This window comes from Staurois parvus, unplaced genomic scaffold (assembly GCF_062004578.1).
Source record: "Staurois parvus isolate SC_StPar_1 unplaced genomic scaffold, SC_StPar_1.0 ptg000145l, whole genome shotgun sequence".
Taxonomy (NCBI): Eukaryota; Metazoa; Chordata; class Amphibia; order Anura; family Ranidae; genus Staurois; species Staurois parvus.
Genome location: NW_028317941.1, coordinates 9,577,171 through 9,721,349, shown reverse-complemented (window position 1 = coordinate 9,721,349; position 144,179 = coordinate 9,577,171). Strand labels below are relative to the sequence as shown.

The 144,179-nt window shown below is 44.1% G+C and overlaps 2 pseudogenes across 1 annotated transcript; both read left to right on the top strand.

The window, feature by feature from the left end:
• Positions 1-56,989: 56,989 nt before the first annotated feature.
• LOC149464926 (uncharacterized) lies at positions 56,990-58,565 on the top strand (annotated as a pseudogene).
• An 18,585-nt stretch (positions 58,566-77,150) lies between these two features.
• Positions 77,151-137,986, top strand: LOC149464925 (uncharacterized; annotated as a pseudogene). Its single transcript, XR_016312286.1, has 13 exons — positions 77,151-77,904; positions 78,304-78,471; positions 87,143-87,300; positions 93,921-94,041; positions 103,147-103,267; positions 103,887-104,062; positions 104,945-105,075; positions 107,132-107,270; positions 108,696-108,807; positions 109,147-109,228; positions 118,143-120,844; positions 137,061-137,135; positions 137,581-137,986. The product of XR_016312286.1 is annotated as an uncharacterized LOC149464925 (transcript).
• The last annotated feature ends 6,193 nt before the right edge of the window (positions 137,987-144,179 follow it).

The window sequence follows — 144,179 nt, the reverse complement described above, 5'->3', positions numbered from 1 at the left end:
CCCCTTTTGCTTGTCAGCCACAGTTATAGGCCGCACAGCTACCTTGAGAGGACCAGAAGACCTGAGGGCTTTTTGCAAAAGTCTGGATCTACTGTACCTCTGGTTGAGCTCCCGGACTGGTACACTGGCCTACGCCTGACTCCTCTACCCGGAGATGAACCCTATGGATCTTCAACCGCTGAGGAGATCTCCCGCAGCTAGACACCCAAGATCTCCCCGTCATGTCTCCCAGGAACCAGCAAACCATTGCCCGCCTCATGGAGAAAGTCAACCGGCATCTCCTTCTCATTGCAAAGTCTGACAAGACTGAAGAGCACACCTGTCACCTTCACTGCATGGGGAGCGAAGGTCTTTACCCCTTAGCTCAGCTCTACGACTTTTGGGTTCAAAAAGTTTTCAAGGCACTTTTTCTTCCTCGCTCCGGCTATCTTGGCAGAACTTAAGGAGCCCCCCATAGGACTTACTACTCTCCAGTCATATGCCTACATGACTGATAGACTATGAGCTTACCTGCACCATCTGGTACATCCAGCACTGACCTGCTGCACATATATGCAAACACCTATACTGGAAACTTTTCTCACCTAACACAGAAATGCCAGTTCGTTCTTCCTGTTCTTGGCTATGGAACAGGAGCAACAGGCTGTGATAACATTTCTGGACCCATTATTGTCTGTATAGAGATCATTCGCAGGTCCACCCAGCAGAGCCTGCCCCCAAAAAATACTTGTGCGACTCCCTCATGAGGCGAAGCACCTGATAGATATGCTTAGGCAGCGGGTGTTCTTATTTTAATCTTTCCATAACATACCCCACTAAAGGGATCATTTTACATCTATCTCCTTAGCTGTAAAGATGCCTAAGGGCAATGAGGGTGCACCTAGCCTCATGGCTGTTTTGACCTGTGAATTTACATAATTTATTGGATATTGTCATGGACCACTACCACATCATAAACACCTTCTCTGATATTCTAACCATATTGTGTATATCTTAATAGAAAAGGTTCATATGCTCTACCCTTAACATGGTCAAGGCTGCTCCAACATCTTCCTAAACCCTTCCCAATACCCTATACCCACCTAACCTCTCCTTTTCCCCCTCCCCCCCCTTGGTCATGAGGGGACTTGGATGCTCCATATAATGTTGCTGACATCACCTATCTAACCCCAGTCATATTATATGAATACTGCTTATCAGCCTTTTCCAGGTGTCACCGTATGGCATGGCCTATAGAAGGGTTTTCAGCTTTCAGTCTATCGGAATGCCAACTCTATCTGGCTGGTGTATGGTGAACCTTGGAAAAGGTCTCCATATAGGTACTTACATGCCATTTATAGGCTCATGAAGGAAGTCCCTATACTTTATATTTCAACCATGATTCTAACGTTGCCTAATATTTTCTTCAATCTGGTTGGAGCTACACTTTCACTCCATGCTACATTAGACTTTACCCATCACAGCCTGGTTAATTTCAATGCTATGGTTACTCGTTTACATTGCTCATGGTTAATAGATTGTATGCACCAACTCCTCACCCCAATGGCTTATAATATATTATTTGTTAACTTTTTTTCTATTCCCTGCAGCATATACACAACAGCCTCTCAATCCTGACACTGGCCATTAGAGATGAAATCTGCAAATTTAATTATGACCACCTCCAATATGACTAATTTGAAAACAGGTCACACCCATATTGCCTCTTTCTTCTCCTATGATCCCCCTACCTCCTCTTTGGCTTCACTTGCTATGTACACCCCCCCCCTCCTACTTCCACCAGCTTTATACCTCATTAGTGCCACAGGAGTACTACGACCCTTTTAACGCCAACACACTAACACCTCTGCGAGCACCCATCACAGCACCCTAACATGTCACCACCCAGCAGATTCCTCTGAATCCTACTTACCCTCTCCAGATAAGAAACTTATTAAGCGTGAGATAGCTGGTCTATCACACCTCCGGAATATTATCTGACCCTGTTTCTGATTCCCCCACCCACTAACTCCCCCTCCCCCACTCCCTTTTTTTTTTTCTTTCTTCCCTGCCCTGTTATATATTCCTTCTAGATGCCTTTGACTTTTTGGCATTTAATTTTTATAGACCCTACACTACCTACCCAATTGATCTGCTTCTATTTTACTTTAGTGGACTGCCCAAACTCAGTCAACAACTACACCACATTCTTCAGGAAGCCCCCTCCCATACCCAACATTGATACTGCCAAGATTAAAGTCGTCACCATCAATGCAATGGGCCTAAATCTACCTGAAAATACACTCGCAGCAGCTAATTCACTTGCATAACTTTAGCGCAAATATACTCTTAAGGGCTCGTTCACACTTGGCTGTTTTACCAATGCTTGCCAAACACCCCTATAGCGGTTGGAAAGCGTTGGCCTGGCGTTTGCTCAGCAAATGCTCCGCAAACGCCGCATGCACGGTTTAGCGGCGGTTGCTAGGCATTTGCCGAGTGTTAATAATGCCCCACAAACGCCTATAATGCAGTTTGAGTGGGTGTTACCGCTCCGCAAACGCCCCGCAACCGTGTCGCAAATGCACCACAAACGCCGGCCAGGCGTTTGCGGAGCGGCACCATAGACGAGAATAGGAGGCTTCAACGCTTCCTGGCTCAACCAGAGGCATCCGTTTTTCTGTGACGCAACGCGACGCGACGCAAACGCTCCCGTTAGAACAGCACCATGTGCTGTAATGTGCAGAATTGGCATGTGCATATTTATACGGACTCGTCACTTTTAAGTCCCAGTGGGACTATTATCCACCATCACTATCTTATCCTGCTTAGAATATATTCACTTACTACATTTATTTATTATACGGTTTCACATATTGTGTGGATGTGCATTTTTTCACATTTTTATTCAGTTGCTGATCCAAGTAAGATCATATCACAATTGAGTTATTTGGTAAAGACCCTATGAGGATCTTATCACATGGTTTAGTTTTCACATTGTGTCACTGCATAGTAAGTCTCCACTGTTGTGATTATATTAATGTTAATATGTGAATTATGTTTTGTGGGTAGCTCTACATCAGTTTATTTTTATTGCATGTATTTGATCATCGGTATATGATTAGATGTTAGTGGCTTCTCTGCACTAACTTATTGTTAAACCGGGGGAGGTTTACACCACTATACCCAATAGTATTACATGTGACAAACAAGCTTGCCAAGACCAAAGGAGTATTTGTCTTGATTTTTAAAAACTTACCGCTGCAAATAGAAAACGCTCTAGCGGACGAGGAGGGCAGATTCTTATTCATTAAAGGCTCCCTCTGGAATAGACCAACCAAACTTGCTTAAATCTATAGTCCCAACTCAACTCAGGTTGGATTCTTTCGAAAAGTCTGCCATTCACTTACTACCTTCCAATTAGATAAACTCATACTGGCACTCAATCCATTAGAGGACACTTCAAATGGCTCCTCTTTGATATCTTTTCGAGCACTTAAACACATTAAATTACAACTACACAAGCTCTTACTCCATGACTCCTGGTGAACACTTCACCCTGAAACAAGAGATTATACCTTTTTCTCCCCACCTCACAAGTGCTATTCTAGAATTGACTGTCTCTTCTTGTCACAAAGGGACCTTTCGTTACTGGATAGTGCCACGATCGAGGCAATGGTGGTATTGGACCACCATCTGGTTACAATGACTCTCCAATTCCCTATCCAGCTTCGCCATACCAAAGCTTGGAGACTTGATTCCTCTCTCCTCACAGACAGTGTAAATACCTCTAAAATTCTTGAATGTTTACAACACTTTTTTTAGGGAGAATGACAAGCTAGACACAACCCTGACACTTGTCCAGTGGGAAACACACAAAGTGTGTGCTGCGTGGGATCCTCCTTGCAATGTCCGTGACATGTAAAAAGGCAGCACAGGCTTTACTAACCTCTTTGTTACAAACAGTGCATAAACACGGAACTTCTCCTCACACATGCTAAGCTGCTAGATGAGCTAGACCACAAAACCAAACGCAAATTTGTATTGACACAAAAGCTTTTTTAAAAACAGGACAATAAAAGCTACAAACTTCTTGCCAAAGAGTTTCAGGCCACGAAGGCATCATCCACAATCCACCATATCATATCCGTACCCCTCAGGGAGGACTGGCGGTGACCTCTTCACACATTGCAGCCTCAGGTCCGCACCCCCCCCCCCCCCCCCGTTGATCACAGGCCACAAGCAGATATCATACATGACTTTTTAACCCAATATTGTTCGAAACCAATCTCATGCGCGCAGACCCATGAAATCGATGGCCCACTGACCTATGAAGAATTCAAAACTTCAGTGACTCAGATAAAATCTGGAAAAAGCCACGGACAAGATGGTTACACAGTGACCTACTACAAGTCTTTCTTGGAGGTCCTAGCACATCCCTTTTTACGCGCATTCAACACCTTAACTAAACCTGGCTCTGCTATGCACAACCTCTCCAAAGCCCATGTCTCGGTAATCCCAAAAGCTGGGAAGGATCCCCATCTCGGTAACTAACTATCACCCAATCTCCTTGCGTAATGTGGACCTGAAGATTTTTGTCAAAATAATAGCGAATTGGCTTCAACCGATTATCAATTCACCTGTTGCCAAGGACCAGGTAGGGTTTGTCCCGGGTAGAGAAGCAAGGGAGGATACAATTAAAGCAATAAATATACACCATTGGCTCTCAACCTCCAAACACCAAGGCTTTTTCCTTTCTCTGTACGTGGAGAAGGCATTTGAAAGACTTACATGGGACTACCTGATAGCAGTGCTGCAAAAGCTAGTCCTCGGAACACGTTTTATAAACTTCATCATGGCCCTCTACGCAGCACCTATGGCTAAAGTCTGTGTTAACAGACACCTGTCAAATGGGCAGCACAGTGGCTAAATGGTTAGCACTTCTGCCTGACAGTACTAGGGTCGTAGGTTCGATTCCCAACCACGGCACCACCTGCCTGGAGTTTACATGTTCTCTCTGTGTCTGTGTGGGTTTCCTCCCACACTCCAAAGACATGCTGGTAGGTTAATTGAATCCTGTCTAAATTGGCCCTAGTATGTGTATATATGAATGTGAGTTAGGGACCTTAAATTGTGCACCCCTTGAGGGTTAGGGACTGATGTGAATGTACAATATATGTGTGAAGTACTGCGTAAATGGACAGCGCTATATAAGTACCTGAAATAAATAATAAATGCCTTCTCCATCCGTAATGGCACCAGACAGGTATGCCCCTTGTACCCCCTCTTGCTCATCCTTACACTTGAACCCTTTCTTTGGCGTCTCCGATCGAACGAGAACATCAAAGGCATAACCATATCAGATAAAACTTATAAATTTGCAGCATGTGCAGATGACATCTTGCTTTTCCTTTTGTAATGTCATGTTACTCTACCCAATTTATTACAGGACTTCCATTTCTTTCAAGTTGTCTCCAATTTTAAAATTAACTTTAGCAAATCACACGACATGAACATCACCTTACTGGAGTGGATAGTTAGGCATTGTCAGGACAACTTTCCCTTCACCTGGCAAGCAGAAGCCATTATTTATATGGGGATACAACTTCCTGCATGCCTATTTGAGCTCTATACCAGAAACTATATCCCAATTTTGAAGGCTATAGCAGAGGATCTCCGCAAATGGGACAAACCTGTTTTCTCCTGGTTTGGCAGGGCAGCAATCCTTAAAATTAATGTTCTTCTGTGTCTGCTATATGTCCTTCAAGCAGTACCGATTGCAATACCTCCCCTGTTCATACGCTCATATCATAAACTTTGTACAAAATTTTTATGGCGCCATAAAAACACCCACGCATTAGCTATAGCCAACTTGCCCTCCCAAAACTAAAAGGGGGAATAGGTCTCCTAGACCTACAATATTACTATTGGGCATGCCACCTATCCAGAATTGTGGACTGGTACGCACACTGCGGGACTAAAGATTAGATACACCTTGAGGCTTTCGTCTCGACTACACCCCTGACAGCCCTTCCTTGGCTCACCAGAAAAAATCTTCCCACTGCACTACAGAACCATCTGCTTATCAGACTGACTATACGCTGTTTCCATCAGACATGTAAGAAAACTGGGATCTCTTCACTCCCTGGCCCCATGACACCTGTCCTGATGAACCCTGACTTTGTACCAGGGATGTCCCTTCATTTTATTATCTGGGATTGATCTGAATGAGGTCTTACGGGCACACCAATTCTTCAATGCAGGTGTACTACTGAAGAGAGACCAACTGACATTGCAATGGCCTGAAGCAGGTTATACCCACTGGATATACCTCCAGCTTAGTCATTTTCTTAAAACTTCACATCCTACAGCAATCCTGTCTAGGCCACTCACAGTATTTGAAAACATCTGCTCGAGCAAATCCATAGCAACACGTCATATCAACAATCCATAACCTCCTAAGAGAGAATATTTCAACAGATACGGGAAAAGCTTGTGCCACCTGGTCCAGAGATTTTCAAATGGATGTAACCCCAGAAGAGTGGGAAAAATTTTTCCATAATGCACATAAACGTTTGATCAATGTTTCTATCCAAGAAATTAATTATAAACTCTTGGCCAGGTGGTACAGGAGCCCAGCTTTGCTTCATAAATTAGATTTTTCCCTCCCCAATCAATGTTGGAGATGCCACCAAGCAGTTGGTACACTCCAACATGTGTGGTGGGATTGTCCATTGATCCAATCATTCCAGTCTGATGTCCACTCCATTACTCTCAAAGTAACAACTGAAGCCCTAACTTACACTCCACCACAGTACTTACTGCATCTCACAGCACTCCCCCTGAAGGTCTATAAAAAATCATTTGCAATGCACTTGATTAATGTGGCCAAGGCATCCATACAGATACACTGGGGCTCTTCCAAAGTTCCATTCCTTGTAGAATGGATTACATGAATCTCAAGAGTTGCTGAAATGGAGGAAATAATACACATCGCCAAAGACTCCCCTTCCAAATTCACAAAAACCTGGGCCTGTTGGCTCCATTTTCAAACAACGACGAGTTCAGCCAAATATTTACAGTTATTTCTAACCCAACTAACCAACAGTCATGATACCCCTAACCAACCTGTCCCCATGGACAATTCTTCCTGCTTAATCTCCAAAAAGAAACGACAGCTTCCTATCCCTTTTACCCCTTATTTGCATGACAACATATGAACCCATACAGAAATGTAAGGAATGGCTTACCCCCCCTTGCCCCACATAGGTATCCATCCTCAGCTCTTGTCCGCCCCTCTGGTACAGCACCCGCCTGTTTCCTTAGGCACTCTTTTTTTCCTTCCCCTCCCCTTTCTCCTCTCCTCTCCTTCCCCCTCCTCCCCCTTTTTTTCCATTTCTCTCTCTCTCTCTCTTCCTGTCTCTGGAGTTACTTGATCACCGGGCTAGCAAGGTGATTGGAGGACAGCATTGGCCACAGTGCAAATAGTTGAACATGTTACCATCCTATTGCAGTAGATACTGTATCTCCGCCAGCTAGAAGGTTGAACCCATAGTTTCCAGGATCGAGAGGTGTCCAGGCCTTCAGGCTTTCTTAAAATCTCCCATAATAATCTCAATGTCATATGTTCTCTGTATTTCTCCCATGCTATTAGAAGCATGATTCCACACCGAAACAGTGACTTGTATCCATGCCTGAAGTTTTCCCCATCAGTTATACTGTAAACCCTTTTGTTTATACCTTACTTGTATAGTGAAGTACTTTACTTGTAGTTGTTGTTTATTTTCCAATAAAACTTGTTTGGAATTAAAAAATAAATAAATAACATGTTATAGCTGTAACAATGTTTTTTTTTTCCTCCCTTTTAGATACTCTGTTTCTTTGCATAATGTAGAGATAAGTAAAATAACCTTTTCCATTTGAATAGCAATGAAATAACATCTATTCACCTTTAAAATTCCTGAAAGAAGATATTCATGAATATGAAAGGCATATTATAACTAGAGATGAGCGAAGTATTCAAAAATTCGATTCGACTGATTCGGCGAATTCGTGGAAAAATTTCGATTTGAGTCGAATATATTCGCTGTGAATTTAACTTAAAAAAGGGTGTTTCTAGGCTTCAGAGAGACTTAATATTAGTGCAGAACACTGTACCTTTAATTTAAATGCCCTTGGAGTCTGCTGGGGAAGAGAAATAATACTGTCAGTCAGTATGACATGCAGATGAGTGCCGTCGATCTTAGAATCACCGCACACTTCACTCATTTGGGCAGTCACGGGGCCAAAACCAGAGTGTGGAGCCACAGTGTGGCGGTGGAGGCAGCAGCAATGGGAGGCCATACAGCACCCTATGACAAAAATGGAAACCACCAGCAGTGTGAGGAGACCTGAAAGTGGCACATGGCAGAGTGTGGCGATAGAGACAGCAGCAATGAGAGGCCGTACAGGGACCCATGACACACTCTGGACCTGGCAGCAGCATGAGGAGGCGGTACAGGGGCCCATGACAGATTACGGGCCTGGTAGCAGCATGAGGAGTCGGTACGGGGGCCCATGGCAGATTACGGGCCTGGCAGCAGCAATGGGAGGCCGTACAGGGACCCATGACACACTCTGGACCTGGCAGCAGCATGGGGAGGCGGTACAGGGGCCCATGACAGATTACGGGCCTGGCAGCAGCATGAGGAGTCGGTACGGGGGCCCATGACACACTCTGGACCTGGCAGCAGCATGAGGAGGCGGTACAGGGGCGCATGACAGATTACGAGCCTGGCAGCAGCAACTTGGACAGGAGGACGTTCAGCTTCTGCACCGTCGAGTGCGTGCTCGCAAACTGTTGTCTCTTGGAAACGGATTCCAAGAAAGACTGCTGACGGAATCCGTGAAGAGGAGTAGCAGGAGAAGGAGCATCTGAATGAGCGGAATATGCCAACAAGCGACAACAGGGGCCCATGACAGATTACGGGCCTGGCAGCAGCATGAGGAGTCGGTACGGGGGCCCATGGCAGATTAGGGGCCTGGCAGCAGCTATGGGAGGCCCGTAATCTGCCAGCACCCTATGACAAAAAATGGAACACACCAGCAGTGTGAGGAGACCTGAAAGTGGCACATGGCAGAGTGTGGCGATGGAGACAGCAGCAATGGGAGGCCGTACAGGGACCCATGAGAGACTCTGGACCTGGCAGCAGCATGAGGAGGCGGTATAGGGGCCCATGGCAGATTAGGGGCCTGGCAGCAGCTATGGGAGGCCCGTAATCTGCCAGCACCCTATGACAAAAAATGGAACACACCAGCAGTGTGAGGAGACCAGAAAGTGGCACATGTTTGGGGCATGATTCATGGCGGATTTAGTCAGTTGTGTCAGGAACTGGTGGTTTGAAATCCAGACTAATCCACGCCTGATTCATTTTCACAAACGTGAGTCTCTCCACACTTTGGGTGGACAGTCGTGTCCTCCGCGGAGTTGCAATACCTCCTGCCGCACTAAACACGCGCTCCGATGCCACGCTACTGGCCGGGCATGACAGCCTTTCAAGGGCAAATTCAGCTAGTTGGGGCCAAAGGTCAAGTTTCGTTGCCCAGTAGTCAAGGGGATTGTCTACCTCGGTTGGCAGGGTGCTGTCCAAGTAGGCCTAAGCCTGTAGTTTGAGGTCCTGCTCCAGGTCCACCTGATGCTGCTGCTGCTGCTGCTGCTGCGGCTGGTTAGTAGTTTCCTCACTGCGCTGGTGAAGAAAGCTACTCATCATCGACTGCAGACTGAGGCAGCCGCTGCTGGTGGAGCTGCCACTGCTCCTACCACCCCACCCCTCCCCTGCTGCCATGGCAGCAAAACGCGAGCGCACAGGGCCCACAGTGTCTGAGGATGGACGTTGGCGCAGACAGGCAGAGACCAGCTGACTACATAGGTGGTTTTTATAGTACGTTATTTTGGCCTCGCTCTCAGCAGGTGTGAAAAAGGCCACCATTTTTGAACGGTAGCGAGGGTCCAACAAGGTGGACAGCCAAAAGTCATCCCTCTGTCTGATGGTTATTATTCGGCTGTCGCTACGCAAGCAAGCGAGCATGCTATGGGCCATTTGTGCCAAGGAATGCGAGGGACTCCCTGCCTCCATCTCCACAGCATACTGCCACGGTGCGTCTGGGTCCTCTGTCTCCTCTTCCTCCTCCTCTACCAGATGCTCCTGCTCCTCCACTCCTGTCCGCTGAGTGGAAAAACCACCCATTTCACTCAATAATTCCTGAGCACCAATGTCCTCCTCTACCTCCTCCTCTTCTTCCTGTCCTGCCCCCACAAGGGTCATGTGGCGTTGAGATCTGTGCGCCACGTCTACCGCACCCTGACCAGCCATTGTTAACAGCATTTGTTCCAGGACGAGCAACAGAGGAATGACGTCGTTCATCCCATAGTCCTGCCGACTCACGAATAGCGTGGCCTCCTCAAAGGGCCTGAGCAAGCGCAGGTGTCACGCATGAGCTGCCAATGGCTGACATCTAAGTTACACAGGGAGTACCTTTATCCGCTTTTAACATCAGGAAATCTGTGATGGCCTTTTGCTGTTCGTAAAGGCGGTCTAACATATGTAGGGTTGAATTCCACCTTGTTGCAACGTCACAGCATGAGGAGTCGGTATAGGGGCCCATGGCAGATTAGGGGCCTGGCAGCAGCTATGGGAGGCCCGTAATCTGCCAGCACCCTATGTCAAAAAATTCAACACACCAGCAGTGTGAGGAGACCTGAAAGTGGCACATGGCAGAGTGTGGCGATGGAGACAGCAGCAATGGGAGGCCGTACAGGGACCCATGACAGACTCTGGACTTGGCAGCAGCATGAGGAGGCGGTATAGGGGCCCATGGCAGATTAGGGGCCTGGCAGCAGCTATGGGAGGCCCGTAATCTGCCAGCACCCTATGACAAAAAATGGAACACACCAGCAGTGTGAGGAGACCTGAAAGTGGCACATGGCAGAGTGTGGCGATGGAGACAGCAGCAATGGGAGGCCGTACAGGGACCCATGAGAGACTCTGGACTTGGCAGCAGCATGAGGAGGCGATATAGGGGCCCATGGAAGATTAGGGGCCTGGCAGCAGCTATGGGAGGCCCGTAATCTGCCAGCACCCTATGACAAAAAATGGAACACACCAGCAGTGTGAGGAGACCTGAAAATGGCACATGTTTGGGGCATGATTCATGGCGGATTTAGTCAGTTGTGTCAGGAACTGGTGGTTTGAAATCAAGACTAATCCACGCCTGATTCATTTTCACAAACGTGAGTCTCTCCACACTTTGGGTGGACAGTCGTGTCCTCCGCGGAGTTGCAATACCTCCTGCCGCACTAAACACGCGCTCCGATGCCACGCTACTGGCCGGGCATGACAGCCTTTCAAGGGCAAATTCAGCTAGTTGGGGCCAAAGGTCAAGTTTCGTTGCCCAGTAGTCAAGGGGATTGTCTACCTCGGTTGGCAGGGTGCTGTCCAAGTAGGCCTAAGCCTGTTGTTTGAGGTCCTGCTCCAGGTCCACCTGATGCTGCTGCTGCTGCTGCTGCGGCTGGTTAGTAGTTTCCTCACTGAGCTGGTGAAGAAAGCTACTCATCATCGACTGCAGACTGAGGCAGCCGCTGCTGGTGGAGCTGCCACTGCTCCTACCACCCCACCCCTCCCCTGCTGCCATGGCAGCGGAACGCGAGCGCACAGGGCCCACAGTGTCTGAGGATGGACGTTGGCGCAGACAGGCAGAGACCAGCTGACTACATAGGTGGTTTTTATAGTACGTTATTTTGGCCTCCCTCTCAGCAGGTGTGAAAAAGGCCACCATTTTTGAACGGTAGCGAGGGTCCAACAAGGTGGACAGCCAAAAGTCATCCCTCTGTCTGATGGTTATTATTCGGCTGTCGCTACGCAAGCAACCGAGCATGCTATGGGCCATTTGTGCCAAGGAATGCGAGGGACTCCCTGCCTCCATCTCCACAGCATACTGACACGGTGCGTCTGGGTCCTCTGTCTCCTCTTCCTCCTCCTCTACCAGATGCTCCTGCTCCTCCACTCCTGTCCGCTGAGTGGAAAAACCACCCATTTCACTCAATAATTCCTGAGCACCAATGTCCTCCTCTACCTCCTCCTCTTCTTCCTGTCCTGCCCCCACAGGGGTCATGTGGCGTTGAGATCTGTGCGCCACGTCTACCGCACCCTGACCAGCCATTGTTAACAGCATTTGTTCCAGGACGTGCAACAGAGGAATGACGTCGTTCATCCCATAGTCCTGCCGACTCACGAATAGCGTGGCCTCCTCAAAGGGCCTGAGCAAGCGCAGGTGTCACGCATGAGCTGCCAATGGCTGACATCTAAGTTACACAGGGAGTACCTTTATCCGCTTTTAACATCAGGAAATCTGTGATGGCCTTTTGCTGTTCGTAAAGGCGGTCTAACATATGTAGGGTTGAATTCCACCATGTTGCAACGTCACAGCATGAGGAGTCGGTATAGGGGCCCATGGCAGATTAGGGGCCTGGCAGCAGCTATGGGAGGCCCGTAATCTGCCAGCACCCTATGTCAAAAAATTCAACACACCAGCAGTGTGAGGAGACCTGAAAGTGGCACATGGCAGAGTGTGGCGATGGAGACAGCAGCAATGGGAGGCCGTACAGGGACCCATGACAGACTCTGGACCTGGCAGCAGCATGAGGAGGCGGTATATAGGGGCCTATGGCAGATTAGGGGCCTGGCAGCAGCTATGGGAGGCCCGTAATCTGCCAGCACCCTATGTCAAAAAATTCAACACACCAGCAGTGTGAGGAGACCTGAAAGTGGCACATGGCAGAGTGTGGCGATGGAGACAGCAGCAATGGGAGGCCGTACAGGGACCCATGAGAGACTCTGGACCTGGCAGCAGCATGAGGAGGCGGTATATAGGGGCCTATGGCAGATTAGGGGCCTGGCAGCAGCTATAGGAGGCCCGTAATCTGCCAGCACCCTATGTCAAAAAATTCAACACACCAGCAGTGTGAGGAGACCTGAAAGTGGCACATGGCAGAGTGTGGCGATGGAGACAGCAGCAATGGGAGGCCGTACAGGGACCCATGACAGACTCTGGACTTGGCAGCAGCATGAGGAGGCGGTATATAGGGGCCCATGGCAGATTAGGGGCCTGGCAGCAGCTATGGGAGGCCCATAATCTGCCAGCACCCTATGTCAAAAAATTCAACACACCAGCAGTGTGTGAGGAGACCTGAAAGTGGCACATGGCAGAGTGTGGCGATGGAGACAGCAGCAATGGGAGGCCGTACAGGGACCCATGAGAGACTCTGGACCTGGCAGCAGCATGAGGAGGCGGTATATAGGGGCCTATGGCAGATTAGGGGCCTGGCAGCAGCTATAGGAGGCCCGTAATCTGCCAGCACCCTATGTCAAAAAATTCAACACACCAGCAGTGTGAGGAGACCTGAAAGTGGCACATGGCAGAGTGTGGCGATGGAGACAGCAGCAATGGGAGGCCGTACAGGGACCCATGACAGACTCTGGACTTGGCAGCAGCATGAGGAGGCGGTATATAGGGGCCCATGGCAGATTAGGGGCCCATGGCAGCAGCTATGGGAGGCCCGTAATCTGCCAGCACCCTATGTCAAAAAATTCAACACACCAGCAGTGTGTGAGGAGACCTGAAAGTGGCACATGGCAGAGTGTGGCGATGGAGACAGCAGCAATGGGAGGCCGTACAGGGACCCATGAGAGACTCTGGACCTGGCAGCAGCATGAGGAGGCGGTATATAGGGGCCTATGGCAGATTAGGGGCCTGGCAGCAGCTATAGGAGGCCCGTAATCTGCCAGCACCCTATGTCAAAAAATTCAACACACCAGCAGTGTGAGGAGACCTGAAAGTGGCACATGGCAGAGTGTGGCGATGGAGACAGCAGCAATGGGAGGCCGTACAGGGACCCATGACAGACTCTGGACTTGGCAGCAGCATGAGGAGGCGGTATATAGGGGCCCATGGCAGATTAGGGGCCTGGCAGCAGCTATGGGAGGCCCGTAATCTGCCAGCACCCTATGTCAAAAAATTCAACACACCAGCAGTGTGTGAGGAGACCTGAAAGTGGCACATGGCAGAGTGTGGCGATGGAGACAGCAGCAATGGGAGGCCGTACAGGGACCCATGAGAGACTCTGGACCTGGCAGCAGCATGAGGAGGCGGTATATAGGGGCCCATGGCAGATTAGGGGCCTGGCAGCAGCTATGGGAGGCCCGTAATCTGCCAGCACCCTATGTCAAAAAATTCAACACACCAGCAGTGTGTGAGGAGACCTGAAAGTGGCACATGGCAGAGTGTGGCGATGGAGACAGCAGCAATGGGAGGCCGTACAGGGACCCATGACAGACTCTGGACTTGGCTGCAGCATGAGGAGGCGGTATATAGGGGCCCATGGCAGATTAGGGGCCTGGCAGCAGCTATGGGAGGCCCATAATCTGCCAGCACCCTATGTCAAAAAATTCAACACACCAGCAGTGTGTGAGGACACCTGAAAGTGGCACATGGCAGAGTGTGGCGATGGAGACAGCAGCAATGGGAGGCCGTACAGGGACCCATGAGAGACTCTGGACTTGGCAGCAGCATGAGGAGGCGGTATATAGGGGCCTATGGCAGATTAGGGGCCTGGCAGCAGCTATAGGAGGCCCGTAATCTGCCAGCACCCTATGTCAAAAAATTCAACACACCAGCAGTGTGAGGAGACCTGAAAGTGGCACATGGCAGAGTGTGGCGATGGAGACAGCAGCAATGGGAGGCCGTACAGGGACCCATGACAGACTCTGGACTTGGCAGCAGCATGAGGAGGCGGTATATAGGGGCCTATGGCAGATTAGGGGCCTGGCAGCAGCTATGGGAGGCCCGTAATCTGCCAGCACCCTATGTCAAAAAATTCAACACACCAGCAGTGTGAGGAGACCTGAAAGTGGCACATGGCAGAGTGTGGCGATGGAAACAGCAGCAATGGGAGGCCGTACAGGGACCCATGAGAGACTCTGGACCTGGCAGCAGCATGAGGAGGCGGTATATAGGGGCCTATGGCAGATTAGGGGCCTGGCAGCAGCTATAGGAGGCCCGTAATCTGCCAGCACCCTATGTCAAAAAATTCAACACACCAGCAGTGTGAGGAGACCTGAAAGTGGCACATGGCAGAGTGTGGCGATGGAGACAGCAGCAATGGGAGGCCGTACAGGGACCCATGAGAGACTCTGGACCTGGCAGCAGCATGAGGAGGCGGTATATAGTGGTCTATGGCAGATTAGGGGCCTGGCAGCAGCTATGGGAGGCCCGTAATCTGCCAGCACCCTATGTCAAAAAATTCAACACACCAGCAGTGTGTGAGGAGACCTGAAAGTGGCACATGGCAGAGTGTGGCGATGTTGACAGCAGCAATGGGAGGCCGTACAGGGACCCATGAGAGACTCTGGACCTGGCAGCAGCATGAGGAGGCGGTATATAGGGGCCTATGGCAGATTAGGGGCCTGGCAGCAGCTATGGGAGGCCCGTAATCTGCCAGCACCCTATGTCAAAAAATTCAACACACCAGCAGTGTGTGAGGAGACCTGAAAGTGGCACATGGCAGAGTGTGGCGATGGAGACAGCAGCAATGGGAGGCCGTACAGGGACCCATGAGAGACTCTGGACCTAGCAGCAGCATGAGGAGGCGGTATATAGGGGCCTATGGCAGATTAGGGGCCTGGCAGCAGCTATAGGAGGCCCGTAATCTGCCAGCACCCTATGTCAAAAAATTCAACACACCAGCAGTGTGTGAGGAGACCTGAAAGTGGCACATGGCAGAGTGTGGCGATGGAGACATCAGCAATGGGAGGCCGTACAGGGACCCATGAGAGACTCTGGACCTGGCAGCAGCATGAGGAGGCGGTATATAGGGGCCTATGGCAGATTAGGGGCCTGGCAGCAGCTATAGGAGACCCGTAATCTGCCAGCACCCTATGTCAAAAAATTCAACACACCAGCAGTGTGAGGAGACCTGAAAGTGGCACATGGCAGAGTGTGGCGATGGAGACAGCAGCAATGGGAGGCCGTACAGGGACCCATGAGAGACTCTGGACCTGGCAGCAGCTTGAGGAGGCGGTATATAGGGGCCTATGGCAGATTAGGGGCCTGGCAGCAGCTATAGGAGGCCCGTAATCTGCCAGCACCCTATGTCAAAAAATTCAACACACCAGCAGTGTGTGAGGAGACCTGAAAGTGGCACATGGCAGAGTGTGGCGATGGAGACAGCAGCAATGGGAGGCCGTACAGGGACCCATGAGAGACTCTGGACCTGGCAGCAGCATGAGGAGGCGGTATATAGGGGCCTATGGCAGATTAGGGGCCTGGCAGCAGCTATGGGAGGCCCGTAATCTGCCAGCACCCTATGTCAAAAAATTCAACACACCAGCAGTGTGTGAGGAGACCTGAAAGTGGCACATGGCAGAGTGTGGCGATGGAGACAGCAGCAATGGGAGGCCGTACAGGGACCCATGAGAGACTCTGGACCTGGCAGCAGCATGAGGAGGCAGTATATAGGGGCCTATGGCAGATTAGGGGCCTGGCAGCAGCTATAGGAGGCCCGTAATCTGCCAGCACCCTATGTCAAAAAATTCAACACACCAGCAGTGTGAGGAGACCTGAAAGTGGCACATGGCAGAGTGTGGCGATGGAGACAGCAGCAATGGGAGGCCGTACAGGGACCCATGAGAGACTCTGGACCTGGCAGCAGCATGAGGAGGTGGTATATAGGGGCCTATGGCAGATTAGGGGCCTGGCAGCAGCTATAGGAGGCCCGTAATCTGCCAGCACCCTATGTCAAAAAATTCAACACACCAGCAGTGTGAGGAGACCTGAAAGTGGCACATGGCAGAGTGTGGCGATGGAGACAGCAGCAATGGGAGGCCGTACAGGGACCCATGAGAGACTCTGGACTTGGCAGCAGCATGAGGAGGCGGTATATAGGGGCCTATGGCAGATTAGGGGCCTGGCAGCAGCTATAGGAGGCCCGTAATCTGCCAGCACCCTATGTCAAAAAATTCAACACACCAGCAGTGTGAGGAGACCTGAAAGTGGCACATGGCAGAGTGTGGCGATGGAGACAGCAGCAATGGGAGGCCGTACAGGGACCCATGACAGACTCTGGACTTGGCAGCAGCATGAGGAGGCGGTATATAGGGGCCTATGGCAGATTAGGGGCCTGGCAGCAGCTATGGGAGGCCCGTAATCTGCCAGCACCCTATGTCAAAAAATTCAACACACCAGCAGTGTGAGGAGACCTGAAAGTGGCACATGGCAGAGTGTGGCGATGGAAACAGCAGCAATGGGAGGCCGTACAGGGACCCATGAGAGACTCTGGACCTGGCAGCAGCATGAGGAGGCGGTATATAGGGGCCTATGGGAGATTAGGGGCCTGGCAGCAGCTATAGGAGGCCCGTAATCTGCCAGCACCCTATGTCAAAAAATTCAACACACCAGCAGTGTGAGGAGACCTGAAAGTGGCACATGGCAGAGTGTGGCGATGGAGACAGCAGCAATGGGAGGCCGTACAGGGACCCATGAGAGACTCTGGACCTGGCAGCAGCATGAGGAGGCGGTATATAGTGGTCTATGGCAGATTAGGGGCCTGGCAGCAGCTATGGGAGGCCCGTAATCTGCCAGCACCCTATGTCAAAAAATTCAACACACCAGCAGTGTGTGAGGAGACCTGAAAGTGGCACATGGCAGAGTGTGGCGATGTTGACAGCAGCAATGGGAGGCCGTACAGGGACCCATGAGAGACTCTGGACCTGGCAGCAGCATGAGGAGGCGGTATATAGGGGCCTATGGCAGATTAGGGGCCTGGCAGCAGCTATAGGAGGCCCGTAATCTGCCAGCACCCTATGTCAAAAAATTCAACACACCAGCAGTGTGTGAGGAGACCTGAAAGTGGCACATGGCAGAGTGTGGCGATGGAGACAGCAGCAATGGGAGGCCGTACAGGGACCCATGAGAGACTCTGGACCTGGCAGCAGCATGAGGAGGCGGTATATAGGGGCCTATGGCAGATTAGGGGCCTGGCAGCAGCTATGGGAGGCCCGTAATCTGCCAGCACCCTATGTCAAAAAATTCAACACACCAGCAGTGTGTGAGGAGACCTGAAAGTGGCACATGGCAGAGTGTGGCGATGGAGACAGCAGCAATGGGAGGCCGTACAGGGACCCATGAGAGACTCTGGACCTGGCAGCAGCATGAGGAGGCAGTATATAGGGGCCTATGGCAGATTAGGGGCCTGGCAGCAGCTATAGGAGGCCCGTAATCTGCCAGCACCCTATGTCAAAAAATTCAACACACCAGCAGTGTGAGGAGACCTGAAAGTGGCACATGGCAGAGTGTGGCGATGGAGACAGCAGCAATGGGAGGCCGTACAGGGACCCATGAGAGACTCTGGACCTGGCAGCAGCATGAGGAGGCGGTATATAGGGGCCTATGGCAGATTAGGGGCCTGGCAGCAGCTATAGGAGGCCCGTAATCTGCCAGCACCCTATGTCAAAAAATTCAACACACCAGCAGTGTGAGGAGACCTGAAAGTGGCACATGGCAGAGTGTGGCGATGGAGACAGCAGCAATGGGAGGCCGTACAGGGACCCATGAGAGACTCTGGACCTGGCAGCAGCATGAGGAGGCGGTATATAGGGGCCCATGGCAGATTAGGGGCCTGGCAGCAGCTATGGGAGGCCCGTAATCTGCCAGCACCCTATGTCAAAAAATTCAACACACCAGCAGTGTGTGAGGAGACCTGAAAGTGGCACATGGCAGAGTGTGGCGATGGAGACAGCAGCAATGGAAGGCCGTACAGGGACCCATGACAGACTCTGGACTTGGCAGCAGCATGAGGAGGCGGTATATAGGGGCCCATGGCAGATTAGGGGCCTGGCAGCAGCTATGGGAGGCCCGTAATCTGCCAGCACCCTATGACAAAAAATGGAACACACCAGCAGTGTGTGAGGAGACCTGAAAGTGGCACATGTTTGAGGCATGATTCATGGCGGATTTAGTCAGTTGTGTCAGGAACTGGTGGTTTGAAATCAAGACTAATCCACGCCTGATTCATTTTCACAAACGTGAGTCTCTCCACACTTTGGGTGGACAGTCGTGTCCTCCGCGGAGTTACAATACCTCCTGCCGCACTAAACACGTGCTCCGATGCCACGCTACTGGCCGGGCATGACAGCCTTTCAAGGGCAAATTCAGCTAGTTGGGGCCAAAGGTCAAGTTTCGTTGCCCAGTAGTCAAGGGGATTGTCTACCTCGGTTGGCAGGGTGCTGTCCAAGTAGGCCCAAGCCTGTTGTTTGAGGTCCTGCTCCAGGTCCACCTGATGCTGCTGCTGCTGCTGCTGCGGCTGGTTAGTAGTTTCCTCACTGCGCTGGTGAAGAAAGCTACTCATCATCAACTGCAGACTGAGGCAGCCGCTGCTGGTGGAGCTGCCACTGCTCCTACCACCCCACCCCTCCCCTGCTGCCATGGCAGCGGAACGCGAGCGCACAGGGCCCACAGTGTCTGAGGATGGACGTTGGCGCACAAAGGCAGAGACCAGCTGACTACATAGGTGGTTTTTATAGTACGTTATTTTGGCCTCCCTCTCAGCAGGTGTGAAAAAGGCCACCATTTTTGAACGGTAGCGAGGGTCCAACAAGGTGGACAGCCAAAAGTCATCCCTCTGTCTGATGGTTATTATTCGGCTGTCGCTACGCAAGCAACCGAGCATGCTATGGGCCATTTGTGCCAAGGAATGCGAGGGACTCCCTGCCTCCATCTCCACAGCATACTGCCACGGTGCGTCTGGGTCCTCTGTCTCCTCCTCCTCCTCCTCTACCAGATGCTCCTGCTCCTCCACTCCTGTCCGCTGAGTGGAAAAACCACCCATTTCACTCAATAATTCCTGAGCACAAATGTCCTCCTCTACCTCCTCCTCTTCTTCCTGTCCTGCCCCCACAGGGGTCATGTGGCGTTGAGATCTGTGCGCCACGTCTACCGCACCCTGACCAGCCATTGTTAACAGCATTTGTTCCAGGACGTGCAACAGAGGAATGACGTCGTTCATCCCATAGTCCTGCCGACTCACGAATAGCGTGGCCTCCTCAAAGGGCCTGAGCAAGCGGCAGGTGTCACGCATGAGCTGCCAATGGCTGACATCAAAGTTACACAGGGGAGTACCTTTATCCGCTTGTAACATCAGGAAATCGGTGATGGCCTTTCGCTGTTCGTAAAGGCGGTCTAACATGTATAGGGTTGAATTCCACCTTGTTGCAACGTCGCAGATCAGGCGATGCTGTGCAATTCCGTTCTGCCGCTGCAGCTCAAGGAGGGTGTGCTTTGCGGTGTAGGAATGGCTGAAATGCATGCAAAGTTTACGTGACATTTTAAGGATGTCTTGCAGTGGGATGGTGGATTTTAGGAACCGCTTGACAACCAGATTGAACACGTGAGCCATGCATGGCGCATGGCACAACCTTCCTTGACGCAGAGCAGACACCATGTTCTTTCCGTTGTCGGTCAACATGGTTCCGATTTTGAGTTTGCGCGGAGACAGCCATCTGTCGATTTCTCTGTTCATTACACTGAGAAGTTCCTCCCCTGTGTGACTACGTTCGCCAAGGCATACCAGGTGCAGCACAGCGTGACACCGTTGCGCCCTGCACATGTGATATGCCGGTCGGGTAATGGGACTTGGCACGGGGGTGGCGGCTGAGGACACGGCGGAAGAAGAGGTGGTAGAGGCGGACATCTTTGCCGGACCAAGGACGTGCAAACGTGGAGGCAAAAGCGGCGTGACCTGTCCAAGTTGCTGGTGCGGCTGTGACGGCACCACGTTCACCCAGTGGGCCGTAAATGACATGTACTGTCCCTGACCGTAGTTACAGCTGCACACGTCGGCGCTGCCGTGCACTTTGGCAGAGACCGACATGCTCAAAGACTGGCCCACCATCTCTTCTACATGTGAATGCAGGGCTGGCACTGCCTTTTTGGCGAAGAAATGACGGCTTGGCACTCTCCACCGCGGCGCGGCACAAGCCATCATTTCTCGGAAAGGTGCTGAGTCCACCACTTGGAAAGGGAGGGACTGCAGCACCAGCAACTTGGACAGGAGGACGTTCAGCTTTTGCACCGTCGGGTGCGTGCTCGCAAACTGTTGTCTCTTGGAAACGGATTCCAAGTAAGACTGCTGACGGAATCCGTGAAGAGGAGTAGCAGGAGAAGGAGCATCTGAACGAGCGGAAGATGCCAACGAGCGACAACTCCCCTCAGCAGAGGTGTTGGAGCCTTGACTGGCTGATGGAGGGCGATTGACGTCGGGTGACGGAGCAAGTAACGGAGCGGGTGATGGAGCGGGGGCTGGGGCGGGCAGAACCGCCGTATCTTTATCACGGTTTTCCCAGGCCACCAAATGGCGACGCTGCATATGCTGCCGCAACGCTGTAGTCCCAACATGGGCCCCCTGGCCACGCTTGACTTTCTGGCCACATAGTCGACATACGGCTACATTTACTTCCTCGGGCGGCTTGACAAAAAATTGCCACACCGCCGAGTAGAAAACTTTGCCCCCGATACTCCTCACTGGCTGACTGCTGCTTCCTCCGTGCACACCGGCACCACTACTGGCCGTGGTGGTAGGCTGCAGTGGAGCTGGTGCTGTACTCCGTGGCCGTTTGCCTCCACTGACACTGCTGCGACCCTGCTGCCTCCTGGGCAACCCACCGACTGTTTTGCTCGCTGCCAAGCTGCCACCCTCTTCTCCTGATGATGCGGAAGAAATTGCCTGATGACGACGAGGCTGCCAAGTACGATCAACCTCCTCATCATCAAGTAGGGTCTCCGCCTCACTACTAGCCCCCTCGGCTGCGTCTGGGTCAGGAGACAGACCTGTCTCTAGACCGGCTACCGAGCCACTCTCCTCGCCACTACTTCTTCGCCTGGCTGCTGAAAAGGCGGATGTCTCCCCCCGTTCCTGACCGCCCTCTGTTAGCTCTTCCTCACTGTACAGTGGGGCTGAGCCCGCAGCATGCGATACTTCGCTTGGTGAGGGAACACCAAAGGACAGGGGCAGGTAGAGGACACGTGATTTCAGTGGGCTTGGTCCCGGGCCATGCCAACTAACGGTTGTGTCTGACGTACCTACCGACCATTGGCTGTAGGTGTCAGAGGTGACCTGGGAAGAGGAAGACGACCGAGCCAACCAATCGACGACGGCAGGGTTGTCGGTGGAGACACGACCGCTGGATGACACCGGGAGCACTGGCCTCTGGCTGCGAATAGTGCTGCCTCGACCCCTTCCTCTGCTGCCACGTCTGCTCGCTCCTAAAACATTGCCTCCTCTGCCACTCCTCTGCGTGTTGTCTGACATACTCTTTAATTCAACAATTCTGTGTCCCTGAGTAACAATTCTGTGTCCCTGAGTAACAATTCTGTGTCTGTCCCTGAGTAACAATTCTGTGGCCCTAAGTAACGGTTCTGTGGCCCTCAGTAACAATTCTGTGTCCCTCAGTAACAATTCTGTGTCTGTCCCTGAGTAACAATTATGTGGCCCTAAGTAACGGTTCTGTGGCCCTCAGTAACAATTCTGTGTCCCTGATTAACGTTTATGTGGCCTTAAGTAACGGTTCTGTGGCCCTCAGTAACAATTCTGTGTCCCTGAGTAACAATTCTGTGTCTGTCCGAGTAACAATTCTGTGGCCCTAAGTAACAGTTCTGTGGCCCTCAGTAACAATTCTGTGTCCCTGAGTAACCTTTCTGTGGCCCTAAGTAACAGTTCTGTGGCCCTCAGTAACAATTCTGTGTCTGTCCCTGAGTAACAATTCTGTGGCCCTAAGTAACAGTTCTGTGGCCCTCAGTAACAATTCTGTGTCCCTGAGTAACAATTCTGTGGCCCTAAGTAACGGTTCTGTGGCCCTCAGTAACAATTGTGTATCCCTGAGTAACAATTCTGTGTCTGTCCGAGTAACAATTCTGTGGCCCTAAGTAACAGTTCTGTGGCCCTCAGTAACAATTCTGTCTCCCTAAGTAACAAATCTGTGGCCCTAAGTAACGGTTCTGTGGCCCTCAGTAACAATTCTGTGTCCCTAAGTAACAATTCTGTGGCCCTAAGTAACGGTTCTGTGGCCCTCAGTAACAATTCTGTGTCCCTCAGTAACAATTCTGTGTCCCTCAGTAACAATTCTGTGTCCCTCAGTAACAATTCTGTGTCTGTCCCTGATTAACGTTTACGTGGCCCTAAGTAACGGTTCTGTGGCCCTCAGTAACAATTCTGTGTCCCTGATTAACGTTTATGTGGCCCTAAGTAACGGTTCTGTGGCCCTCAGTAACAATTCTGTGTCCCTGAGTAACAATTCTGTGTCTGTCCGAGTAACAATTCTGTGGCCCTAAGTAACAGTTCTGTGGCCCTCAGTAACAATTCTGTGTCCCTGAGTAACCTTTCTGTGGCCCTAAGTAACAGTTCTGTGGCCCTCAGTAACAATTCTGTGTCCCTGAGTAACAATTCTGTTGCCCTAAGTAACAGTTCTGTGGCCCTCAGTAACAATTCTGTGTCCCTGAGTAACAATTCTGTGGCCCTAAGTAACGGTTCTGTGGCCCTCAGTAACAATTCTGTATCCCTGAGTAACAATTCTGTGTCTGTCCGAGTAACAATTCTGTGGCCCTAAGTAACAGTTCTGTGGCCCTCAGTAACAATTCTGTGTCCCTAAGTAACAAATCTGTGGCCCTAAGTAACGGTTCTGTGGCCCTCAGTAACAATTCTGTGTCCCTAAGTAACAATTCTGTGGCCCTAAGTAACGGTTCTGTGGCCCTCAGTAACAATTCTGTGTCCCTAAGTAACAATTCTGTGGCCCTATGTAACAGTTCTGTGGCCCTCAGTAACAATTCTGTGTCCCTCAGTAACAATTCTGTGTCTGTCCCTGATTAACGTTTACGTGGCCCTAAGTAACGGTTCTGTGGCCCTCAGTAACAATTCTGTGTCCCTCAAGAAACAATTCTGTGTCTGTTCGTGAGTAACAATTCTGTGGCCCTAAGTAACGGTTCTGTGGCCCTCAGTAACAATTCTGTGTCCCTGATTAACGTTTATGTGGCCCTAAGTAACGGTTCTGTGGCCCTCAGTAACAATTCTGTGTCCCTGATTAACATTTCTGTGGCCCTAAGTAACGGTTCTGTGGCCCTCAGTAACAATTCTGTGTCCCTCAGTAACAATTCTGTGTCTGTCCCTGAGTAACAATTCTGTGGCCCTAAGTAACGGTTCTGTGGCCCTCAGTAACAATTCTGTGTCCCTGATTAACTGTTATGTGGCCCTAAGTAACGGTTCTGTGGCCCTCAGTAGCAATTCTGTGTCCCTGAGTAACAATTCTGTGTCTGTCCGAGTAACAATTCTGTGGCCCTAAGTAACAGTTCTGTGGCCCTCAGTAACAATTCTGTGTCCCTGAGTAACCTTTCTGTGGCCCTAAGTAACAGTTCTGTGGCCCTCAGTAACAATTCTGTGTCCCTGAGTAACAATTCTGTGGCCCTAAGTAACAGTTCTGTGGCCCTCAGTAACAATTCTGTGTCCCTGAGTAACAATTCTGTGGCCCTAAGTAACGGTTCTGTGGCCCTCAGTAACAATTCTGTATCCCTGAGTAACAATTCTGTGTCTGTCCGAGTAACAATTCTGTGGCCCTAAGTAACAGTTCTGTGGCCCTCAGTAACAATTCTGTGTCCCTAAGTAACAAATCTGTGGCCCTAAGTAACGGTTCTGTGGCCCTCAGTAACAATTCTGTGTCCCTAAGTAACAATTCTGTGGCCCTAAGTAACGGTTCTGTGGCCCTCAGTAACAATTCTGTGTCCCTAAGTAACAATTCTGTGGCCCTATGTAACGGTTCTGTGGCCCTCAGTAACAATTCTGTGTCCCTCAGTAACAATTCTGTGTCCCTCAGTAACAATTCTGTGTCTGTCCCTGATTAACGTTTACGTGGCCCTAAGTAACGGTTCTGTGGCCCTCAGTAACAATTCTGTGTCCCTGATTAACGTTTCTGTGGCCCTAAGTAACGGTTCTGTGGCCCTCAGTAACAATTCTGTGTCCCTCAAGAAACAATTCTGTGTCTGTTCGTGAGTAACAATTCTGTGGCCCTAAGTAACGGTTCTGTGGCCCTCAGTAACAATTCTGTGTCCCTGATTAACGTTTATGTGGCCCTAAGTAACGGTTCTGTGGCCCTCAGTAACAATTCTGTGTCCCTGATTAACGTTTCTGTGGCCCTAAGTAACGGTTCTGTGGCCCTCAGTAACAATTCTGTGTCCCTCAGTAACAATTCTGTGTCTGTCCCTGAGTAACAATTCTGTGGCCCTAAGTAACGGTTCTGTGGCCCTCAGTAACAATTCTGTGTCCCTGATTAACTGTTATGTGGCCCTAAGTAACGGTTCTGTGGCCCTCAGTAACAATTCTGTGTCCCTGATTAACGTTTCTGTGGCCCTCAGTAACAATTCTGTGTCCCTCAGTAACAATTCTGTGTCTGTCCCTGAGTAACAATTCTGTGGCCCTAAGTAACGGTTCTGTGGCCCTCAGTAACAATTCTGTGTCCCTGAGTAACAATTCTGTGGCCCTAAGTAACGGTTCTGTGGCCCTCAGTAACAATTCTGTGTCCCTGAGTAACAATTCTGTGGCCCTAAGTAACGGTTGTGGCCCTCAGTAACAATTCTGTGTCCCTCAGTAACAATTCTGTGTTTGTCCCTGAGTAACAATTATGTGGCCCTAAGTAACGGTTATGTGGCCCTCAGTAACAATTCTGTGTCCCTGAGTAACGTTTCTGTGGCCCTAAGTAACGGTTCTGTCGCCCTCAGTAACAATTCTGTGTCCCTGAGTAACAATTCTGTGTCTGTCCCTGAGTAACAATTCTGTGGCCCTAAGTAACGGTTCTGTGGCCCTCAGTAACAATTCTGTGTCCCTGAGTAACGTTTCTGTGGCCCTAAGTAACAATTCTGTGGCCCTCAGTAACAATTCTGTGTCTGTCCCTGAGTAACAATTCTGTGGCCCTAACTAACGTTTCTGTGGCCCTAAGTAACAGTTCTGTGGCCCTCAGTAACAATTCTGTGTCCCTGAGTAACATTTCTGTGGCCCTAAGTAACAATTCTCTGGCACTCAGTAACAATTCTGTCTGTCCCTGAGTAACAATTCTGTGGCCCTAAGTAACAATTCTGTGGCCCTCAGTAACAATTCTGTGTCTGTCCCTGAGTAACAATTCTGTGGCCCTAACGTTTCTGTGGCCCTAAGTAACAGTTCTGTGGCCCTCAGTAACAATTCTGTGTCTGTCCCTGAGTAACAATTCTGTGGCCCTAACTAACGTTTCTGTGGCCCTCAGTAACAGTTCTGTGGCCCTCAGTAACAATTCTGTGTCTGTCCCTGAGTAACAATTCTGTGGCCCTAACTAACGTTTCTGTGGCCCTAAGTAACAATTCTCTGGCACTCAGTAACAATTCTGTCTGTCCCTGAGTAACAATTCTGTGGCCCTAATAACGTTTCTGTGGCCCTAAGTAACAGTTCTGTGGCCCTCAGTAACAATTCTGTGTCTGTCCCTGAGTAAGAATTCTGTGGCCCTAACTAACGTTTCTGTGGCCCTAAGTAACAATTCTCTGGCACTCAGTAACAATTCTGTCTGTCCCTGAGTAACAATTCTGTGGCCCTAACTAGCGTTTCTTTGGCCCTAAGTAACGATTCTGTGGCCCTCATTAACAATTCTGTGTCCCTGAGTAATGCTTCTCTGTCCCTAAGTAACGTTTCTCTGTCCCCAAGTAACGTTTCTGTGGCCCTAACTCTGTCCCTAATACAGAGCGGTCTGCCTCTCTTGAATGACTGGAGGCAAATGAAGAATTCTAAAATGGCCGCTATTTATAGCTCGACCATTACACAGTGCTGGCTGCCTGGCTGCTGATTGGCTAATGCGATCACATGTCATTAAGGAATGCATTATGGGTCAGCGCGCCTTGTCTGCGCGCCTTCCCAGACATCCCCGCTCCGTCGCCGCACATGTCCGCCGCCATTTTAGGAAAAATTTCGATTCGCGCGTCCGAAGTAGGCTATTTTTCGGATTCGGAAAATTTTCCAATATTCGACTCGAATTCCACTTCGCCTACTTCGATTCGCTCATCTCTAATTATAACCTTTTTTTAAAACCTTTTTTCTATGGCCTTTGAAGCTGACTGCCCAGATGTAGAGAAGGCAATTGTAAATGTAAATCATTTGATGACTTGTGTCTGCCCTCTACAGGTTATAAATGACCAAGCATGTTGTTCCTATTAACTCATTTTTTTTTTTAATTTTGTAAATTTTTATTAAGGGCCAGTGCCTTTTTTTTTTTTTTTTTTTACAGAACATAGTTACAACAAACAACACTTCAGTTGTAAATGTTGCAATGAAAGAAAACCATCATCAGTATAAAAGAAAACAAAAACAGAAGAAATATGAACATAAATAGGCAGGATGGTATTCTGCACAATACAAAAGCATAAATCGACATAAACCTGCACATCGTTGGGTTACATTATTTGTCAAAAGCATGTTACCTGGAAAAGTGTTTGGACCATATAAGGGGGGGCAGATGAGGGGAGAGGGAGTGAGGAAGGAAGTCTACTAAAAGGAGAATGATCCCATAGCTCCCAAATAGAGCAAAAGTGACCTGAGTGTTCACCCACTAGAGCTGTAAGATATTCCATTTCCTTGATTTCAGAGATCGCTCTTAAGAGATGATTTAGCGTGGGAACATCAACTGATTTCCAGAATCGTGGTATCACCCTTCTAGCAGTCGTCAGAATATGCATTCCCAACCTCTTAGATTGCTTAGGGATACCCCAAAAGGGTAGCCCCAAAAGATAGTGTAGCGGGTCTAGGGGTAGGGTAACATTGAGTACTTGTTCCAATATCTTTCTAACCATAGCCCAATAACCCGCAATCTGTGGACAAAACCAGAAGATGTGTGCCAAAGTACCTACTTCTCCTATGCACCTCCAGCACTTGTCAGACAGATTTGGGTTGATAGCATGAAGCACTACAGGGGTCTTGTACTAATGCATCAATATTTTATATACGTTTTCTTTATACAAAACACAAGAGGTCTTAGCAACAGAATCCCTTATCACCTGCCAAAATTTCAAAGAAATTGAGAATTGGAGTTCATCCTCTCATCTCTTCATATAACAGTGAGGTTTCTCAATAAGAGCATCTTTATTGTGAAGTAGTTTATATAAAGAGGTGATAAGATGTTGTTGAGAGGTACCTTTAATAGCCATCTTCTCAATATCTGTTGGGCAATCTAGCGTTAGAGAGGAATTCAAGGAATGGAAGAAATGACGGAACTGTGTATAGGTGTATCTAGCTAAAACAGGTATTGTGGATTTCCACACCCTAATCTCCTCAAATGACCTGCGCGAGACCAGATTGATCAGATAACGAAGTTGAAATATCACATTAGTTGCCCAAGGGCTCATCTGTGGGTAGGACAGACTATCTGGGAGCTCCGGATTATATAAAACGTTTAACAATGGAGAGCACATGGACAGTAACTACTGAAATTGCACACAAGTTGACCAAACTTTGAGGGTAAATTTCATAGATTCAAGCAAAGGGGGGGAGGAAACAGAGCTGTTACATAATAAAAAGGGAGCAGCAATGAACATGTGTGGATCGGATAAATATAGCCTATTTCAATCTCCGCCCATCTGTTCTGAGGTTTTTGGGTGAACCATGATAGCGATTGTCTCAGATAAGTAGCTAAATAGTAATGGGTAATATCCGGTACCCCTAAGCCTCCATTATTTCTAGATTACAAAAGAACCGTTCTCGCTATTCTGGGCTTTCTAGCATGCCAAATGAATCTAATAAATTTTCATTGTAGAGTTTGCAGTTGAGCATGGGGGATCGTGATTGGTAGAGTCTCAAAAAGGTAAAGTAGCTTTGGTAAAATTGACATCTTTAAGACATTCTATTCTACCCAGGAAAGATATCTTATAAGCATCCCATTGATTTAGAAGAGCATACATTTTCCAAAACAGTGGGGGTAGTTAGCTTCAAACAACTGAACATAAGTTGGGGTTATACGGGTACCAAGGTATTTAACCACTTGCCTACCAGGCACTTATACCCCCTTATTTACCAGGCCAATTTTCAGCTTTCAGCGCTGCCGCATTTTGATTGACAATTGCGCGGTCATGCAACATTGTACCCATATGAAATTTTGATCATTTTTTTCTCACAAATAGAGCTTTCTTTTTCTGGTATTTAATCGCCACTGGGCGCTTTACTTTTTGCGCTATAAATTAAAAAAGTGCAAAAAATTTGAAAAAAAAAAAAAGTTTCTTTGTTTCTATTATAAAATTTTTCAAACAGGTAATTTTTCTCCTTCACTGATGTGCGTTGATGAGGCAGCACTGATGGGCACTGATAGGCGGCACTGATGGGCACTGATAGGCAGCACTAAAGGGCACTGATAGGCAGTACTAATGAGGTGGCACGGATAGGCGGCACTGATAGGCAGCACTAATGAGGTGTCACGGATAGGCAGCACTAATATGCAGCACTGATAGGCGGCACTGATAGGTGACACTGATGATGGGTACTGATAGACGGCACTGACTGGCATCACTGCTGGGCACTGACTGGCGGCACTGACTGGCACAACCGCTGGGCACTGACTGGTGGCACTGACTGGCAGCACTGGTGGGTGGCACTGGTGGGCAGCACTGGTGGGTGGGCACAGGTGGGCACAGGTGGGTGGCACTGGTGGGCACAGGTGGGTGGGCACAGGTGGGTGGCACTGCTGGGCACAGGTAGGTGGCACTTCTGGGCACAGGTGTGTGACACTGCAGAGTGGCACAGGTGGGTGCACTGCTGGGCACAGGTGGGTGCACTGCTGGGCACAGGTGGGTGATCTGCTGGGCACAGGTGGGTGGAGCTAGTGGGCGCACTGCTGGGCACAGGTGGGCGGAACTTGTGGGTGGCACTGCTGGGCACCAATCATCAGGGCACTGATCATCAGTGCCCTGATGATCGGTGCCGATCCTCGCTCTGACAACTGCGGGTTCTCGGCAGTACTTTCCTCACGATCTGACAGCGTGAGGAAAGTGCAGCCGAGAACCGGCACTTGCATTTCCCTGTGATCAGCGTGTCATTGGACACCGCTGATCACGTGGTAAAAGGCCGGTATATTTGGCCTTTTACCACATCACGTGATCAGCTGTGTCCGTAGGACACAGCGATCACGGAGATCGCCGGGTGCGCGCCCCCTGGGGCGCGCAGGAGAGCGCGTTCTGGGGGGATGTCATATGACGTCCACCCAGAACTGGCAGGCCGCAGTGCAGCCGTCATTCGGCTATCTGCGGCCGGCAACTAGTTAATAGATGGCATGCACCAGTGGTATGAGGAATTTTGTTGGAGCAGTGAGAGATCTTTGGATGGGATACTAAGGGGCATAGCTTCTGCCTTTGAAGTGTTTATTTTATAGTCAAATAAATCACTAAATGTTTGCAAAAGTTTATGCAATGCAGGTAATGACAAGTGAGGTTTATCTATGGTCAGTAAAACGTCATCCTCCCTTTTCAATTTAGGGAGATGAAGAGCTGAAAATAAAGTGTCAAAGGAATCTTTATGGAAAGGGGGGGTGTATGTCTGGTGATAAACATTTAAAAAGCTTACGATAGAAGTCTCCGAATACTTGAGTTATCTGTTGGGGGCAAAAAGTAGGGGTGCCATCTGCTTGAAACAAAAAATCAGGAGCGGAAGTTGCCAAATGTGCTTTTAGTTTATTAACCAACATCCTATGAGGTTTATTAGCATATTGATAAAAGTTCTGTTTCATCCATAGCAGTTTCTTTGCTATAGAACTAGCCTCAAGTGTCTTAAGTTGGTCTTTAAGTTGTACCACTAATCGAAGTTTAGGTAAAGAGGGCAAATCTATAAGTTTCTTTCCTCTTGAGATAATTGGTTCATAAGGTCAGTTTTCTGGTGAAGCATGGATTTCTTAAGATGTGAGCTTTCCATTATAAAGCTACACCTAATAAACGCTTTGTGGGCTTCCCACAGAGTTGAGGATGCTGACACAGATCCTGTATTAAGTTAAAAAAAAATTCACGCAATGCTTTTGAAATGGAAGCATTGACATCTGTGTAACGGAAAAGTGTGTCATTCAGGCGCCAATGGCAAGTGCAGAGAATTTGTTTGATCTAGAAACAGATCTAAAGCCAAAAAAGAATGATCTGACCAGGAGCTGGGAACAATATTAGAGAACTGTCTGTTTAAGTAGGGGGGATGAAAGCAAAAAGTAATCTAGTCCGGTGTAGATGTGGCGCTCGGATGTTGTATCCTCCAAATATCAAGCAGCTTATATCCTCTGATCCTTTGACTGAAGGATGTAGACTGTTTCAAAACATGTTTTGAGGGCAATTGGCCCCAAAGGGATCTCCTATCATGTGCAGCTGATATGGATAAATTTAAAGTCTCTGCCAATGATCGTGAAAGGGTGTGATGAAACTAAAAGTGGAGAGATAGTATCTTTAAAGATCGCCAACTGATTAGTGTTTGGAGCATACACATTAATGATTATAATATAGACATCACCATATTGACACTGCAGTAGTATATATCTGCCTTGTGTGTCTAGTACCGAGGATATCACCCGGATAGGGTAGCCTTTTTTGATGAGAATAGCGACACCTGCTTTACCTTTGCTATGCAGAGCAGAGTATGCTATAGGAAAATATCTGAGGGCAAAGTTAAATGAGCTTCCCTTTTTGAAATGTATTTCCTGGATAAGGATAATATCAGCCTTAGACTGATGGAATGCCCTAAGGGCTATCAACCTCTTCCTCATTGGATTTAAACCTTTAGCATTGCAAGAGTATAGTCTGTTCCAACAAAGAATAACACAAAAAACATTGACTGAGAAAGACGTATCCAGTGCATCACAACAAAACTAGCAGACATAGAACAAACAAATCTAGAAAGGATTTGTAATATGAAACCAAAATAAGGAGGAGGCCTGAGCAGCCTAGGCCACCCAGGCATCTACAGCAATAGCTGTAGATGTTTGGGGATGACATAGGGAGGGTGAAAATCAGGCAGAGACTTCACTACTCTATTCCAAAATAAACAGAAAATAACAGGACATTATTTGAAAAAGATCCAGATAGGGTGTCGGATTTATCCAAAAGGGGATATCCAAATTGTTGGGCAAGGCATATCAATAGACGTTAAGTCGTAAGTGGCTTCAGCTGTGTTTTGCATGATGTCATCAGGTGACAGAAGAATACCGGGAAGCAGGAGATCTTTGAGGAATTGGAAGGCGTGTCTTGTTTTTGGATCTTGCCGGTGTCCACAACTTGTTAAAAGTGTTGGCTGCTTTTGGTTTGGATAGCAGTAGTGCTAAGACTTCATTCGGGAGAGGAGGTAGGCCTAAGTTGCGTAGAAAAGCCACTCCTTCTTGAAGATCTCTGATTGTGTGTTGAGTACCATCCTTGGTTACTGTCATTGTCAACGGAAAGCCCCTTCTGTATATAATGCGATGCTTCTGTAGGTGGAGAGTAAGTGAACGAAGTGGACGTCTCTTAGACAATGTGATAGGGGACAGATCACTATAGATTTGAATGTTTTCCCCTCTAAACTCAACCGAGGCAGTGTTACATGTGGAATTCAGCAAAGACTCCTTGTTATCATAGTAATGAAATCAGACAATGACGTCTCTTGGTATCGCGACCAGTGGTGGTTTTGGGGCAAGAGAGCGGTGGGCCATGTCCATTTGCCAATCTATGTCCAGAACCGCCGGGGTCAATGCAGTCAACAGACCTCGCAGATAATCTTGTAGATCAGCTTCTCCTACAAATTCTGGGACACTGCGTATTCGGAGATTCTGTCTCTGCTCCCTATTCTCCAAATTTTCTTGAAGGGATTGTAACTGGGACATCTGTTATTTTAAGTTGTCATTATCTTCCTCTAGTATGTGTACATACTGCACCAGATCATCAAATTTGGTTTCTAGGTGGTCTGTATGTTCCTCCACCAATACTTACTCCCCTTTGTGTCTTGTGCTATTTTCCCCACTGCGGCAAATATAGTATGAGTCAGACTTTGCAAAAGGCTGTATAACTTATCATCCAGTAAGTCTGCTGTGAGATATGGCATAGGGGAAGGGGTAGACAGAGCAGAGTGGTGTGTTACCTCCGCCTCAGGACCCGACTGGTCATCCGGTTCTGCCATTGGGGTTGCTTGATCACTTGAGGCTGGGGATGCCTATCCATATGTGTAGGCCGCAACTGCTTGGCAGGTGATGGAGGGTACTTCTGATGCCCGATTTTGCCCATTGGCATTTGCAAAGAACGCTGAGACCGGTACTGATGCTCTCCCCCTCCTGAAAAAAGGCTGACGCTGCATGTCACAGCATGAACACAGGCACAGATCCAGGGCACAGTGTGAGACAAGGTATGCCAGAATATAATGACACCATCTTAACAGCTACACCACTCCCCCTGGTACTTGTAGTTCTACTATTATGTATTATGAAAAGATTGCACAGGCAGTTGCTTCCATAATACTGCCTACTATTACACAGGTTGTAGACAGAGCAGTCACAACCGGAATTGATCAGCTTAGAAAAGATTTGGGCTCAATCTAAACGTCTATCTGAGGCGGAACAACGCCTTTCAGATTTAGAAGATGAAGTCCAATCGATGCAAGCGGGCACATTTCAATCTAACCGTACTCAGCAAAGTATTCTAGAAAAACTAGATGATTTGGAAAACCGCTCACGCAGGAACAACCTGCGCATTGTGGGCCTTCCAGAATCCTATAACTCAGGAACTCTCCTGGATCCCTGTTCAGCACAAATTCCCACAGCTCTGGGCCTAACTACTCCTTGCCAGATAGAGAGAGCCCACCGCCTATGGCCTCCCTCTAATGAACGCTGCACGTGGCGCTCAGTGATTGTCAGATACCTCAGCTACACTAATCGTGTAGCTATCCTCAATTCTTTTCGTAACTCCAGCTCCCTGCAGATTGAGGGTCATAAACTGCTTCTATTCGCTGACTACTCACAAGAAGTATTGCGTAAGTGAAAAGCATTCCAGCAAATATGTGCCAATCTCTATCAGAGAGGAATCAAATTTACACTGGCGTACCCGGCTACACTAAGGTTCACCACACCCTCAGTCGATGCAAAATCCTTTGTTCACCCTGAGGAGGCCCAGCAATACATCCAAGATAACCTAACGGACGGCAATTCATCAGCACATCACCCAGCTAGGTCTCCTGGCCCCAGAGATCAATGAAGTCCCCGCAAAGATCCTCCTAAGTGACAAAGTAGCAACTTCTCTTCAACTAAAACTCGTCCACCACGAAAGCCGATTCTGCATAATCGCTACAATTACTCCTCCCGGTTGACCAGACCACTGCTTTAACAGACTTCCGAAGCGTAAGACCCTTTGTTGAAGGCTATTTCTGGTCATTGGTATGATTAGTTACGGATGCAAAGCATTCGCTGTTTTATGCCATCCCTGTTGGTTTTGCCTGTTTACATGTTTTCATGTTTCATGTCTCCATTTTGACATATGTATATGTTTGATTTATTTAATCCTGCATGTGCCTTATTCCGACTCAAGCAACGCTGTGGTTGTGGGGTTGTTGAGCTCATCCCTGTTTGGCTTTTATCTCTGGTCACGGGGCATCCTTCTCAACAATTACAACATGTCCCTGGGGCAGTCCCCTCTTCCTGCTACTCCCGGTCACGCTGGTCGGATTGATGCGAAGTCCAATATATTGTTATGTTACCTTGTATATTTTGATTTTTTGTTAGGCCTCGGATAGGCCCATGCTCTTTTCTATTATTTTCTCCTTCTTTATTTCCTTTTCCTCTACTTCTTCGGAGAGCTCCTTCATCCTCTGAGGCCAGAACTATTACGCTTGAACTTGGATGCCAATGCATCGCTAGACACCCGTAGCCTCCCTGGCGGTATTCCTGAGTGTAGCTCGGGGTAAAGTTTCAGTACCACAAGCGGTAACCCCGAGCTACACTCGGGTTTACCATGCGGCGCTGCTCCAAGATCCCTCGATCACTTACCTTGTCCTGCACTCCCTCAATGTCCCTCCTGCAGTGTCCCCGGCAATGTAATCCGGCGGATGCCGGCATCTGTCTTCTGGGTTCCGTCCCCTGTGAGCGCTGGGACGTACGGGGGACAGAATGGCGGGAAATTAAAAAATGACAAAAAGTGACATTCACTAAAATCACATAGTAAAACATTACTGTATCAAAGCATTTCACATACATTTTGTGCCGAGTGCTTTCTCCTGTGCCATGCCTGCATTTTTACCGTTCTTTCTGCCTGGAAACTAAGAAACGTCCATGGCGTCCAAAAAGCGTCCCTTTAGGTCAAAAGCGGTTTTAGACCAGCTAGAGAACAGCGATAGTAAATCAGAACCACTTGCAGAACTGAGTGATAATGATTCGTGGGGAAATTCATCATCAGACACTGAAAACGATTTTGCGACTTTGCTCAGTGATGTGAGAACTTGGCGATATATTTCAAATTTCATTGTTTTTGGTTTGATTATATTATTGAATTAAATTTTATTATTATACTATAATTTTTAATGATTATTTATTAAATTATAATTCATGATTTCGTGTTTCAAGTTTTATTCTACCCGGGATGTTTACTAGAATCTTGTTCGGACAGATTTCAGTGAGTTATTCCTAAAAATTACAGGTCTACAATAAAAAAATACATATTTCCATGCAAAAAAAGTACCGCTTTGAGCACAGAAATATGGACATAATCAGACCGCTAGGGAGGTTAAACTTCGAACTTGTAAGTTTTTCATCTTTTTCCTATGCACAACACTTCTGTCAAAATGACACATATTTTTTCATGGAATGTTAAGGGCCTTAGATCTCCTCACAAATGCATGGCAATACTCCCGTCATCTTCAGCGGTTACATGCTGATATAGCTTTACTCCAAGAAACTCACCTTACTCACACTGACTTTATTCGTATGAAAAAACTATGGGTGGGACATGTCTTAGGCTCATCCTCCCTCAAAAACAAAGCAGGGGTTCTCATCCTCATCCATAAACAGCTTAACCCAGAAATTATCTCTGTAGATGATAAGGGACGATTTACAGTATAGCAGCTCACATCAGATTGGGATCGCAATCGTTAGTTCTTGCTAGTATTTATGCACCGAATTCTCCATCAAAACAAGTCTCCAGGACTTGTCCTCATGGCTGTCGGGATATATCCATTTGCCACTTGTAATAGGAGGCGATTTTAACTCAATCATGCATGAGCAGCAGGATAAATCGCTGAGCACTGATCATTGTCGGCGCCTTTCCCAGCCCCCTTGTCCAACGCCCACATTTACTGTGCAATTTCGCGGAGGCTATGCAGATCACTGATGTATGGCGTCTGGCTCACTCAGACGGCAAAGATTACACTTTCTACTCCCGTTCATCATTCTTTAGCTAGAATTGATTATATTTTCTGCAATTCCACTTTACTGCAACACATCATATCCTCTAATATACATGATTTTGCCATTTCAGATCACTCCCCAATCTCCATCACTATAAATTACACAACACCCAAGGATATGGCGTTTCACTTAGTTTCTGGTGAATAATCAGGAGCTATCCCGACAGCTTCAGGACACTTGGGCAGACTTCCAAACCACAAACGCGGCCCATATCTCTAATCCAAATTTATTCTGGGATCCAGGGAAGGTGGTATTACGTGCTAAAATTATCATTTTACATCTGTTTACAAAAAACAACTCGTTCACAAAGTCACTGAGGCTAGCAACCTTCTCAGACTAACCCAAAAAAGTTGGCGGAATCAAATACACATGACAACAGGAAAGCATGGGCAAAAGCTAAAAATCAATTTTACACATGTGCAGCAGCCCAAGAAGCATTACATCAATCTTACCTTGACCTGCACTATCACAAATTTGGAAATAAGCCAGGTAAATTGCTGGCATGTCTATGCCGGAAATAGTTCACCCCCACACAATTCACTTCTCTGAAAGACTCTCAGGGAATGCTTAAACACGCCCCGGAGGACCTCATATCCATATTAGAAAGCTTCTATGCAAATTTCAATGGCCCTGATCCTATAGACCAAACGCGAGCAAACTCCTTCGTGGAAAACGTCAATATTTTCATGGCTATTAAATTCCTAGCTAACGGTAAAGCTCTGGGTCCTGATGGGTACACTTCTGAATTTTATAAGCTTATGACTAAAACCCTCTCCCCTACTCTACAATCCAGGAGGGAGGGGCATATCTTCCTTCGGCCTTTCAAGCCCATATTAAATTAATTGCAAAAAAAGATAAAGACCCATCTGACCCGGGTTCATATCGACCGATCTCCCTTCTTAATCTAGATGCAAAAATTATTTCTAAAATTACTGCCAACCGTCTAGCCACTATTTTACCTTCTCTTATTCACTCATCACAAGCGGGAATTTATAAAGGGACGCTCAACCACGTCAAACATTCGTAAAGTGCTAACAGTATTACACAAGCTAAAAAAAGCCCACTTCAAGATCTAGCAATTATTTCTCTCAACGCTGAAAAAGCCTTTGATAACGTTAGTTTTCAGTGGCTTCATTTAGCTTTGCATAAGTTTGGTTTTTCAGGATCCTTCACACATTTAATTCAAGCTATTTACTCAGCCTTAATGGCCCAAGTAGTAGCGACGGGGTGAATATCCAATCCCATTCTACTCCGCAAAGGAACAAGGCAAGGATGTCCTCTATCCCCCCTGCTTTTCAATCTAGCTTTAGAACCACTAGCCCGCTTTTTATCATTCAATTCACAGCTCCATGGCATCCAAATTGCACAACAAGATCTGCGGTTAGCTTTATTTGCAGATGATATATTAATATCCAACCCGACTTTAGACTTGCCATATATTCACACCATTTTCTCAGACTTCCAACATTGCTCGTGTCTTCGCATAAACTTTGCAAAAAGTGAAGTTCTTCCCTTTATACCATGCACGTCCTCCTATATGGGCTCGCGATTCACTTTTCAAAATTAATACAAGTCATATTACTTATCTAGGTATTAAGATAGGGAAACTTGCCTCTTCTCTATACTCACTTAACTATTTGCCAGTAATCCAAAAAATCATAGGGGAGTTGGAAATGTGGAAAGACCTGCCGTTATCACTCATGGGTAGGGCTCACCTCTTTAAGATGGTGAGCTTTCCGAAACTATTATACCCTCTCCAAACTATCCCTCTTCTGCTCAGACACACGGACATAGTCAAACTCAACAAAGCGATCTCCAATTTCCTATGGAAAGGGTGCCGCCCACGTATTGCTATTCTAAATTGTTTCTCCCTAGATGTGAGGGTGGAATTGGTCTCCCCAACATTAGAACCTATAATCTCTCTTGTATTTTACACAATTGCATAGCTTGTCTGTCCCAATCGTCCATGTACTCCAATTATCAACTTGAATCTGCCATGGCATATCCATTTGATCTTACGGACCTTTTGCATTCAAACTCAAACTCACTCCCTTCATACCTTAAACACAACCCACTCATTCGTGACACGCTCATCACTTGGAAAGAGGTTAGACGCAAACTAGGAGTTTCTCCCTGGCTATCTCACTTCCTTCCTACCATCATAACCCTTCTTTTTCTGTTCCTCAACACCATGCAGTATATGAAATGCAGTATACCCAGGGTCTCAGATTTGTAAGCCAATTGTATGATATATCATCCAGCTCTCCTCTGTCACTTCAACAAATTCTAAGCTCCTTCAATTTACCCTCTCACCATTTTTTGTACATCTTACAAGTCAGGAATTTTGTGAACTCTGTAGCCCCGATTAAATATACTAGTTTTTGTACAACATTGATAGAAGTCATTGTAAGAAATCAAAAATACAAAATATCTAATATTTACGGTCCGTTAAACCTACAATATACAAAAGCGCTAGAAACCTCTACTTCCATCAAGTCGTGGATAAGAGACTTTGAAAACGCATAGTTTGAGCAAATCCTCACTGGATTTAACACTACCTGTGCATTTAATTCAAATACATTTTGACAGGAGCAGCAATTTAAAATCATGCACCATGCTTACGACTTGCCTAAACTTATGAGCCGATCCTTCTGCTTCTACCTACCCGCTATGTGGTTCTCACAAACCTACATTACAACATAGATTCTGGCTCTGTGCACCGGTATCTGCCTTCTGGAACCAACTACTGAACTTCATATCTTTCATCACTACTCTTCAGCTACCTAAAGACCCGTTGCTTCTTCTTTTCGACAACTTGGAATTACCTCTGTCAAAAATTTCTAACATGCAACTAGCCATGTTCTGAGCAACCAAACCATGGCTGTCCACCTGCCTGTTGCTAGCAAGAAGATCTATACTAAAAAAATGGGTTTCCAATTACCCATCCACCATCTCGAATGTTAAACAAGACCTAAATTTCCTCCTTCGTCTAGACCAGCGCATCATACTTACCGCTTCTTCCACTCATGGAGCAGAAAAGTACACTCGAAAATGGGGACACTATATCTCGAGAGTATCTCCTGCCCTGGAGCAACAGTCTTTTTTTCAAGGTTTAATGGTTTAGTAACAGGTTCCATATTGTTACTTCCTGTTATATTGTGGTATACTTGTCTACGGTTGCATATTTGAGATATAATATCTTTGATGTGTTCTCTAGAAGCTGCTCTCTCACCATTACTAAGCTCTGATTTCTTCTTCCCTTTTTCATTGCTTCCTCTTATCTTCTTTTACTCTTTCCCACCAACAAAATATAAATGTCACACTATAATACATCACGCTGCGCTGCATTCCAATCTTTTATCATTTTATATGGCTTCTCGGTCCTATAGCTGTTGGCCTCTGGAAACGTATCATTTATGTCCTTCTCCTTCTAACCCTATCTCCTTTTCTACTCTTATACTCCCAGCTCTTAGGTTTTACCTTTCTTTCTCTATCCCTATCTTATTTTCTTATTTTTCTTTCTGTTAATCGCATACATGATAATCACCTTCAATGTTTATAATGACGATTGGTCAACATACGGCTACACATATATATTCTAATACCTACGAATATGTCATCACATACTACCATACCCTTCGACCTCCTCCTTCTTGGCCCCCACAACAGCTTACATTCCAAAACCTTTTTGTCCCCATATGGGTTCTTCTCATCCCTGGGGCTATTCAAGTGTCCTTATTTGATGAATATTAGCCTTGTTTTGGTTAATGTACTTGAATTATTGCCAGCATTGTTATGTTGCCATGCTATACTTACAAATTTCACCATTGGTTGATATTATGTACACAATAAAAACCAATAAAGATTATTTAAAAAAAAAAAAGATTAATTCTCCCTGTTTCTTGACCATGATTGTCTGTGAGACATAAAGAGAGAGAAAATCCAAAGTTTGGAGTTGTCACTAGAACAGAAATTGATGAAATATCTTCCAATGAGGAAAGCTGTTGCAGTGAAAATTATCTAAGAAAGGATTTCCTACTTTTGAGATAATTACCCTCACTTCCAACATTATCTAAGGGTCAGGAGTTGAAGGAAATTTCCCTAGCACGACACAAACAGCAATAAAAAAAACAGTTTATTCAAATGCCTCCCTCTGGCCTCCTTACTTCCTGGACGACCCTACAGATTTCCTGGTTGAGGAGGATTCACGCCCTACGTATGACATACTTGCAGGAACTCCTTCTACCTATTCCCATGATGAACCATATCATGCACATTCGAACAACATAATCTGCTCCTCTTCATCTGGTGTAGTCAGTAACTGAGACTACATGCCTCGGTATTGTACTGGTGCAGAACAGTGGGGGGTCTGGCTGTCCCTGACCATCGGTCCTATTACATCCCCGCACAAATTGCACCTCTTGTTTCTATTCATGCTACTCTAGAAATGCCAGTTTGGGCTCATCTGACAATATCAGAATGCTCACTCTTTCCTGTTTATAACCTCCTTTGGACTCTTCCTGGCCTTCTGTATCTTACCAGACCTTGCAACATTTGTTGATCCTGTGAGATTTTGTGAAATTCTCTGCACGGTTTCAGGCATTCTGGATACCCCTCAATCCCCCCACCACCACCACTTATGATAATCCAGTGACATTCCGCTGGTGGTGAGGAAGAGGAACTAGATTGATCTACAAGCTTTTGTCTGTCGACGGCATCAAATATTTTAGAATATTTGCAGTAGGAACACTGGCAACTCCTATCCATTGAGATATTCCGTTACACTCAAATCAGCCACTACATCTGCAACCTCCTTAAACACCAATCGGATTCCCCCAAATGCTTAATCTCATTTGAAAACCAAATTTGTAGCCTCCCCCTCCCCCCCTTTGGTTTTGGAAATATAGGGAACCAGCACCCTTCTTTATATTTGGTGGACATGTCCCAAAGCCCTACGATTTTGGTTGTGGGTCTATGCACTGATTCGCACGGTCCTCCCTGGGAAGCATTGCTGCATAAGTCGATCCCATCCTTGACTAAAGCTCAGAGGAAGCTGTTGAGGTTTGTGTTCTTCACAGCCCTGCAGACCCCTGGCCAGAGCATAACGACAACTATTCCTTAATTTGGCTGAAGTTAAGCAGCAGAACCATGATTGACAAGAAGCTCACATCCATACTTACTGACACACCAAATTTCTGAAGACTGAAGATTTGGAATCCCTAGATAGCCTATAATGACCTACTCAAATTTAGACCGTTCTTTGCACTCCAGTTGATGGTCATCTTTTATATTTTGTAACTGACTGCCCCCTCACAGGATTATCCTCCTCTCCCCCCTTTTTCTTACCAGGCAGGGTCCTAAGCCAGGTCCCCCCAGCTTTTCTGTATGCTTTACTCTCCTCTCCCAGAGTTCTTGAGTGTCCCATTCCTTCTATTGCCCCTATCTATCCCCTCTTATGGTAGTATTACTGATGGAGCTTCTCCCAGTCTGCATCTTAGTTGAATATGTAGTTTCCTATGCCTTTCTGATGTCACTTGTAGTGTCACCACCACTCTAATTGGTAATATTTATATTGTTTTCATTTGCCTCACTACCATTACTGTAGTTGCATTATTTTCTTTATGTAAATTCCTTCCATACCTCATGTTTTTACATGGTGATCTGGTCAATAACACACCTCCTATATTAGAGTGCCCCGCTCTGGATGAAGCGAGCACAGGGGGCACCTTTGGACAACAGCATTTTGAATCTTTGGGTAGGGGAGTGTTAGATGTACTAGCAATTTTAGATATACTAACGAATTGAAGCCAAACTCCAGTTAATATTTTATACACGTGTAGCACTATCCCCTTCAGAGTTGTAGCATCGATCCAATGCTGCATCTGTCCCCCACCGGCTCTAAGACTGAGAACTGAGCAATCAAAGACCACTGATTGCCAGAGAGCTGGTGACTGGCAGTCATTGGCTCTTTGCTCTACCCTTTCAGTGCTAATTGGAGTGCCGAACTGTGAAGGTGGAGGAAGCGGCTGGCTCAGGCTCTCAATGGTGCACTGAGAGGCATCTGGGTGGATCCTGACCATATGGCCAGGCTCTTTTCAAGTCTAGACCGGCTCTGTGATGTCAGCAAGCAACTGACTTTAGCCCACTGTCAGCTGAATATGAATTATAGGAGTGCAGTTCTGTGTACTGCTTTCTGTTCAAAAAAAGCTGGTCTGATAACTAGCTTCTGTCAAAAGGTCATGCTAGAAAGCCAGAAATAATGATCAGTGTATTCTGACAAGGGGGAAGCTCCTGCTGTCAGAATAAAGAATAAAGACAGCAGAAGAGATCCTTGCACCAACATCACTTGTGTTGTTGCAGGGAATCCACTGGTTGAAGGGAAAAAAACTTGACGTGTATACCAGGGGCGTATTTATTGTGAGGCAAACAAGGAGTTTGCATTGGACAGCATTTTTCAGGAGAGTGGCCCTAAAAAAGGAACATGGATACGGGGACTGGACCTGGTGAGGCACTGCATGAGCTCTGCTCCACCACTTGGGATCAGAAAGAGGCTGTGGGCTGCTGGAGGGTGGCAGAGCCCGACTGTCAGTCCCTGGGATGTGTGGATAACTGGCTGAGCTCACCCAATTTTCTGATCATGGCTCCTGCGATCTCCGGCTGTGAAGGTGAGTGCTATATTCAGGAGCATATTTGCTGTGAGACAAACAAGGCATTTGCCTAGGGCTGCACTTTTCAAAGGGGTGGCACAGCGGTGGCACCACCCCCCCTTTCCCATGGAAGGGACACTTCCGTTTGAAAGGGACAGGGGCTTCTGTGCCTTACCTGTGTTCGCGACTCCGTGTCACACTTCGATCTGGTTCACCAGGCGCTGCTGGAGGAGGGATGGAGAGGGTGTCTGTCCGGTGTTTTCATCTCCCTGGATCATGATCGCAATATGGGCGGGATAACATGCTGCCCCTCTCATCTGGCCACACTCCCAGAATCACTAGGAAGCCTGTGGAAGCCTGCCCCTCTCTCTGCAAGCTCCGCCTCCTCACCGGTGATTGGCTGCTGGATCTGTAGCTCAGGAAAGGCACACAGGCGGCCAATCACTGGCGAGGAGGCGGGGATTGGAGAGTAGGAGCCGAGCGGCAGCACAAAGATCAAAGAAGATTGAGTGAGGGACCAGCCGGAGCCAGTGAAGAGGAGGAGAGCGGCCGGAGAAGGAAGACAGCTGATCGTTAAGGCAATGTGGCCAGGATCTGGGCAGAGCAGTTGGTCTGGAGCAGGGGAGGCAGCCTGGGCTGGAGCAGGGGTCAGCAATGTAAGCATAATTAGTGTCAGTGAGAGGAATAGTGCCCCATCATTAGTGTCAGTGTGGGAGGAATAGTGCCCCCTCATTGGTGTCACTGACACCAATGAGGGGTCACTTTCTTTTCCTCCCACTGACATCAATGATGGGGCACTATTCCTCCCACTGACACCAATTATGGGGCACTTTTCCTCCTACTGACACAAGTGATGGGGCACTATTCCTCCCACTGACACCAGTGATGGGGCACTATTCCTCCCACTGACACCAATGATGGGGCACTATTCCTCCCACTGACACCAAGGAATAGTGCCCCATCATTAGTGTCAGTGGGAGGAATAGTTCCCCATCAGTGGTGTCAGTGGGAGGAATAGTGCCCCATCATTGGTGTCAGTGGGAGGAATAGTACCCCACCGTTGTTGTCACTGGGAGGAATGGATTCCCATCATTGTCAGTGGGCGGAGCTCTGATAGGAAGTGGTGGAGCCTAAAGAGGAAGGGGTGAGGTTTACAGATGAAGGGGTGGATCTTAGACAGGAAGGGGTTGGGCAAATTTAGATGCGGGGTGCCTGATTTTAGTCTTGCCTAGGGCAGCACAAACCAAAATACACCACTGGCTATATGAACTAGCTCTCTCACTCTCTCTCATTGGGGGTGGGGGAGCACTATTTTTGTGTTGCCTACGGCAGCACAAGACCTAATTACACCACTGGTATACCAAGTTTTAGAGGAATATATCCTTCGATAATTGCACATCAAATTCATACAAAGATCTACTTTTTCACAGCAAAGAACAGTGACAGTGGAAAGTTATAAATATATAATAAGGGGTAAAGCCGTAATACACCACATATTGTTTGACCTGGCATTATTTTTAGATGAGCATGTTTTTTGGATTGCTGCTAAAATAATGTTTTATTCTTCTTCTCTTTTAAGGTGAGCCATAAATCCTGTGTCTGCAAAAGTATTTTTCTTTACCCCCAATACATAATTTCTTTATAACATCCCCATGGCTGTGATAGTCTGAGACATGTAAAAATGTAAATTACTGATATTTATGTGGGCTGTTAATGTCTCTGTGTAAGCTGAATTGTCAGTTACTAAAAAACCTAGAAAAAGTATTAAAAAAGTTGAGCACAAACACACTATACAGAGTGTCAAGTCTATTAATTGTTATTAGCTTCTGTCTATTTGTAAATAGCTAATGTTAAAGAGATCATTGATTGTATTGTGGATTTGTTATTCCCTATTTTAAGATTATATTATCTTTATGCTTTTCCATTATCTAATGGAAAATATTCAGTATATTGCTTTTCCATTACTCTAGGGTTTTCCTCTAGAGTTGCATAACAAAACTATAATATGCACATGGAAAGCTATGGAAGAGTGCACATTTATTCATGTCACCAATTTTTTGTTTTACTTTTTTTGCAATGAATTGTAAAAAAGAACCCATTGTTTTTCCTTTTGTTTGTTACGTATCTGTGGCTTCTTTAGTGACAACCAAGTTCCTTGCTGACCTCGCCATTCTAAAATCCCCTCTGATCTTGTTTAGTGTGGTTACAAAAGAAGAAGTCAGAGAAAAAAAAGAATACATCTGCTAACACATAACAGAAGTGATACACTTGAATTGAAAATATTCAAAAATGTTTGAAGAGTCTTAAAATATTTTTATTAAACATTCAACCTTGGCATCCTGGTGCATTGACTTGCTTTTATTTCAAGAATTCCCATGCATTGCATTAAGAAAGCCTGTACAAATGAATAGTTTGGCAGTTTACCACAATATGAAAAAAGAACACAGGCATCATTTCTGGCAACACAGTGTACCACAATGCATGGTGGTTGTGATGGACTCCTAACACCCTGGCTGGGTATCTCTGCCAAGAAGCTGCTTCCCAAGCTCTGGAACACGAGGCAAGTGTCTAGTTCTTTGGGGTAGCTCTACAGGTATAGTCAACACCAGTTTTTGGAGTAAGCAAGAAGAACTGTTTTATTAGAGAAACACACTGAATTTATACAGAAAACCATCAGATAAGAACCAATCACAATATTATAGACAATGCTCACCCAAGACAGTACGGCACCCACATAGGAATGCATTATACATAGGAAGCCATATGTTTCAATGAGTTTTTCGCGCAATGGTTCTCCTGCAGCCCCAAGTCTGTGACAGTGGTGCTGTCAGGGAATGAGAGGATCGCCGCGGCGCACGAATTTGCGCATGCGGGGGATCCCGATGAGGCAAACAGGTGTGCGGGCACTAGGACAGAGGAGCGCGGTGACACTCGCGGCCGCGCCTCTCACCAATGACGGCGCCGAGCGGGCTATTTAAACTGGCCACTGCAGTATCCAAATTGCCATATGGTCTTATTTACCCTGCCTGTGCTTCCTGATTCTGTGTTGTTTCCTGTTGCCGAACCCAGCCTGCTCCTGACTACTGTTGACCATCTCCTGCCCTGACCCCTGACTTGTCTCTGGATTATTCTTCTGCCTGCTCCTGATCATTTGACCTCTTGCTGCTGAACCTGGCCTGTGACCGACTATCCTCCTGCCTGCTGCTCTGGTCTGCTCTGCCTCATCCGTTATCAAACCCGGCTTGTCTGACTCTGCTATTCACCTCTCGGTGCATCCGCATCCATCCATCCTGCACGGATCCATCCGCATCCTGCTCTGCTCCTCACCAGTCCAGCTACTTCATCGGATGGATCCCAAGCCCTCTTGCTCCTGCGACTGCTGTCTCACTCTCAGCGGTTCCCAAGTCGGGGTTGTACAAGAGGTCTGCCTCTTCACGTCAGGTTTACTACCAAGGTACGTGACAGGTGCATTCATATGCATTGTGAAGTGCTGCAACATATGTAGGTTAAACAAAATTTGCAGTGTTCTACTCATGAAAAAAATAATCCAACCAAAATTAAAGAAATCAAAATGTCCAATGTATAATAATTAAACTGTGTCCATAAAATATAATAGAGTAGTAGTGAAAATGATTAGTTCCACATTCTGTGATGGAAACAGGAAACTTCCAGAGATAGCCAAAGTGACAACATTTACTCCCATGCAAGGCTTACCAGAAGGCTTGCGACCCCTGTTAAGAGTGGTCAAACAATGCTATTTAATGTATTATAAATGACATAAAAAATATTGGATGGCTATCCTCCAAAACAGGCTCAAGATAGAGACAATCAATCTCCTTAAAAGTGCCTCTCTACTTTGTGATGGCTCCAAAACACTCCAATATAAATCAATAGGACCCAAACATGCAGCAGACACCATGTAATAAAGAGATACTCAACATAGTATAAAACCATCTGTACAAGGAAATTTATTAAACAGTATTGCACTTACAAGACAGCCATTCTAATCAGCATAAAGAAAAAAATATCACAGGAAATTCTTCCACTTTCCAAGATGGCAGCCTAGAGGAAGGGAATTCCTCTAGAGGGCGGCCATGGATGGTGTCACTTTGGCTATCTCTGGAAGTTTCCTGTTTCCATCGTGGCATGTGGGACTAATCATTTTCACTACTACTATATTACCTTTTATAGACATAATTTAATTATTATACACTGGACATTTTCATTGCTTTCATTTTAATTGGTTGCTTTTTTGATGAGCAGAGCACCGTACTTTTTGTTGTACACTTTTGAATGCTTTGTATCAGGGTATGGTGTTCAGCTACTATTTTTTAGTTCTTTCTCTTTTCCAATTGCAGATTTTGGCATATAAAGATTCAGATGTATGCTAAAGCTGCATTGCCCCAGTGCATTGGAATGCCAATCATAACTAATGCCTCCACAATGCAGTAATGCATGTAATATGTTGCAGTAATGCACATGATACTGCAAAGAACTGTAGTGCAAAAGTATACTTGGGCCCTAATGTAAACCTGTGTTTGTAAAAAAGGTACCCTCCCACATCAAAAATGTATAGTAGAAACCCTTTGCTTCATTCTCTGGTCTGGTCCATGATACAAACACCTGGAAAATCCTTGTACCTGTTAAGTGTGGTGGAACATGCTACACTTCCCACGTCCTCCCATAATACAATGCTTGCCCAAGTGCTGTCATGTGGTGGGACGAACATAACATCATGAAGGCACCAATTGCGAGCATTAGGTTGGTTTGTGCCTAGAATCATTGCAAAAGGATTGAGGTAGCAGATAGGATTTTGTAAAGTAAATTATAATAGACACAGTGCCAGAGACACAGTGCTAAAGTAGGAGAGGATTTTTTTTTCACAAATTTGCTTTAATATTTTATAATAGGTATTACAGTGGAAAAGTTGAGGTGATTGTTGAAAGCTATGTGTCCAGGTTTTCCAGGCCACCTTGGCAGTGTTGGCTCCATACTGGATTTTGTGTTCCACTGATGACCACCAGCAGGTGGTATAAATAAAGCAGGACTGGAGCAAGAGGTTGTGCTTGGCCTGGGACTTAGGAAGACAAACCTGAGAGGGCTGTAAATGTGGAAGTTGCTTTGTAAGAGGAAAAAAAAAGGTTTGCACAATGTTTGTTTTGTTGGTTACTGGGAGAAGCACTTCACCTGTTAGATAGCAATCTCTTCTGTTTAGTTAGTGCCTGGATGGAAAAGATTTATTTTCTGTTTTGTTTTGTTTGTTTTCCATGCAACCTTTTTAATAAAACTACAAGTCAGACTTTTAAGAAAGACCTGATGTCTGGACCACCTTTTTTCCCCAGCGAAGGTAAACCCCATCTGAACTAACACCCACATAGGGTATGGGTTTTTTTGATCTTCATTTGCAATGTACACTGCTTAAAAAAATTAAAGGAACACTTTTTAATAAGAGTATAGCATCAAGTCCACTAAACTCCTGAGATATTGACCTGGTCAGTTAGGTAGCAGAGAGGGTTGTTAACCAGTTTTAGCTGGTGTAAATCAAATGAACAATAGGTGCACTAGATGGGCAGCAATGCAATAACCCCCAAAACAAGAATGGCTTTACAGGTGGAAGCCACTGACATTTTTTCCCTACTCATCTTTTCTGTTTTCACTAGTTTTGCATTTGCCTAGGGTCAGTGTCACTACTGGTTGCATAAGGTGATACTTGGACCCTACAGAGGTTGCACAGGCAGTCCAACTCCTCCGGTTTGGCACATCAATACATGCCATTGCCAGAAGGTTTACTGTGTCTCCCAGCACAATCTCAAGAGCATGGAGAAGATTCCAGGAGACAGGCAGTTACCCTAGCAGAGCTGGATATGGCCATAGAAGGTCCTTAACTCATCAGCAGGACCGGTATCTGCTCCTTTGTGCAAGGAGGAACAGGAGTTGCTGCAATGAAATTTCAGCAAAATGAACTAGCCTGCTGCATCATTTTTTCACTTTGATTTTTGGGGTGTCTGTGAATTTAGTCCTCTGTATGTTGTTAATTTTCATTTCCATCAAATGATGAAACATCCTTACATTCCTAACATATTACCCAGTCCATATCACTATCACAATTCAGCATGATATTTTTCCCCATTGAGATCTGATGTGTTTTCAAAGTGTTCCTTTAATTTTTTTGAGCAGTGTATTTTTGAACTTGCTAAAACATTGTGTGAGGAGTGCTAAGTGGGGTGGATGTCTGAGCAGTGGCGAAGTCCCTACGAATTGCGTCAATCTTGTTTTTGAAGTGGTTGGCAATCTTGTGGGCGGTAAGTGAGGTACTGGGTGGAGGTAGAGGCGGAGAAAGTAGAGAGTTAAAAATGGAGAAGAGCCTGCGAGGACTGGAGGAGAAGGTACTAATGAGGGTAACAAAGTAGGAAGCGTGAAGGGAGGAAGTGTACATTAAGAAGGCAGATTTATAGAGGGTGAACGCTTGTTGGGATTTGGTTTTATGCCATAGTCGCTCCAGCGCATGACTATGTCATTTGAGGTTTCTGGTGTGGTCGGTCTGCCAGGGTTGTAGCGGTCGGGGCCTAATGCTTCGTGTTGTTGGGGGTGCGAGCGAGTCTAGAGCAGCTGAAAGCAAGTTGTAGACAGCAGTGGCCAGGTCAGGGTAGGACAGGGGATGGATGCTGTCGTAAAGTTGGTCAGTTGCAGAGTGGAAGGGAGCAGGGTTCCAGTTCCGGAGGTTTCTGCTGGTAACTGTTTGCTGTTTGGAGGGATAGGTGTTTGAGGACGAGGAAACGGAGAAGGTGATGAGGTTGTGATCGGAGAAGAAAGGGGGTGTTAGTGAGGTTGCAGGGAGTGCAAAGGTGAGAGAAGACAAGGTCAAGAGTGTTCCTGTCAGAGTGGGTGGAGGACTGTATGCACCGTGCTAGAGCAAAAGAAGAGGTTATGTGGAGGAGTTGAGATGTAGCCAGGTTATTGATGTTGATATGGATGTTGAAGTCTCCGAGAATGATAGTGGGTAGCTCAGAGGAGAGAAAGAAGGGTAGCCAGGCGGCGAAGTCGTCAAAAAAGCGGGACACGGGTCCAGGAGGCCGATAGATCACTGCAATCCTCAGAGAGATTGGAGAGAATATCTGGATGCAGTGGGTCTCGAAAAAGGAGAAGGATAGAGAGGGAGGGTTAGGGAGGACTTGGAAGGTGCTCAGTGGTGACAGGAGCAAACCAACCCCACCACCTTTCCGACCACTGGGTCTGGGTGAGTGGGTCCAGATGAGACCTCCATAGGAGAGTGCTGCGGGGGAGGCAGAGTCTGTTGCTTGGACCCAGGTTTCGGTGATCGCTAGGAGGTTAAGGGAGTGGGAGACAAAGAGGTCATGGATGGAGGTGAGCTTGTTGCAGACCGAGCGGGCGTTCCAGAGTGTGCATGAGAATGGCAGGGTGGTTTTGGGGAGCAGGGGGACAGATATATGAATGAGGGGGTTGCAGCAGCACAGGCCAGCAGATCCAACATGAATACAAGGTCTCTGACTCATGAGCTTCCAGGGACCATCCAAATGTGAGCACTGTGACCGGACTCTCCCTGCCTACCTTCTCTCCTTTAAATCTCTCTCCCTCCCCCGCTTTCTCACTTTGTCCTCCAACAGTAGCTATCATAACTGCAGCCAGAGTTTAGAATTGTGTTATCAGCCTATGGTAGGACTTGTTTCTTGGTGCTTTTAAGTGGGTTCAGACTGGTTTGCTGTGGTTTGGACGCAGTTTTCCTGCATTTTACCCACAGTCATACCTGCAGTCCTTTCTATTAGGTTGCACATTTTGTTCAGCATTTTCTTAAAGCGCACCAAAAGTCCTGCATGATGCATCTGTGCGCTTTCAGAAAACGGGAAAAAATTATTGGGGGGAGGGTTGACACCCTGTTTTTCTGCACCAAATGACACCAACCCTAGTGAGGCCACTACTGCTGGGATTTTCATGCACAACCATCTCTAGAGTTTACAGAGAATAGTCCGAAAAAGAGAAAATATCCAGTGAGCAGCAGTTGTGTGGATGAAAATATCTTGTTGATGTCAGAGGAGAATGGGCAGACTGGTTGCTGTGACATTCAGATGGTAGGGTCAAAATTTGGTGTAAACAACATGAAATCATGGATCCATCCTGCCTTGTGTCATCGGTTCAGTCTGGTTGGCAGTGTTGTAATGGTGTGGGGATATTTTCTTGACACTAGCAAGGTGTAGCAAAGTGGTCGGTGAAGGTATTGGAGTATCTATTTTTTTTTTAGGTATTTCAAGACAATACTGCATTATGGCCACTATATGGAGCTGGCAATCATAGGAGATAATCATATCACAAACAATACAGCAAACATTTATGGTGTTCATGTGAATGATTAAGATCCAATGCACACCAGTGCATTGATCTACCTTTTAGCGAAGCTGTAAAACGCAGATCAACAGAGGGACATCTGAAAAACAATTTCCACTGTGTCCCATTTACACCATAACACTGCATTGACCTGCGCTGTGCAAAAATGCAACATGTATGCATTTTAGGGCAAAGCAACAAATGGAAGTGGATGTCAACACAATACACAGGATATCCTGTGAAAATACAGTACGCTGTATTGAACACTAAAATGCATGTCAACAGACATCAAAAATGTATGGCAATGGATGTCAGCATGTGATTACATTGATGGACATGTATATACAGTTTAGTTAGTGTGAATTGGCCTTAAGACATCAACACAGCAAATGTATTATACATAGACCCCTTTATACTGTATTTATTTTTTCAGTAATTTAGTTAACAGAAAGCAGATTGTTGTTGTGTTGGCTTTCCATTCCTTGTTTTTATTTTCTAAAAGGATAAGTTCCCCTTTACACAAAATATAATAAATGCACATTTTTTTTGCAGGTAAAAAAATATGCATTTATTATTTTTTGCGTTAGGAGCCTCTAAAGCAGTGGTTCTCAACCTTTCTAATGCCGCGACCCCTTAATACAGTTCCTCATGTTGTGGTGACCCTCAGCCATAAAATTATTTTCGTTGCTACTTCATAACTAAAATTTTGCAGTGGGAGGACTAGCGGCCCATCACTGATGTCAGTGGGATGAATAGTGTCCCATCGTTGGTATCAGTGGGAGGAATAGTGCCCCAACATTGGTGTCTGTGGGAGGAATAGTGTCCCATCATTGGTGTCAGTGGGAGGAATAGTGCCCCATCATTGGTGTCAGTGGGAGGAATAGTGTCCCATCATTGGTATCAGTGGGAGGAATAATGCCCCAACATTGGTGTCTGTGGGAGGAATAGTGCCCCAACATTGGTGTCTGTGGGAGGAATAGTGTCCCATCATTGGTGTCAGTGGGAGGAATAGTGCCCCATCATTGGTGTCAGTGGGAGGAATAGTGTCCCGTCATTGGTATCAGTGGAAGGAATAGTGCCCCATCATTGGTATCAGTGGGAGGAATAGTGCCCCATCATTGGTATCAGTGGGAGGAATAGTGCCCCATTATTGATATCAGTGGGAGGAATAGTGCCCCATGATTGATATCAGTGGGAGGAATAGTGCCCCATCATTGGTATCAGTGGGAGGAATAGTGCCCCATCATTGGTATCAGTGGGAGGAATAGTGTCCCATCATTGGTATCAGTGGGAGGAATAGTGTCCCATCATTGGTATCAGTGGGAGGAATAGTGTCCCATCATTGGTATCAGTGGGAGGAATAGTGTCCCATCATTGGTATCAGTGGGAGGAATAGTGTCCCATCATTGGTATCAGTGAGATGAATAGTGCCCCATCATTGGCATCAGTGGGGGGAATAGTGCCCCAACATTGGCGTCTGTGGGAGGAATAGTGCCCCATCATTGGCGTCAGTGGGAGGAATAGTGCCCCATCATTGGTATCAGTGGGAGGAATAGTGTTCCATCATTGGTGTCAGTGGGAGGAATAGTGCCCCATCATTGGTGTCAGTGGGAGGAATAGTGCCCCATCATTGGTGTCAGTGGGAGGAATAGTGCCCCATTATTGGTATCAGTGGGAGGAATAGTGCCCCATCATTGGTGTCAGTGGGAGGAATAGTGCCCCATCATTGATGTCAGTGTGGTGGAGGGGGGAATAGTGCCCCATCATTGGGGTCAGGGGGAGAATAGTGACCCATCATTGGTGTCAGTGGGGGGGAAATAGTGTCCCATCGTTGGTGTCGGTGGGGGGAGGAATAGTGCCTTATTCTTGGTGTCAGTGGGGGAGGAATAGTGCCCCATCGTTGGTGTCAGTGGGGGGAGGAATAGTGCCCCATCGTTGGTATTAGTGACACAAATGATGGGGCACTATCCCTCCCACTGACACCAATGATACTTACCTTGCTGACTCCTGCTCCAGCCTGGGCTCGCTCTCTCCCTCTCCCATCTACAGCCTGCATACCTGGCTGCAGCAGCAAAATTTGCACTTACCTGTCAGCTGTCTTCCTTCTCTAGCCTCTCTCTTCACTCGCTCCTGCAGCTCCCTCGATCTTCTTTGATCTACGCGCGCTGCCGCTCGGCTCCTCCTCTCCAAGCCCCACCTCCTCGCCGGTGATTGGCCGCCTGTGTTCCTCTCCTGAGCTACAGTTCCGGTGGCCAATCAGCGGCGAGGAGGCGGAGCTGTTGAGAGATCCCGGAGGTGTGGCCAGGCGACAGGGGCAGCATATCATCCCGCCCACACATCGCCTGAGACAGGAGCGGTGTCTCGGTTCCTAAGACCATCGGAAATATGTGTTTTCCGATGGTCTTAGGCGACCCCTGTGAAATGGTCGTTCGACCCCCAAAGGGGTCGCGACCCCTAGGTTGAGAATCGCTGCTCTAAAGCATTGTACCAGTGATCAGCAGATCGCTGATGCTATGCAGGTCTCCTGCAGACTGTCAAACGTCTGTCAGGAAGACTCAATAAACTACCACAGTGCTCCACAGCACAGGGGTAGTTCATTGAGGACTACAAGCCGACAAGCCGCTAAGGCTGTCTGGACCTGTAGTCTATTCATTCACAGAGGACTGTGAATCAATGACGTGGGAGTGTGGGTGGACCCCACACCCCTATAAACAGGTGGAACATGTAACATGTTCCCAAAGGTGAACTTATCTTTTAAGTTTGCACAATGTCCAGTGAAAAAGCACCTAGTAATAAAAGACTGAAACCAAATTAAATGAAAATGCTATAAATGTTTTAATGATTATACATTTATAACAAAAACTGGATAAACAAAACCTGTAGGTTTTCATACCTTCATTTTAATATGATAACAAATGTCACTGTGTATAAATACTCTACATTTCAGGTAAGAATAGGAAATAATTCCAGGAAAACTCAGGACATGAATAGACAATAGCCCACTTTCTGAGGGAAACCCCAAATCTTGCAATTACTGCAGGTCAATTCCCAAATTAAATTATTGCAAGAGAAAAGCAAAAAAAAAAAAAACAGGTTTTATGAAGACTACTGACACAGTAAAGATTAAATATTTACAGTCGCACTCACATGATTTACTGTTTTTTTTTCACTTTGTATTAACTTTTTAGTATTCACTCAATTAGGTTTGTCACTGACTTTGTCAAACTCCTGATAAATTCCAAATGACAAAATTGTTTGGACGATATGGATGACCACAATGGTATGCTGGCTTTTCTGCGGTTTTGCTAGAGTGACATTTACAGTAGGTTCCCATAAATGTCTTTGACTAGCTTAAGTCATAACATTTCTATCCAGTTTTATACCAATAACTTTTTTGTGTACATATGCAATTAATTGTGGAAAATATTCCCATAGGAGATTCCAGCCTCAGTATGACTAAGTGCAGTAATTCCAGTGGCTTTTCTCAGACTATTTTCCAAGGAATCTTGGTTGAGAACCATTGGGGAATTTTGAAATGATTTAAAATAAAGTTTTTTTTAGACATTGTCTAATTTACTTTTTTTAAACTCTTCCTGCATCATGGTGAACCAGTTTTCCAGTGATGGGATGGTGACTTACCTTGCCCCAGGCAGGTCAGCTGCAAAAAAGCCAAAAATATATGTGGGAAGTTTTTATGGTTACATCTGGGTGTAGCATCCTAGTGAAAGTGTGTTTCTTGGACTGCTATGACGTCCACTTTGCTATATATAGAGCATCTTGCCAGAGAGATCGCTGTTTGAGGCCTCGTGCATTTATTGAAAACAACTTAAGTCCCATAAAAAAAGACCAAACTATTTGATGGTTAACTTGGAGATAGAGAAATTGGGAGGATGAGGTGCACCAGATATCAGAAAAATTCATAGGTGGACATAGTAGGTCAAAAGGCAGTGTACTTGCTGTTGCCAGATACAAGATTAGAAAGCTTCATGGATGAGCGAAAAATAGAGCTGAGCTTCAACAGTAGTGATACATTATTTAACAACAGAATGAATCGTGAGTAGTCATTGCTATGGTAGACAATCAGGAGTAAGACACAACAGGTGCTAAGGCGTCGGTGGACAAAAGTAACAACAAAATGTTTTTGATTCCAAGCTCCTGGGAACATCTGCCAGGAATAGACCCCTCACAACAAGACATGTCCCCGGGAAAGAGTGACAAATGGAAACCTTACTGTAATGGGGCATTCTTCCTAGTAATCACCAATGTAATGAGGTATCCTTTCTAACGTACACAAATATAAAATGGTATCCTTCCTACTAACTACCAATTCATCAGGCATTTTTCTGCCAATCAACCACCTATGCAAAGGGACACTTTTCCCACTGAGCATCAATATAATAACACCATTCTCCCACTGACTACCTATGTGCCACATAAGAGGCCATTTCACACACTGGTCATCAAAGCAGGGGAGCACTCCTCTGACCACCAGTAAGGGAGTACTTTACCATGGATAACCAATACAAGGGCCCATTCACACCAGATGCGGAAGGACTGTGCTGAGTGGTTATTACCATGCAGTCCCACTGTATGGCAAGACAAAATGGCTTTTCTCCTGTGTGCCTGATTTACACCACCATGTTGCAGTGGTGTACGAGCACGGTGCGCTGAAAAAGAGTAGTGCATGAACTACTTTTTTAGAGCACCACAGCGCAGCACAAGACAGCGCCTCACACTTCACAGTGATCAATTGTACCTAATGAAATGTCTAAAGCTTAAGAATTCTTAGATGTGATGGCTGCATTAGTTTTGTTTTTTATGCTTTTTTCCCGAGTCATCTTCTAGGACAGCTCACTTGAGAGATAGGGCTCCTCCCAGGAAACACCCGCTCCACCTTTTTTTCCCCTTTATAGGCGTCCTCTCTCCCATTGGCCCCCAGTTTTAGTGTTTCCTCCGGCCAGGAAGGAGCTACGCCCGTTTTTTATTTTTTATCTGGGCTCTCTGGCGGAGTACAGAGGGTCCCTGGCTGGGGCCCCCCCCTTCCTCCAAGCAAGGCAGGGGCCTTGTGAGGGGGGGGACCTTTCAGCCAGTTTCACTAGGGATGCCCGTTGTGGGGTGGGGGCGTCGGCCCCAGATGGTCCCAGCGGGGCTCTCCAGGGGGGTAGAGCCCGCTCCGCCGACCGAGGCATTGGTGCCTTTCCCTGGGGGTTTCAGGTAAGTCTTACCTGCTCCTGGATCCCGGCAGCATGGCCAGGAGGCTCGGCTGCGGTGGGTCTGGACGCTGCGATCGCGTCACTTCCGGGCGCCGGGTGTCGTCACTTCCGGCGCAGGAGCAGGGAACGGCCGCCGCCATCTTGGAAATGGGCGGCGGGCCGTGGAAGGAACCCGTGCCACGGCCGCTTCTCCACCGGCGGCCGTGAGAGGGGGGTCGGCGAGGGGGGATCGCAGGGGGGGGGGCGGAGCCCACCAGCCCCTGAAAAACCGTCGCACCGAGGCAGAGTCTGCGGCGGCATGGAGGCAGATCTGTCAGGAGCGGGGGAGGCCTGCAGTAAGGTAAGGGCCTTTGTTTGGCAACTTTCTTTTGTTTTTACCCCCCTCCTCCCCCCCCCCTCCCCGGGATGATTGGGTACCCCCCACGCACACACAGCCCCCCTCTCCCCCCCCCCAGGCCCACAGCTGGAGCTTTCACAGTGGCACAGGGGGGGAGGCGTTGCTGTTACAGACGCATGAACGCGTGTATCTCCTTGTCCCCAGATGGGCCCACAGGAGGAGGATAGAGGGGAGAAAGAAGCTCCTTGTGAGCAGAAAAAGAAGTGTGCCACTTGTAGGAAGAAACTGGCGAGCTCCTGGAGGAAGCAGCTCTGCCAGGGGTGCATAGACAAGCTCATCAAGAAGGAGTCTGGATCTCTTTTTAAAGACTTCCTACAGAATATGACACAAGAGATGTCCAAGACATTTCAAAGCTTCAGAGAACAGAAGCCGGGACCGGCCCAGGATGAGGCCCAACCGGGCACTTCTGGCACCCAAGGGGGGAAAAAGAGGAAGCTGGTAGCGCCGGTAAGGGACTGGGAGGACGAACAGTCGGACACCTCAGACTCGGAGGAGGGTGAGATTGAGGCTCAGGGCCCAAAGGCAGACAGGTTCCTTTTTCAGGTGGAAGACACGGAGGACCTGTTAAAGGTGATCTATGAGACCCTGGATCTGGAGGAAGAACAGCAGGACCTCTCCCTCCACGACCAACTGTACGCAGGGCTACAGGCAAAAAGCAGCCGTACATTCCCAGTACACCCTGCCCTATGGTCCACGATCAGGAGAGAATGGGAAGAGCCAGAGAAGAAGGCTTTCCTTCCCAAGAACCTCAAGAGACGTTTCCCCTTTAAGGAGGAAGATGCCTCGGTTTGGGAGACTTGCCCAAAGCCAGACGCCCCTCTCTCGAGGATCTCGAAGGACACGGATCTGTCCTTTGAAGACGGTGGGTCCCTAAAAGACCCGATGGATCGGAAAGCGGACGCCTTCCTGAAGAGGGCATGGGAAGCGTCCGCATGTGAATTTTAAACCTGCAGTGGCAACGACCTGTGTGTCCAGAACCCTGGATGTGTGGTTGGGGCAGCTCCGTTCGCATCTGGAACAAGGCACTCCGGGGGAAGAGATTCTGAAGTCCCTTCCGGTGCTGGAGAAAGCGGTAGCCTTCATCGCGGACGCATCAGCAGAGACCATCAGACTCTCTGCTAGATCTACAGCGCTCATAAACACGGCAAGGAGGGCTATCTGGCTGAAATCGTGGCAGGGGGATCTGGCCTCCAAATCTAAACTCTGTGGCCTGCCGTTTGAAGGTAAACTCCTTTTCGGCCCGGAGCTGAATTCAGTCCTGGAAAGGTCGGCCGACAGGAAAAAGAGCTTCCCGGTCCCCAGCAGGCAGGTTGGACGGAAGGGGTTTCGCCCATCCAGGCTATACGCGTCGAGGGAAGCTAGGTTCCAAACCCAGCGCCCAGGCTGGGGCGCAAGAAGAGGCAGGAACGAGCCGAGAGGCAGGGGAGGTTTCCTTTTCAACCCCAGCCAGAATAGACCCAAAACCCAGCCAAAGTGACTGGAGAGGCCAGGTGGGAGCGAGACTGGGGCGCTTCCACGCACAATGGCTAAGGATAACCCAGAACACCTACATTCTGGAGGCCATCCACAGGGGGTACAGAATAGAGTTCACAAGGGCCCCCCCTCAGAGATTCTTTGCAACACCCCCGCCAAAGGACAGGGCTATGGCAGATGCGCTGGTGGACCTCCTACAAAATATGCTCAGTCAGAACGTTATCTGCCAGTTGAGAGAAGAGGAAAGGGGAAGTGGATTCTTCTCCCATTTCTTTCTAGGGAAAAACCGTCAGGTACTTACAGGATGATATTGAATCTGCGGAAGGTGAACGAGTTCGTGAGGCCCAGCAAATTCCGTATGGAATCCATATACACGGTGAAGGAACTCCTTTCACCTGGGGTGTTCATGGCCTCGATAGATCTGCAAGACGCATACCTACATGTCCCGATAAGAGAAGATTCCAGGAGATTCCTGAGGTTTGCGCTGGAAGGAGAAAAGGGTCCGGTGCTATTTCAGTTCAACACACTCCCCTTCGGCCTGTCGTCGGCCCCGAGGATATTCACCAAGATTTTAGCGGAGCCTTTAAGAGTTTTGAGACTGGAAGGGATACACATTATCCCCTATTTGGACGACCTGCTTTTATTTGCGGACACAGAGGGAGGCCTGAGATCGCACATCGAACGTACGATATCTTTTCTGGAAAGTTTGGGGTGGCTTATCAACAAGGAGAAGTCACAGCTAACCCCCTCCAAGAGGATTACGTACTTGGGGTACGTCCTGGACTCCGCACAGGCCCGATCGTACCTAACATCAGAAAAAGCCCTCAACCTGCGGCAGGACACAAGGGCCCTCCGGAGGATGTCGACCTGCACGGTCAGGACCGCGATGAGAATAATCGGGCGGATGACAGCGGCAATACCAGGGGTGCAATGGGCGCAACTTCACTCCAGGGTTCTGCAAAATCACACTAAGAAAGTTATTAAAGAGGTTATTAAATACATTAACGTGTCACCCAATGTATGGTCTCCATTCAGTAGCCAAAAGAGGCATACAAAAAAGGAGGGTTGTGAAAAGAGATTCACAGAAAAGCGGCTACATAATGAACAGAACGTGACACTAAGGGAATAATTTCCAAAAATTATGCTTTATTACACACAAATGAATATGACATATGGGCATTTGCCCTGGTTTACCATCACCTCAGTATGAGACAATACACACAGACCTAAAACCATTTAAAATGACACAAAAACCAGTCTAAATGTATGTGTAGCAGGGAAAATGGCTACATGAGTCTAGTGTCCCTGCAACACAAACACACAGGTGAACACTTCCCTAGGGAGGTGTATCCAAAAATTATGCCATGGGCATACCATAATAGAGGATATAAGGGATTAAACAGTAACCATAATGGCAAATCCCTATCAAGAAATCCAAAAAATTATGCTGTAAATATATATATCTCACATGTATGCAATGGAGCAAGCACAATATGCGTCAAAAAGGAGAGTAGCAGGCCTCAGGCCTGTATGAAGGAAGACATAAATGTCAAATATATTGTACAATACATTCCTGTGCCGGCACAAGTGGTTGGGGCCCATTCATCTGTAATATAGATAGCTGTTTCCTAGAGCTCTTGGATGGGAATATGCCCCATTTATTTCCAGGATGGAAGAAAAGATGCACACAGCAGCACTCTGCTTGAAATGGTTTCTTCACCACTACATGTGGACTATACACCACTTTTTGTAGGAAAAAACAAGACACATCCCAAAGACTCTTCTGCCTGTTGAAATATATATGGTATATCTTGTTTCCTATACAAAGCACCATGATGTCCCCATCCTGTAGTGAAACAAACAATATGTGGGAAGTCACTGACAGAGCTCACACTCTATAGAAGATATATAGGTCATATAGATCACAGAGGACCATATATCTAATGTCCTGCAACAATCCACTCACCACCTGTGCTATGGATAACGGGAATGAAAGAGAAATCCTTCATAGGTACTGCCATACAGGGCCAAGGCGGCCAAGGAACCACCGCTGACATCCGCCGATATACCGCGGGTTCCAGCCCCTTCTCGGCGCTTGTGCTGCTTAGGCTTGCCTCATGGCTTGTGAAGATGGCTTCCTCCTTATGGGTCAGCGTGCGTTCCACCTAGTGCGCATGACCGGAAGTGACGTATCTGACGTATGACGTCAACGCGTTTCGCCGATGGGCGTATCTCACTCAGCTTCGTCAGGACCAATGAAACAACCGCATTTCAATTTCCTATTTATAGTGGGTAAAGACCCACCCATTTATGCAAAAAGCCAACCTGCAGTTATTCCTAATGGAAGAAAGAAAGGGCTAAATACTTAGCACAGCTGCTGGTCATTATTGAATAAAATTAAAAAACAGATATCCGGAGACAACAGAGAGGGGAGAGACTTTAGCAATTTTGACGATACACATATTGATCAAAAAATCATGAATTAAATATATTCGTCAACTAAAGCACCCATCACACTCTAACCAGAAGGTGGCGATATTAATCAGAGAATCAACAAGTCTATCCACTGAATCAAATTATCAGAGAAACCCCTCTGAATTACCATAATATACCACAAGATGGCAATATAACCTGAAAATTCTCATTAAGGGTCACTTCAACAGAAATACCCCAATTTTTAAATATCCATCCTATGGTATGATTATTATTAAAGAAAAAAGGTACAAAGAAAGAAGTTAGCTCAAAATACCGTCCTGATACATATGGTTTAGAGCTATATTTAAACTCATAACTTGAGATCTTCCATATTGTTTTAGTTGTTTCCATATACATACATACTTTTTAAGGATTTAAGTGACATATTAGTGAAAACAAAAATCCCGCAAATTAACCACCACATGGCAATAATAAAGTACATGGCTCTAGCTATTTTTCCAAAAATACTTGGAGATCACATTCCACATTTAACCCCTTAGGGTGCAATGTATCAAGTTTATATATCCAATATTTTTCTTTTTTAAGCAGTTCTCTGTCAAAATCACCTCTCCTCTGTGGAAAGTGCAGTGCATAGAAACCTTTCACTTTCGTACCATCCAGTTTGCCTCCATGATATTTAACGTAATGTTGGGCAAGATTACTATCAGGTTCATTAGATCTAATATCTCTAAGATGTTCACCTATTCGTACTTTAAGTTGTCTTTTGGTCTTACCTACATACATCTTTTTACAAGGACAGGTTAAGATGTATAATACTCTTACTGTAGAGCAATTTATGAGACTCTGAATTTTATAATGAGTATTATTTCCTGAATCATGAAAGGAATCCGTACGATCCACATATTTGCAAATTTGACATTTTCCACATTTAAACATCCCTTTAGTACGTGATTTTAACCATGTTGTTTGTTTTATTGGTTGATAATCTGAGTGAATGAGAAGATCACCAAGATTTGGTGCTCTTCTCGCTACCATCTGGGGGCGTTCGCCTACAATCTTACTCAATCTGGGGCATTGAGTCAAAATCTTCCAATGTTTTTCTAATATCAATTTTACATCTTGCCATTGGGCTCCAAATTGGGTTATCATTCTAACAGGTTGATCACTCAACTTGGCCTTCACATCCTTTTTAGAGGATAATAAATCCTCGCGATCAGTTTGATATGCCCGTCTCCGAGCATTTCTAATTTGGGAATGGGAATATCCTCTTTCCCTAAATCTTCTATAGAGGTCCTGGGCCTCCATCCTAAAGTCATTGATATTTGAACAATTTCTCCGGCATCTCAAAAACTGTCCCACTGGAATCCCTGAAATCAGTGAACGCGGATGATAACTTCTTGCCTCTAATAGGGTGTTGGCGGCAGTGGGTTTTCTATATGTCTTTGTAAGAAGTCTTCCATTTTCAACTCTAATCTCCAGATCTAGGAAAGAGATACATCTTTCATCAAATATATATGTAAGTCCAATGTTAAAGGAGTTCTGATTGAGCTCTCCCAAAAACAATTTTAATTCCTCAGATGTTCCTCGCCATACAAGGAACACATCATCTATATATCTTAACCAGATCTGGACATTTGCAAGAAATCTTGATGATCTGAATACAACCCGCTCCTCCCAAAACCCTAAATGGAGACATGCATAGGCCGGAGCCCACGGTGCTCCCATACTGGTACCCCTAGTCTGTTGATAAAAGATATTATTAAATTGGAAAAAATTATGTTTTAATGCAAATTCCAATAGCTCACTGATAAACTCATTCTGTCCCCCCGACGTAGGATATGTTCTGTCAAGAAAATAAGAGACTGATCTCACACCACATTCATGTGGGATAGAGGTGTAAAGTGATTCCACATCTATTCCCACTAGAATGGCATCATCATTGATAATCATATTCTCAATTTTCGCCAACACATCTTTAGTATCCCTTACATAGGAGGGGAGATTAGGGACCATGTCTTTAAGAAACAAATCTATATATTTCCCTGTTTTATCTAGGGGGCCATTGATGGCTGAAACAATAGGTCTACCCGGAGGATTTTCCTGATTTTTGTGTATTTTGGGGATAATGTAGAAAGTAGGGTGATTAAATTCTTCAGTTCTCAAATACTCATATTCCTTTCTAGTTAACAGACCAGCTTCCTTTCCTAATGTTAAGATGGAATTTAGTTTTTTAGCCACCATATGAAAAGGATTCGTAGTCACTTTCCTATACGTGGATGAGTCACTCAATAAGCGTTTCACTTCCCTAACATAGTTTTGTTCATTCAAAATCACTACATTACCCCCTTTGTCACTTCTCCTAATAACAATATCCTTGGTCTCTTTTAGTTCTTTAAGGGCTTTCCTTTCTTTTTTGGTAAGGTTATCACCAATTGGCATTTTCCACTCAAGATTTTTCAAATCATCAGCAACAAAGTCTAGAATGTATTGTACAATATATTTGACATTTATGTCTTCCTTCATACAGGCCTGAGGCCTGCTACTCTCCTTTTTGACGCATATTGTGCTTGCTCCATTGCATACATGTGAGATATATATATTTACAGCATATTTTTTTGGATTTCTTGATAGGGATTTGCCATTATGGTTACTGTTTAATCCCTTATATCCTCTATTATGGTATGCCCATGGCATAATTTTTGGATACACCTCCCTAGGGAAGTGTTCACCTGTGTGTTTGTGTTGCAGGGACACTAGACTCATGTAGCCATTTTCCCTGCTACACATACATTTAGACCGGTTTTTGTGTCATTTTAAATGGTTTTAGGTCTGTGTGTATTGTCTCATACTGAGGTGATGGTAAACCAGGGCAAATGCCCATATGTCATATTCATTTGTGTGTAATAAAGCATAATTTTTGGAAATTATTCCCTTAGTGTCACGTTCTGTTCATTATGTAGCCGCTTTTCTGTGAATCTCTTTTCACAACCCTCCTTTTTTGTTCTGCAAAATCACACCCTTTCCCACTGGGACGGCAGCCGAGCAGGTCTGAGTTCCAGGATCCGCATCACGCACAAAGTGAAGGAATCGCTAAGGTGGTGGGGAAGCATCCTCACCTTGGAACGAGGAAGAAGTTGGAGGCTGGCCAACCCACTGCGGATCACCACGGATGCAAGCATGACTGGTTGGGGCGCCCATATGGAAGACGGCCTGGCCCAGGGCACGTGGAGTGCAGTAGACTCCAGCAGGTCGTCAAATTACAGGGAGCTGTTGGCAGTTTTCAAGGCACTTACGACCTTTCAGGAAAAGATAAGGGGGAGAGGTGTCCAGATTCTCTCCGACAATACCACTGCAGTGGCGTATTTGAACAGGCAGGGAGGCACAAGGTCCCCAAGGCTGATGGAGTTGGCCGGATCCCTCCTGAGCTGGGCGGAGGAAAACCTGGAGTTCATCACGGCAGTACATCTGAAAGGGGACCTGAACCAGTTGGCGGATCAGCTGAGCCGAAGAGAGGTCATCCAGACAGAATGGTGCCTCAGCCAGTCAGCGTTCGATCAGATTTGCGCCAGGTGGGGCTCCCCCTCTATCGATCTATTTGCCAACGGCCAGAACACAAAGCGGGAAAGGTACTTCTGCCTGCAGAAGGACCCCAAAAGCGAGGGGATAGATGCGCTAGCCCAGCAGTGGGAAGGAGACCTTCTCTATGCCTTCCCTCCATTCAGACTACTGCCGAAGGTGATTCAGAAGATCCGGGTGTCTCAAGCCAAAGTTATTCTGATCGCGCCATTCTGGCCCAAGAGATCTTGGTTCTCCCGGTTGAAGGAGCTCAGTTTAGCAGACCCTTGGATGATACCACCCACACGCGATTTACTCAACCAAGGGAGGGTGATGCATCCTCATCCAGAAAGGCTGTCCTTAGCGGCGTGGCTTCTGAGCGGGACAGGCTAGCGGAAAAGGGGCTCTCGGCAAGAGTGGTCGCCACCCTTTTGGATGGCCGGAAGAGGTCGACGAACGCCTTGTACGACAAGGTCTGGAAGAAGTTTTCCGCCTGGAAGGTCAGAAACGAAGCACCGGGCACGCCCATTTTGCATACAGTTCTTGAATTCCTTCAAGCCGGGGCGGATAAGAGTCTGGCCGCCAATACCCTCAAAGTACAGGTAGCGGCTCTGTCGAACTTTCTCGAGCTGAGGTTGGCGGCAGACCCATTAGTAATCAGATTCCTGAGGGCTATCTCCAGGCGCCGTGCCCCGTCCTTGCCAAAACTTCCAACATGGGACCTGGGCACAGTCCTGAAGAGCTTTCAGCGGGGGCCTTTCGAACCGCTGGATGAATGTTCACTCAGATCTTTGACTCTTAAAACCATCCTCCTCACGGCACTAGTTTCTGCCCGCAGGGTCAGCGAGTTGCATGCCCTTTCAGTGATCGAGCCGTACTGCACCATCTTATTGGATAGAATCATCCTCCGCACGGACGCGGCCTTCCTACCTAAGGTCGCGTCACACTTCCATAGATCTCAGGAAATAGTAATACCTTCCCTGGAGGCCGATCCGGGCAGCGCGGAGGACTGTAGCAGGTTAGACGTAAGACGGTGTTTGATCACATACATCGAACGCACAAAGACATGGAGACACTCGTCCCGGCTTTTCGTCCTATTCCAGGGGCCAAGGAAGGGGGACGGTGCCTCCAAGGGCACCATCGCCAGATGGATCAGGGAGGCAGTTTCGGAAGGTTACAAGTCGGCAGGCCTGTCACCACCGCCCGGCCTAAAAGCCCACTCCACAAGGGCCACTGCGGCCTCCTGGGCGGAAAAAGGAGGGGGCCTCCCCTGGACAGATCTGCAGAGCCGCAACGTGGTCCAGTTTCGCCACCTTCACTAAGCATTACAGGCTGGATCTGATCGGCAGCAAGGACCAGGCATTTGGCAGGAAGGTCCTACAAGCAGGGTGCCCGCCCTAATGTACGTATTTCTATTCTACTCCTCTCAAGTGAGCTGTCCTAGAAGATGACTCGGGAAAACGCAGTTATTTACCTGTTAACTGTATTTCCAGGAATCTTCTAGGACAGCGTAACTCCCCCCCGATTACTGTTTGATCACACAATTATGTGCAGGTATGTTGCGAACCTATGGGGGATATCTTTATTACTGGTTTTCTTTTTTGTTTTCTCCTAGGCCTTCGGTCATATTCTTATACTGGGGGCCAATGGGAGAGAGGACGCCTATAAAGGGGAAAAAAAGGTGGAGCGGGTGTTTCCTGGGAGGAGCCCTATCTCTCAAGTGAGCTGTCCTAGAAGATTCCTGGAAATACAGTTAACAGGTAAATAACTGCGTTTTTTCCTTTATTTTCACTTGGTGATCCACGTAAGTTGTTTTTTCAACAGAACAAACTCTCTTCAGTTACAGGAATGCTACAAACCAGCTGATATGACCAGCTTTTATTTATTTATGTAAAAACCTCTACAACCCTGGCAGACTGACCACACCCAGAATCTCAAACAACACAGTCGCGCGTTGGAGCGACTATGGCATAAAACCAAATCCCACCAAGCGTTCACCCATTATAAATCTGCCTTCCTAACATACACTTCCTCCCTTCAGGCTGCCAAACAAGCCTACTTTGTCACCCTCATCAATACCTTCTCTTCGAGTCCTCGGCGGCTCTTCTCTACCTTTAACTCTCTACTTTCTCCGCCCCCAGCGCCACCCAGCACCTCACTCACTGCCCACGAGATTGCAAACCACTTCAAAAAGAAGATTGACGCAATTCGTGGGGACATCGCCACTAGACAGACACCCACCCCACTTAGCATTTCTCATACCACACCTCCCTCAACACTCTCCTCCTTTGACATCGCTACCACCAAAGAGGCCCTCAAGGTCTTCTCAGAAACTCACCTCACCACCTGCCCCCTGGACCCTGTCCCCTCACAACTCCTTCGGTCACCCTCCCCCTCCATCCTATGCTCCCTCACTCACATCTTCAATCTTTCCCTCTCTACAGGTGCCTTCCCCTCCCCTCTTAAGCACGCGCACATCACTCCCATACTTAAAAAACCCTCCCTAGACCCCACCAACCTAAACAACCTAAGACCCATCTCCCTGCTGCCATTTACCTCTAAACTCCTAGAACGTTTAGTCTACAATAGTCTGAGCTCCCACCTTACCGACAACAACCTTCTCGACCCTTTACAGTCTGGCTTTCACCCTCTACACTCCACTGAAACTGCCCTACTAAAACTCTCTAATGACCTACTAACTGCAAAAACCAACGGCCACTATTCAATACTCCTACTACTCGACCTCTCCGCGGCTTTTGACACGTTGACCATCCCTTCCTCCTCAAAAAACTACACTCTCTTGGCCTTAGAGACTCCGCTCTCTCCTGGTTCTCCTCCTATCTATCGCAGCGCTCCTTCAGTGTTACCTATAACGCTGCCACCTCCTCTTCACTCAATCGCTCTCTAGGGGTCCCTCAAGGTTCTGTCCTTGGACCCCTTTTCTTCTCCATCTACACCTCCTCCCTTGGTCACTTGATAAACTCCCATGGCTTCAAGTACCATCTCTATGCTGATGACACGTAAATCTGTCTACCCCTCACCTCACCCCTTCAGTCTCCACTCACATCACTAGCCTACTAAGTAACATATTGGCTTGGATATCACTCCACTTCCTCAAACTCAACCTTTCCAAAACTGAGCTCTTAGTATTCCCCCCTGCCCGTGCCAACTCCACTGACCTCACCATAAATATCGGTAACACAATCATCAGTCCATTCACTCATGCCAGGGTACTAGGTGTAATCCTAGACTCCCATCTGTCATTCCAGCCCCAGATCCAATTGCTGACAAAATCGTGTAGACTACACCTCCGCAACATCTCCAAGATACGACCGTTTCTAACCCCAGAAACCACTAAGCTACTTATTCACTCCCTTGTCATAACACGCCTCAACTACTGTAACGCCTTCCTCATTGGCCTACCTCATCGCAGGCTATCCCCACTCCAGTCTATCATGAACGCTGCTGCCAGACTCATCGACCTTATTAACCGTTCTGTATCTGCCACCCCTCTCTGCCAATCCCTAAACTGGCTCCTGGTTGCCCAACGGATAAAATTCAAAACACTAACAATGACATATAAAGCCATCCACAACACTGCCCCAATTGACATATCCGATCTTATCTCTAAATATCACCCAAACTGTACACTCCGCTCCTCGCAAGACCTCCTACTCTCTAGCTCCCTTATCTCCTCCTCCCATGGTCGTCTCCAAGACTTCTCCAGGGCGTCACCCATCCTACCTTTAAGCGATCATTTAAAACCTATCTCTTCAGGGAAGCCTATCCCGCCCCTGCTAATACTGGTATCCTCTACGCTTCCAACCACTCCATCCCCCACAGTGACTATCTACTGTACCACTCACCCCGCCCTCCTAGATTGTAAGCTCCAAGGAGCAGGACCCTCAACTCCCTCTTGTATTGAACAGTATTGTCCCCCACTATAATGTAAAGCGCTGAGCAAACCGTTGGCGCTATATAAATACTGTAAAATAATAATAATAATAACAACCTTTCTCTCAAGGAACAAAGTTGTTTGCTGTAACTGGCTATAAAGTGTGAGCTGGAGTTATACTTCAATTTGTCATTGTATCTAAATCTGCTACTACATTTAACACCCTCCCCCCAGACTGACAATGCTGCTGTCCAATGGTGCCCCCTGTGCTCCTTCAAAGTGGGGGTGCTCATTAACACAGGAGGTGTATTACTGACCAGATCACTAGGTAAAAACAGAGGAAAAAAGCCTAAAAATAGAAAACTTAATGCAGCCACCACATCTAAGGATTGGTAAGCTGAGATAAAAATTATATTTTTGGGTTTAATACAGCTTTAAATGATACTGTCTGAAAATAGTTCTGTCTGCAATTTTGTCTGAAAATAGTTGTCTGCAGTTTTGTCTGAAAATAGTTCTGTTATTTTGTCTGAAAATAATTCCATCTGAAATTCCCTGAGACCACTTTGGGGTGAAAAGCTTGGAAAAGGTTACTATCAATGAAGTAAGTAACTGGACTGTAGATCCAGTTTTTATGTTGTACCCAGGCATGCATAATGCCGATTCTCCTGTTGTCAGTAGACAGCAGAGAGCATAGACAAAAGGCACAGAGCCAATCTGAGTGTTTTGTGATATACAGAGTTATAGCTCAATTCCAGGAAATCTGAGATTTCTCCATTTCAGCAGGGTTGTACCCACAACAATGGTTAATTTCTCATTTATTCTACGGGAGAGTCAAAAGACTTTTACTTACCTGATCCTCCACTCCCCAGCACACAGTGCTCCCCTATGAACCAACAGTGGACTGTCCCTCAGCATCACCAGGTCCAGCACAAGGCTTCGGACCCTGCATCAATCTCAACAAAGTTAGAATCTTAGACCGTTGCAGCATTGGGGAAAGAAACACTGCAGGGATCGATCTAGTAGAATAGAGGAGTGGAGAATTGGGTAAATATTTTTTTTCATACCTAAACAAGCAGTTAATTCTTGCAGTGCAGCAAAGCTCTACTACAAGGATACATTTTCAGGTTTCCCAGAATTGAGCTATAAATTTGGCTTAAATTACTAATGGCCACATGTCAATCAGGTAACATTTTTGAACCTCCATCAGCTTTAAATTTGACTGAATCCCAAAACCCCAGTTTGCACATCTGTACTTAACCACTTGCCTACCGGGTACGTTTACCCCCTTTCAGATTTTCAGATTTCAGAGCTGTAACACGTTTAATAACAATTGCGTGGTCATGCAACACTGTACCCAAACTAAATTTTTATACTTTTTTTCAAGACAGATAGAGCTTTCTTTTGGTGGTATTCAATTACCACTGGGTTTTTTTTTTTTGCTAAACAAACGTAAAAAGACATAAAAGTTTGAAAAAAAAATGTTTTTTTCTTAGTTTCTGTTATAAAATTTTGTAAATAAGTACTTTTCCTTCACTGATGTGCGCTAATGAGGCTGCAGTGATGGGCACTGATAGGCTGCACTAATGAGGAGGCACTGATGGGCATTGACAGGTATCATGATGGGCACTGAAAGGCAGCACTCATATATGGCACTGATAGGCAGCACTGACTGGCAATGATAGGTGGCACTGAGAGGAACTGATAGATGGCACTGACTGGCAGCACTGATTGGTGGCACTGACTGGCACTGATAGTTGGCATTGAAAGGCATTGAAAGGCAGCTCTGATGTGTACTAATGGGCACTGGTATGTGGCATTGATGGACACTGACAAGCGGCACTGATGGAGCTACACTGATCACCAGGGCACAGATAGTGCCCTAATGATCAGTGTGGATGTCTCCTTTGAGGAATACCGATTACCAGCTCTCCTTACGCGCTGTCAGCATGAGAAGAGGACGGCCGATAACCTGCATTTCCTATTTATTTGTGATCAGCTGTGATCGAACACAGCTGATCACATGATAGAGCCTATGTCATCAGCTCTTTACTGTGATCAGTGATCTGCTGTGTCCCAAGGACACAGCGCACCACTGATCGCCACGCCACATGCCCCCGGGGGCACGCATGCGCAGCTAGAGTGGTAGGATGTTATATGACATCCTCCCAGAATGAGGGAACTGCCGCCCATCCATCATTTATTTATATGGCAGGCAGGAGGAGGTTAAAGTGATACTAAAGCCATAGTTAAAAAAAAAACAAACATGTTATACTTACCTGCTGTGTGCAGTGGTTTTGCACAGATCAGCCTGCATCCTGCTCTTCTTGGGTTCCCCACAGGCTCTCCTGGCCCCTCCCTCCTGACAGGTGTCCCCATAGCAAGAAGCTTGCTATGGGGGGTACTCTAGCAGGCACACTCCCGAGCCTCTGCTCCATGTGTCCATTCACACGCAGAGCCGTGGCTTAGCCCCACCCCTCTCTCTTTTCATTGGCTCACCAGATGTGATTGACAGCATCAGGAGCCAATGGTTCCTGCTGCTGTCTCAAAAATGTGGAGAGAGAGTCCCGGGATAGTCGAGACTCCAGTGCTGGATCAAGAGGGGGCTTAGGTGAGTATTAGGGTGGGCTGGGGGAGATGCTGCACAACCACAACCACTTTATAACCACTTTAAAATTTACATTGGTAAGGAATGAAAAGTAACTAACAATCCACAAATATTTCCCAGAAATGTAGCTCATGCATCCCTGCTATGGCCTAGTACAACATCCACAAAATCGCACTATACCCAGGGAAGTTACTCTCCTCAGGTGATACACAGAGATTAAATAAAACGACTTTAACATGCTTTATTTATACATTTATAAATATTCGATTTATACATTCAGGTTTAGAGTTGCTGATGTTCATACTCACCACATCATACATAGTAACAAAATGATCATAGAGAAGGTGGACTGACATGGGTGCAAGTGCAAAATCATTCAATACTTGCAAAAGCACTTTGTTGAAGTTGTCCGACAATTAAGATGAAGCATGGTAATGTTTGAAATCTGTGGTTTAGTAGGAAATCACCAAAATGTTTGTTATTTAATACATCTGCCACTGAGGATGCACATGTCCAGGAAGAGTCTGTGGCGTAAAGATGGGAATGTATTTACTATACATTATATGACATACAAAAGAGAAGGAAAATAGTGGCAGTTCAAAATGTGTTCTCCTTTCTTCTACCACCCTTCCTGCAGTTTATAAGAAATACTACAAAGGGAAGTTCATGTATCAGTGTACTGTGATTTATATTGCTTGATGGTTTCACTACCTATAAGTTTGACTGACGTGGTATCTTAAGACTGCATTGAAATACACTGAATATCCACTAATGGAGAAGGATCCTGACAACATGATATAGGTGAGTTCTGATCAATCAGGTATTTTATTACTAATTGGTATGCACTAGACTCTGTGCTAAAAATATGCCTGAAAACTAAAATCATAAATGAAGAAACCAATAGTATCTGAAACTATTTACTTATTTTGTTTTCACATTTACTGAGCAAATTTGTGTGTGTGTGTATATAGGTGTATATATATATATATATATATGTATGTATGTATGTGTGTAGCTTTAGTTTAGATTCTCATGCGCTTTGTGATATGCCACTTTGAGCTTCTATTTCCATTTGATTGGAATGGGTGCTTCAAGTGTCACTATGTTCGATAAAACGCACTTGGCTGTGTTTACTACAGTTTCTACTATATTGATCTTTTTGTCATTTAATTTATTATTCTCACTAAAAGTACATTAGAATTATGGATGAGCAACCAGGCCAGGCTTGATCCATGGGATTCAGCGGGAAATCTGCGAACACTGAACTTAGCACTGAACCCCACTGATATCTATGGGAGGCAAATCTTTTAATTATTTTTTGGTCTTTTCCAAGGATAATGATTGCACAGTTTAAAAATGCGGTACTTTAACTGACAATTGTGCGGTAATGCAACGCTGTACATAAATTAACATAAATTAAATTTATATCCTTTTTTTCCCACAAATAGAGCTTTCTTTTGGTGGCATTTGATCATATCTGTGTTTTTTATTTTTTGCACTATAAACAAAAAAAGACAGATAATTGTGAAAAAAAAACAATATTTTTGACTTTTTGCTATAAAACATATTCAGTAAAAAAATGTTAAAAATCTAATTTCTTCATAAATTTAGGCCAAAATGTATTCTGCTACATATCTTTGCTAAAAAAAATCCCAATACATGTAAATTAATTAGTTTACATGAAAGTTATAGCATTTACAAATGGCAGTATATATACTGGAATTTTTATTTATTTACTTGGGATAGTGGGACTGCAAGACTGCGGCAGGCATTCTGACACTGACTAACTGCCACTGCCATCCCTATTACAGTGATCAGTGCTAATAAAAAGCACTGGCACTACTAATGACACTGGGCAGGAAGGGGTTAACATCTGTGCGATCAAAGGGTTAACTGTGCTGTTTTACATAATGTGCTGTGTGTGTTTTACTAGGGAAACATGCAACTGTGTATTTCACTGCTGTGCTGTACAGAGAAATACACAGCAGCATGTCCTTGCTAGCAGGAGAGAGACCTGTTTACACACAGGTCTCCCTCCTGTCAGTTCTACATAGCAATCGTTGGGTGTCAGCAGGGAAACTCTGGCCGGGACCCAGTGATTGACATCCAATAGAAGTGATTGATAGCCGCCGATGGAGGCATGGGCAGGGTGGCGCACGCACCCCCTACCCTTAATTGAAAATCACCTATATGCATGTGATTTTGAACAGCCCTGGTGCCCTGTAGCAGTATTTCTACTGTAGGGTGGTGGGCAAGAGGTTAAATAACATGCTTGGAGCTTCCAGTACAGTTAGATGTAGTCCTTTAAAAGTAACTGGGTGGCAAAAGAGGAAGGGCAACCAGCATGCTGCCCCCCATCCTTCATCAGACCAGAACCACATGCCTTTCAACATTGGGGGAGCATCCTACAGGGGGTGAGGGGTGTTGAATTGGACCCTCCCCAGTGCAAGGCACCTTGTCCCAGTGTTGTCAAGGGCCTCTTCCCCATATCTGGTCCTCAAGGAGACGTGGGGGTTTATGAGGGGGACTTATGATAAAGGATCTCCACATATCTGCCCCCCAGGAGAATGAGTACAGGGATACTTTACTACTCCTAGCCCATTTACACAAAGCGTTAAAAGCAAATATAGACCCCCACACTGTGAAAAAAATCTTTTGGAGCAAAGTAGGGAATTATGTACATTTTTAAAATGTAATTTTAATAAAGGATTTTTTCATGGTGTCAGGGTGTTTATTTACAGTACATTTCCATTTTTGGGGAATGAGCAACAATAGGTACTAATGTTCCCCTGTACTTATTCCCCTGAGAGAGGGGGGATATCTGGGGTCACCCTTATTCTAAAAGGGGCTTCCAGATTCCTATAAGTCCCCCCCAACGCACATCCCTGCAAACCCACACAGACCGCAAATACAACTCAACAGAAGATCTACATCTTCCCTAATTTGCAGTAATACACTAGAAAAAAAAAGGTTTGGGCTGATGTTTCAAGTAAAGATAAAAATTATAGAGTATTTAGCCTATTAAGATTGTCATAATATACACAAAGTTTTGTATTTTTCTCTTTGCTCTAAAACTTAAAATTCATTGCTGGCTTTTGATTTTCTTTTTTGGGGATGTAAAGTAATGCTGATTCTTAAAAATGTAATGAAATCACATGACTTTTAAAAACTGGAAATGTGCTAGAGGGAAACACAGAGTGATGAAAGTAAACTAACTGGCTTAAAAATAGATGAGAACCAAGTGGGAATGGCTTACTGCTTTATGAATTAATAAGGTACAACAATAATATTGGATGTGCCTCCTGATTTCTATAACTTTAACAAAGTGGATTTAGCCCTAGTTCAATCCTACCATCTGTGCAAGTTGCACCTGAATTGTGCAAGAACTATTTTCAAAATCAGTGTAAGACGATTTAAAAGGTTCTTTTGCCAAAAATAGGGTGCAGCTTGTCATGTGATTTGGAACCCTCTAATCGCATGACAAGTCTCTCCAGTGTGAAGTAGGGCTAAAGGAATTATTCTGATATTGTCCATAACAATAATATTCAATGTAATAACCAAAAATCCGATAAACTCAGTCACATATTGCTCTTATAAGTAGGGTGCAGAGATGGAAACAGATGGTGCCATTTGACTTCTTGCAGATAATCAACAACCTGTGCCACTATTATTTACACCTTTTTAATGCATGTCATGACATTGGTACAACTCATAGCAACCCCTTTGTATCCCAAAACAGCAGCCAATAAACAGAAGTGGCTTTCATGGGCACTTGCACATATAAAAACTCAGCACAAAGGTACAGGTTACAGGTACCCATTTCATTGGGTGGAGCTATTCGTACTGTGAAACAGCATATACATTTACTCTGTGCAAATGGGGGCAAAAACAAATGTTATTAGGCTATTTTCTCTCCTAGTCAAATGTTATTGTTCATACAGGTGAGAGTGAATCAGAAAAATAATACATTACGACCACTAGATGGAGCTGGTGGTCATAGGAAATAAATAATTATTTACTCTGATTGTCAGCTCCAGCTAGTGGTCATAATGTTGTATTTTTCTGATTTACTCTATTCGACCTGGAGAGAATTTTTAACCTAATAACATTTGTTTATGCCCCCATTTGCACAGAACAAACATACATGCAGTTTAAATAGCTCTGATTTTTTTTTTATAAATACACCCCTATTGTTTGAATAGGGAGAAGAGTGGGAAATTGTAACATAGTTCCTGTTAGATGGAATAATATTCTTTAGAAGATGTTTCAGGTGGTTTACCGTGTCTGCTGAAATTTCTGATTACCATTTCTGTTTAAAGAAAACTATGAGTCACATTTAGCATTAGCATTAGTTTTGACCACAATCCTTGTGCAATAGTGTTCAAAGCAGGAGTCAAATAATATATTCTATTTTTTTTTATTCTTTTACTTGGTCAAAAACTTGTACTCTTGCCATTTTTAAGCTGATTATATATCACTACTGACTCAGAGGTTTCCTGTTGCTTTCTTTAACATATTTGCTTTTGGGTTCAAGTCCGTTTTAATTAAAGTCGCCTTTTACAGGGGCAGATGAGTTTGATAAGAACACAGTACACCTTGAAATTAGAATAATACATGTATTAAGGGCAACCCTGCTTAATAATGTACTTAAAAAAAATCCCCTAGCAGCAAGCATCAATAGACTCTCCAGCACCCCTTGCCATTACATACATCCAGTGCTGGAGGTGCTGGAACTGTGTTCCCACTTAAAAAAAGCCCTGCCTGTACTAAAAGCACAAACAATCTTATCTTTCTTTAGAGTAATCTTATGTAAACCACCAAGTGCCCTGCTCCCCATGTAATAGAGATAATATGATGAGGGCATGCTTTTATTCCAAATCAGGAGAGCAGGTTGGGCGACAACCATGGCTCCCTGCATAGATACGATGCGTAATGAGTGATATAGTCACCCTAGGAATGGAATTTTGTTATACGTTTGATTATCAAGTTTAAATAAGTGACAAAAAAATGAAAAGCAAAAACAAATGCAGCAATATTAAAAAAAATGTTTTTTGGTTTAGACACACTTTTTTTTCGATAACAAAGTGATATATACTGTAGACATTTATTTTAGGATAACAAAGACTATCTTTGGGCAGTTTTTCTTTATTACAGGCATCTATGTAGCACTGACCGTTTGCATTCATATTAGTCCCTGTCCTCATGAAGCTTACAATCTAAGGTCCCTATCTAACATGTATTCAGATACACACACAGCATGCCTTTGGGGGGCTAACCCACTCAAATACAAGAAGAACATACAATATCTATGTACTGTATATAATGTCCTGGCCAGGATTTGAACCAAGAACTCAAGTGCCAACCACTAAGCCACTGGGCTCTCAGTTTTATATTTTCTTCTATTACCTCTTTAACCATTATTTCCTTTAGACTCTGTAACAGATTTGGTATGTTTTCGTATTCATAACAAAAGAAGGTTTGTGAGCTAATGTTTCAGTGTTGGTATTGTCTTTCTATTTTCAGGCTTGTGCTATATAATATGAAATGGATGCAAGACCTTCTGTTCTTTTCTTTTGTCTAACATGGCATTGTTATTTGCATGAAGCCTGTGAAGCCCCTGAAGAATGCAACACAGTGTGTAAGTATGTTAACACAAAATGATACCGCAGAATGCTTTTTTTCTATTACTACACAGACATAAAAATTAAGCAACTCACAAATATATTAAAGATCTGAAAAGAATAAAGGCAGGTACTTAATACGCCCCTAATACCAAGCAGGTCTCTTTCACACGCTCAATAACTACCACCCTATCTGCTTTCCATTCAGGTGTTCTGATCTTAGGGGGCGATTTGAATGTCCCACTATATCCTCTGCTAGACTCCTCCTCCGGAAGCTCCTTTTTACCGTTTAAGGCCCTCAAACAAATAAACATACAATTACAACACTTACAACTGCACGATTCATGGAGAACTCTCTACCCCACGGTAAAAGATTACACATTTTATTCCGCACCACATAATAAGTACTCCAGGATAGACTATCTTTTTCTGTCGCAATCAGATCTCCCGCTACTCCATGCCGCTTCTATAGAACCGATGGTTCTTTCCGATCACCATCCCATCACCATGACTTTACGGTTCCCAGATACTTACTCACGCTTGAAATATTGGCGCCTAGACGCCTCCCTTCTTGCTGACTCTGCTATCGAACAAGAGATCCGCACCAATCTGGTTGAATACTTTTCCTTCAATTGCTCCCCTGATACCTCCCCACTCACGCAGTGGGAGGCTCATAAGTGTGTCATTCGGGGCGTCCTCATAGCAGCTGCTTCGAAGCGTAAAAAAGATAGACAAGAGCGTTTGAGATGCCTCACAGCTAAGATCCATTCATTAGAGAGAGCACATAAGCGGTCTCTGGCTGCGTCGACCCTATCCGAACTTACGTGTACACGTTCACAGCTTCTTACAGAATTGGGGAAGATGGTTAAGAGACGGTTCATTCTCTCTCAAAAACTATACTATGAATTTGCTAACAAGAGCGGAAAGTTCCTAGCTAGAGCTCTCCGCGAAAAACGATCCAGTATGACGGTACTCAAAATTAGAGGTCCCGATGGCACCATGGCCACCTCTAATCCTGATATTGCTGCCCATTTTGAACATTTTTATAGATCCTTATATAACCTTCCTCCTGAACGCCCACCGCCGCATACTGACGAATCCAGGGCCTCTTTGATTTCTGAATTTCTCCAGCTCCACGGTCCGTCGGCTCTCTCGGAAGACTTGGTCAACTCTCTGGAAGCGGATCTGACCCTGAATGAGCTGCAGTGTGCTTTGAAACAGACAAAACCTGGTAAGAGTCCGGGTCCCGACGGCTTCTCCGCAGCCTATTATAAATCCTTCTTGGATATCTTAGGTACCCCCCTTCTTTTGGCGTTTAATACTTTCTCCAACTCCCCCCTGCCTCAACATCGTCTTTTGGAAGCCCACATAACGGTTATCCCCAAGGGTGATAAAGATAACACGCAGGTATCCAACTACAGACCCATCTCCCTGCTGAATGTAGACATTAAGTTATTTGCGAAGATCTTGGCAAATAGACTTCTCCCCCTGCTTCCCTCCTTGATCAATTTAGATCAGGTTGGATTCATACCGGGAAGGGAAGCAAGGGACAATACCATTAAGGCCCTTAACCTTCACCATTGGTTGTACAAATCTAACACTTCTGTTTTTTTCCTTTCCCTGGATGCAGAGAAGGCCTTTGATAGAATTGCATGGGACTATCTGCAAGCGTCTCTGGTGTCACTGGGTTTGGGTGAGAAGATGCTCAACTTCATCATGACCCTGTACACAGGCCCCACCGCTCGAGTCAGGGTCAATGGACATCTGTCCAACTCGTTTTACTTAGGAAACGGAACACGTCAGGGTTGCCCCCTTTCCCCACTCTTGTTTGTCCTATCCCTTGAGCCCCTATTGCGCAAAATCCGCTCGAACTCTGACATCAAAGGGATCAGGGTATTGGACAAGGAATACAAGCTCGCTGCTTACGCAGACGACATCCTTCTCTTCCTTGCTGATCCACACACCACTTTGCCTAATCTGTTAAAAGAATTTGCCCTCTTTCAATTCTTGTCAAACTTTAAAATCAACTTCTCCAAATCTTCTGCCCTTAACATATCCCTGCCTCCAGAACTCGTATCTTTCTGTGAATCTCATTTCCCGTTTCGTTGGGAAAAGGATTCCCTTCCATATCTCGGCGTCCAACTTACCCGCAACCTCGATGACCTCTATGCAAAAAACTTCCTTCCCGCTCTACGTTCTCTCCAAGAGGACCTCCACAAATGGCATCGTCCTTGTTTCTCTTGGTTTGGAAGGGCAGCTATAATCAAAATGAACATACTACCACGCCTTCTCTATCTTTTTCAAACGCTGCCAATCCACATACCTGCTGCTTTTTTTACATCTTGTAAAAAATTCTGCACACAATTCCTGTGGAATCATAAGCGTCCACGTATTGCTTTTTCTCAACTGACTCTCCCCAAACTTAGAGGTGGAATTGGGCTTCCTGACCTTCACCGGTACTACTGGGCATGCCACCTTACACGCATAGTGGACTGGCATGTTCATTCTACCTCTAAAGACTGGGTCTGCCTCGAAAATGCCTTCTCACCTTCACCCCTGACATCGATTCCATGGTTACTGCCAAAGCATACACCTCAAGAGCTCCTCACCCACCCTTTAGTGGGGCCAAGCTTAAATATTCTCCGCCTGAACTGTAAAACGGTATCTATCTCTGAGTCACCGAATTCCTTAACCTCCATTCGTCTCAATCCTGACTTCCCCCCAGGCATGCACAAGTCATTCCTATCTGAGCATTGGCCACATGACCAGATCTTAGTTAAACACTTTATCCGCGGTGGAAAAGTAATATCGTTCCGCGAACTGCTTGATAGCCTAGATAGTCGAGATTTTCCTTTTTGGGCTTTTCTGCAGATAAGACACTTCCTGCTCTCACACAAACTGTTCCATAACTGGACTCGTCCCCTCACTCCTTTTGAATCCCTATGCTCTAGAGCTGAACCGCGCAAACATTTGATTTCGGCGATTTACCCTCTCCTTGTTGAGAGTAGGGATTATAACTCTTTACCCTCCTGTCGTGCTTGGAACAGAGACTTGGGAAACAGCTTATTGGACGCCGATTGGGACCTAATATTTATGCATACTCATAAATGCTCCCTCAATGTCTCGACTCAGGAAAATGGATATAAAATTGCTTCGAGATGGTACCGAACTCCGTCGAGAATCTCTCGTTTTAATCCTTCCGTCCCCAACAGCTGTTGGAGATGTGGAACCCCGGATGGATCCTTTCTCCACATTTGGTGGTCTTGTCCCAATATCCAACCATTTTGGCAGGAGGTCCACCGGCTTGTAGTGTCTGTGACCACCTTGTCCCTAGCTTTCTCTCCAGAGCAGTTTCTTCTCCATCACTCCTCTCTGCCCAGGGGACAATACCTCAAATCTTTAGCAATGCATATGGTCAATGCAGCCAGACTCTGTCTTCCCACTCTTTGGGGCTCCACCCGCCCTCCCTCCATACGCGATTGGCTGCTCCGTGTGGGTAAAATTGCGGAAATGGAAGAACTGATTGCGACCGCACTTGATTCCCCCACTAAATTCTCCCATGCTTGGGCCTGCTGGAATCACTTTAAAACTACTTCTACGTACCGGTCCTTTATGAACCGTCCAACCAACACGCCTGATTGATTACTAATCTCCATTGTATGTTACTCCACACTCTAGAGCATACGGTAGGCGACTTCCCCACTTTCAGGGCTCTATCCCCACCTACCGGCCCCGGTTAATAGACTTTTGCTCAAATCCACCCATAAAAGACCCTTGGTGTTGACGACAATACAAACCCAGCCCCCCCCCCTTCTTTCTTCTTACCTTCTTGTTACTCGCCCAGTTAACCACTGGGTTCCTCTTTAGAGAACATTAGGCATGCCATTGTCATATTTACCTTGTTTACATTAGCGACCCTCACGACAATCTAAGCTTACTTACAGGTACCACCACTCCAGTAAAACACTAGCTTCATCCTCAACGGTTGTGCTGCATCTACCCTGCCTCCTTCTGCGGCGCTATAATGATAATTACATACTAAGAAGGTCCAATGCGATAACATTCCCATGCGCCCTACTAGACTGCCTGAGTATTACAGACTTACCCCGTCGTGGACTGGCACATCCATGCTCCTTAGGTGGTTCTTTGTAAGAATATTCCTACTTTCTCCCGACATGCACTGCCAAATGTTGTAAATGACCATCATTTGCTTTTCTTTTGTATTATTATGCACTTTTTCAATAAACGTTTTTTTTGGAAAAAAAAAAAAGGCAGGTACTTGTCTTGGTGGCACACATATTGCATGCTGTTGGCAATGTTAAAAGGTGTGCCCAGGCATTACGTAAGTTTACCTGTAGCAAAAAACAGCTTTTATTACTCCCTATAATAACATTGCTAAGCTTGTCAGATTGCCAAGCTTAACATGGCAGGGATGCCAACATCACTAGCTCAGTAACTAGTGATGTTGGCAAATCCCCAGAACTGCATCTCCCAAGGGTTCTTTCCATACACACAGTGGGAGGCCATGTAAGCAGGTCCTTCTAAAAGGCTCTGTGTGCTAAACATTTTTCATCTGCTATGTTATATGCTCTAGGTCAGGTTATTTCAACCGTATTTATATGTAAAAGCCATAGTGGTTCATTGGACTATTTCCTTGGCTTACCTGTTGAGCTGGTGATTCCTGAGAAGAAAGAGTTAACGCTGCTGGTCAGGTTTTCCCTCGTTTCAGGAAGTTTGCAACCTGCCTGCAGGTCATACCATATAAATAGGGGACCATTAGTGCTCTAAGAGGTCAGTGAGGGGAAAGACTGCTAAAATGTAGCCGTTATGCTGTTGGATTGTACACCTTTTAGGGGGAGCCTAGGTGGGGGGCTCCCAATGGGGTATGGAGCCTGTGATTTTATATACACTTTTGCTACCGGTTGCTGGACCCTTCTTATGGATTATTGCTTCCTCTTGTGGATTTACTGCCAATAATATACTCTTGTACTTAAAGGGGAATTTTATGGACTTTACTACCTAAGTCAGGTATGACTACCTAATGGGACAATATTCAGGGACACTAGAAACCTTTATTAGGAATGTGTTGGGGATGCTATTAAGTATTTCTCAAAATGCCTTATTTAACTACTTCAGTAAAATAAATCTGTGTTGTTTCTTTAAATTGCCTGGCCTGAATCATTATAGGGTGCATGCAAGGTGTATCAAAGAACAGGGCTAACAGGGAACTGGAAAGGTTAGAGAAGATACAGTAAAGAGGTCTAACAAGCAAAGGAGCTGTCCTAAGGAGGCTATATTGCTGTTGCTAATGAATACTGTACTTGTGTCACTTGCTAAAGCAACCAACCAGCCAAGAAACAGGTGACATTGCAAGGGTGACAGATACTCTGGTACAGGGGCGGACTGACCATTTGGAAACTCGGGCACTGCCCAAGGGCCCAGGGTCAGTAGGGGGCCCCATGAGATGCCCCTGGTACCTTTTTCATAGGCTTTTTTGTGTTTGGGCAAGGACACAGGGGCCCCATGATCCCCTATTGCCCGGGGGCCCCATGAGTTGTCAGTCCGCCCCTGCTCTGGTAATAAAGGGGTATTATGCTTGGCCCCTTCACTAGTAACCGGCTCCCCACATACTTGGACTGATCTTGCAGCACAGAGTACCTAAGTTTGACCAAGGATTACAAAGTGTTAACTGTGCAAGTGTCCTGCTCACTTCTGGATTGCCGCCTTAACCTTTAACTTATATGATAAGCCCTGCCCACAATTAGGCTTACAGGAGTAAAGGCAGCAGAACTGTTTTGCTTTAGAAATAAATCTATGCATGTAAATAGTGAGGGAGAGAGAAGGAAGGAGTTCTGTAGTCCAGCAGGCAGGGCTGACATCACTGCTTAGAATTTCGGAGCAGACAAGGCACTATGCAGTTAGGTTATTAATGCACTTAATTTCTGACCAATCAACAGGTATTTTTCTGTACTTGTGGCATTTATAGAGATAAAACATGAGAGGGGGCAGACCTTTCATTTATCCACCTGTCCTTCATTCATAGATTGCATTTCACTCATGGAAGCTATAATATAGGTTTTATAAATGGAGGAAGTGGATGTAAAGGGTGGGCACCACTTTTGACAAGAGCCTATGACAGGTCCTTCAGCAAGTATTAACTCCCACAACCAGAGGCGGACTGACAACTCATGGGGCCCCCAGGCAATAGGGGATCATGGGGCCCCTGTGTCATTGCCCAAACTCCAAAAAGCCTATGAAAAAGGTACCAGGGGCATCTCATGGGGCCCCCTACTGACCCCGGGCCCTCGGGCAGTGCCCAAATTTCCAAATTGTCAGTCGGCCTCTGCGCACAACACCATAAGATTACTGTATGTGGGGGTAAGGAGCATCAGAGGACAGGAGATTTAAACTAAAACCACAGCCAGCAACACAAGGGACACTTTATTATTATTATTATTATTATTACATCGAGTTTATATAGCGCCAAAGGGTTTGCTCAGCGCTGTACAATAGAGGGGGGGACAATACATGGCACAGTACAACAATAACAAACAACGTACGAGGGGTAAGAGGGCCCTACTCTTTCGAGCTTACAATCTACGAGGGAGGGGGTAATGGTACAGTAGGAAGTGGCTGAGGGGAATGAGGGGTGGGAGGAAAGAGGGAGAATGGCCGTTAGGTGAGGGTGGGGTAGGCTTCCCTGAAGAGATGGGTTTTGAGGGAGCGCCTGAATGTGAGGAGGGAAGGCGACAGTCTGATGGATTGGGGCAGTGAGTTCCAGAGGATGGGGGAGGACCTAGAGAAGTCTTTCAGTCGTGCCTGGGAGGAGGAGACCAGGGAGCAGGATAGAAGGAGGTCCTGTGAGGAGCGAAGGGTACGGGTAGGGCGGTACTTGGGGATCAGGTTGGTGAGGTAGTCAGGGGCAGTGTTGTGAACGGCTTTGTAGGTCAGGGTTAGAAGTTTAAATTTGATGCGTTGGGCAATCGGGAGCCAGTGGAGGGAGAGGCAGTGGGGGGTGGCAGAGGTGGAGCGGTTGGTGAGGTGGATGAGTCTAGCCGCTGAGTTCAGGATGGTCTGAAGCGGGGAGAGCTTGCACTGGGGTAGGCCGGTGAGGAGGGAGTTGCAGTAGTCAAGGCGTGAGATAATCAGGGAGTGTACGAGTAGTTTAGTGGTGTCTGGGGTAAGAAGGTACATATCTTGGCAATGTTGCGGAGGTGGAGCCTGCATGTGTTTGTAAGTGATTTGACATGAGGTTGGAAGGAGAGATGCGAGTCAAGAATGACGCCAAGGACTTTGGCTTGCGGGGTGGGACTGATAGTGGAGTTGTTAGTGATGATGGATAGGATGGGGGGGGGGGGTGGGCAGGGGCAAAGACGAGGAGCTCGGTTTTGGAGAGGTTGAGCTTGAGGAAATGTAGCGACATCCAGTCTGAAATGTCGTTTAGGAGGTGAGTGATGCGGGCGGAGATAGTGGGGGTGAGGAGAGGGGTGGAGAGGTAAATTTGAGTGTCGTCAGCATAGAGGTGATAGTTGAAGCCGTGGAAGTGTATGCATTTGCCCAGGAAGGAGGTGTAGATGGAGAAGAGAAGGGGTCCAAGGACAGAGCCTTGGGGGACCCCAACAGAGAGGGGGAGGGAGGGGGAGGTGGCACCATTGTAGGTGACGCTGAAGGAGCGTCGGGATAGGTAGGATAGAGCGGTATCTCTGATGCCAAGGGAGAGTAGTTTATTAAGGAGGAGGGGGTGGTCAACTGTGTCGAAGGCCGCAGAGAGGTCCAGGAGAAGGAGGACAGAGTAGTCGCCCTTGGCTTTGGCGTTTAGTAGGTCGTTAGTGATTTTGAGGAGGGCAGTTTCAGTGGAGTGTAGGGGACGGAAGCTGGACTGTAGTGGGTCAAGGAGGTTATTGCCAGTAAGGTGGGAGCTTAGGCGATCGTAGACTATGCGCTCACTTTACACTGATTATAAGCACTAAACTTAGGCTTTTGTTGGGATACAGTGTTCATGTATTTTGTGAAACAACTACATCATTATTCAGCAGAGCTATATTATTCAACCAGTAGATGGCAGTGTTTATAAGTTTGTAGCTACATCTACTGCATCCTTGTTGCAGTAAAGCAGAAAAGCACTGCCTGGACTGTGTACTGTTTATTCTGTAGGGCTACATACATAATTTGTAACAGCTTTAAAGCTGCTCTCCAGATATCTGTGTAACAAATGTTAAAATGCATGTCTAGGCAAAAAAAAAAACATAGGTCTGCAACATGTGCATGCCTCCATGTTTTTAAATGTTGCCAGTACAGAAAAATACTTATTGATCCTCCAAAAGACTGAGAATGAAGATATTTGAATTAATATAATTTTTAAAAAATCTAAGAAATGCTAAATAAATCTTGAAAAGTGCAAGAGATAGGAGCAGAACTATTGTAAATTATGAGGCTGTGAAGAGAAAAAGGAAAAAAAAATATTGATGAAAGTATTGGCATAAATAAATAAGGTCCAAAGAGTGGCCATCTTCATTTATGAGGGAACAAATGGATCGGACAGACAAAAATGCAGATAATATTGCTCAGAAGCTAAATGAAATCATTCCAACTGGGGTTACCAGAGGTTAGGAAAATAAGTGATGCAATAGTGAAAAGAGATGAACCTAGGAGGAAATAAATGCAAAATGGAGAGAAAATGGAGAACAATATTGAGCTTTTGGAGTTCAAATAAGAGATGGTAGTTGTGACGTAATCTTAAAGCTACAGCTGGGGAGGAGAGCAAAATGAACAATTTCATCCTGAAAATAAATTTAATATTGACACTTAATGGTGTATTTAACAAACCAAAAGGAAGTATATAAAATAAATTCTTTGTTAGGGTTTACGTACACTTTAATCTTTATTCCTAAATTTTCCAAAAGATTACTGAATATTAAATCTGAACTCTGGGCTGTGATAACAGTTTACCATGCAGTGCCCACTGCCACCCCACACTGAATGGGTTCAGTGCTTCAAGGCAGGGGTTTTCAAACTTTCTAAAAAAGGGTCAGTGTACTGTCCTTCAGAATTAGCCGAACTGTGGCCAATGGGTGTAGAAAACACCCTAATCTCAGTGGAAGTAAATAATGCCTCAGGCTTGGTGTTCGGTGGGAGTAAATATAAATTAAATAGTGCCTGTGGTCAGTAGGAGGAGAAATAGTGCCCCATCACTGGTTTCTGTTAAAGGAATAGTACCCCATCATTGACATCAGTGGAATGAATAGTGCTACATCACTAGCAACAACAAAAGGAACAGTGCCCCATCACTGGCAACAATAAAAGGAACAATGCCCCATCTTTTGTGTCATTGGGAAGAATAGTGCCCCATCATCGGCGTCAGTTGGAGGAATAGTATTCCATCGTTTATATCAGTGGGAGGATTTGTGCCCGGTTGTTGGTGTCAGGGAAAGTAATAGGTGCCCCACCATCGGTGCCAGTTGGAGGAATAGTGCTCTATCATTTACACGAGTGGGAGGATCTGTGCCCCATTGTTGGTGTTAGTTGAAGTGATAGTACCTCATCATTTGTGTTAGTGGAAGGAATAGTGTCCCATTATTGGTGTCAGTGGGAGGAAACATACCCCATTGTTGGTGTCAGTGGAATGACACCTCACTGTTGGCATTAGTGCTGCAACCAGAACAGTTTAAAGATCACTGTTCTTGGGGGAGATGATACTCCAAATAATTAACATATCTCCTTGCTCCCCAGGCAGCCAACGCTCTTCTCCCCTCTCTGACGTTTCCATGGGGGCAGGTCCCGCATTGTGTGAAGTGATGACATCAGAGAGCTTGTGACTGGTAAAGAGAAGCAGATTTGGGGGACTTCCTCTGAAGGGAGGAATAGGTTTGTAGGAATGAGCAATAAAGTAGGTGTTTACTATACAAAATGAGTATTTAACCCATGCAGTAGGGGGACTGGCAAGGGGCTCACAGCAAGGTTACATTTTACTGCAGTCCAGAGTTCGACTTTAATCCATTCAGCTCTGAATCCATCTAATTTCCTTCTCATGCTATTTCAAGGCCATGTTATGATGTTATTTCTGATATTACTTTCAGACATATTATATTATAGTCTGTGAAAGCAATTTAGAAGATAATGCATTAGTACAAAGCAGAAAAAATTAAATGGATGTTGCCAACTCTGCAATTAAACAAATGCATTAATATTATTTAGATAGCAAATGTAACCTAGTATGTTATGGTAACAAGAGACTAAAGGAATCAAAAATCCATACAATGGAGCTAGTGTGTAGCACCAGTAGACTCTTGTTATTCTAAGAAGGTTCTACCATGTTGCCTTGTTTAATTCAGTTCTATTTTTATTCTCTAGTTATCCAAATGTTTAGTTTGTTTCTTGGGTTATATTTATCTGGAGTTTAAAATAAATTTTGTTTAATTTCATCAACTTTGACCAGCTATTGACATTATTTTTAATTTTTTTTATCACAGTGCCCAGCGATCAATTAAAGCCAATACATTTATCCATTAAAGTCAGAGAAAGAGTTTTATATCTGTCTTGGGACTGTGATTTTCGCCCAGGGATCCAAAGCAATACGGAATATGAAATTTATTTAAAACATGATGGAGAATACAACTATGAATTTGCGGTAATCTATGTTATATTCTGTTATATGTTTCATTGGACCCTCTGGGCTTTCTATATTTAGCTGGGAGCAGTTTTAACCCTCTGACTTTTATTTTGTTGCTCACCGCTTTCTCAACTAGTTCACTTATTATTCCATGACCCTACTGTCAGAAATAAAATCTCAACATCACAAATTCCTTCCTTCACATGACATATATTAATCAGTGCATAATTCATAAGGAAACATTTATAAACATCCTTTTTGTGAGAGCCACTAGAACATCTGTTTTCACTGAGGTTTCTGTGTCAGTTAGGGATACAGTTGTGGCCAAAATTATTCAACCCCCAATGCTGTAAAGGGGTTTAGGGACTATAGTGTACATTTGGAATTGTATTCAGAATCAAATCCTACAAGGACGTTGTAACTACCCAAATGCAACTAAAATGACATCAATTGTTTATGTAATACAGTAGTAAATGGTTCTTATGTGGTTTCTTCATTGCCACAATTATTCAACCCCTTAAAGACTACCACTCTGAAGAACAGAGGTTCATACAGGTGCTTTCCATCAGGTATTGAAAACACCTGTGGATGTCACCGAGCAGCAATCAAGCATAATAAGCACCAATTAGGCAGCTTTAAAATGACTGTGATACTCAGCTCCTTCTAGACATTTACTGGTGTGGTTACAAACATGGTGAAGGCAAGAGAATGGTCCAGGAAGACAAGAGAAGAGGTGATTTCTCTTCACAGGAAGGGCAATGGCTATAAGAAGATTGCAAAGATGTTAAACATACCAAGAGACACCTTAGGAAGCATCATTCGCAAATTCAAGGCAAAGGGCACTGTTGAAATGCTACCTGGTCGTGGCAGAAAGAAGATGCTGACTTCGACTGCTGTGCGCTACCTGAAGCGTAGAGTGGAGAGAAGTCCCCGTGTGACTGCTGAGGAACTGAGAAAAGATTTGTCAGATGTGGGTACAGAAGTTTCAGCCCAGACAATAAGACGCACACTGCGTAATGAAGGCCTCCGTGCCAGAACTCCCAGGCGTACCCCCTTGCTGTCTCCAAAGAATAAGAAGAGTCGACTGCAGTATGCCAAAAGCCATGCGGACAAACCACAAAAGTTGTGGGATAGTGTTCTGTGGACTGATGAAACAAAATTAGAACTGTTTGGGCCCATGGATCAACGCTATGTTTGGAGGAGGAAGAACAAGGCCTATGATGAAAAGAACACCTTGCCTACTGTGAAGCATGGTGGAGGGTCAATCATGCTTTGGGGCTGTTTTGCTTCTGCAGGTACAGGGAAGCTTCAGCGTGTGCAAGGTACCATGAATTCTCTTCAGTACCAGGAGATATTGGATGGAAACGTGATGCAGTCCGTCACACACCTGAGGCTTGGGAGACGTTGGACCTTTCAACAGGACAATGATCCCAAGCATACCTCCAAGTCCACTAGAGCATGGTTGCAGAGGAAAGGCTGGAACATTTTGGAGTGGCCATCGCAGTCACCAGACTTAAATCCGATTGAGAACCTCTGGTGGGACTTAAAGAAAGCAGTTGCAGTGCGCAAGCCTAAGAATGTGACTGAACTGGAGGCCTTTGCCCATGAAGAATGGGCGAAGATACCCGTAGATCGCTGCAAGACACTTGTGTCAAGCTATGCTTCACGTTTAAAAGCTGTTATAACTGTAAAAGGATGCTGTACTAAGTACTAAGATTGAATGTCACTTGGGGGTTGAATAAAACTGATAATGCTGTGAGCACAGAAAAGACATTTGTGGTTATTTCATTATAACTGTTATGTTATATTTGTCTGACCTACAAGTGCCTCTTTAATGTAAATGTAAGCAAGATGACTGAATGATCAAAAGCAATGTCAAACTGGCCAAAACACTCAATTTCAGTGGGGGTTGAATAATTTTGGCCACAACTGTATATACCCTGTCCCAGTGATAATGCTCTACTGGACAGAAAATGAACACACTTTTTAGTAAAAGGTGAAGGTGGTGGGATCTCTGTCAGTTTTTATGTCAGATTAAATGCGTCAGCTCCTAAACTCTGCTAAAAACCTATGTGCACGTAGACAACAAGGCTTTTATGGGGTGGAGTTTAGGAGCTTTGGCAAAAAAAAAAGCCAAAAGCCCCTAAACCCAAGTTTAGGAGCTGTCAATGTACAGGAAGCCTAAAGGGTACACAGATCAAAATGGAGCTTCTATCCACAAACAAGCTCAGAACAAAAAAAAATAAGAGTTTTTCCTTAAAGTGTCAATAAAGGCAAAAATGTTGTATTAGCTTCTGATGAATGGAGAGGGATTAGAACCATTGTAAGGTTTTATTTCCATCTGTGTCCCTGTTGGGGAGATATACCCAGATGATAAAAAAAATGACAGGGGTTATTTCCCTCCCTTACTCTATTCAAAATGGAAAACAAAATTGTGGTTCATGACACTATAAATTAAAAATTCAAGAGACCAGGTTCAGGGCATAAAATACAGGCACCTAGAGTTGCCTGAACAGACAGTATCTTACGTGGCCTCTAATACTTTGCCTTCCATTTCTAGGTAGGACCTCCTGTCCCCCATACATTTCTATTGGTCCTTCACTATTAGTGGCAAACTCAGTAGACAATAGGAATGCTCAATAGAGAGGAAGGGTTCCAACACTTTGAGGAAGTGCCAAAATTTACCTGTCAAAACAGCCAGAAATTAGGCCATTAAACCATGATATTAGAGACTGCATGTACCTGTGATGTATGTCTGTAAAAGTGTTTTTTTTTTAAGAATAGATTCTCTTTAAAGTACCACTGTCAAGAAATTATTGTATTTTTATAACTGTACACAGCTAATATTGTACATGTAAAGGTAACATTCCCTTTATTCACGCTAACAAAAGTGTACCCATTCTAGAATGGACAAGGATGGGAATAATAATAAACAATGCTTAAGAAGTTTCCTAGTGAGCAGTATGATGGCAGACAGTCGTGGCAGGAGAGAAGATTGGAGAATACGTCAGGAGTGTGAACAGTACGACAGCAGGCAGTACATGTAGAGGAGGAGAGCGGGCAGTACGACAGTAGGTGATATACAGTATGTAGGAGAGGAGGATGGAGAGTACAACAGCAGGCAGAATGTGTAGAAGAGGAGTGCGAGGAGTACAAAAGAGGATAGTATGTGTCGGAGAGGAGGGTGCAGAGTATGACAGCAGGCTGTATGTGTATGGGATGAGTGTAAACAATACGACAGGAAGCTGTATGTGTAAGAGAGTAGAGTGGAGAGTACAACAGTGGGCACTATGTGTAAGAGATGAGGGAGGAGAGTAAGATAGCATGTGTATAGGAAAGGTGTGTGAAGAATATGACAGCAAGCAGTATGCATAGGAGAGAAGCATGGAGAGTACGAAAACAGGCAGCATGTGTCAAAGAGGAGCATGGAAAGTATGACAACAGGCAGTATTTGTAGGAGAGAAGTGAGAAGAGTATGACAGCAGGCAGTATGTGTAGGACAGGAGAGTGAAGAATATGACAGCAGGTAGTAATTGTAAGAGAGGAGTGTGAACAGTACAACAGCAGGCAGAACATGTAGAGGAGAACGGGAATACGACAGGTGATATATGTAGGAGAGGAGGATGGAGAGTACAACAGCAGGCAGAATGTGTAGAAGGGGATTGTGAGGAGTAGGACAGTAGGTAGTATGTGTTGGAGAGGAGGGTGCAGAGTATGACAGCAGGCTGTATGTGTATGGGATTAGTGTGAATAGTATGACAGGAAGCTGTATGTGTAAGAGAGTAGAATGGACACTATGAGATGAGGGAGGAGAGTAAGATAGCAGGCAGTATGTGTAAGAGTGGAGAGTAAGACAGCTGGCTGTATGTGTAAGAGAGGATTGAAAACAGTACAAAAGCAGGCAGTAATTATAGGATAGGATTGAGAACAGTATAACAGCAGGCAGTACATGTAGAGGAAGAGAGCGGACAGTATGACAACAGGCTGTATGTGTAGGAGAGGAGTGTGAACATTACGTGTATGGATGAGGAGTGTGAAGAATATGACAGCAAGCAGTATGTATAGGAGAGAAGCATGGAGAGTACGAAAACAGGCGGCATGTGTCAAAGAGGAGCATGGAAAGTATGACAATAGGCAGTATTTGTTGGCGGCATGTGTCAAAGAGGAGCGTGGAAAATATGACAACAGGAAGTATTTGTAGGCGGCATGTGTCAAAGAGAAGCGTGGAAAGTATGACAACAGGCAGTATTTGTAGGCGGCATGTGTCAAAGACGAGCATGGAAAGTATGACAACAGGAAGTATTTGTAGGCGGCATGTGTCAAAGACGAGAGTGGAAAGTATGACAACAGGTAGTATTTGTAGGCGGCATGTGTCAAAGACGAGCGTGGAAAGTATGACAACAGGAAGTATTTGTAGGCGGCATGTGTCAAAGAGGAGCGTGGAAAGTATGACAACAGGAAGTATTTGTAGGCGAAATGTGTCAAAGAGGAGAGTGGAAAGTATGACAACAGGCAGTATTTATAGGCGGCATGTGTCAAACAGGAGCGTGGAAAGTATGACAACAGGCAGTATTTGTAGGCGGCATTTGTCAAAGAAAAGCATGGAAAGTATGACAACAGGCAGTATTTGTAGGCAGCATGTGTCAAAGAAGAGCATGGAAAGTATGACAACAGGCAGTATTTGTAGGCGGCATGTGTCAAAGAGGAGCATGGAAAGTATGACAACAGGCAGTATTTGTACGCGGCATGTGTCAAAGAGGAGCATGGAAAGTATGACAACAGGCAGTATTTGTAGGTGGCATGTGTCAAAGAAGAGCATGGAAAGTATGACAACAGGCAGTATTTGTATGCGGCATGTGTCAAAGAGGAGCATGGAAAGTATGACAACAGGCAGTATTTGTAGGCGGCATGTGTCAAAGAGGAGCGTGGAAAGTATGAAAACAGGCAGTATTTGTAGGCGGCATGTGTCAAAGAGGAGCGTGGAAAGTATGACAACAGACAGTATTTGTAGGCGGCATGTGTCAAAGATGAGCATGGAAAGTATGACAACAGGTAGTATTTGTAGGCGGCATGTGTCAAAGAAGAGCATGGAAAGTATGACAACAGGCAGTATTTGTAGGCGGCATGTGTCAAAGAGGAGCATGGAAAGTATGAAAACAGGCAGTATTTGTAGGAGAGAAGTGCGAAGAATATGACAGCTGGCAGTATGTGTAGGACAGGAGAGTGAAGAGTATGACAGCAGGTAGTAATTGTAGGAGAGGAGTGTGACCCGTATGACAGCAGGCAGTGCATGTAGAGGAGGAGAGCAGGCAGTACGACAGTAGGTGATATATGTAGGAAAGGAGGGCGGAGAGTAAGACAGAAGGCAGAATGTGTAGAAGAAGAGAGTGTGGAGCGTACGACAGAAGGTAGTACAACAGCAGGCAGTATGTATAGGAGAGGAGAGTAAAAAGTATGACAGCAGGCAGTAACTGTAGAAGACAAGTGCGAACAGTACAACAGCAGGCAGTATGTGTAGGACAGGAGAGCAAATAGTATGACAGCAGGCAGTAACTGTAGGAATGGAGTGTGAACAGAACGAGAGCAGGCAGTATGTGTAAGAGTGGAGAGAAAAGAGTATGAAAGCAGGCAGTATGTGTAGGAGAGGAGAGTAAAAAGTATAACAGCAGGCAGTAATTGTAGGAGAGGAGTGTGAGCAGTACAGCAGCAGGCAGTACATGTAGGTGAAGAGAGCAGACAGCACAACAGCAGGCAGTATGTGTAGGAGAGGTGTCTGGAGAGTACAACAGCAGGTAGTATGTGTTGTAGAGGATGGCCCAAAGTACGAGCGCAGGCAGTAGTTGTAGGAGAGGTGTGTGAAGAGTATGACAGAAGGCAGTATGTGTAAGAGAGGAGAGAAAAGAGTATGACAGCAGGCAGTATGTGTAGAAGAGGAGCAGAAAGAGTAAGACAAAAGGCAGATTGTGTAGGATAAGAGTGTGAAGCGTACCACAGCAGGAAGCATGTGTAATAAAAAAGTGCAGAAGGTATGACAGCAGGCAGCATGCACAGGAGAGAAATAAGAGTATGACATTAAGCAGTACGTGTAGTAGAGGGTATGATGGTAGGTAGGATGTGTAGGAGAGGAGTGAGGAGAGTATGTTTGATTTTTTTTTTTTTTTAGATTTCAACCATTTAAATAAAAAGATAACTATTGTAAGCACCTCTGAAGCTTATAAGTTGTCCTGCCAGCAACTGTGTATGTGAAATCATAAGATTATTGCAAAGAGAGTTCAAACCTCTTTATCAGATAGCTTTTACAGCATCTAAACAATAGCTCAGCTGTTAAGAGTGGTCCAGATCTCAGTAGCAGGAAAGAAGATGAACTGCCAGTCTATACATACATAAAAGGTACATCCCTGAGACACAGCAGTACAAGATTAAAAAATTCATCTCTAAAGTATACTAGTCATTTGTAAAATCTTGCATTTAAATATACAATGAAATGTATCATGTATAACCTATAGTTAATGCTATGAATTATAAGTTAGAACGCCAATGTGCTTCTTTCATTTGCCTGTAACTTTCAAGGGCATATGCATGCTACAATAATATATAGACTTTAAGAAGAGTAACAACCATTGTTAAATGTTCTGCAGACACAACAATGTAACACGGATATACCCTTGGAAACGCTTTCAGCTATTTGTCTCAAGGTGACTCCTACTATTAATAAAAAAGAATTTGAACATCTTTCATCAGAAAAATGTGTAAATCTTGGTAAGACAATGCAAAATACATATGAGATGTCTTTACTCTACAAAAAGAAAATAGTTTTGACACGGTTTCAGTAAGCGTAAATGTTTTCATCATTAATCCAATCCCTTTTTTCGATCATTTATAATTTGAGGTTAGTCGTTTTGTCTCAGAATGGGAATATGGTATGGAAAAAGTGCTTTTAAAAATGTCTGTGGTGTGTACTGTATTATTTATTTATTGACATTTTTAACATTTTGTTTTTATTGTATTTTTCTATTTTTTTCATGGGAATGGCGGGGTCTGGACTTGGTCTCCACTCACCATATCCAGATCCCTCCCCCCTAGGCCATGAAGAAAGAGAAAGTGTAAAATACATATAACGTTGGTTGCAATTGATCACTATAGAGGCTCGACGAAGCTAAAACAGCTTTGTCTGAGAATCCGCACTACTGACGTAAACAGCAGCTCTGGATAGAAACCAATCTAATGGCTTCCCATTCACAGCTGAACCTGAGTGCACACGTTTTAGTAAATCTCCCCCTAAATGTCAAAGCTTTGCCTTCCAAAACAACCTGGAATTTGGTCCTAACAGGAATGCTTGGGAGGCTGCTACAGAAGGATACCCCCCCTTTTTCCCATGGCAATTTCTATACTGCACCTTTGTTTTAAAGGTGACCTCTGGGGACTGTTTACATCCAGCACTGCAAGTCCAATCTCTCCAGGCCATGCCTTCATTCTACGCCCCCAGAGACTTCTGTGGAGCTGTACTGCGCAGGTACAGCCCGAAGAGAGAAGACTTGTGGTGTTGGATGTCAGTAAGTATTCATCCGTGGTCAGAGAGGTTAGGATTGGTTGTGGGGGGAACAAAAAGAATAAGTGCACTTTGATTGTAGGTGCACTCATTCTTTAGGTTAGGAAGACGATGACAAAATCTTAGTTCATGTGAAAAAAGTTATAGTATTTATATTGTAGGCTCATTGCAATAATGGTTTTTAAAGCTAACGTGCAGTTGAAAGATAACATAAACTTCTAGGTTCAGTTTGTTTCCCAGTTTTTCAATGTTATACTGTATATATCCCAGTGTGTTGCCATACATCACACTGGAGACCACACTATACATAGGGCCTTGAAGGTGAAATGAAAGAAAACTGAAATCTGTTTTTACAGAATTATTAGAAGAGGAATTTAATTTGGTTTTTCAGGCTCATAAAACACAGCAAAAAGTAAGGCCCCTCGGGCGCATGTGCGGCGGACCAAGATGGCGGCCGCATAATTTCTAATCTCCACTGACCCTCGGCTTTCCTGGCTCTCCCGCTCTGCTTTCTCGGCAGCTACAGCTATGGGAAAGCCCTCTCCAAGTTCAGGCACATCCCGCTATACATATAAAAAAAATTGGGCATTGGAAACCGCCCACGCCGCCGCCTCTGGACCCCCGGCCTTCCTGCCTGGATAGATTTTTTACTAGGCCTGAATCCCCAGCCTCAGGTAGCAGCAGCGGCCCGACGATGAGCTCCAGAGGGGTGACGGAATCGGTGGGGGTGGACACAAACATCCCTGTTGCTCAACATCCCACCCAGAAGGCTCCCTCTTTAACAGTGGATTCCTTGGAGGCAAAACTGCAAGTATTCCTAGCAAATATTACTCACACTATTTCTGCAGAAATTGGGAAGCTTTCTCAGCAGCTCAGGGGGGAGATTTACCCAATTGTAATCCCCAATGTATTTGGGGATTACTACAAGAAACTTTACAATTGCCTAGCTCCTGATGTTCATCCTTTACCATGTTTGTCACCTTCTGATGCCACTTTTCTAAACGCGGACATCTGTACTGAAGAATTACTGGAGATGGTTAAACATGTCCATACTCACAAATCCCCAGGTCTGAACGATCTTCTATACTCATACTACAAATCCTTTATAGGCATCTTGACTCCCCATCTCCTGACACTGTTTCAGAATCTTTTGGCTGGGTCACTCCCACATGCAGATTTTACATGAGCTTACATCGCTGTGATCCCTAAGCCGGAGAAAGACCATTCTCTTCCAGACAACTACTAACCTATAGCTTTAATGAACTCTGATTATAAGATTTTTAAGAAAATACTTGCTAACAGACTGACCAAGTGTATTTCCAAGCTTATACACAGAGACCAGGTGGGCTTTGTCCCGGCCAGGCATGCTGCCAACAATAACGGGAGGACCATTGACTTGATTTATATAGTCAATAAATCTTCATCCCTACTCTCTTGCTGAGCTTGGAAAGCGTTTGATTGACTTAGTTGACCATATATGTTCTTAGTCCTGGAAAGATTTTGGTTTAGTGATCTGTTTGTGGCCGCATTAAAAGCCCTTTATTCCACTCCCTCCTCCCAGGTCATTTTTGTCCCCTTCCTTCCTGATGTCCAATGGTACTCGTCAGGGATGTCTGCTATCCCAAAAAGGGATTTGTGAAAAGAGATTCACAGGAAAGCGGCTACATTAGGAACAGAATGCGATACTCGGAAAAATTTCCAAAAATTATGCTTTATTACACATTAATGATTGACACACGGGCAATAGCCCTGGTTTACCATCACCCCAGTATGAGACAATACACACAGACCTAAAACCATTAAAATCACACCAAGACCGGTCTAGATATATGTGCTACAAAGGCTATGACCACCATAGTCTAAAGCATTTGCAGCACCTGCACATTGGTTACACTCCCTATAGGAGGTGTATTCAAAAAATTATACCATAGGTATATAATATCACATGCTATATATATAAGCACATATTGTTATCATATAGGTTACACTCCCTGAAGGAGATTTTTCCAAAAATTGTACCATGGGTATATATAATATCACATGCAAGCCAAAAGGACAGATACAGTTACCATCTGGAGAGAAGCATAACCCTAAGCCTATATAAGGCAATGTGGGTAAAACATTGATTGAAAAAGGGGGAAATAATATGATAATGGATTCATGCAGTACAACCCTATAGAGGCACATGTGGTTGGGGCCCATTCATCTGTAATATACGTGAATAGTTGCGGGGATTCTTATAGGTGAAAGAGTCCCTGTTGTTGTCTTGATGGAGAAATAGATGCAAATAGCAGAGGCCTGCTTTATATGGTTTCTTCACCACAACATGTGGACTGCAAACCACTTTAATATTTGAAAAAAGATGAGGCCCAGTAGGTCTTCCGCCCGTTGCAATATATGTAGTATTCCTTGTTTCTATATAAAACACCATAATGTCCCCATCCTGTAATAAGACAAACGATATAAGAATAGTCACTTTAAGAGCTCTCACTCTATTGTATATATAATATAAGTCGCAAGGAGCCTTTTTCGTTAGTCCTGTAACAGTCCACTCACCACCTGTGCAATGGGTAGTAGAAAAAAGAGATATCCTTCATAAGTACTGCAATATTGATCCAGGGAACTATTGCTTACATCAGCCGATATTTCGCGGGTTTTTGGAAATTTTTCCGAGTATCGCATTCTGTTCATAATGTAGCCGCTTTCCTGTGAATCTCTTTTCACAAATCCCTTTTTTGGTCTGCATGTTTTTTGGCTACTGGATGGAAGCCATATATTGGGTGATACAGTAATTTATATTTGAACCTCTAAAATCTATCTTTTACTAACCATGCCTGCTATCCCCCCTGCTGTTTATCCTTTGCATGGAACCCCTGGTGATAGCTATTAGATCCAACCCAGATACACATGGAATACGCACCCACAATAGAGATTTCAAGTTGTCTTTATTTGCGGATAATAGCTTACTGACGCTGACGGATCTTCAACTTGCTTTGTCGGTTTTACAATGCACCCTACGGCTTTTTGGTGCTCTGTCAGTTTATGAGGTAAACAGTCTAAAATGGAAGCTCTGCCAATCCATTTACCACCTACAATCTTATCTTCTCTTCAGCAAAATTATCCCTATCGGTGTTGTCCCCACGTCTTGAAATATCTAGGCACCAATCTTACCTCCTCATATCATTCCCTCTATGCAGCTAATTTTGCCCCCCTGTTTCAGGCAATCTCCCAGTCTTTAAAACCTTGGAACAATGTTGCCATCTCCTTCCTTGGACTGATTAATGTGCTTAAAATGACCGTACTACCCAAACGTCTGTATCTGTTTGAGACGCTCCCTGTTCCTATCCCCATGTCCAAGTTGCGCTCCCTTCAAAAATCCTTCATCCATTTTATCTGGCATGGCAGAGCTCACTGAATTGCCCAAATGTCCTCTCTCCTCGATCTAGGAGAGGCTTGGGGGCCCCAGACATTGTGTTGTATTACTTTGCTACCCCCCTTCTTGCCCTTGTCTCATGGTCCTCTCAGCATCCCCCTAATAAATGGGCCGAGAATTGAATGGCTACAATTATGCCCTGTGCATCCTTGTTCCCTACTCTGGTCTCAACCCAATGCTGAGAGCACCTTTTACAGGCACCTCCTACTCGGGCCCATGCATTTCACAATCTCTATATGAAGAAAGTGTAGGGTTAAATTCACTCTAAGTGTTCTCCCCTGACCAATGTCATACTCAACCCAAATCTCCCAGATGACTTGGCTTTGGCTCGCGTGATGGGCTGAGGCCAATTTATTTCAGTTGCGTCACTTGGTACAGCCAGTGACTCATAAGCTAAAATCCTTTTCTGAGATACAAAAAGCTGCCCATCTACCTTCTCACCAATATTATGTTTATTTACAGATACAACATTTTTTTTCTCCTCCAAAGTTCCATCGTTAACTCTTGAGAAGCCTACCTCCTTTGAGCGTATTTGTATTCAAGATTGGCATCAGCGAGGCATAATCTCCTTCACTTATAAGCTCCTTCAAGATACTTATCCCCTCTCTATTGATACACACTTTTATATGCGCAAATGGCCCCAGATCCTCCAAGGTGATATTGTTTTGGGTCAATGGAGTAAGATTTGGGAGGCCGCCTCTAGATCTTCCATGTGTGTAGTGTATAAGGAAATGACTTACAAAATACTGATGTTTTGGTATAGGACCCCTGAGGTTCTACATGCTCACAATCGGAGTGTTTCGTCTGTCTGCTAGCGATTGTGGCGAATACACTGGCACTCTTTCAGATTTTTTGGACTTGCCAGCTCATTGTACCTTTTTGGAGAGAGGTCTTTAACCTTATGAAACATCTTTTACAGGCTCCTATTCCATTTGAACCCATGTTTTTTTCCTGGGTCTGCCTTTTCCAGACCTCTCTAAATTTACCAAGAAGCTGTCTGCCCATGTTTTAACAGAGGCCAGGAGAACCATTCCCATGTATTTGCTTTCTGCTACATCTCCTACACGGTCAAAATTGGTAAAAACGTTATTGGAGATTACAAGAATGGAATACCTCACAGCTGTGCAAGCTTTTCTGATTTGCCGACTCCACTGTCTGATATTGTTGACTAATTTTACTGTTCTGTATTGATGTTATATGTACTATGTTCCCATCAATGAGCCTCTCTGTTTTCTTTTTGTTTTTCTACATAATGCTTTGTGTTGGTTATTTTCTGATTCTATGTCTTGTAAATCTTTATGAAAATCAATAAAAAGTAAATAAAAAAAAAAAAGAAAGGCCTGGTTCACACTAGTGTGATTTCAGATGTGACTCGAGTCACACAGACTTGCATGACAATGGAAATCACATTATTCTTTACGATGCTCTTTCACATGAATAAAACACAGCATGGCATGTTTTTTGGAAAAGGGTCCTGTACTAATTTGGTGCGATTGCATGTGATTTTGGCCCTGTAGACTTAAATGTAAATGCATAAAAAATGCATGTACATGGGTTTTTGCCTTTTTTTTTACATGTTGTTGCAGGTTGCGATGGCTCCTTAAAGCAGTACTAAACTCCTTTTTTTTTATACTTTTACCTATAGGTAAGCTTATAAGCCATTTATTTCAGTGTCCATTCAGCCCTTGTTCATACTGTGCAGCTTGGTTGCAGGAATCACATCTGTTCCTAAACCCGCAATCCCCTGTGGCCAAGTCCTGCAGCTCTTACGAGACACCTGAGGCTGCTATTCATTCTAAATAGCACCCTCACTCACCTCAGCCCGCAGTGCATTTGCAGGTGTAGGAACCACTGGGAAATTGCATAGTCAAAAAGACCATGCAATTTCCCTGTGTCCATGTTTTTAACCTTTTTTGACCTCGCTATAGTCGAAAGACGGCTACAGCATGGTCGGCTAGTTCTGGGAGGGCATCCATGGACGTCCTCCCAGAGCCATGCTCCCCCGTGTGCCACCTGGGGCGCACAATCTGTAATCTGTGTCCTTCAGACACAGCTGATCACATGGCTAAGGAACAGGCCAATCACAGCCGCTTCTACCATGTGACCAGCTGTGTCCAATCACAGCTGATAACTAGGTAAATAGGAAATGCCAGTTATCGGTAGTCCTCTCCTCACGCTGACAGAGTGTGAGGAGAAGAGAGCCGGTAAGCGGCATTTCGCAGGGGGACATCCACACTGATCATCAGGGCCCTGATAATTAGTGTCCTGGTGATCAGTGTAGCCCCATTAGTGCAGTCAATAGTGCCCATCTGTGCTAGCAATCAGTGCCCATCAGTTAATCAGTGCCACCTAACAGTGAACATCAGTACTGCCTACCAATGACCCTCAATGCCACCTATCAGTGCAGCCTAACAGTGCCCATCAGTGCTGCCTAACAGTGCAGCCTCATCAGTGCCCATCAGTGACTTCTCATCAGTGCCCACCAGTGCAGCCTATCAGTGCCCATCAGTGCAGCCTATCAGCGCCCATCAGTGAAGGAGAAAAATGACTTATTTACAAAACTTTATAACAGAAACCAAGTAATTTGTTTTCAAAATTGTTGGTCTTTTTTTGTTAATTTAGCAAAAAATAAAAACACCGTTGGTGATCAAATACCACCAAAAGAAAGCTCTATTTGTGTAAAAAAAAATTATAAAAATTGAGGTTGGGTACAGTGTTGCATGACCGCGCAATTGTCATTCAAAGTATGAAAGTCTGGGCAGGAAGGGGGTAAAAGTGCCCACTGGGCAAGTGGTTAAAAAAGGTGCATGCTCCTGAAAACGCAGGCACGGCAGCCCATTCAAATGAAAGGCTGCTATGCCCACACAAACGCAGGCCACACGGCCTGCACATGTGTGAACCAAGGCTCAGAGATTCTAAAAATCTGAATCTCCAAAAATGAAATTTTCATCCAAAAAACTAATCGAGACAAAATTAATCTCACATGTCTAATGATGAACTTATATCTCTGTCACTCTGCTTTCTTTTGCTATCAGTATGCTTCTCGTCAGCATTAACTGATTTGCATCTTGCACTGCTTCTTTCTGGTATACAGGCAGGGGCATATTTACCACAAGGCAAACAAGGCAGTTGCCTAGGGCGGCATTTTTCAGGGGGGCAGCACCGCCCCCCCGAAAGAAGGGATGGAAGAAGGGAAACACGCAGCATGGGGACCAAGTGGGATCTGAGAGAGGCTGTGGGCTTCTTGATGGTGTATGCAGAGTCTGACTCTTGTTTCTGGGGATGTCCGGATCTGTGAAGGTAAGTGTCTTCTCTCTCTCGCTGTGGTGGTGGTGGTGGGGGTTGCCAGTGTATGGAGGGCGGTGGTAGTGGAAGGCTATCTTGGGTGGAGGGAGAGCTGGGGTATTGTTGGTCAATGTCAGGCTCTCTTCATGGAGTAGGGGGGTGTTGGTTTGTGTCAGGGTCTCTCCGTGGTGGTAGTGGTGGTGGTAGGGAGCCGATTTTTGTATTGCCTAGGGCAGCAGGAAACCTAAATACACTGCTGTATACAGGGATTGCAAAAAGCAGATGCCAAATAAATATCAGATGCTTACACTGCTGGCATTAAAAAAAATAAATACTATAAGGAAAATACATACAAAATTATGATGCTGTGGTACAAAACTCCCGATGTAATTCATGCCTTTAATCCGAATGCTTCTTCCGCTTGCTGGCATTGCGGGAAAGACCTTGGCTCCCTCTTCCACATTTTTTGGACTTGTGGATCCATCGTTCCCTTTTGGGAAGAAGTTTTGTCCTTTTTACAATTGCTATTGCATACCTCCCTTCCCTTTGAACCCCTGTACTTTTTATTGAGCCTGCCATTCCCAGGTCTTCCCCAAATGGCCAGGAAACTCACCACACATATCCTGACAGCGGCTAGAAGAAGCATTTCTATGTGTTGGCTATCCTCTATACCTCCTTCAATGCCAACTCTGTTTAAAATTATTGCTGATGTGAGACAGATGGAGTACCTGACTGCTCTACACGCCTGTTCGATTGCTGTGTTCGAGGCAGTGTGGCACGCATGGGATAATTTCACCTCCTCCCACCTTTCTCCAAATGTACGGTTTTGATGGCCTCCTCACTGTTGCTATGTGACACTATGTCTGTAACCATGCAGATTTCACCATTGATGTGCTACCTTTTTTTCCTGTGTTCCTTTTTTTTTTTTAATTTACTGCTTGTATATATATATATGTATATGAAAACTAATAAAAATTGTTAATACAAAAAAAAAAAAAAAAATACAATTACAAATTAATTTGATTGTGTATTAATGATTACAGAGCTGCTTTCATTTGTGGCTTTTATATCTGCCTAGAGATCAGCTATAAAGTTAGGGATACAGGGAGAATTAGCTTAAGGGGACCTCATAGCATGGCATCCCTGACTTTACCAAGAGAAAACATGGACTTTTAAATAGGTCATAGTAGCTAGTCTTAATCTATACAGGTTTTTTCAAATTCTGTAAAATTATTAATGCTGTTAAAGCATTTCCCATTAGACAATATTACATTAGTAAAAGTAACATTTTTTAGGGAGTATATTTTTTCATCTTAGATACTGTTCAACTATTATTTTACCAATTGTTAGCAATTCTATCATTGAAAAAGAAAATTGTTCAGCATCAACAGATATTAAAATCTGTATTACCCCAAAAGGAAGTCACAGAATGTACAACATTTTGCTGATGTCAGTCCAATAAATTAATTTTGTTCTCCTTTGAAAAAAAAATGTTTTAAAATTATTTCCTCTTTTTATCAGTATTTGGAATCTGATGCTTGTTAATAATTAATTTATGTGTCCTGACATTATATGCACTGTATGTTATACTCTTCAGAAAGAAATGGAACCTCAGCAGAAAATGTATCTTGCAGAGTTTATAATACCTCTTCAATGACATGTACATGGATGTTTGGCAAAAATGCTCCAGACAGCACTTCATACATGCTTTCTCTCAGGTAAGTACTGTATATGCATTATGTAGCACTAAAGCATTTATTTATCTTTTTGGTTGAAAATGGTCTGGAGTGGATTGGTTTGTTAGCACCTGGATCAACAGCAATGATGAGCAGATGGATGCCACATATCCCTGATTCACCTCCTACTTTTTTATGAACAGATAAAGGACCCCTTGGGTGTTAATGTGTGGTCATTATTTGTTGGTAGAATCCAATAAGGAATTAGAAAATATCCTTTTTAAGTTATTACATTTACACTTCCCATCACAGGTGATGGAAAATCACAGCCCACAATCCCCTGCATGCTCTGAAAAAAAGTGGAATCCCAACTGTAGGTCGAAAGATGAAGGACAGGGGAGCCCATCCTCTTTCCAGAGCCCTACCACTTTCTACCAATGTGTCTTAATAAATGCAAAAGGCTATGCTGTCACAAACGCCCTACTTGTTGGTAGGAGCAACAATATAATTTTATGAACCCTATCAGGTAGGTATATTTTATAGGTAAATTTTATTAAACACAGAGAACTGGGCATCAGGGTGCAGTGCAGTTATTTTATACTATAATCTGTATTTTAACATGGTTTTCCTTATCAATCGTGAGACTTTTAAATTTCCGTAGACAAGGAACTACAAATGTACTGTGTCAACAATACGAAAGAAATTTCCAAACAAGGAATGGTGCCTGCACATTTCATGATTTCAGACTAGGCTTCTTCGATGATGTCACTATAGTTTTACAAGGCTCAGATCCTGGGATAGAGGTGTTTGAAGAAAAGATTAAGCTTGCACACATAGGTAAAGTATACAATCCGTGTTTAAAAATAAAATTACATTTATTTGCGGTTTTTACTTTCAAAGAATATTTATTGACCGATATCTCTAGAATATTTTTTTCCTAAGAGCCTCAGTATGTTGACAGTGATTAGCTATCGGTTACAATACAAAGAACCTACAGGCTACAGGACATATCCAAACTAACATGGTGAGATTTGTTCTACTGAATGGCCTACAAATGGCATGGGAAATGCTAACCTTTGAGGTTGTGAACTTGGAGTTCTGTGCTGACAGTTTGACTTCTGAGTCAGCTTGTTCTGTAGTTCTAGTAAGAGAAGAAATGGGAAGATGATAGCTGTGAATCATATAGAAATCTTACAGAAAGCATAAAATTTTAGTATGGGACATGTCTTGATTTCACTACTACTACTACAGACAACCCGAAATAGACGACCATGGAAGATGCTCTTAAAATTCTAGCTATGATTGTTTTTTTGTATGGTACATATCTATCTTGGAGGCACATTCCTACTATTTACCTTCCAATCTACTGCTCCTGGTGCCCCACACAATGGATGTTACAGAATATGTACAGTATCTCTGACTTGGTAGTATTAGACAAGTGATTTTTGAATATTGGTTTATTAACCCTTCCATTTTATGCCTTGGCAGATCTGAGCAGCCTCCATGAGGGTATTATAGAAACTAAATTGGAGGTTCTAGTACTTATTATTTTTTTTTTCTCCTTTTTCTTTATTTGCTTAAGTTTTCGTTCTGCCTTGAGCTAGGGTATGCCCAAAGGCTCTGTTTTGTAACACCACTTAGAGCTGAAATAAAGGGTTTAAAATAATAATAATGTTTTTGTATTCACAGCAAAAAATAGTTTTTTGTTTTCTATTACAGAAATTTTTAATCCACCAAGAGTCATTTCAGTGTCATCATTTGACGACAACCTGACAATATCCTGGCAAATTCCAGAAAGACAATATAATGTTGGGGAACATTGTTTCACGTATAACATTCAAAAAAACAAGGTATAGCCCACATACAATATCGAAAATGTTTTTCAGTCTTCCATTTATAAAATTGTTACTCTACATAGATCCACAAATGTTACACATACACGTGAACTGATTACGTTTTTTGTCAGGAAATCAGTGTTGTGTTTAATCCTAATACAAGGCTAACTATAAATAGGGGAAGCTTGTTGAAATTTGGCCTGTGCAGCAAACACAAACAATGGCCGTGTCACAGTAGACCACAGTCACCTCCTTCCCAGCTGCTGACCCAGACAAGCAACAGCCTACTGCAACAACTGACAGTAGGGTATCTGAACTGTTGAATAGGCTTTTATAGGGAGCTCAAGCTTAGCTCACTATACTTCCATACTTAGCTCACCATAAATACCATACTGGTATTTTAGTTTTTGCCTGTAACTTCTGTGCTATTCCCTAAGCCAGCCTTTCTCAACCAGGGTGCCCAGGGACCCTGGGGTGCCTTGGCAAAATGTCAAAAAATTTCCCATAACTTGTAGACAAGCCAGCCTATGGAATAAGCCTGTCTTTTAGTTACACAAAGCCACAGATTTTCATTGTGCACCATTACAACCTTCTAGCCCCCGGCATCTTGACAACCAATGACATCATCAGTTGATAAGGAGGATGTCAGCTGCTTGCACAGCATCCTAGTTTGACCCTCCCCTGCCCCTCTCTATCAGTGCTGGTTAGCTCAGTAATGGAGGAAGAAGAGAAACACTGGAAAACTAGTCAGTACCAGTGCGCAAAAGTGTATTTGCTTTGGAAGAATAAATCACTTCTAATGTTGGGTGTCCCACATGTGTTGATGTTGCTGTGTTTTATAGAACTATTAGAATAGAGTTTCACGTTTTAGAATGGGGTGCCCTTTTAAAATTATGTACAGTCTTGAGGTACCCCATTTTAGAATGGAGTGCCTCAAAACTGTACATATTTTAAAGGGAGCCTGGGGACTGTCCATAATTTTAAAGGGTGCATTGACTGAAAAAAGGTTGAGAAGCACTGCCCTAAGCATAGTATGCTGGAGTGAGGTAAGTATTTTTTGGGTGGCAGTGACCAATCTTGTTGAGTGACCATATTACATGTTACCAGATAACTAGAATCCAATACACATAATATATAAAAGGGGCTAATATATGAAAGACAATTATACTTGAGTGAGAACATTTCCACAAATTGCCCCCAAGTGTAACTTGATGTAATGGGTATGTCCTTCTGTCTGCAGATTCTCAAAGTGATTTTATATGTTTTTCAATATGTATCTATTGGGTTATAGGAGGATCTCACTGGCCTATAGCTGATATATCACATACTCCTATGAATATAACTAAGTACAGCCATATGCAAAAATATAACTAAGTATAGCCTTAAGTATGGGGAGCAAGGACATTGGTTACTTCCATTAATGTTATTCATTGATAACAGACTGGCAAGTGTGTTCACTGCTTATTTTATGTAAGAGGTTGCAGAAATGGTTTACCATGCTCCCCACTCAGATTATTCAGATGCTGGACAGCATGGCAGCCTATCATCCTAGCAACTGCTGTTAGTGATAGGAAATTATATCAGTCCATGCGTCGCTGAAGAGCTATTGGTCCATTGTCAATCATCTGATGTCTAAGAATAGCAAACAAAACCACAAATAAAAGAAGATCAGTGGACACAGTGGAAGGAGGGCCACATAGAAATTCCTGCGGGTTCACCACATGTTGGGTAGTGGCCCAGTCTGACCCCGAGAAAGAACCTAATGCTGAAATATCTTTAATGAAGATTGTGCTCTTTTTTTGAGCACGCACTATGGTCGTTGCACTCACTGATGCTATCTGACCTTTTTATGAAGAGATAATAGCAGTCATGATCTATTCAAATGAATCAATCCTCCACAAGTGAGAGATCCATTCTGCACAATCTTTCCCTCATTCATTAAGTCAGTGATACCATTAAAACTGTTGGTTAATAGCTTTATCATGTGACAGTTATCTCTTGTCACTGGGTTTTGTTTTCATATGAGCATCATTCGGACTACAAAATACATTAATATATTTATTTTTTTTAGGATCATTACTACCCTACAAAAAGTCCATATATGATTCCAAATGTGGAAAAGGAATGCTCAGTCAGAATCAGAGCCAGTGGAATAGAGAAATGTCAAATGAATACACACTGGGGAGAATGGAGTGAATGGACATCCTGCGGTAAGATTACAGTGCACACAGCAGATACACCATTTACCAATTTTAAATTGCTTGCAAAATCTGAGAATGTTGACTTCAGAGCAAATGCATGTCAACAGTAAACATAAAAAGATAGATGTGTAAACTGATCCACAAAATTAACAATTTGATTCATACTGATTTACACCTACCAAGACTAGCAAATATTACCCAATCTACAGCTTTTATTTGTTTATTGCTCCTACATTTTACTTAGTTTTTACTTGTCTTTTATTTAGGCAGTTCTCAAACATTTTTACTAATTGGGTTCTTAATTTGACAATAATTTTACAAATCTATGATATTAAAGTTATGCATATTTTTTTTTTGGGTGGGCATGAAGGGAATAACCAATGCTTATTTTTGGAAGCCATGTCTAATAAGAGGTATTACAAGTTTCACATATTTTAAAGGCAAAATGTAGCAAATAATGTTTTCAGATTTACTCAGTTTAAAAACGGCTAGTTTTAAAAGCCTAGAATAAATGTTATAATAGAGAAAAGAGATAAAAACTCCAAGGTGAGAAAGGTAAGAGGGAATTAAATCATGTCTATTTTGGGCTCAATCACATTTAACCCTTGTAGTAATGCCCACTTTCCACAGTGCACATACTATACATTGTGGTGCACTGTGCTAAAAAAGGTCAAATTTACTTATTGGTTCCTGCCAGCCCATTCAGAAAAAAATATCAGAGCACCTTGTATCAGTACTCCTCTCAGGAGCCCTCAGCTCTGATGCAAGCAATGGGCTGGCACTTGGGAGGAGATAGGCAAATCTGCCAATGCCGTAATGGAGGGGGGGATGTCGGTCTGGAGAAGTGGGCACTTCTAGGCAGACTGCATTTGCATGCAGACCTCCTTGAGAATATTCATATGTAATGCTGAGCCTCTTTGTATGAACTGAAATCCAAAGAACGAAAGCAGTGGGAAAAGTGGCTAAAGCTGCTAGATGTGATATCCCAATAGCTGGAGTAGTGGTGGTATGTAGTTCCCTTAGCTTGGTGATTTCTGCTTGTATTTTCTTCAGCGCCATGTTGGTATTTAAAAATAAAGGCTATATAAAAGCAGCACCACTTGTTAGAATCCAAAAAACAAACAAACACACATACACAACATAATATGCAATTGTTGGCCGATAACAAACAGTACTTTATATATACATTTTTTCTGTTACCTGAACTGAGAGGGTATAGTAGGTTTTTGCATTGACTGAGACATAGGAGCTCATTGCTGTATGACCAATAAAATTAAAGAAATGTTTGCCCTTATGTCTTTTAAACTGAAAAATATCCTTGTGCAATACCTTTTTAATTTGTACAATAAAATATTTCTTGCTCAATAGGGAGCACACCCTACATTGTCTAACAACAAGCTGTGTCAGAAATAGTCCTTCCAATTATTGTTTCAGGTCCCATGCCCCTGGTTGGCAAGTCTGAATGGCAGAGTGAGTTGATTTCAGTGATTCTGGTCTCTGGCCTAATATCAGTTCTCTTAATGATTACTACACTGCAGTACAAAAGGTAAATCGGATTTCTATTTTTAATTTTTATCTTGCCTGTTTCAAAGTATCCATAGCTGTCAAAACACACTGAGCCAATTACATGAATATGACTGACAATTCTGAGGCGATACTGAACACAATGTATTGTAAATTTGCTATATGGTGTGTGTGTATGTATGTATGTATGTATGTATATATATATATATATATATATATATATATACACACACACAGTATATAGTTAGTACTTAGATATACATATGGAAATGTAATGTTAATGATATTTAAATATAAAATGGCTTGTGCAGCAATTATATGTGTTTTAATTCACCAGTTACATTACTCTTCCTTTATATAGGATTGTGAATACATGCTTTCCACAGATTCCTCAGCCAAAGAATTATTTAGAATCTACAGAAGACAGTAAAATAAATATGGAGGTAATGTCTCTTTGGCAACTGCTTGAAAATGTAGGAAGAATTTTCTATTCTGACATGCAGCATACTAATCAAGAACTACCTGTTAAATAACCTTTCCCTATTTGCCTATGCAATAATTGTTTTTTTTTTACCCTAAAAAACAGTAAATACATCAAGCAAGAGACATAACCCATGTATAGTAAAAATTGCCAAAATAAAATTCATGTTCTCAGTTACCAAGATTTGGTAAATGTTTGCGGCCAGTTGCCCGACTGTTATGAACCCGATTGAATCTCAGCATTATCAAAGTTTTTCATCTGAAATGTTTTATCTAAACAGTCCTGAAAATTATTATGCTTTTACCATTGTTGTTCCTATAGCCAAGTGATAATTGTAATTAAAAAAATAATAATAAACATGTTATATTTACCTGGTCTGTGCAATAGTTTTGCACAGAGCAGCCCCAATCCACATCTTTTTTGGTCCCCCACCAGGGGGTCCTGTCTCCTACTCTCTGCCACATGCCCCCAATAGCAATAGCAATTCACAGGAGTGCAACTTGGCCCTGCCCCCCGCTCTCTTCTCTTACATTTAATGGCTGTGATTGACAGCAGCAGAAGCCAATGGCACTAGCTGCTGTGTGAGCCAATGAAGAGAGACCCAGGAGAGCCGCTGCTCTCATGCACATCGCTGGATGGAGATGGGGCTCAGGTAAGTATAAGAGGGGGCTGGAAGTTAGCTGTACCCTGAAGGTTTTTTTTACCTGAAATCATAGGATACATCAAGGTAAAAAAAAACATTCTCCTTCTGCCTTTAGAACCATTTTAGCATGTGGTTTGGGCTACTAGAAATTAACATATATGGAATGGCTTTTTTCATCCACCAATTGCAGAAAATGATTATTTTATAATGTGAATACAATAGCGCATGTTTACCCTAATTTCACGTACCTGATAGGAGAATGAAATTAAAAGGTCGGCCTCACTTGTGTCACTAGCCCTGACCCCGCTGGAAGTGGAACAGAGGGTACTGATGGACCAGGGGAACAAGGGTGCCAGCAGATGTTGCCAAAGGGGCTTACAGTTGGAGTCCTGAAGATACTGGCGAACCACCGGTTCAGGAACGGTAGCGATGTTCAGGAATCCCACCTGGGTTAAAAGTGCACTCCGCTTGCTCAACAGGTTAAGGATAAGTGGCATGTAAGATCTTCCATCCGACTTGAAGCAGGAGCATTCTATGGTGTTCAGAGCTGGTATAATAGACAGCCGGGTGGGCACTCAAGTAGGACAGAAAGCTGGAATCAGAGACAGGAGCAAGGTCACAGGAATAGCCAAGGTCACTAAGAGGCGGGCAGCGAAGTACCAAATCATGAGCAAAGCCGAAGTCAGGAACAGAGCCGGGACAGGGAACTAGCAACAAGTCAGGAGTTGAATCCGAAGTCAGGTCAGAAACAAGCCAGGTAAGCAACAAGGGGATCATATAAGAATACTGCAGGACACAGGGGAAACAGCTGAAGACCAGTCAGCACTAAACACAGGCAGAAGCATCCTTTCAATAGTCCGTCTGGTGCCAATATTCACTGTGCATGTGCCTGTGCACATGCGCATGTCTGGTCTCCATTCTGTGGGGATTGCTGCGCGCATGCTCATTTCTATGAGCCAGCCGTCTCACAAGAATTCCCTTACACCTAACCACTAGATTGAACATTCCAGTTAATTGAAAGAAGCCAAAATATATAACTTGTTTTTGTTTGCTGACTTTTCAGCTTGTAGCTTTGAATACTAGCATAGTAATTCTTGTGGTGTGACCTGTAACAATCCATAATAATGCCCTGCAAGTATTACTTTCACTATGGATGTTTTACCACATAGGTTCACACTATTTTTGTTTTCATATATAAATTCATTCAGGGTCTTCAGCAAAAATGTTCCAGGTAGGAAAACCCCTTTTTGGGATGTGTGCTTCAGTTTTTTTCTTTTTTAAAAGCCATACAGTATTTCTGTTATACCTATTCAATTTTGTACCCATTCCAATTTGTAGATTTCCTTAACACTTTGTTACGATGCATTTCATATTTTCACTCACTTTTTCATAACATCATATAGTTCTAACAACTTTCTTACTGTTTTTATTATACCACTATCAGCAATAATCTCTGCTATACCATAATCCATACAATTTCTGCTATGCTGTCTGCTTTCTCTATAGCACCACTATATTTTCCAATCTTCTAGCTATTTTTTTTAATTAGCACGGTTGCACCTTCCACCATTGAATGTGGCTTGTTCTTATCATAGAGCCTATAGTACATAAAACAGCTATATTATCCAAAAATGCAAACTTTTTTTTTTTTGCAGCTCCAATTTTAGTTTCTCCTTCTCATAATGAGTTTTTGTTAGAATATACCTCTGACAGTGTTTCTAAAACTACATCATTGGGAGGCCTAGATTTTATTTTGTCTCCCAATTCTATAACTGTCAGTGATTAGTAGAGGGGCACTTGCATTGCACTTAAGACAAGCTCTTATTACTGAAAGTAACTTATTACAGGAGTTTAGGAGGTCCTAGAAGTACAGAAGAAAATCTAATTACAGCCAAAAGCATGTAGTACAAATGTTTGCTTGACAGTTTTTCTTTAAATGATAAATTATCCTTTGGGACCATATTCCACCCATTTTTAGGGTAGAAAATGTAACATGTCCCCACTCCTGCAGTCTCTTCCCAATCTGCCACCTCTAGTGACAGTGAGCCAGGGATCTTCTCTCCACACCCGCAGTTTGAAAAAGAAAAAAAAAGAAAACACGGAAGTGCTGGGCTCCTCCCGCACGGCCGCATCATTCATTCACAGGCTTTTGTGAAGGGGGCAAAATACAACTACCATCGGCCATTGCGGCCAATGGCTTGTAGTTTTCAATCAACTACCTAATCACTCGTGAAAACTAGATAGTTCATTGATGGTTCCTGTCATTGTGTAGCTGCCTGCAGGATCGAATCTTGCCAGGTTCAGCAAGAATAAACTTGGGTACAACCAGCCTGCTGGATTCTAATTTTTTTATATAAGATTATCACTAGTGGCTGGCATAGCCACTATCAATAATCACTGTCTTCCCCCAGTGCGGATGGCTCCCCCAACACTTCCCGACTGTGCTGATGGGGGAATCAAGTCCAAATTTCTTTCTTGCACCATCTATGGCCTTCCTTACACTGACAGTCTGCAGGAGCCTTGCACCGCACGCATAATCTGATTATGGGTGCAATGCTGTATAGGTTCCTAATAAAAAAATGTTTAAATGTACATTTTTTACCTGCAAAAAGACGTGCAATTTTTATTTTTTTTTTAAATGGTGAATTTATCTTTTAACACACTTTAGATTCTTATTATACAGGATTTTTATAGCGCCAACAGTTGCGCAGCGCTTTACAATATAAGGAAGACAGTACAATTACAATACATTTCAGTACAGAAGGAACAGGAGGGTCCTGCTCATGCAGCTTACAATCTAAAGGAAGGAGAAGTGGTAGAAAAGGTGATAGCTGCAGGGGATGATCTGGTGGAGGTGATTCAAGTACAGTTCTTAGGTGGAGGTGGGGTACTCTTTCCTGAATAAGTGAGTTTTCAAAGTTTGCCTAAAGGCAGACAGGGTGGGGGCTGACCGGACATACTGCGGTATTGCATTTCAGAGAATGGGAGAAGCTCTGGAGAAATCCTGGAGGTGAGCATGGGAGGAGGTGACAAAGGGGCTAAAGAGAAAGATGTCTTGGGAGGAGCGAAGTGGGCGATTTAGACAACATCTGCGGATGAGGTTGGTGATATAGCTAGGGGCAGTGTTGTGGATGACTTGTATGTTGTGGTTAGTATTTTTAATTTTATACGTTGGGTTAGTGGAAACCAATGAAGGGATTGGCAGAGAGGGGCATTAGTCACTGATTGGTTGGTAAGGTGTATGAGTCTAGCAGCAGCATTCATAATAGACTGAAGGGGGGATAGCCTGTGTAACGGTAGACCAGTGAGGAGGGAGTTGCAGTAATCAAAGCGAGATATAACCAAGATGTGGATAAGTTGTTTTGGTGTCATTGGTCAGAAAGAAGAGGATTTTAGAAATGTTATGGAGGTCGAGGCAGCAGGATTTAGCCAGTGATTGGATGTGGGATCCAGAGGAGAGGTCAGAGTCTAGGATTACACCTAGCACCCTGGTATGAGGGGAAGAACCAATGGTTGTGAGGTCAATCTTAAGGGTAAAGTAATGAGTGGGGGATTGGGGAAGAGGAAATATTACAAGCTGTTTTGGAAAGATTGAGTTTAAGGTGGGAAATCAATACTGATATGCTGCTTAGTAGATTTGTGATACGTGAGGAGATTGAGGGGGTGAGCTGGGGAGTGGAGAGATAGATCTAGGTGTCATCAGCATAGAGGTGGTATTGGAAGCCATGGGAGGTTACCAATTGGCCCAGGGAGGAGGTGTAGAGAGAGAAAAGGAGGGGCCCAAGGACAGAGCCTTAGGGTACCCCAATGGAAAGAGGAAGAGGAGCGGAGGAGGAGTTTTTGTATGTGATGCTGAAAGTGCGCTGAGAAAGGTAAGAGGAGAACCAGGAGACAGTAGAGGCACGGAGGCCAACAGAGTGGAGTTTACTGAGGAGGACCGGGTAGTCAACTGTGTCAAAGGCAGCGGAAAGGTCTAGAAATAGGAGTATGGAGTAATGGCCATTGGTTTTAGCAGTTAGTAGGTCGTTAGGGAGTTTTAGTAGGGCAGTTTCAGTGGAATGTTGTGGGCAGAAGCCAGACTGTAGAGCAGTGGTTCTCAACCTTCCTAATGCCGCTACCCTTTAATACAGTTCCTCATGTTGTGGTGACCCCCAACCATAAAATTATTTTCGTTGCTACTTCATAACTGTAATTTAGCAGTGAGAGGAGTAGTGCCACATCATTGGTGTCAGTGAGAGGAGTAGTGCCACATCACTGATGTCAGAGGGAGGAATAGTGTCCCATCGTTGGTATCAGTGGGAGGAATAGTGCCACATTGTTGATGTCAGTGGGAGGAATAGTGCCCCATCATTGGTGTCAGTGGGGGGGGATAGTGCCTCATCATTGATACTAGTGTGGGGGGGAATTGTGCCCCATCATTGGTGTCAGTGGGGGGGATAGTGCCCCATCGTTGGTGTCAGTGGGGGGAGGAATAGTGCCTCATCGTTGGTGTCAGTGGGGGGAGGAATAGTGCCTCATCGTTGGTGTCAGTGGGGGGAGGAATAGTTCCCCATCATTGGTGTCAGTGGGGGAGGGAGGAAATAGTGCCCCATCATTGGTGTCAGTGGGAGGAATAGTGCCCCATCATTGGTATTACTGACACCAATGATGGGGCACTATTCCTCCCACTGACACCAATGATACTTACCTTGCTGACTCCTGCTCCAGCCTGGGCTCGCTCCCTCCCTCTCCCATCTATAGCCAGCATACCTGGCTGCAGCAGCACCATCTGCACGCTACAGCCACTTACCTGCCAGCTGTCTTCCTTCTCTGGCCACTCCCTCGCTCGATCTTCTTTGATCTTCGCGCTGCTGCTCGGCTCCTCCTCTCCAAGCTCCACCTCCTCGCCGGTGATTGGCCGCCTGTGTGCCTCTCCTAAGCTACAGTTCTGGTGGCCAATCACTGGCGAGGAGGCGGAGCTGTTGAGTGATCCCGGGGATGTGGCCAGATGACAGGGGCGGCATGTCATCCCGCGCACACATCGTGGTCCAGGGAAATGTGGACGTATCTGCATGTGGGCGGACCCGCCTGGAGACTGATAGAGGAGCGGTGTCTCGGTTCCTAAGACCATCGGAAATATGTGTTTTCCGATGGTCTTAGGAGACCCCTGTGAAAGGGTTGTTCGACCCCCAAAGGGGTCGCGACCCACAGGTTGAGAACCGCTGCTGTAGAGGATCGAGAAGGTTGTTATCAGTGAGGTAGCAGATCATATGGTTGCCTCCAAGCTTCTTGAGCATCTTGTTAACAAACGGGAGCAGGGAGATGGGTCTTAAGTTGTTGAAACATGTGGGGTCCAGTGAGGGATTTTTAAGTATGGGGTAACCAGTGCTTGTTTGAGTGGGAAGGGAAAGGTGCCTGTGGAGAGTAAGAGGTTGAAAATGCAAGTTAGAGAGTTTAGGATAGAGCAGGAAAGAAGCTGAAATAATCATGAGGGGACAGGTTCCAGGGGACAGGTGGTGAAGTAAGCCTTGGAAAGGAGTTTGGTAACTTCCTCGGTGCTAACAGGGTTGAAGGTGTGGTGTTGGGCTTGGTATGTTGGTTGGAGGAGGAAGCTTGACACTGGATATCTTATCACAAATTGTGTCGATCTTGTTTTTGAAATGACGGCAATCTCCTGTGCAGTAAGTTGGTGGGTGTAGGCATGGGGGGGTGGAGTAGAGAATTAAGGGTAGAAAAAAGTTAATGAGGATTGGATGAGAGGGTCTTGATAAGAGTGTTGTAGTAGGTTTGTTTAGCAGCGTGGAGAATGGAGTTGTATTTGACTTTAGATAACAATGCTTTGCTATGGCAATTTGAGTGTTAAATACGTGTACATTAAATAGTGACTAGAACTAGCTGTTCTGGAAATACAAATTCAACAGTGTACCCGCCCAAGACTTTTGTTTTTCCTTCTTGCAACACTTTGTGACCACTCTGCTCTGTAAAGTCCTGTATTTTGTCAGTAGCCTAATATTCTTGGAGCTCCTATTACCAGGCTTACATACCTGTATTTGTAGACCAGGAGTTCTAGTCCTTTGACCATAAAAGACTCATTGCAGTCTAATTAGGCACATCTCAAATGCAGTCTAATTATTTAAACCCTTGTTCATTCCACTGGTCATTCCTCCTCTGAGCCAACTGTAGTCTCATAGAAGTTGGTTGGTTGAACAAGACAAGAGACTGCAGTCACATCTACAGGCTCAGCCTGGCAACAGGTAAATGATCTAGAGCAGCCTTTCTCAACGTACCCTGGAGGGCCTTGAGGTTTCTTCAGGGGTTCCTTGGCAAAATGTATGAAAGTTGCCCAAAACTTGTATACAAGCCAGCGGGTGGAACATGTTTTAGTTACACAAAGCCACAGGTTTTCATGGTGCACCATTACGACCTTCTAGCTGCTGGCGTCTTGACAACCAATGACATCATCAGTTGATAAGGATGATGTCAGCTGCCTGCACAGCATCCTATTTTGACCCTCCCCTGCCCCTCTTCATCAGTGCTGGGGTCACATCAGCTCAGTGATGGAGAAAAACGGAGGAAGAAGAGAAACGCTGGAATACTACTCAATACCAGTGTGCAAAAGTGTATTTATGACTGTCCATAATTTTAAAGGGAGCCTTTGCTGAAAAAAGCACTGATCTAGAGCTTGAATTAAAGCAAAGTATGGCTACATACAGTGGGGCAAAAAAGTATTTAGTCAGCCACCAATTGTGCAAGTTCTCCCACTTAAAAAGATAAGAGAGGCCTGTAATTGGCATCATAGGTAGACCTCAACTATGAGAGACAAAATGAGAAAAAAAAATCCAGACAATCACATTGGCTGATTTGGAAAGAATTTATTTGCAAATTATAGTGGAAAATAAGTATTTGGTCAATATCAAAAGTTCATCTCAATACTTTGTTATATATCCTTTGTTGGCAATGACAGAGGTCAAACGTTTCCTGTAAGTCTTCACAAGGTTGGCACACACTGTTGCTGGTATGTTGGCCCATTCCTTCATGCAGATCTCCTCTAGAGCAGTGATGTTTTGGGGCTGTCGCTGGGCAACACGGACTTTCAACTCCCTCCAAAGGTTTTCTATGGGGTTGAGATCTGGAGACTGGCTAGGCCAGTTGATTTGTTCACACCAAGCTGCTTGCCTATTGCAGATTCAGTCTTCCCAGCCTGGTGCAGGTCTACAATTTTGTTTCTGGTGTCCTTTGACAGCTCTTTGGTCTTCACCATAGTGGAGTTTGGTGTGTGACTGTTTGAGGTTGTGGACAGGTGTCTTTTATACTGATAACAAGTTCAAACAGATGCCATTGATACAGGTAATGAGTGCAGGACAGAGGAGCCTCTTAAAGAAGAAGGTACAGGTCTGTGAGAGCCAGAAATCTTGCTTGTTTGTAGGTGACTAAATAATTATTTTCCACCATAATTTGCAAATAAATTCTTTCCAAATCAGCCAATGTGATTATCTGAATTTTTTTTTCTCATTTTGTCTCTCATAGTTGAGGTCTACCTATGATGCCAATTACAGGCCTCTCTCATCTTTTTAAGTGGGAGAACTTGCACAATTGGTGGCTGACTAAATACTTTTTTGCCCCACTGTATGTAAATAGCAACTGTACAGAAAGTTTTTTACTTTAAATGGACAGTATAACTTGTAAGTGCAGTATATACAGTATGTACATAGAAGTCACCAAACTGGCTCATTTCATATACAGGCTTACTGCTTTGTAGTTCTACCCAAATGGACTTGAACATGTTATCTTGCAATGTAAAAATTCACTCTCCAATCATATGCAAGGAAAAAAAAAACAGGATTTTGCTTGCACATGATTGGATGATTAGTTTAACCACAATTTCACCTCATTCACTAAGCTGATTTTTCACTTTGCAAAGTCAATCTTCTCTTAACCGCTGGTTGCATGACGACTACAGCTAGTTTTCAAATCTGTGTTTTGACGTAAATATAAAAATATAGAATAAATTGCATGTTAAAAAAAATACAATCACAGGATTACCTTGAAGTAATATTTACTCAGAATATGCTTTTCCGAAACAACAGAACTGTAGTATCCTTGTATAATTATAAAAATATGGGACAAGTGGCATGTAAATAAAGGGCAGTCAAAGGATTACTTAATAACGGTACATATTAGTTTACTGAAAAATAAAACTATGGTTTCCCTTGTTAAACTCACGTTAATTGTTTTTGTGTTTCTTTTTTTGCAGAACAATGAATATTTTTCTCTAATGCTACCAAAATCTGAGACATAAGAATGCATTATTGTTAAGGAAAACTTCTCATGAAAATGAAATACTCATAGTAATAATAACTAATCAAAAAAGAAAAGTTTAAATTTTTTACACAGTAAATATGAATCAACATTTATAACATCGCTGTTTAAATGTGCCCCAGGGGGAGATGTATGGATTGTCAATCCGTACCAAGAGCAATTCTTGCTTTGGCGCTAAATATAGTATACAGTGGTAATGTAGAATACTGTGCCAGCTACAATGTCACTGTAAGTATACCACCGAAATGAGTAATATCATATAAGGAGATACAAATACTGGCTGTGGGTCCCATCTGCATCACCCTGTTCTTCCAGTGACTTCCATCATATAGGGAATCTATAGGGCTCTCTGTGCGGGTAAATTAATAAACAGCTTAAGGGGGTGCATGTGCGGCCGGCTCCCAAGATGGCCACGATGTAGTGACTCTCCGTAGTCACCTCCGACATCGCAGTGGCTACAACCCGACAAACGGGAACCAGACCCTCCAGATTCAGGGGATCAACTCCCCACACCCTCCGGTACAATGCCCAGAATGCAGAAATCGGGAGCACAGCAGCAAAGATTAACAGACTTTACCCAGCCTAGGAAATCAGATCCCAAGATGGTGCCGGCACCTCACAGAGCAGACGCTCCGTCCCTGAAGCTGAAGAAAACAGCTACTCACCAGACCCCAGGCTACTCGTTCCTCTCTATGAAGGTGACCCAGGTGAGTCATCTTCCCCTCAACACGGAGCCCTGCAAAATCCAGGCCCAGATAGAAGGCCCTATCATTACAGATACACATGCCTCTGCTACTCTGTATACTCCTACCCTACAACTACAGTCAACTATTGAGGAGTTTCCAGCATCTGATCAACCCGTGTCTGAATTATCCATGAAAAACATGCTTCTCTCCCTAAGACTGACTCTACATAATGATATTACTAATGTGATAACCCCTATTTCAAATGCCATTTCTGATCATTCTAAGCGCTTACAACATATTGAGAACAAAATGTCTGATATGTTTCTGGCCCACAATACGGTAGTAGACGCACACGCACATCAAGAATCTGAGATCCTTCAACTAAGAAATAAAATTGCGGACTTGGAAGACTGCTCCAGAAGAAACAACATTAAAATTTTAGGTATCCCACAAACAATCATAGCCGACGCACTATTTCCATACTTGCAACAACTAATAAAACACCTAATACCATCAATTAATACAATGGAAGCTGCACTAGATAAAGCACACAAAATTCCAAAACCATCATTTTTTACCAGCCGCAGTCCCAAGAGACATACTACTAAGGATACATTTTTATCACATTAAGGAAAAATTAATGGCGGCCGCAAGAAACCCATCAGCATTCCCGACCTCTCACGCAGGGATCAAACTATATGCAGACCTATCAAAAGAAACACTCCTCAATAGAAAAAAACTGATTTCTATCACTAAGGCTCTCAGAAATCACAATATAGGGTACCAATGGGGTTTCCCCATCAAGCTCATTATAAAACACCAGAGTAAAACCCACACTATAAAATGCCTAGATGAAGGTATTAACCTTCTCAAAGATTGGAACATAATCCCAGAAGATGACTGCCACCAAAATCATCAACAACCCCATCAAATGGAAGGTGACTGGACCTAACCAGAATCTTACCACGAGTTAGTCCCTCAACCTAACCCAATTTATGATGTTGCTATATTAATCTGATTCATTCAAAATGTTCACCACTGTTTACTGGTTATTTCCGGGTAATACCTGGATAGTGCTCAGTTCAAGATGCTGTCCCCAAATGACAGTAGCCTTTCAGGCTACCCATGACTCTTGCATTTTTTGCAAACCTTTTTTATATATTAGTTTTTGGTTTTTTTCCCCACTGTTCCTGTCAGTCTCTATCACTCCATACAAATACTAAACTACCACAATCTATATATATATTCCTGCTACCTACAAGTGACTATATTTCACACTTGACCTATTACCACCACTCCAGAAGACAATCTACTCCAATTCCTATACAAAAGCTTGATATGTGCCACCTCCACCACAAAGCTAAACTTATGCACGATGCTTAATATCATATCATTATCCATAAGAGGACTTAACTCTCCCTTCAAAAGATTGTTGCTAAACCGAGAGATACTGTACATGCGCAACATGCAGATATTATCTTTAACCAAGAAACCCACTTCAACACATCTAAAACACCTTTCTTCAAACTGAAAAACTTCCCAACAAGATTCATGGCATCTCACCATAAAAAGACTAATGGAGTCCTAACTGCTATCAAGAACACGATTTCCTTTCAACTCACACATGAATACGTCGATCCCCTGGGATGCTTCCTGATCTTGGTATGTCTTATCAATAATAACCCATGCACGCCTGTCAATATATATGGTCCTAACAAAATAACTCCAATTAAAAAAGGCCATCTAATCATAGGTGGAGATTTCAATACAGTGGGGAATACCCACATGTCATCATCATCATGTAAAAGATCTCCAAATCACAGCTTGAATCAATTTCTCCATGAAAACGACCTATACAACATCTGGAGATGTCAACATGGATTCGAGCAGGACTACTCTTACTACTCATCTTTCCAACTATCATACTCCAGAATAGACTTCTTCCTAACAGGTAAATGGACTCTACAACACATCTCATCATCCTCAATAGGATCAATAATGTGGTCAGACCACACTCCTATTGCTATTTCACTAACTGCACCAGGCAGACTACCCAACACTAAACTCCATGTTCTTAACCAGGGGCAGACTGACAACTCATGGGGCCCCCCGGACAATAGGGGATCATGGGGCCCCTGTGTCCTCACCCACACTCAAACCACACCCAAAAAAGCCTCTGAAAGGTACCATACTGACCCTGGGCCCTCGGGCAGTGCCCAAGTGCTCTAATGGTCAGTCCGTCCCTGCTCTTAACAGATTTAGAACATAGGAAAACTATTAGAGAAGCACACAATCTATTTTTTGCACCCTTATGGTCCACCTATAAGGTCTTTATGAGAGGAATCCTCATAAAAATAAATTCTCAAATACTGACAGGAGGCTTCAAATTCAAGAACTCTTAGCATCCATTAAAAATAGAGAAAATATAAACAAAAATAACCCTTCTGTGGAAAACTCCTCCTTATTAACAGAAAGGGAAAAACTCTGATCCCTTCTACTACATCAATCTGACCAAAAGCTAAAAAAAGACAAGGGCCAAATACTACTCTTTAAACAACAAAGCAAGCTCCCTCTTACCCAAAATGGTTAAACGACAGCAACTTAAAAACAAAATACAGGCAATTCACAATCCAAATTCCAAAACCCTTGTGTCTAACCCAGTAGACATAGCTAACGCATTTGCAGACTTCTACTAGTCTCTCTACAACCTCAAAGACGATAAAGATACTCCCCAACCAATTCCTGAAAACATTCAATATTTCTTACAATCCGTCAAACTCCCAACCCTTACTTTGATTCAACTTCAATCCATCTCTGAACCTTTCCACTCAAAGGAAATCGAAAAAGGTGATCAGCTCATTGCAGCTTAATAAGTCCCCTGGCAGTGACGGATACACCAATGAATACTATAAACAGTTTGCTAATATCCTAGCACCACACCTATCTAAATTCTTCAATTATGCTGCATCTTCCAGTACTATGCCAAAAGAAATGCTACAATCTACTATAACCACTATTCTTAAACAGGGAAAGACCCCCAAATTAGTGCAAAACTATAGACCAATATCCCTTATTAACACTGATGTTAAAATATATGCCAAAACAATAGCATGCACACTACTCTCTATACTACCATCATTGGTCCATTCAGACCAAGTAGGGTTCATACCGGGTCGTCAAGCCCCAGACACCACTAGGCACTTAATTTCACTTATCTACAACCTACAAGACCACCGAAAGCCTTCTCTGATCCTATCACTGGATGCAGAAAAGGCCTTCGACCGCATCCACTGGGGATTTATGCAATCAACATTACAAAAATTTGGAATTTCAGTTTGGATACAAAGGGCTATCATGTCCCTATATTCTTCCCCATCAGCCAGGGTACTTACAGACGGCATGTTTGAAATCACAAACGGCGCCAGACAGGGATGCCCATTATCCCCCATCATATTTGCTCTCTTAGACGAATCACTTGCATCAAAAATATGAGATGAGCCAGTTATCAAATACCAAGATTCTGAACATAAAATAAGCTGATTCACAGATGACATAATTTTAATAATCACCAATCCCTCTCGATCTCTGAATAGAACCATGGAGATATTAGCTTCCTACACCAATATATCATATTACAACTTAATGCAAATAAATCCCAAACACTAAACCTACATACACCCAGAGGTTTCTCTCAAAAAAAATTCCATTTATCTGGACTGATCAATTCCCTATCTTGGAATCAATTTAACAACCTTACCTCAAAATGTATGACTTCAACCACAAAACATTCCTCCAGTCTCTTCCCAAAGAAATCCAAACATTCCGAACTTACAGCCTCTCTAAACTTGGTCGAGTTGCATCTCAAAAAATGTTTATACTCCCTAAAATGTTATATATTTATAAAACTCTACCTATTCCGGTTCCCCTGAAATTCTTCCATACTGCCCAAAAACTTTTCTCCCAATTTGTCTGGGAATCAAAAAGACCCAGATGCACTAACAATTTATTAATTCACCCATATAGTAAAGGGGGAACAAGCCTACCACACCTACACACTTATGACATAGCTACGCTACTCGACCAAATATACTATTGGTGGCACCCCTCTAAAGAAAAACTTTGGACCAACATGGAAGCTTAAATATTTCATCCTACAACACCGCAGACTCACCTCATCCTAGGCTCATCAAACCACAAATCAATTCCTTTCAAACACCCTTGTATCAAGGCCTCTCTGGAAGCATGGTAATCCATGATAACTCACTCCTTCTCAAATTCAGTAAAGATTTCTACTCCCTTCAAGGTCCTACATGTTTTTATATCGCATATAAATCTCACCAAATGGGAATCCACAGGTATCGTATCTCTGTCGGACCTATTTATAAACCGTAACCTCTCCCCATTTCATTACCTTCAAAACAAATTCTCACTTCCATTAAAGGAAAGCTTTAACTATTATAGAATTTGCCATTGCCTTAAGAACACAAACATCCCACACTTCACTACACTACCTATCCAAGCTTTTCAATTCCTAAGTAAAAACAGTTACCCAGGTAAAGGAATATCTGTTTTATTCCCTCATTGTCTAATCAAAATTTAAACTAAGGATGCCATCATTAACTAAGTGGGAAGCTTTAATGTCCCAAATACTAACTGATCAAATGTGGAACGGAGCCTTTGATATAACCTATAAAGCATCTCACTGTACCTCACGTACTTTAAACTCTTACACCATTGGTATTTAACTCCTCATCGACTAAACAAAATATACCCAACATGGTCCCCACAGTGCTGGAGACAATGTGGAGAAAGTGGTTCCCTCTTTCATATAATCTGGTTGTGCAAATCGATTAGATCCTTCTGGAATAATATTTTTGATTTGATCTCAGTAATAACAGGGAACAAAGTGAGACTTAACCCCTCACTAGCTCTATTCCATATCGGGCTAGAAAAATTCCCTCCTGACTCACGTACCATTATCGTCTATATCCTTTACACAGCTAAAAATAACATTACCAGACTATGGAAATCCCTAGACTCCCTGTCTCTGACTAAAGTGATATTCGATCTAAACACCCAATGTGATATGGAGAGAAGATTTTCTCTCTTACAACTTCCCAACACTAAATTCCACAAGGCTTGGACCCTATGGTCACGTAACCCTAATTGCACAGTTAAAATCTGATAGCTCACACCATATGGAGTAAATATATGATATACTGTATATTGATTGGTATTGTTAATGTATTACAACCGTTTCTCGTGGTCTTCTATGTCTTCCCCCATTTCCCCTTACCCACTTCCTCTTCTACCTTCCCCACCCCCCCCCCTTTCCTTCTGGTTCCTATAGTATTGATTTTTAAGGCACTTGTTCCCCGCCCTATGCCCCTTTTAAGGGATCCTCATAATGCTTGCATTAAAATTGTTGCCTTATCACTTGAATTTACCTACCTATGTATAATTGTGAACCAGACTATAGAATATAATAAACAGCTTTCTTGATAGCAATATTATTTTTGGTTATATCCATAATCAGCATGTTTTGATTATTGTAGACCGTCACCAAGCCCTGGTCTGTTTGGGTTTGAATTACAATATGTAAACTGTACTGAATTATCACTTATTATGTACTGGCTACTGGGGGTGGAAACAGTACTGTATGAGGATGCTGAAATCTTAGTTTTTTTTTACAGTATATGTGGTTTTAACATTTGTACTGTTTGGGACATAATAAAACATTTATATTTTTGAACAACATCTTGAAATGCAAAACTCCAATTTTTTGGCCTTGTTGTTACTGTATTTACTGGGATGTGGTGTTGTTTTTTTATCCACTGACATACTTAATCTGTATATCTGGATATAGAAAATGAATGTGACTATCTACTATTAGGCTTGGCAAGTGTATGAAATGTCCTCTGATATCCGAATCTTGAAAAAAAAATACTTACTATCACAGCCAAGAACCATTGTAGAGATAAATTCAAGGGAGATGTGTAAAGTGATTTACAACACTTCATACAGGTCTGTATGATTAAGGGAATAAAGGCAGTGTAGGTGCTGCTTGTAAGACTTGACAATTTTTTAAATCTTCCCCACAAATCCTAAAAGCACCAAAGTATGACATCACTGTATGTAACACTAGGTTCCAGATCCCAGGAATGAGCCAGTGCTCCAACATGCTAGTGCAAGGAGTAAAAATGTCCAGTACAGAGGCCACATTAAAAGGCTATTCACAGTCATTCACACTTCATGATTTGGAATTATGGGTGGAATCACTGCAATTCTGCTTGCAATTCCAAATTGCATGACAATCCATGCAAAATGGGCAACATGTGTGTTGGGTGCCATTCATTCTAACTGCGGTGCAATTTTGCTGCAATTGCACCTAGTGTGAAGCTTGTCATCCAAAAAAGGAGCAGGAGCTTCTTTTGGGTGACAAATGTGCATGGACATCACATTGAAATTAATGGGCTGCCCTATGCATGACACGCGATACTGTGTAGAAAATGAACCACACAAAATCACGAGTGGGAATGTGATTGGACCCTAAAAAAACCCTGTACCAGGGCTTTTACTTATATGTTGTTGGCTGTCTTTAGCTTGAACACTTATGCATAGCAATTAGAATTTCCGACTGAAAGCAAAAGTTTTGATGTGCTATTTCAAGTCAGTATCTCGGAAAGTATTAGAGATGATTGAATCAACATGAAACCAAAGCAATCAGCAGTTTCAGAAGAAACGTCTATGAGTGAAGGTTACCTTTTAAGCAGCAGCATATCATCTTTTGAGGGAATTATGGGGTCATGCTTGTAGTTGTACATGTTATGCAAACTCATTCCACTTTTGGCTGATGATTTTTTTTATTGCTGTGCTTCACAGGGGATTTTAAAATCAGTCTGCTGGGAAACTAAGAAATTGGTTTTGTCTATCAATTTTTATGTATTATTCACTTGCATCTGCAGTTGTTATATGATATTTTCTACAAGGGTATGCTTATTCATGATAAAGGAACAATAACAGATCAAAAATACTTAATATAATATATCAAATGATCCAAGTTCATAAAAAAAAAAAGTCATGACTTTCAAAATAAATTGATTGCCTCCCATTTAACCACCTCAATACAAGGCACTTTTACCCCCTCCCTGCCCAGACCAATGTTCAGCTTTCAGCGCTCTCACACTTTGAATGATAATTACGCAGTCATGCAACACTGTACCAAAATGCAATTGTCGTCCTTTTTTCACACAAATAGAGATTTATTTTCGTGGTATTTAATTAGCACTGGGATTTTTTATTTTTTGCGCTGTAAATGAAAAAAGACCGAAAATTTGAAAAAAACCCGCATTTTTCTTTGTTTCTGTTATAAAATTTTGCAAATAAGTAATTTTTCTTCATAAATTTGGGCCAAAATGTATACTGCTACATTGCTTTGGTAAATACAATCCAAATCTGTGTGTATTATTTGGTCTGTGTGGAAGTTATAGAGTCTACAAGCTAAGGGACCAATCATTGAAAACTGAACACACCTGATCAAACCTGATGTACTGATGGCCTATCTCATTTCTTGAGACACTAACAAGCCAGGACAGTACAAATACCCCCCAAATTACCCCTTTTTGGAAAGGTATAAATTACACATCTCAATTCCTGACTACCTATCACAATTTTGAAGGCCCTGGAGCACCAGGACAATGGAATTACCCTTGGATGCCTGCCTATCTTCTGGGAGTGCTGCGCTGCTTGTACTCGCCACTGCGTTACTGGTGGATGTCTGCTCCTCCTCAAATCTCCTAAACCTCTTTGGACTCTATCCTCCTCAGAATCCATTTCTGACCCACTGCTTTCAATTGGCTCATACACAGAATCTGAGTCTGACAAATAGAGATCCCCGCTACTCTCGTCCGTCATACTCAGTATCTGGATAAGCCTCCTCGCTGGTGTATAATTTTTTAGACATTTTGATATTCACTGGTACAGATGTAGATTTGACACTGGTACACTGTGAGAGATGTTTATCACTATGCAAGTGTACAATCCAAACGCACATGTTCCTGCGTTAAAAATGGCTGTGTGTATAAGTGGGTGCTGTAGCGACCGTCGGCTGGAACCGAACAGAATCAGCAAAGGAGAATGTCACCAGCACACCGAGGATCACCAATATGGGTCCAAAAGTTTTAATAAATGATCACATAGTTACAGCAAGGCAACGTTTCGGAGTCTCGCAGGACTCCATCAGGGTCACATGCCTGATGAAGGGGTCCTGCAAGACTCCAAAAAGTTGCCTTTGCTGTAACTATGTGATCGTTTATTAAAACTTTTGGACCCATATTGGTGATCCTTGGTGTGATAGTGACATTCTCCCCTAGATGTTGATAACTGGTACAGAAGTGGATGAGCACTGGTACACGGTGTCAGATGTGGATCACTGGTGCAGATGTGAATTTTACACTGGTACACCATGACAGATGTGGTTTACTGGTACAGATGTGGCTGACTACTGGTACACCAGGACTGATGTGGTTCACTGATACTGTGTGACAGATGTGGATCACTGGTACTGTGACAGATGTGGATCATGGGCACTGTGACAGATGTGGATCACGGGTACTGCGATAGATGTGGATCACGGGTACTGTGACAGATATGGATCACAGATGTGGATCGTGGGTACTGTGACAGATGTGGATCGTGGGTACTGTGACAGATGTGGATCGTGGGTACTGTGACAGATGTGGATCACTGGCACTGTGACAGATGTGGATCACAGATGTGGATCACGGGTACGGTAACAGATGTGAATCACGGGTATTGTGACAGATGTGGATCGTGGGTACTGTGACAGATGTGGACCATGGGTACTGTTACAGATGTGGATCGTGGGTACTGTGACAGATGTGGATCGTGGGTACTGTAACAGATATGGATCACTGGCACTGTGACAGATGTGGATCACGGGTACTGTGACAGATGTGGATCACGGGTACGGTGACAGATGTGGATCACGGGTACGGTGACAGATGTGGATCAGGGGTACGGTGACAGATGTGGATCACGGGTACAGAGACAGATGTGGATCACTGGCACTGTGACAGATGTGGATCACTGGCACTGTGACAGATGTGGAACGCAGATGTGGATCACGAGTACGGTGACAGATATGGATCACGGGTATGGTGACAGATATGGATCACGGGTACAGAGACAGATGTGGATCACTGGCACTGTGACAAATGTGGATAACAGATGTGGATCACTGGAACTGTGACAGATGTGGATCACAGATGTAGATCATGGGTACTGTGACAGATGTGGATCATGGGCACTGTAACAGATATAAATCACTGGCACTGTAACAGATGTGGATCACAGATGTGGATTACGGGTACTGTGACAGATGTGGATCACTGGCACTGTGACAGATGTGAATTACAGATGTGGATCACTGGTACTGTGACAGATGTGGGTCACTGGTAATGTGACAGATGTGGATCACAGATGTGGATCACTGGCACTGATACAGATGTGGATCACAGATGTGGATCACTGTCACGGGGACAGATGTGGATCACTGGTACTGTGACAGATGTGGATAACTGGTACTGTGACAGGGTGATGTGTGGGCGATGTGTTTGTGTGTACTCACTGATCGGCTCTGCTTCTCCTCACTCATGGGCTCTGTGTGAGGAGAGGCAGAGCCGTTCAACTGAATGGCAGCTTTGTTGATATCACATGACAGCTGTGATTGGACACAGCTGTCATGTGATCAGAAGGGCCAATCAGAGGGCTCTTCTGCTGTGTCCAAGGGACACAGGCACACCAAGAGCACTTAGCTGCGCGGACACAAAGCAGAGCTTGTGAACATGCTCTGAAGGACATTTCTGAATGTCCACTCAGAACGGCGAAGCTTAGTTCATCCCTGATCTCATTTAACAATGGGATATAATTCAATTTATACAAGTTCTTGAAGGATACAGTTAATTTTATTCCTAGATATTTCAATTCTTTTTCTCTCCAAATTTGCTTGAGGTGATTGTAGCTGTATTAGTGCACTTGCGACAGAAACAATTGAGTACTGTCCGTGATACTTTTTTTATTTGCACTAACATACAATTTTCAGGACAAGCTTTCGGGGAGTGTCCCCTTCTTCAAGGTCCAACCAGTACTGTTACAAAGTTTTGCATCCCAAAATACTCTGACAATTCCCCATTAACCATGATTACTTCAGAGGGTTGACTATATAATTTCCTTATCCACTCTCTCATTGTAGGTCTTATCCCCAATACTTCCAATGTATCCAACATATATCCCCAATCTACGCTATCAAACACCTTATCAGCATCGATAGAGAGTACCACCACAGGGATTTTCTCTTTCCTACTTTTTTGTATGAGAAACAGAGATCTCAGTCCATTATCTCTACCCTCTCTCCCTGGGACAAAGCCTACTTGGTCTATGTGTATCCATTTCCACATTAGGTCTTTCAACCTGTTTGCCAGAACTTTTGCATATAGTTTGGTATTTGTGTTTAATAAGGAAATCGGCCTGTAACTTGAACAGTGAGTATCATCTTTACCTTCCTTATGTATGAGAACTATATAGGCTTGTAGGGATTCCCTCCTCATTTCCATCTCTCCTCCCAATGCATTCATATATATCCTCAGTTTAGGTACTAATAATTCTTTATAATTTTTATAATATCTCACTGTGTATCCATCAGATCCTTGACTTTTCCCAGCTATAGTGCTCTTTAATGCTAAGTGTATTTCCTCCTGCGTTATTGCTGATTCTAGGGATTTTAATTGCTCCTCACTTAATTTTGGTGATCCTGCCTTTTTTAAGTATGTCTGTCTTTTTCTATTTTTCCTACTTCATCTTTACTTATGGAGCTGTGGGGGATAATATTATATAGCTTATTATAATATTCTTTAAACACTTTAGCTTTATCTTTAGTTGAATACATGAATTCTCCTTTGTGGTCTCTTATTTTCTCTATATAGTTCCTAGATTTTTTTTTCTCTGAGCCCTCATAAATACTTTCCTGGCCTACCTTCCCATCTGTATCTCTCACTTATCATTTTATTGAACACTTTTCTCTTATCTTCTTCCAGAAATGTATTTAATTCTTCTCTTTTATTTATTACCCTCTGCATAATCTCTTTTGTTACTTTATGTTTATGTATCTGCTCTAGCTCACAGAGTTCACTAAGAAGCATGTTTATTTTTTCTCTTCTTTCCCTCTTCTTTTTTGCTCCAATCTCTATCAGGATTCCTCTAATATAGCCCTTATGAGCCTCCCACACTGTTGCTATGGACACTTCCCCAGAATCATTTTCCTCAAAAAATTGCTCTATCGTCATGGATAGGTCGTATAAATTTGATAAAAATGGTGATTGTTCCAAAAATATTATAAAAATTTCGAATGATACCAATTAAACTACCAGAGGTATACTTTAGATCAATTAAAAAAAGTTAAGATTTATTTGGAGGAATAAAAAAATGAGAATAAGCCAGGAAATTTATGTAGAAATAAAGAGAAAGGAGGATTGGGAGTCCCAGATTTAAAAAGATATTATAACTTGGTAATAATGGCGAGAATTTTTGACTGGACATATAATGCAGAGGGGAAAAGCTGGGTTAAAATAGAAAATATACTAAGTAATACTAAATTAAGTGGAATTGTATGGTTACCTCCACAATACAGAGGATTAGCAGACAGTACACGTTTGTTCACTATTAATGTTTTAAGTGTGGGATGTTTTCCACAAACAGATGGGATGGGAATTTAATTAATTGTTAATGCCCTTAAAGTCCACAGAGTTTTTCCCCCCAGGTAAAGAAGGTATCACAGGGAAGTGGATTAAGAAGGAAGATGCGCAATTAGGGATATAATGGTGGGGGAGGAAATAAGATCACAGGAATTGGGAAAAAAAAGAAGTTTTTACGAGGATGGATGAGTGGCGTTATTTTAAATTGAAACACTTTACAGGAAAGCTTCCAAAGCCTTTAGGATTAAGAGAGGAATGGAATCCTTTTGAACCCTTGTTAGGTACACGGGGAGATGGGAAACACGGAACCTCTAAAATATATAAGATTCTCACTGGAATAAACGCAGATATATGACCTCCATATATAGAAAAATGGGAAAGAGAAACAGGAGTTACAATAGATGCGGAAAAACAGAGGAAAATGTATAGAATAATCCACGGAAATATAAATATGCAGGAGTTAGAAATGAATTATAAGTGTTTGGCAAGATGGTATATCACACCGAATGTGGCACATAGATTGAGTGGAGATAATTCACCTTTATGTTGGCATGGATGTGGAGGTAGAGGCACAATGTATCACATATGGTGGGAGTGTTCTAAAATACAAGAGTATTGGGGGAAAATAGTAAGCTTGATTCAGAAAATTACAGAGGTTGATATTCTAGTAGACCCAGAGATTTGCCTTTTTCATAGTACTAAGCTTTCAGTTGAAAAATCCAAAGAATCTGGTTGTACTATTTGAATGCAGCAAAGGGACTGATACCCAAGTATTGGAGGAGACAGGGGGTGCCGAAAATAAAAGACTGGGTGATAGGGTGGATCAAATATGTAAATTGGAGGAACTTTATCATTTGAATGAAGATAAGATGGAGAGTCACTATACAAGATGGAACAAATGGGAGGAATTCAAAAAGACGAGGCTAGCCTTAGAGGTTATGGGGGATTAACATAGAATAATATGGAAACATATTTTGTTCTTTTATAGGGATTACGATCTCCAGAAATGAACAGGAAAATGCAGAGCAGAAGAGGTCAGGGATTGGAGAGGGGGGGGATGGGTGGTAAATAGGTAGGGGGAGGGGGGATGGGGGGGAAAGGGATGAAACAATAAATGTTTTGATAACAAGCTAAGGTTTTAATGAGTAGTTTGTATAACTTGTTTATCTGAAAAATGAATAAATATTTAAATTTTAAAAGAAGAAAGGCAAAGGTCAGTTGTTTGAGCTCTAAACACAGCACATGCCCTGTTGGAGAGCACAGTTACCAAAAGAAATGAATGGCGCTCTTGGCCCGAGGGGGTGGGGGAGGACAAACATTTCCAAAATCTGCCAAGGGGAAAAGGACAAAAAGGCAAAGGCCAGGTCTATGGCCTCCATAGAAAGACAAGGGCCTGCTGGAGGGGGACCCTCAGGCCAAGTCAAAAACGCCAACACAACCAACGGGGGAGGTAGAACATTAACAAGTCTAGAGGAAGAAATACTATGTTTAGCCAGGCAAACTACACATTGGAACATAAGTAAATGGTTTTTGGTCTACTGGCACACTACAGGTGCTGTAGGCTGCTGAAAATTAGCTAAATTAAAAAAACCATTGCAAAAAACATGATGGACCACTTAAGTAGATAAGGATATATTTGTCTACAGGTAATAGCATTGTGTAGCACATTATACAGGTGAAACTCAAAAAATTAGAATATCGTGCAGAAGTTCATTTATTTCAGGAATGCAACTTAAAAGGTGAAACTAGTATATGAGATAGACTCATTACATGCAAAGCAAGATAGTTCAAGCTGTGATTTGTCATAATTGTGATGATTATGGCTTACAGTTCATGAAAACCCCAAATCCACAATCTCAGAAAATTAGAATATTGTGAAAAGGTGCAATATTCTAGGCTCAAAGTGTCCCACTCTAATCAGCTAAATAATCCATAACACCTGCAAAGGGTTCCTGAGCCTTTAAATGGTTCAGTAGGAATCACAATCATGGGAAAGACCGCTGACCTGACAGTTGTGCAGAAAACCATCATTGACACCCTCCATAAGGAGGGAAAGCCTCAAAAGGTAATTGCAAAAGAAGTTGGATGTTCCCAAAGTGCTGTATCAAAGCACATTAATAGAGAGTTATGTGGAAGGGAAAAGTGTGGAAGAAAAAGGTGCACAAGCAGCAGGGATGACCGCAGCCTGGAGAGGATTGTCAGGAAAAGGCCATTCAAAAGTGTTGGGGACTTTCAGAAGGAGTGGACTGAGGCTGGATTCAGTGTATAAAGAGCCACCACACACAGACGGATCCTGGACATGGGCTTCAAATGTCGTATTCCTCTTGTCAAGCCGCTCCTGAACAACAAACAACGTCAGAAGCGTCTTACCAGGGCTAAAGAAAAACAGACCTGGTCTGTTGCTCAGTGATCCAAAGTCCTCTTTTCTGATGAGAGCAACTTGTGCATTTCATTTGGAAACCAAGGACCCAGAGTATGGAGGAAGAATGGAGAGGCACACACTGCAAGATGTTTGAAGTCCAGTGTGAAGTTTCCACAGTCAACGCAGCCGTCTACCAGGAGATTTTGGAGCACTTCATGCTTCCTTCCGCAGACGAGATTTATGGGGATGCTGACTTCATTTTCCAGCAGGACTTGGCACCTACCCACACTGCCAAAAGCACCAAAACCTGGTTCAATGACCGTGAGATTACTGTGCTTGATTGGCCAGCAAACTCGTCTGACCTGAACCCCATAGAGAATCTATGGGGCATTGCCAAGAGAAAGATGAGAGAAATGAGACTGAACAATGCAGAAGAGTTGAAGGCTGCTATTGAAGCATCCTGGTCTTCCATAACACTTCAGCAGTGCCACAGGCTGATTGCTTCTGTTTCACGCCGCATTGAGGCAGTAATTGCTGCAAAAGGGGCCCACACAAAGTACTGAGTACATATGCATGCTTATACTTTTCAGAGGTCCGATATTGTTCTATGTACAATCCTTGTTTTATTGATTGCATGTAATATTCTAATTTTCTGAGATTGTGGATTTGGGGATTTCATGAGCTGTAAGCCATAATCATCACAATTATAACAAATCACAGCTTGAACTATCTTGCTTTAGGAGAGAGAAAATGTGTTACAATGATCTTCCCAGTGACTGGCTTAGTTGGGAAAGAGATGTGAGAAGTTGAATTTTTGGACTCAGCTGGAAGCCACAGTTTATGAAGCAATGTATGTGCACCCTGGTTAGCAACAGGACAATATAACAATCAGCTTCTGTGTCCCCAGCCTGTCTACTTGTTCCACCCTAACTATTGAGGCTTACTATAGCCAGCTACAAGCATGGTGTACAGCAAGCTGTCAAGACTTGGCATCCTCCACATCAGCAGTGCATAATAGTAATCAAGATGTTATTCTCCTGTCACCACTGAGTTAGGGGATGCATGAAAGTCAATTTCCGTGTCTGGCAACCCTGGTGTCAGAGATGAAAATTGTGTAGCATCTTGCCTGGTTTAGTGCCACAAATAGACACACATATAACCATACTAGTACAATTACTTGACCACGTTTTCTCTTATTCACAGGGGATGCTGGTTATCCGCAGCTGACGTGGCTGATGGCTCCAATTAGATAACCCCAGAGCCTGCCCGAACGTAACTATAATAAGTGTATGTGTATAAAGTGCAGCGCTAAATCATATAGTGAAACATCAAAGCGTTTACACATACAGTAAGTGCAAACAAAACATAAACATCAATACAGCAATAATTATACAAGTCCATACAGTGTAACAAATAAGTGCTGGTGTAAATCACAAACCAATTGACATATTATAGTCCATATATGTGCCAGTGATACTGCAAATTGCAAAACAGCAACATATCCAGTTCCAATACTGTGTAAAGTTATCCAGTGAACACTCCACCACCGCTATGCACTCACCAGAATGCTACTAGTATAGTAGCAGTGATCAATGTACATATTCACAATCCTAGGCTGGAGATCCTCCTAGAAAGAAAGCTCACCACATGGAGTCCAGAATAGCATACTTAGTGTAGTATTTATTGAAAATAGAGATAAAAACTTTCCACGTGGAAACATAAAGTACATGTGTAAATACACATATCAAACTGGCCACCGCTCCGGAGCACAGACACTATAAAAAGGCCCTGGCATAAAGCCAAGCAATAGTGGAGACCACTATCGGTCTCCTAAAATCATGTTTTTTGTGTTTGGCCAGGCCTGGGGGTGAGTTACTATACTCTCTTCAAAAACCTTCCAGGATCATCCTCGCCTGTTGCCTCCTACATAACATCTGCCTGGCAAGGAATAATTCTTGGGAGATGACTGAGGAGAGGGAGTCAGAGGTCCATCAGCTACAGGTCCCCTGAAGGCAGAATACCAAGGATGGGGTGGCCACTCGAACTGACCTGATCACCCGCTACTTCACATGTACATATTCTAACATAGGTAGAGCTTGCAACTTCCCAGCCGGGTTCCCACTGCACATATGTGAGTAGCGCTGCACTTTGTGAATGGCCCCGTAGTCTTCTGGGACCTGTCACATGTCCCAGAAGACTACGGGGGGTGGGGGAGACCAACTTCCGCTTCCAGTCGCCTTAGGCGATTGCAGCAGAAGTAGGAGCGGGTACCTGTCAAATTCGGAGATCTGCTCCCCAAAGGTGCCAATCCTTAACGGGCAGCGAGGGACATGCGTTAAAGCGGAACTTCCCCTTTCGGTGGAGCTCCGCTTTAAGGTTGGTCTATGGATAGAAAAGGGTAAGAGGGGCCATGGCCGCCAATGACATTTATACCACTCAAAAGCAACACCCATTTAACGCTCGGGAACCGGCCCATATTGTTCTCTGGCCAAAGAGTTAGCATTTGTAAATTAGAAGGGGCATCATTTCCAAACCCCAGGAAGTACTGTGCTACCCTGAACCCTCCAGGAAGTAGGTCATTGGCTCTACCAGGGGAGCCCACTATATTGCCATGAATCTTCTTGCCACAGGGCAGCATCACAGCCCACATCTGCCCCCCTTTTGATGTCAGGAAATCAGCCACTTTGAAAATTCAGACCACTAGGAGGTCTGGGCTCCTGTTCTTCTACCTCCATAAATCACAGGGGAGGACCTATGCAAGAACATCCTTTGGGAGATGACTTCCCATTGGTGAGCCCTTGTAGCAAACACCTTGCTGTGGCAACTGATTTGCTTGTTGCCTTGGAACAGTACTAGATGGCAATGTTGAGGGCTCTCCCTCACATGGACACAGATGCTAACCACTTGCCCTCCTGAGGATCCCCCCCCCTTCCTGACAAGGCCATTTATTGCGTTAAAGCACTGCGTTACTTTACCTGACAATTGCACGGTCATGCAATGCTGCACCCAAATGAAACATATCCTTTTTATCCAACGAATTGAGCTTTCTTTAGATGTTATTTGCTCGCCTGTGCGTTTTTTAATTTGTTGCGCTAACAAAAAAAGGCAGACAATTTATAGAAAAAAAAGCAATATTTTTTACTTTTTGCTATTAAACATGCCCATTTCCAAAATTTGAAAAATCTAATTTCATCATAATGTAATAATCATAATGTAGGGGAAAATGTATTCTGATACATGTCTTTGCTCCCAAAAATTCCAAGACGTGTAAATTAATTGGTTGACGTGTAAGTTGTAGCGTCTACAAATGCCTGAATATATACTCTGATTTTTTAATGTTTTATTTTTACTAGTAATGGGGGCGAACAGTGACTTATAGTGGGCCTGTGGCAGGCATTCTGACACTGGGAGGGAACTGACTTGGTGTTCCTGACATCCCCAGTGACACCAATACAGTGATCAGTGCTAAAATAAAGCACTGACACTGTGCTAATGGCACTGGGCAGGAAGGGGTTAACATGTGGGGCAATCCAAGGGTTAACTGTGTGCTGTTTTACTCTGTGCTGTGTTTGTGTGCTTCACTGTAAACACACTGCTTTGAATGGCTGTGCTGGGCACAGCCATCCAACGCAGTGTGCATGAGCTGACAAGGAGGAGAACTGTATTGGTTACATACAGTTCTCCTCCCCGTCAGAGATGCTCCTGAATCAGTTGGCACTGGCGAGTACCCGGTGATTGACAGCCGCAGCCACGAATGGCGATGTTCTCCTTTGCGCACCCATGCCACCCTGTAGCAGGATATCTTCTATAGGGCGGGCGGAAAGCAGGGGTTGCCATTTTATCCAGTGTGTAGGCAACATGACAACAATTTGTCCTGGCCACTCAAACATTAAATTACTAACTGCTGTGGCTTTTGGCAAGAGAGTGGAGACGGAGTAGAACAGCTGGCCAGTTTTGGCTGTTGTCTGTGCCACCTGTAGATTTAGGAAGAAAAAAGAACCTTTGTTCTGTATCTGTTTTTATTTGTCTTTCAGCCAATTAACATCTTGGGTGGAAGGCATGACACGGACCCTGGGAAGCCTGTTGTGATTAGCTGTCTGACATCACAGGTGTGTTTTGAAAAGTGATCTTAACAATTGTTCTAAAATAAAATAATAAATATGTAAGACTTACCTGCTCAGCATAGTAGTAGGCCACTGAGCAGGCCAGATCCTTAATTTCATTGCTCCCCTGCCAGCATTCCTTGGCCCCTGTTAAGTGCCACCAGAACAAGCACCTTGTTCTGGTGTGAGCCCAAGAAGACTCACTTATTAGCCACTGCTCCCATAGAGCAGAGCTTTTCAAGCCTATCAGGGAATCAGGATGGAGCTCAAGTAAGCATTAGTGGGCCTGGGGGAGGGGGGACCTTGTGCCTTTCCAAACACTGTAATTGCTCCAAGAATATTTATTTAAACTCCTGAAATGGTAAAGAAGGAAAAAGACAATCTAGCTAGCCTGCACTGAGAAGTGATTGTCATGATGAAATGTTAATGATTCTTTGCTCTCATTTTACAGCAGTGGCCCTGCTTGCGGTTCAAGCTTGGAGAAAGCCACCTTCATGTCCTCCACTTGCCTTCATTTGTGGTCAGTGGATATTTTGTGGCACCAGGAAAGAACTGGCATCAAGGACCTGCATAAACACCCTGGCATGCCAGAAGTGGTTTGGAAGCAGCACAGCAACTTCACCATCCCTTTCCTCTATTGCTGCTTTTGGAGGTGCATAATTACTTCTCATTCCTGAATGAACTTGCAACAGATATTGGAGTCCCCATATTTTCCAGATGTGGTTGAGCTATGTGCTGGCAAAGAGTGGAGCTTGGTTTTGGTTTTCCAACCAATTGAGAGCTGACAGGCATGAGGCCATGTATTTGCCTTTTTTTGTTTTGTCAAATAAAGACTATTTTTGTTCCTAAAAACAGTGTCATATCCTCTTGATTGTATTTCCTAGACTTAAGATGGCCAGATAATATGCAATCTGATTGATGAAACGTCAATGCAATTTCCTCAACATGTAGCTAAAGTCTGTCATAGGCGGACCTACCAGAACAAAGCATTCATTTAGAATGGGCCAGGCCCATACAGTGCATATTTGAAGTTTGCTATGAAGGAACATTCACCTTTGGATACCTGAGCTCATGTGGTTTGTGTCCAAATATTTCTGGTCATTGCAACATATTGACTAAAGCAGCTCAGCACAGATCAGGCATAAATAAAAGTGTACCTTGTCTATAGAATAGCCACTGGGAGGTCCTATCAGGGCACACAGATCTGGCCCATGCATAATTGGGTACATTCTGGCAAATGAGAATTTGGGATGCTTTATAATACTAAGGGGTTAGTTCATGCTTGCTTCAGGGGAAACATTACTAATAATTGTATTTTCAGGAGAAAATGTGTCCAATTCCTAGACACATAGCAGAGGTTCAAGGTATTCCATAGAAGAAGTTATTGTTCTTTCTAACTATACAGGTGGCACAGACACAAGCATACACCAGTCAGCTCTTCTACTCCCTCTCCACTTTCTAGTCAGTAGCCAAAATCTTAATTGATTGATCAATATTCCTGGCACTGACAGAGCCCAGGAAATTGACCTCCATATTTTGGGCCTTCACAATAGTCTGTAACATCAAGGAGCTTACAATCTAAGCTCCTTTCAATATATGGTAACTGAATTTAGGGCTTTTTAAAGTGGTAATAAACACTGCTTGGTGACTTGTTCCTACATGTGGGGAGGTGCAGCATGGTGCGGCAGCAGTGAACACACAGAGTCTGGGTGCAATAAACCTGAAACTTGTACTGAGCAGAATGCCAATGTTAAAGACACCATAGCGGGAGAGCGCCGATTAGAGAAATAACAAACAGTTAAATGCAGGCAAAGATGTTGCTGTGGAGAGATGCAGACAGCATCTGTTTCTGAGGGTAAAGTTTGGCCTGGCCGATATGATCCCAAGTGGGGAGGCTTCTTTCCAGGTTAGCAAGTTCCTAGCTTCTCTCTTCTCATCAGGAACCTTTCACTACTGCTAGTTACTTTGGGTCTCTCTCCCTACACTCACAAAATGCGCTCCAAACCCGGGGATAGGGACTTATATTGACCATGCTGACACAAGATGGCTACCAAGGGTCACATGGCTACAGCATAGCCAACCAAAATGCTGCTCCATTGACCCAGGAAACAACAGAGAAAGGTTTTTCCCCTTGACTTTACCTTTAGGCTCTGATACCACTCAGGTCAAGCACCACCTACAGTGGAGAAAACAGATTGCACCTGTCTACATAGCGGTAAGCTTATCATAAAACGTACCTGTAGGTACAATGATATCTCCTAAACCTGCACCGTTTAGGAGATATTCACTATTTCTGCAGCCAGTGACATTACTGGTGCATGTGCACTGCATACTGAGTATTTTGTATCTATGGAGAACTGTGCTGTGATCGTGGCTCCTATGAGCATGCATGGTAGTGATGTCATTGTGCGGTTCGGCCATTCAAATGGCTGGAGCCATTTTATAATGTGCTAGCATGTGGTGCATACTACCACATTATGACATTAGCTTGCAGGGGAAAGGGTTGTTTTCACACTTTTCTACCGCTTTAGGACAGTAGAGTTAGGTTACGCTTTAAGGTAGCCCTTGCAGAAACTGCTGTTAAAGTATTCATCTCTTAACCACTTACAGTTGCAAGAAAAAGTATGTGAACCCCTTGGGATTACGTGGAGTTTTGCATGAATTGGGCATAAAATGTGCTCTGAACGTCATCTAAGTCACAACAATAGAAGAACACAGTCTGCTGAACATAATACTACACAAACATTAGATGTTGCCATGGTTTAATTGCACATAACATGTAAACATTCACAGTGCAGGGAGGAAAAAGTATGTGAGGCCCTAGCTTAATGACTTCTTCCAGAGCTAATTGGAGCCAGGAGTGAGCCAACCTTGACTCCAATCAGTGTGATGATATTGGATGTGTTGCTGACAGCTGTCCTGCCCTTGAAAAACACACACCTGTTTTGGGTTTACTGGTTTCAAGAAGCACTGTCTGATGTGAACCATGCCTCGCAGAAAAGAGCTCTCAGAAGACCTACGATCAAGAATTGTTGACTTACATGAAGCTGGAAAGGGTTACAAAAGTATCTCCAAAAGCCTTGATGTTCATGTGTCCACGGTAAGACAGACTGTCTACAAATGGAGAAAGTTTAGCACTGTTGCTACTCTCCCTAGGCATGGTCGTCCTGTAAAAATGACTGCAAGAGCACAGCGCAGAATGCTGCATGAGGTAAAGAAGAATCCCAGAGTGTCAGCTAAAGACCTACAGAAATCTCTGGCACATGCTAACATTTTTGTTGACACATCTACAATAAGGAAAACATTAAACAAGAATGGAGTACATGGGAGGACACCACGGAGGAAGCCATTGCTGTCCAAAAAGAATATTGCAGCACGTTTGAAGTTTGCAAAAGAGCACCTGGATGTTCCACAGCACTACTGGCAAAATATACTGTGGACAGATGAAACCAAGATTGAGTTGTTTGGGAAGAACACACAACACTATGTGTGGAGAAAAAAAGGCACAGCACACCAACATCAAAACCTCATCCCCACTGTAAAACATGGCGGAGGGAGCATCATGGTTTGGGGCTGCTTTGCTGCCTCAGGGCCTGGACGGATTGTTGTCATTGATGGGAAAATTAATTCCAGAGTTTATCAAGACATTTTGCAGGAAAACGTACGACCATCTGTCCGCCAACTGAAGCTCCGCAGAGGATGGGTGATGCAACAGGACAATGACCCAAAGCATACAAGTAATTCAACAAAACAATGGCTGCAACAGCACAGAATACGCCTTCTGGAGTTGCCCAGTCAGAGTCCTGACCTCAACCCGATTGAAATGCTGTGGCATGACCTTAAGAGAGCGATTCACACCAGACATCCCAAGAATATTGCTACACTGAAACAGTTTTGTGAAGAGGAGTGGTCCAAAATTACTCCAGATCATTGTGCAGGTCTGATCTGCAACTACAGGAAACGTTTGGTTGAGGTTATTGCTGCCAGGGGAGGGTCAACCAGTTATTAAGTCCAAAGGTTCACATACTTTTTCCTCCCTGCACTGTGAATGTTTACATGTTATGTGCAATTAAACCATGGCAACATCTAATGTTTGTGTAGTATTATGTTCAGCAGACTGTGTTCTTCTATTGTTGTGACTTAGATGACGTTCAGAGCACATTTTATGCCCAATTCATGCAAAACTTCACATAATCCCAAGGGGTTCACATACTTTTTCTTGCAACTGTATGCATTATCTCTATTACTCTGCTCCAGTCGGCCATCAGAGACCGAGTGATTCCCTCTTGGGGTTCTGCCATCTTCTCTCTTACTCAGCATAAAAAAGCTGAAGCCAGTCATTCAAAGCCCACACATAAGTGACTCCTCAGCTCTCAGCTCTCCTTTTTTTTTAAAAGATATGTGTCATGGCTCATACATCAGAGTGCCATAGGAATGGTTAGAGATGGTGATGAGGGTTAGCCATTGACTTTTGAAGAAAATGTTTGCATTTGCATATCATAGCCTTGTTAAATCTGCATGTTTTGAGGGAAAGGGTGCTTTGATACTTCTGATGGAGCAAATGGCTTTTAATAGTATATTTAACTGACAAAAAAAGAGAGCTGATTGAAGAAGATAATTGTTAGGGTTAGATACAATAAAATTGCAGTAAGATAAATACTAACACCTTCACAATAAAAAAGTTAAAATATTAGCATTTAAAAGTTAAATGTACGAAAAGATAAATTTATGCTAACACAATAGAGAATTCAAATGTCTTTCTTTTCCCATTGCAGAAATGAAAGTGTTCAGTCATCAACAAGAGATGAAATATTCCTCAAATTTTACTAATACCACAGTTGGTTTCAACAGTTTATTGGTGGTTTCCAAAACATGTCTGACACAATCTCTTGTGCAATATATTTCAAGTCACCACAGTAAGGACTCTGGGACATGTAATGTTCCCACCGTGGTAATAAACAGACTGTTAGTCTGAAGATAGATTGACCTAAAATAAAAAGAAAGTCATATATTTGCAAGTATGAGGATAATATAAACATAGATTTTAAAGGGGAAAAAAACATGTTTTTAGCACTGCTAAATAAATTACTTTAGAGTCATATGGTGTTTGCCATAGTTACATAGTGTACATAGCACCAACATTTTATAAAGTACTGACAAACTACCTACAGACAACCACTGACTTTCTCTCCTGTAATGCCAGTATGGACCACAGCTTCCAAGGTCAATATTTGGTCTGCCACCTTCTACTCTGTGCCTTCACCAGTGAAGTAACTCATCACATTAGGCAACGATTAGGCATTCTCCAGTGCTGTATGTTTCTTTGCTGATCCTTGTGTATTGCAGCCTGCATTCAGCCCTGTAATCCATGTGTACTCCAGCATGTATCCAGACTGTAGTCCTTGTGCACTCCAGTCTACATCCAACATGGAAGCTAAGTTTAAGTAGGTGGAGTTTAAAGAGTCTAAACGTTCCCCTCAATGGACAGTGATAGAGTCTCTTTAAAGGTTTGGTTTCTGCCTTACACATATATAGCGCTACCCCCGCAGGGGCCGCTTAATAATGCTTGTCCCCAATGGTTGCCCTGACCTCACAAGCCTCCCGACACCTCTGACACTCTGGATTCAGACATATGTCAACAGTATAGAATATTCATGCAAAAGACACAATGCTTTAGTAACACCTCTATATTAGACCTGTTCAAAAGAGTAGGCTACAGGAATACAATCTCTATAGGATATACAACCCCAGTTAATGCATAAAAGCAGAACACTGGTAAAATAGGAATAATCAATTAGCAATGTTTAACAGGTTACACAATCATGAGTAGTAAGCTTCAACTATTTAATTGCAACACAAGCAGCAAGAGGGGGAAGAAAAGGCTTGTTGACTTATCAGCTCCCTCCCTGTCACTGACACCACAACAAGGCATGCAGAGAATTATGTAAATGTATACTCTGGCATAACCTTCGTCTTGTGTTAGGGTCGGCACCGACCCGTTTTTAGGTTTTAAATGCACAAAATAACCATATAAATTTGTTTATTGCATCAAGGCTTTATGACTTTGTCAGGAACCTCTATTTAACAAAAAAAAAAAATAGTTTTCACTAAATTATAAAATGCTCAAGTTGAAATTATGACCTTTGTGTTGTTAGGGTCGGTTTCGACCCAGTTATAAAAATAAAATTATAAAGCAATAATTAGAGCCAAAACTGAAATCATAAGTTCACTGTCAACCAGCACACTGACAGCCAGTTCCTCTCCCAATCATGTGAGCTTTAGGGGATTCTCATTTTGCCTTGTTTTCCAGTATACCTGCACAAAAACAAAACAAAAACGGGCATGTCCAGACATGTGAGGCCAATTCAGTATAGAATTGGTGACTTGCAGAGTGCACATCTCCAATTTGTAGCATGCAAAAATGAGAAGAAGATTTTCATTGAGCCAAGTTCTGGATAATATTTTTGGTGAAAATGAGGGAGAGGACACAGAGGAGCATAGTGATTTGGATGAGCAGGTTTCTGAGGAGGAAGACAATGTGGAGTACCATCCAGAAGACATAGACACATCTGATGAGTCTGATGAGGAGGCCACCGGTGCTGAAGCTGCTCCCGCTGAAATATTCAAGTTCAAAAATGGTAAGATCTGCTGGAGCTCAGTATCTCCTGATGCACATGGCAGGGCAGCTGCTGCAAATGTAATCAAAATGACCCCTGGAATCACAAGGTTTGCTGTGATGAGAGTCAGTGACATCAAGACATGTTTTGAGCTATTTATGCCATTGTCACTAAAAAGAGTCACCATTCCTATGACAAACCTTGAAGGAAAAAAAGTCCATGGCAGCATGTGGAAAGACATTGATGAGGAATACCTGGATGCCTATATTGCTGTTTTTCTTCTTGCTGGAGTGTACAGATCCTGCAGTGAGGCCACTGATAGTCTGTCGGACGCATCCACAGGCAGAAATATTTTTGACAAATATTTGTCACTTCAGACCTTTCAAATGATATCAAGAGTTCTCAGATTTGACAACAGAGATACCAGAGCAAG